The 127,698-nt window shown below is 36.8% G+C and overlaps 1 long non-coding RNA gene across 1 annotated transcript; it reads right to left on the reverse strand.

The window, feature by feature from the left end:
* Positions 1 to 57,467: 57,467 nt before the first annotated feature.
* LOC127516409 (uncharacterized) lies at positions 57,468 to 121,515 on the reverse strand. Its single transcript, XR_007930984.1, has 4 exons — positions 120,577 to 121,515; positions 120,174 to 120,377; positions 102,956 to 103,047; positions 57,468 to 58,081 (listed from the first exon to the last, which is right to left on the reverse strand). It is a non-coding gene; the product is annotated as an uncharacterized LOC127516409 (long non-coding RNA).
* Positions 121,516 to 127,698: the final 6,183 nt, after the last annotated feature.

Here is a 127,698-nt window from a genome sequence, read left to right on the forward strand (position 1 = left end):
TTTATTCCACAATATCTAGTGATGGGCGATTTCAAAACACTGCTTCATGAAGCTTCGAAGCTTTACGAATCATTTGTTTTGAATCAGTGGTTCGGAGCACCAAAATCACATGATTTCAGTAAACGAGGCTTCATTACGTCATAAGTGTTTTGAAACTTCAATAGTTCACATGACTTTGACAGTTTGACACGTAATCTGAACCACTGATTCGAAACAAATGATCCGTAAAGCTTCAAAGCTTCATGAAGCAGTGTTTTGAATTCACCCATCACTAGATATTGTTGAATAAAATCGCTGTTTTGTTATTTTTGGCGCACAAAAAGTATTCTCGTCACTTTATAATATTAAGGTTGTGCCACTGTAGACACATGAACTGTTTTAAATATGTCTTTAGTAGCTTTCTGGGCATTGAAAAAGGGAGTGTTATTGCTGGCGATGCAGGCCTTACTGAGTCATCGGATTTTATCAAAAATATCTTAATTTGTGTTCTGAAGACGAACGAAGGTCTTACGGGTGTGGAACGACATGAGGGTGAGTAATTAATGACATAATTTTCATTTTTGGAAATCAACAACATAAACCATGAGAAACCATTAAAAACCTTTTATTTTCATCTTTCAGCTCATGGGTTCTCCGAGGACATGTCCGAGTTTCCTCTGTTTCCTCAGTTCTGTGTTGTAGTGATTTGAGAAAAGTTATAACCATTAACCAACTCCTGACTCGACAGAGAACTGCTATCAGTGCTGCAGCTGACTCGAGAACTACTGCCATTGCTGTTGCCACCATATTATTACAGTTTCGACAACCACAGCTCCCGTTTTTAACCATAAAATGTCATCATTTTTTTTACAGTGCAGATTACCTTTTAAAAGCTCACATTTTTTGTGGCCCAGGTTGAAGAAAAGGTGCAAACATCTTTTGTCAAAGGAGAGAAAGAGAAAGAGCATAAGAAAGCTAAAGAGACTATAGACTGTCTAATTGGAAATGACTGGTTTGAGAGCATATCCACCCTCAGAGTGAAATCTTGTCCTCCCCCTGGTCCCCTGCACACATGAGGATTAGCCCAGAGCTAATGCGGATCTAGTGAGTCACAGCTACATGTTCGTGATGTTCATAGAACACCACCAATCCTCCTTCAGCTACAAACCCTGAAGCCTCTAGAATACCCTACATTAAGTCATATTGAGGTTTTGCTGGCATCATCCTCCATCCATTTCATGAAATCTCAGAATCTATTTTTAATCAATTCATTCGAAAAAAAAGTTACTGTTGAGCTTCACATTTTCCCATTCTTGAACTATTTCCCAAATCCCAAATGTAAAGTTACTAAGCTCTTTATTCAACTGCCTCATGTAATTTTATTATGTAATGTTTTATTTGTTATTATTGATTTAATTTTAAATATAACACTTTAATATCTATACATAGGCATAACATTATGACCACCTTCCTAATATTGTGTTGGTCCCCCTTTTGCTGCCAAAACAGACCTGACCCGTCGAGGCATGGACTCCACTAGACCCCTGAAGGTGTGCTGTGGTATCTGACACCAAGATGTTTGCAGCAGATCCTTTAAGTCCTGTAAGTTGCGAGGTGGAGCCTCCATGGATCGGACTTGTTTGTTCAGCACATCCCACAGATGATCGATTGGATTGAGATCTGGGGAATTTGGAGACCAAGTCAACACCTCAAACTCGTTGTTGTGCTCCTCAAACCATTCCTGAACCATTTTTGCTTTGTGGCAGGGTGCATTATCCTGCTGAAAGAGGCCACAGCCACCAGGGAATACCGTTTCCATGAAAGGGTGTACATGGTCTGCAACAATGCTTAGGTAGGTGTTACGTGTCAAAGTAACATCCACATGATGGCAGGACCCAAGGTTTCCCAGCAGAACATTGCCAAAAGCATCACACTGCCTCCGCCGACTTGCCTTTTTCCAATAGTGCATCCTGGTGCCATGTGTTCCCCAGGTAAGAGACGCACACGCACCCGGCCATCCACGTGATGTAAAAGAAAACGTGATTCATCAGACCAGGACACCTTCTTCCATTGCTCCGTGGTCCAGTTCTGATGATCACATGCCCACTGTTGGCGCTTTCGGTGGTGGACAGGGGTCAGCATGGGCACCCTGACTGGTCTGCAGCTATGCAGCTCCATACGCAACAAACTGATGCACTGTGTATTCTGACACCTTTCTATCAGAACCAGCATTAACTTCTTGAGCAATTTGAGCTACAGTAGCTCGTCTGTTGGATCGGACCACACGGGCCAGCCTTCGCTCTCCACGTGCATCAATGAGCCTTGACCGCCCATGACCCTGTTGCCGGTTCACCACTGTTCCTTCCTTGGATCACTTTTGATAGATACTGACCACTGCAGACCGGGAACACCCCACAAGAGCTGCAGTTTTGGAGATGCTCTGACCCAGTCGTCTAGCCATCACAATTTGGTCCTTGTCAAACTCGCTCAAATCCTTACACTTGCCCATTTTTCCTGCTTCTAACACATCAACTTTGAGGACAAAATGTTCACTTGCTGCCTAATAAATCCCACCCAATAACAGGTGCCGTGAGGAAGAGATAATCAGTGTTATTCACTTCACCTGTCAGTGGTCATAATGTTATGCCTGATCAAATATTTTAAAGTTATTTTTAAGAGGGGATATACCACAGTATTATAAATATTATATATAAATATTATGATATAAAATATTAAATAATTTACATTGTCATTGACATATTTCCAATAAAACCTAAATTTAGGTAATTAAAAAAATATTCTATGTAACCCAAATGAACAGTAATGGCAAACAATAGAGGTGTATAAAATGACTGATAATCTGATTAATATTTGTGTGCATGAAATACATAAAACAGAGTGGCAGTTCAGTAATTATAACAGTAGTAAGTCAAGGGGACACATATAGCACAGTTTCTAGAGCCAATTATATTAAGTAATCTGAAGCACATCCTCATTACTAGCACTTTCTAAAAAGCTCCTCAATGGAAATAGTACTTGCTCTGCAGAGACCTTACAACTTCTCATCCATGTCAAAAGAATCTCTTCGTGTAAAGAATTTTGTCACTTCACAGTTTAATTTTCATTACTGAGTGGCAGCGTTCCCGGTCCTGACAAATGTAAGGATATTTTCAGTTAAAATATAGCGGACTGCATTTAAGAGTAAAAACACGTTTCCCACAAGTATTTTGATTTATACCTTCCTGCCAGGACGATTAGTTGGACCACAGTACCAGAATCCTTGCTCAACTCAGAGGAATTTGTGCCATCACCTTGAGGTTCAAACTGCACAACGGCACATATTTTTGGCTTAGAAAAGTAGTATAACAACTCCTTCCTTCAGGCAAACGCTCAGTTTATTTGCCAGATCTGAGTTGCCTAAACGCTACCTAGTAGCAATTTCCTGCATGTCAACAAAATAATTTTTTTCATGGTCTAAACTTTCAGATAGTTTCCTTTTTAGAAAACACTGCATGAAAATAAAAGAGAAATTTGAATCCCTCAGTATTAATTAAAAAAAATATTCAGTGTATCAGAACAAATGTCACATACAGAGAAAGAGATGATTTGAGGTCAATGTTCAAATTGAGTCGTGGTGCACATGTGGGAGACTCTACTTTGCATCATTTCCTGTCATCTCTCAACTTTCTATGCCAATAAATGACAAAATGGCAAAAGAGATGATTTAAGCATTTGGGTCAATCTATCAAACTGGTGCCTTTTTCCAGTTTACAGTTTTAAACGTACTACATTGCATTATCTCATCTTAAGCTATATATTAAATTGTATTAAAAATAGGCATTAAAGACTTTTATAATGTTACAAGATAATTTCTATTTCACATAAATTATGTTTGAACTTTCTATTCCTCAAAGAAACCTGAACAAAAAACAAATGTATTATGGTTTCCACAAAATAACATCTCATTTATATTAATAAGAAATGTTTCTTTGGCAAATCCACATATTAGAATTACATCATGTGACACTGAAGACTGGAATAAAATACTTTGTAAAATATAATTCATATATAAATTAATACATTTTGTTTTTATTTAAAAAATGGGTATTTTTCCTAATACAGCAAGAAGAAATATATAGAGACAGTTTTGTGAAAAAATAAATAAAGAAAGAATAACACAAAGGTTGACCAACCACTCCTTGTTAAAGTCATTTTATTAAATGAATATGAAGGAAGAAAAAGACTATCGCAACTTCCGTTTCCTGCTGACTTTAAGCTAATCTTTTAAAACGTCGCGATACACTACATCTCCGGGCTCACGCTGTCACGGACACCTGTATTTTACACATATATTCATAAAAGATTAACCTTTTTAATTTTAGTAGCTCTCTGGTATTGTTAATTTGAGGGTCACACTTGTGTTGTTTGCGGTCAAAAGTCACTGAACACCTAAAATGTCATTTTTTTATTTACAGTAAAATAAATGTAATATATATTTTTGTTCAATAATATTTTTTCCTTTTTATTTTGTATTTTGAGATAATTTAATGGTACTAATTAATATTTATACAATAATTATGATAATTTTTTCCCCATTGAAAATCATACAAAAAAATAGTTTTTTTTTTAAAATTACTTTTCAATTAAAGCAGTATTTTATGTTAAAATAGAGACAATGCCTTTTAAATCCAATTTTTGAAGGTAGATTAGTGCCATCTGGTGGGGACAAAAAAGAAAAACATCTGTAATGCCATGGTTTAACCACTATATTTCTATATAGCTCTATATAAAAAGGCTTATAAATTCTCTAGTTGTTTTTAGACATAAATACTTATTTTTATTAAGTTGTAGATTTGGATATATATTTAGACATTCTCAAAGACTACTATTTGTCAAGGTTTAGATTTTTTTTTTAAATGTTGATTTGAAGTGTCAGTTTTTGCATTCATTTTACTAGTCAAACCTGAACACAGAGACAGACATTTTGTTACACATAACATCAAAATTCAACAAAAAGTGTAATCAAAATGAACAAGAATGAGCTATATCAACCTGATTTCAACCTCTTATTTGAGTCCTCTGGTTCAATTTTGCCATATTGTTACAGCCACACCAGTTCATGTGTGTGTATAATAGTGTGTTATGTGTTTGTGTAAGTGAGTGTGTGTTTTGTACACTCTATGTTTTAGTGTAACCTCTTCCTTGCTGTCCATTTGTTTACTGCATTGTGGCTGAATTATTGATTTTATTTCATGCATTTGCAAAAATTTGCTTTGTGTTACAGTCACACTTGTTCATATGTGTGTGTCTATCTATTTTGCACTCTTGATATTTTAAAGTGTCACCCCTTCATTGCTGTGCACTTATTTCTGCATCGTGGCTGATTTGTAGATTGTAAACACAAAAAAATGCTCTGTATTTTCCCCATTAATTTCCAATGGCGGTCATTTTTTTTTTTTTTTTTTTTATTAATTATACACACAAATAAGGGTGTAAACAGTGACAAAAAGCATAGAAAAATACAGTGTGTTCCAATATTAATAAAACAAAATACAAAACACAAACAAAACAAAGAAAAACAAAACATACACATCTTAAACAAACAAACGACAGTCAGAATATAATGTCAGTTGTTCAAGCTGTTTATGACATTTGTAATACAACCATCATAAACCAAGTCTTACTCCAAACCCGCCAGGCCCGACTGTCCTAATGATATTAATATACTGAAAGAATGGACTCCACAACTTCCAAAACTTATTTGAACATTTCTTGAGGGAAAATTTTATTTTTTCTAACTTAATAAAATAAAAAACATCTGATAGCCAATGAGAATGTGAAGGGGGAATTTTGGACTTCCAATTCATCAATATTAGTCTCCTAGCCAGCAGAGTGACAAACGCAATTGCTTCTTGTTTAAGAGTAGTCGAGGATAGTACTGCGGGGCAAACTCCAAACAAAGCAGTGACAGCATTCGGTTCAAATCTTTCCCCTGTAATAAATGATAATGTTTCAAAAATATTGGTCCAATAATTATAAAGTGAAGGGCAAAGCCAAAACATATGAATACATGCTGAAGAAACACCTTTATACATCTTTGCCAATCTAGCTTTTGTATAATACACACGATGCACAACTTTGCACTGAATGAGTGAATGTCTGGCACATATAGATGATCTATGTACTCCGTTGAGGATCCTTTCCCAAAGTTCCTCTGATATTTCCTCCCTCACATCTTCTTGCCAAAGAGCCCTAATATTGTCTATATACTCCGGACAAAGACTATGAACTTGAATGTAGATTTGTGAGATTAGACCTTTTATTGTACAAATCGGAGTGAAAAAACTATTCAAAGGAGTATCATTAGGTAGGAGAGGAAAACCTGGGAATGTAACCCGAGCAAAACTACGAACTTGTAAGTATCTGAAAAGATGCTGCTTTGGAAGTGAAAATTTGTCCCTAAGTTGTTGAAAAGAAGCAAACATGCCATCAATATATAAATCATTAAATGTATTAAGGCCACAACTAAAAAAGCACTGTCCAACAGGGAAGGAGAAAAGACATGATTATTGCCCATCGGAGCATGGATTGGGTATGACTGTAATTCAAAAAAGCGCTTAAATTGTACCCAAATCTTAAGAGTGGTCTTAACTATCAGATTCTTAGCAAAAGGTGAGGTAGAAGATAGAATGGGAGAATGTACTGAAGCATTCAGTGAGCTGGAATTTGCTTCCATCTTAATCCAAGAGGGAAGAGACTCTAAATTCTTATTTTGGAGCCAGCATTTTAAAACTCTAATATTTGTGGCCCAATAATAGAACCTCAGGTTCGGTAATGCCAAGCCCCCCAATGGCTTGGGTCTCTGTAAATATACTTAACGTAACCTGGGGACCTTTTTATTCCAGATAAAGTCCAGTATCTTGGAATCTAAGTCTCGGAAAAATTTCTGGGGGAGAAAGGTAGGAAGGCATTGAAACAAATATAAAAAACGAGGGACAACAAACATATTCACAGCATTAATTCAAGCAGCTAAAGAGAGATTCAGAAGGGACCATCGATCAAAAAGTCCAATTTGCTTTAAATAGATCTACATATTTATGTGTAACATGAATTCCAAGATATAAAAAACTGAATGAAACAATTTTGAAGGGAAGGCTACTTAGAGGAAAATTCTTTGCTAATGTATTAATGGGAAATATTACACTTTTAGATAAGTTCAATTTATAACCAGAAATTTGACCGAAGGATTGAAGAGTGGCCAGGGCAGCAGGGACGGAAACAGACAAATTAGAAACATAAAGAAGTAAATCATCCGCATGTAAAGAAACTTTTAACTCAACACAGTTCCTAACAATGCCAGTAATGGCAGAGTTGGATCGAAGGGTGATAGAAAGGGGTTCAATGGCTAGTGCAAATAAAAGAGGGCTTAAAGGACATCCTTGTCTTTAGAGCGATATAATAAAAAATAATCAGATAGAATGTTGTTTGTCCTTACTGCAGCCAGTGGGGAAGAATAAAGCAACTTAATCCATGAAATAAATTTCTTTCCAAAACTGAACTTATCCAAAGTATAAAATAAATAGCTCCACTCCACTCTGTCGAATGCTTTCTCAGCATCCAACGAAATCAAAGCTTCCTCTGTATTAGCCCGAGAAGTGTTATAAATTGTATTAAAAAGCTGCCTAAGATTAGAGAATAAGTGACAATTCTGAATAAAACCTGTTTGGTCTAAAGAAATAATAGTCGGAAGAACGTTTTCCAGTCTTAAACCCAGCAATTTTAATAACAGTTTGAAATCTACATTTAGCAAACTTATTGGACGGCAGGAGGTACAGTCTAATGGGTCCTTGTCTTTTTTCAAAAGAAGAGAAATAGAAGCCTGATTGAGGGTCTGAGGGAGATGGCCTTTTTCAAATGATTCATTAAACATATCCAATAACAGAGGGGAGAGTTTTTGCCAAAACACTTTATAGAATTCCACCGGGTACCCATCTGGTCCTGGACTTTTCCCAGACTCTAATTCCTCTGAAGATGATTGTTTAATGAAAAAAACATCAAAGCTACAGTTAGAAGACAGTTCAGATGAGTATAAGGACATTTAAAATTCTTTGAATACAGAGTTAATCTGTAAAGGATAGTGATACCTGAGTTAGTTCGAATTTGGGGAATTTGACTGGAAAAGGCTGCTTTGTGTAATTGGTGCGCAAGCAGCCTACTAGCTTTATCGCCATGTTCAAAGTAGGTAGACCTTGTTCTGAGCAGAAGTTCAGTTGTAGTCATAAGAATATCAAACTCAGATTGCAAAGACAGCCGCTCTTTGTATATATCTGGGGACAGGGATGGGGACTTGGCATATAAATTATCAAGCTGAGAAATTTGCTTTGCCAATGTAGATAAATTCAGTTTCCTCTCGTATCCAGTATATGAAATAATTTCTCCCCTAATGTAAGCTTTTAAACTTTCCCACAAAACAGCAGCAGAAATCTCTGGAGTTTTGTTTATACTAATAAAAAAAATCAATTTGCTGAGAGATGAAATGAATAAAGTCCTCATTTGAAAGTAACCTTTTATTGAATTGCCATGGGGTACGTGACTTAATGAAGCTTTCAAAATGAATATTCAAACAAACTGGAGCATGATCAGAAAGAACAATAGCTTCATATCTGCAGTCAGCCAGATTTGGAAGAAGCCTATTGTCCACAATGGTGGTCATTTTTGACCGCGAACAACACAACTGTGACTATTTTTTTATGACCATTTAGCTCTTTTTTTGTGGTCACATAGCGACTGCCGCAAAAGTCATCGAGTTTTGTACCATTCCGATAAAGTAGAGATTTTTTTTTTTTTTTTTTTGTCTAAAATGACCGAACAACACCAGAGGGATAGAGGCAAAGGTTAGGATTTTTCAGTACAGCACACCTTGAGTGCATATTAGCAACATTTGTTGTTTGCTTTCTGCTTTCTTCTGAAAGAGCGTTTGGACCCGGAAACGGTGAGGTGTGACGCCAGACTTAACAAGCCGACAGAGAGCAGCTCAAGAACCCAGAGCCATGAACTCTCTGAAATAACTGCAAATATGGGACATAAAGAGCAGAGTGTTGAGGCATTAATAAAATGTCCCAGCTGGAAGGCCTGACACCTACAACTGCACTTCCACACCATGGCGCTAAAAGAAAAGATGCTAGACTTGGGAATGTCTTAATGAGGACAGTCTGACATTTGAAGACACCACTACCCTACACCAGAGCAGACAACCTCAGCTCAAATGAGACTTACAGAGCAGAAGAGATAGCAGAAAGACCAGGGTCAGCAAGTTTTGATAAGATTAGTGGTAACTACGCATATCTATGACCCAATGTTCATTTGATCCAGGAATCTACTGTCTCTGTCTGGTCAGAATGTGTTTCTATGTCCGAAATAATTCACTAATTTCATAACTGAGTGCACTAAGCAACAGGGAGCAATATATATGGGAACTCTTTGAGATAAAAAACCTCCTACCATCCTAAATTGTTCACTGAAATGGCATTTCTCCATTATAACAAAAGCCAAACACAAACTTCCTCTCCTTTTGTCTTTCACTCCTAAGCGTCTGTCTTCCTCAGCTCTGCTTTCCTCTTACTCTAATGTGTCACACTTGTCCTCTCGCTAATCTTCGTCTGTCTTGGAAGCGCCTGCGGAGATGCGCTATAATCATTAAAAGTCTCCGAAGAGCTGCTTTACTCTCTCTGTGTGAATGTGAGGGCGTACACATATAGCGGTAAATCATGAGTGTCTGCGGACTTAATCAAATCGAACTCTTTTCTCCGTCCTTCTATCTCTATATTTGAGTGTTCGCTGACATGGTTATCATTCATGATGGTTTAGTCCTTCAGGCACTCTCGCACTAGACACACCAGCACAATACTCGTTGAAATATCTCTTGAAGGAATATACAGGGTTATTGTGAAATTGCAATCGAGTTGAATGGGAATGCTAACAGATAGCACTCTATATTGGAACTCCTTGATCAGGTCACAATCATGAACTGACATGGAACTATATGGACATAAACGTGGAGCTTACTGAAATCAACATTTACGTGTTCATTTATAAGGTGATGTACCGTGGAAGCCAGTGTATTTGTGTGCAGGCATTAAAGGTGATCTATTATGCCACTTTTCACAAGATGTAAAATATGTCTCTGGTGTCCCCAGAATGTGTCTGTGAAGTTTCAAAAACACTCAGTTTTTGTGTGTGTCCCTTTAAATGCAAATGAGCTGCTGCTCCCACCCCCTTTCAAGAAGAGGGCGGAGCTTTAACAGCTCACGTTTCGGTTGCTCATCAACAACAAAGCAGGAGAATCTCACGCAGCCAAAATGAGGATTGTCAGTAACGGTGTTCAGCCTTACATTGTTCAAACCGGAGTCGACACTGATGGAGAGACTCAGGAAGAAGTTACAACTTTTAGGATTAAACTGGACGTTTCTGAATGGTTAGTGGATAAATTTATGTAGTTGCTGTGGAGTTGATTCAACTCATTGACTAGCATGTGCCGTCATGTTAATCTTTTGTGCAAATCCAGCGTTGAATTGACCCTCGTTTGTGAAGCAGTCCGGCGTAAAATTACATCATATTAGTAGTCTAAGCTGTTTTGTGGGTGAATCATAAATTACACTGGTACATTTCTGTCAAACACAACTTCTGTTTGTGCTAGCATAAAGTAATAAACGTATGGAGGCTAAGGGAAAGCACATGGAAATTGGAGCTGCATGAACTGAAGAAACATATTGCATTTCTTAAAAATACATTTTACATAAATTTTTTTCATCTGCAGCTTTGCCTCGAAATGGCGGCGCTGTGGGTGGAAACGTGCAGATTAAGGGGCATTAATATTATAATAAGATCCCCTTTCTACATCACAAGGGGAGCAAAATCTGAGTGGCTCATTTTTTCACATGCTTGCAGAGAAAGGCTTACCTTTTTCACATTTTCTGGGTTGGCAGATGCACCAGGAACCCGTTTATATCACTTAAACACAAAAAAAGTTCGATTTTCATGATATGTCCCCATTAAGGAGGATGCAGATGAGGATGAGGAGAAAGAGAGCAAAGTTTTTATCATACATTTTTCTAAATTTTGCTTGTATAGAGTTGTCACCATAATACTGATGAGTATAACAGCTCACCGTCCCTCCACTGACTAACTTTGCTGCACTCTTCCATATTCACTGAGTGACCAAAGAACTACTGGTATGTATAATCTTTGGAGTAAATCGACCCTATAAGCACAAAATTGTGATGAATGTTGATCTAGAGTGATGTAAAATGAATTGCATGTTTTCCAATATGACTGTTCAGACTGAGGTTGCATCGCAAAACATCAGATCTGTATCTGATTTAGGATCACATTAAGAGTACGTTCACGCTGTCAGTCCAAATCCAATTATTTGTGTATCCGATTGGCCTCTGATCTAAAATGATTGACTGTTCACATTGTGTATCACAACTGTTCAGATCCGATTTGTGTATCCATGCCCCTTTTTCAGCTGGCTTTATTCCATACTGTCGTCTCTGCCGGTCTCAAAACATGTCTCCGTTATATTGTCATTTTCTGCTCGTCTGGCACTTTGCAACAACACAACCTTGTTTCTGCAGCGACTTTCAGCATGTTTCCTATAACAACATCTGACATTTCCATTTTACGTTGTGTGAAAAAGTCACATAAACCTTGCAAAATCCGATCAGAGCAGATTTCCAGAAATGCGATTTGAATATTCAAACCACATATGAATTTAGCTTGAAAAAGATTTGTAAAAATCGCATTTCATGTCATTTTTTGCCATTCACACTTACTAAATCTGATTGAATTAGATCAAACGGAACCGGGAACACTTCCCATAGCATCCAGTGTACTTGTTACATCATAAGAAAAATGGCATCTATGCTAATATCAGTCTCTCTGTTTATCCCGAGGTTACCGTAGTCAGCCGGATCCGGGCCGTATCCAGATCAGATGGAGGACCTGCGCCTAGACACGACCACTAGTGTCAGCAGAGATTGTGTCAACTAGACCATCCCCTGTGAAGGCCTCATCGACACGACAGCCAGTGGCACAACAAACCCGTCTTCATACCAGTGTGATGAATCCGATCTTCATCCAGATGGAACTGAATTAAATATTTTGACTGCTCCGAGATTGACTCCGATCCCAATCTGACTTCTGAATTGAGACGCCGCCTGAATCATAATCTTACAGTGTTCGTTTATGGTTTGTTTGATGGAGTTCGGGTTCCTTGCCACTGTCACCTTTGGCTTGCTAATTTGTGGACACCTACTGTTCAACAATATTATAGAATATAAATGAAATGCACCATTTTAACAACTGATGATTTTTACAATAGAGCTAAATCAACACTGAACTGACTCAAGCTGAACAATGACACTATTTTCTTCTAGAGTTGGTGTACAGCCAAAAAAAAACTTTGTGGCATAATTTTCTTGTTACCACTGTAAAGCTGCTTTGAAACAATCTGTATTGTAAAAAGCACTATGTAAATAAAGGTAACTTGACTTGATCGGATTTCAATCGGATATGCAGAAAAATCGGATTTGAACTGACAGAGTCCAAATTAGAATCGAAAAGATCAGATTCCTTGTGGTTTGTTCTGTTCACACTGCTATGAAAAAAACAGATCCAAGTTGCATGTGATTTGGGCCACTTTTGCCTGCAGTATGATGTTTTCCATAGTTATCAGGGTCCACATGAAATAAAATGTATTCAAAAAATGTGTTTAGAAAAAATACATGTACTTTATATTGGTATATTGTGATCGATGTAATATCCAAACATTTCTAGTCATTTTAATTCATAACATTTTCAGTAAAATCAGCAAATTTCAGTTAATTCAGCAATTCAAACCATTTTACACAACAGGAACATTTTTCACAACTGCAACACTGCAAGCTTTGTAAAATATCCATTCATCTCCCATTAATTATTTTGTTTAGTCATTTTACTTTAGACACTGGATGAAACCAGAATTTTTCTACTTTTTTTTGGTTTATCTGGTTAATCTGTAGACCAAAATCATACAGTACACTGTGCCATGCTTCCGTTTCTTATGTTTTACTGTAAATGTGTCACCGGTTTATTTTTCTCACTGAAGGACGAGTCGAAATTATTGTTTGAGGTAGACGACAGCATGGCACAGATGGTGCCCACAGACATTAAGTCGAAAATAACCCACAATATTCCTTTAAGTATGTTGTGATCCACAGGTTTGTCTCCATTAATTAGGTCTGGTGTATTCTCACACACTGACCAACCCTTCTCTTGGCATGACCCTTCGAACTCCGAAAGCCTGGGAAGAAGAAAGCCTTCGCTCAAGACTGATGCTCCTCTTAGTATTCAGCTTCTAATCAATTGTAGTGCATTTGTCGGCTGAACAAAGAGCAAGCCACGGTTTTGATATTCAACAGACTCTGTCACTGAGGAGTATCAATACTTGCTGGTTTTCTCCCACCCTTCCCCCTGTTCTCATGTGTGTCACTGTGAGCTCGGAGCATGCAGAAGACCCTGCGTTCCCACTGGCCGTGAGAGCAAGCACCAGGACCTGAGGTCAGAGGTCACAGAGTCCTATGGTGTGACATCATGAAAGAACTCAAAGGTCACAAGGTCATGTGAGGGGAGGAGGAGACACAACAATGACAAAGTGACATGGGATGGACACAGAATTCCATCACATGACAGCAACTAACCGAGTGAAACGATGCGAGGAGATGGACGTAGGCTGATGTGATTTATGTTTGTGATGCTTGGGTTTAATTGAGTGAATTTGATTGGGATGATTTGCATCTTATGTATGGTGTTTTACAACTAGAGGAGATTTAAAAATAGAAACATGAGACAACTGCTGAGCATATAGAGCTACTGAGTGAATGAGGGCAGCATAGATCATATCATTTGGTCTTGGAAGAATCTGAAATAAATTTTTCTATTCTATGCTCAGTATCTCTATCCTGAACGCACACAGAACAATATTACAAACTGAGATACAACAGTAATGACAAACACATGGAAAAGTCAAAAATCCATTGGTCTTAGAATAAGGATTGATGGATGGATGGATGGATGGAACGATAGACAGAACAATAGAATGATAGAACGATAGATAGATAGAATGATTGAACGATAGATAGATAGAATGATTGAACGATAGATAGATAGAATGATTGAACAATAGATAGATAGATAGACAGACAGATGATTACACAAGTAAATTGGTAAACTGGTTTACAAATGGCGATTCACACTGACTTTAATTCTAAAAATAGACTTGATTTTGGTCATTTTGCTGAAGTGAGAATAATATTAGGGCACGCACTTCAACAGATTCATTCCAGTATGGTTCAGGCTCTTTATTTTTTAAGTGTATATGAAGAGCAATACTGCAAATGAGCAATAGCATATGAATCATATAAACACAAAACCACTTTAACAGAGAACAGAATCTCATCGACTCACTCGTGTGGATTGAGGCGTTAATGGATGTCACTTGACTTTGGTGAATTTTTAAGTCTGATTAAAAAGAAAAACGGCCCTGGTTCTGAGCGCCGCAGATAACAGCCTGCGATTTATGACTAATTGCTGGTAATTTATAAACCTCAAATTTTCCCACTTCCAGTGATGGAGAGAAATGACTGTAGTGGAATCTGTAGTAAAGCAGAAATTATATTCCATTATTGAAATACTGAAATCTCTTTCTGCCTAATGAACTGCCATAATGGATTGTTTTTCTCAAAGGTCAAATTTAAAACATTTTTACCAAATCTGCAAGGATTCATTTGTAAATTATTTATGATTTCTGTGGGACTAATCACTAATCACTAGGAAAATTTTTCTATTCCATTTTTCTATGATAATATTAGTTAATATAAAGATGAATTAGAATACCTGCTAACTTTTCATCTTGTATTGCTGTATGAAGTAAATATACACAGATACAGAAGTTATTTAGTTAAGCGCAGTGAGTGATTCTCACCTTTCCTTTTGTTGTTTGATTAACATTATTAACATGGGAAACAGAAGGTATATGAGGCTGCTGTCACTTTAAGACTTAATGCATGACCTATGAACTGTTTTCATTCACTTAAGACATAACTGACTGTGTTTACGTGGATCCTTGTCAAGACGGGCATTTTGACAATTTTGTGAGTACTCACATGTTGTCTGAGAGGTGGCTTTCTGTGTTCGCACAGAAATGATCTATCACAGCATGCGAGTACCGAATGAAGTTACTTTCACTGTGTCTTGCGCTTGAATGGCTTAAAATAACATGAATGTTTAAACTGATAGGGCTTAAGTATGGAAGCTGCTTTCCGCCATGGAAAAAAAAAAAATTTAAAGGATAATTGCATTAAGATAATTACTTTTTATCTCACAAGTCTGACTTTTTTTTCCCTCAGAATTGCATGATTTAAACTTAAAAGTCAGAATTGTGAGATAAAAAGTCGCAATTACCTTCTTTATTTTTTATTCAGTGGCGGAAACAAGCTTCCATAGATAAGGGGCCGTTTACAAGACACCATTTTCAATTAAAAACGGAAAACTTTTTATGGCCGTAGGGTTTTTGGCCGTTCATTTACACAACAACAGCGTTTTGGGGACCTGAAAATGCAAATTTTTAAAAAAGGATTTGAAAGTGCAAGTTTTTGGAAACGATAGCGTTATCATCAAAAACGTGAATTTGTGAAAACGGTGACATCATGCGCATGCATATTACGTGTTCAGTCTACAGGTGCGTAGTGTTTCTTTATTAAGTGACATCGCCAACTACTGGCCTGGCATGAATAATGCATCGTTTTTAAAAGTTTTTCATGGATCTGTGTGAGCTGGGATCATTTTCACAACTTTGTCATATGTACATGAAAAGCGCAAAGGAACAACTTTTCAGTTTTTAGTACAATGTTGTCGTGAAAACGTACCCTTATAAACACGTGAAAATTATAAACTTTCTTGAAGCAATACTGGCCCGATCTTTCAGATAGGTGATTATAGTTACATATAAATCCCCCTAAAAACGGTCTAGAGACAGATTTAAATCTGATCACTCAAACCACTTCAGGAGGTGGGCTGAGACACATATCAGATGAAAGTGTAAATGCATCTGGTTGTTGAAACCCAATATGTACACTTTACCTCTCCCAAAATGTTAAAAAATAAACTTGTGAGAGCATGTTAAAGGCTATATGACATGTTATAGCTAGGGCTGGGACAATACATCGATTCTCAATTCATGATACAAAGAATCTGGAGCAATTCTGATATTTTCCGATGTATCGCGATTCTCTCTCGAATCGATTCTGAGCGTAGTTTTTAACAGCAGATGGCACTACATGCTTTAGAAACAGCCGTACTCTGCTTGCTTCCAGTTCCTTCACACACACCACTTAAACCTAAAATAATCATTCATAAAGTTTGAAAAGGTTGAAGTGAATTACAAGGGTGTTCACAGTGGGCTGTGTTTACATTAATCTCACGTCATAAAAGCATTCTGAGCCGAGGTGAAAATATATTTAACCACTTACATGATTCAGACGAATGCACAAGCGCTCTTCAACACTCTTCTTTGTGAGCATTGGAGTGTGCGGTTAAAAACTAGCCAAGAGCGCCATCTGCTGTTATTGCAGTGAGCAATAAGGTACTCAAGGCTGTGCTGTATCGTGAATAAGTCACAACTGAAGAGCGTTGTTAGGCATGACGCGAAGCGAAACTTTCACTAAAAGCCTTCCTTCCGCCGGAAAAAATAGTCCCTGACTGTGAACAGCAACAGAAGCTACATTATTACGCCATTAGATGGCGGCAAAGACTGTCTTTATGAGTGTGTCAGTCAATAGCGAAGACTTTTATATTGGAAAGACTGAATTGTTGTGAACACGGAACAAGACGCAACTGACAAATGCTTTGACTAGTGCTGTCAGTCATGGGAAAACCCCTTAACTGTTAAAAGGACAAGATAATACATCAGACATTTCAACAGATTTTTTATTATGAACATAGGACTGACCTGAAGGAAAATGCTAAATTTGAATGCAGGTAATAAACTCGCTCACTCGATCTCTTTCTCACAGTACTCTTCTACATAATACAGTAAGCTTCAATGAACATTATCAGCTGAGAACAAACAGTCTATGTTGCTAAGAGTGGTTGCTAAGGGTGTTGTGTAGTGATACACAGAACCGTTGGGTGAAGCGGTCATAGCCGTGTTTTATTGTGAATAAAACACAGCTATTGAACAATCAGAATCAAGGATAGGAACTAATCATTTTATTAATTTGTATATAGCGCAGGAATTGAAGATCGGATTTATATTTGTTTTGCGGAGACACATTTATGTGGCCAAGTGTAAATGGAACAGATAGCCATCCGATCAGTAAAAACACATTAAGTGACCAGGTTTAAACAGGCCCTTACCCTTCATTTTGTTTTGACATATTTTCTTTCTTCCACGAATTTACAAAAGAAGATCTTAGGAAGCATTTCCAAGATTCTGTTCTCCAAACAATAATAGTGGATGTAATTTTTACAGGCAAGCTCCAAAAAAAGTTCCATAAGAGTATTATAAAAGTAGTATAAACACACTACAGTCATTATTCACTGATAATCTTCACCTCTGCCAGAGCTTTGCTGTTATATTAAAAATAGAGATTTTAATGGTGAACCATTCCTCATGCAAAATTATTGCATAACTTCAGACTTTATTATATAGTGTATGAGTCGTATGGACTCTGTGGATCTTTTTGGAGCTTGGAAGTATAAATCACCATTCACCTCTGTTGTATGTAAAGCAGAAGCACTTTTTGGGTTTCAAAATAGCATAAATCCTAGAAATGTTCATTTTCAGCTAAACTATTCCTTGCAGTTTCACATCATAAATCATTTGAAGATGCTACACAAAACATCGAGTGAGACGTAATTTTCCCTAATCAAGAATGCTGTTGCCCAGTGTTGAGTCTAGGCTGACAGTCAGACTGCCTTTGCATCTTTAAATAAATGGTAAGAAATGAGAGGGAGCGAGACACTCATCTGCTCCATCTGTGTGGCGTCTAGCGCCTACATATGACACATGCCATCATTCTATCAGTGACTCATCAGCCTCACAGGAAAGCATTTTAACATCCACCATGCTTTCACTTCACCGACACTGTAAACTGTTTTTTTGTCTTTCTTATGGAGTGTTACATCCCCCCCCCCCTTTTTTTTTCCTCTTCTCAATTTCAACTAACAAAGAGAGGGAGTTACCATCATATATATGCATTAAGTGTAATGTATACTTCATTTCATATAAAACACCTGGATCATTCCTGTTCATGCTGAATCATGTAAATTAATGAATATGCCTATGCTTAAAAGGTAGTATATAAGAATAAAAGGGTATATCAGACTTTCAGAAATGTGCTGTGGTCAAGCTCAAGCACTTAAACTGTATTAATTACATCATGACATTTTACACACTGACAAGAAAATTAACTGGATGATAATAAAGAGCTAAATTTAGTCATTGTTTAATGAGCAACTGACAGAAATGTTACATTAACACGAGAACTTGAAGTTCTTTTGGAAGTTTCTTTGGAACTTTAATATTATCAGACTGATTGAAAAGGATTGAAAAGTCCACTTTAAAGTTAGACAACTAATACCACGAAACATCACTGAATTATTGAATCCATTGCTAATACTTCCCAATTTTGGTGCTGTTGTTTTCAAACTAAAGTGATGTCACTTCCTGGAGGATGATGCCATTAAGGAACTGGTTAAAGTGATAATACAAAAGATGGGAAGAATAGAGACAGGATAGAAAGTAATATTGAAGACACTCATATAAAATGATTAAAAAAAAAAAAAAAAAAAAAAAAAAAATGCCCCCAAAACACATTTTGTTTCAAATATATTGCAATTAGACAAAGGACAAAAATTAAGAAACACCTAGAATATTTTTAAATAAATTGGTAGATTTTCAAGTCAGACCCTGGAGACATGACAAAAATAAAAACACATGATCAAATAGAAGTAGTGAAATTATTTGAATGATTGTGTATTATTTAATATCAATAGCAGCTAATATGATATGTTGAAATACAGAAATACGGAGGCATTAAAAAATAATCAACTTTGGATAATTTTTGTTAAATTATTTTATAATTAAGGGAACTGCCTTAAATTGGTCCTCTTCTTACCTTAAGGGGAGATCTTTTTCTGTAGCCATTGAACTATACTTCTTCTTACTCCTCTACTTGCACATGTGGTGTACCGCAGGGCTCCATCTTAGGCCCTGTCTTCTTTTCCCTCTATCTTCTTCCTTTAGCCAAGATCTTTCGAAAGCATCACATTTTATATCATCTTTATGCAGACGATATACAGCTTTACCTTCCAATGAAACCAGATGACAACATATCTCGTCAATCACTGTTGAATTGCTTGAGTGATGTTAAAAGTTGGGTGGCGGATAATTTTCTCCGGTTAAATGACTCTAAGATGGAAATGTTGTTTTTTGGACGGCCTGAAGGTGCTAACATCCTCTCAGAATCCGTTAGTCCTTTAACTACACGGAATCTGACCCAGCTCTTAAATTTGAAAAACAAATTAATTCAGTTGTAAAATCAGCATTTTTTCAGCTTAGGCTGATTGCTAAAATAAAATATTGTATTCCTTATAGAGATCTGAAAACCGTTATTCAAGCATTTATTTCAACAAGACTAAAGTACTGCAACTCATTGTATTTAGGGATGACTCAATCTTGTTTATCTGGTCTTCAGCTGGTAAAAAATGCTGCGGCCAGACTTTTAACAGGGACTAGAAAGAGGGAAATCACTCCTGCTTTGATTAGTTTGCATTGGCTTCCTATTGAGTTTAGAATTCAGTTTAAGGTTCTATTGTTTGTGTACAAGTCCCTGGTAGTTTTGGCACCATCTTACCTGTCTGATCTTCTGTCCTACCATCAGGCCAATAGGCCTTTAGGGTCATCGAATACTTTGTTGTTGTCAGTACCAATGACGTGTTTGAAACTTAAGGGGGATCGTGCATTTTCGGTGGCAGCATCCGGATTGTGGAATAATTTGCCATTGTATATATACGATCAACCACATCTCTTCAGGTTTTTAAATCGTTGCTTAAGATGTGTCTTTTTAAAATGGCTTATGGGCTGGAGTAATTTGCTGTATAACACTTTACTACGTGTTTTTTATTGTTTTGTCTTTTGTTTTTATTATGTTATCTGTTTTATGTTTCTATTTTACTTTTGTGCAGCACTTTGGTCGACTCTGTCATTATTAAATGTGCTATATAAATCAATAATACTAAACTAAAACTAACTGAACTATTTCATACTTGTTCAATATAACTACATAACCTGCCTCAGGATTCACTTAGAGGTTTTGAACTCACAACCTTTAGTTACCTGCACAGATCTTTAACACCATCATTATCATGTGAAGATGTCATGTACCAGTATCTGAGTTAAAGAAAAAGCACCATAAATATAGTCCATATTAGACACAAATCATCACCATCCACTTTCAATGTATTTTCCAAGATTGAAGTTTGAATATTCCTAAATGCCAATGACATTTGAGAGTTATTGATGAGGGTTAGATTATCTGTATAATAACTTGCATTTGCTCCTTATACACTTTCATCTGAATTCAACAAAACATACCTTTTACCATCCCAAAGAGTGCTAAAAAACAGTGATTTTTCACACTTCCGAGATTCTAAAGATACATCAATATTGCAGCCTGCCAAAAAGCCTGCTGGCCTTTCATTCAGCACACACAGATCAGGACTGACCTTTTGCTTGGACGGCTCTGAACCGACGCACTGCTTTTACAGTGAAACCGATGTGTGCACACGAAGTTACCCTTCAAGGTGAAACTACAAAATGCATTTCTAGAAGAACAGGTTGGATGTGGATGGTGATGACTACAATACAAGGGTGCAATTTCACAGGCACAGTGCACAAATAAGTGCGTGTGTGTACTTATATATGCGTCTCAGTCACTGAAGCAGTGGGTGTGTGTGTGTGTGTGATATCTCTAAATATGCATCCAGACAGCACATATGCGTCATCTTCTGTGCCAAATGACCATCCCCATCTCTTGCAGGCTGTGGCGTCAATTTAATTCTTCTGGTTTTAATGAGCAATTCCAGTTTTAAGGATAAAATTACAGTGAATCAGTATGGACTATTTACTTTCTTACTTGCACATTTCTGGTTTTGTTTATCTTCAGAATTGCTCATCAAAATGTAACAATTTGCTATGCCTCTAAAATGACTCTCCTTTTCAGTTGACTTTTATTTTTAAAACCATTACCTCCACCTGTCATATAGAAACTACTTTCATGATCCAATCATTGGTCAGCAAACACTGAGTCCCTCTGCCTCCACTGATCTATATAAATGACTGGATTGCTCATTGCGTCCTAAACTGCCAGCAGGTGGTGAAGCCACCGGGCAATATTGACTAACAGCGAAAACACTGACCTAAAATTACCCAATTTGCAGCGTATCAGTCATACATGAATAGTTTTTAGGATATATGTACATTAATTGATACTTCGAATGTTATCTGTGATGTTTATGGTGTTCTTGGGCAGGATAAGTGATATATTGAAATCGTTAAGTTGGGTGTGTCTACTGCACACTTGTCAAATTTGCCCCTATTTGGGTGTGAGCAAAAACACGCTATTTTTGTGTGTGTCCCTTTAAATGCAAATGAGCTGCTGCTCCCGGCCCCCTTTCCAGAAGAGGGCGGAGCTTAAACAGCTCACGCTTCGGTTGCTCAACAACAACAAAGCTGGAGAATCTCACACAGCCAAATGAGGATTGTCAGTAACGGTGTTCAGCCTTACATTGTTCAAACCGGAGTCGACACTGATGGAGAGACTCAGGAAGAAGTTACAACTTTTAGAATGAAACTGGACGTTTCTGAATGGTTAGTGGATAAATTTATGTAGTTGCTGTAGAGTTGATTCAACTCATTGACTCTTCCAAGCTTTATAATGATAGTGAACGGGATTCAAGATTTTGAAGCCCAAAAAAACACATCCATTCATTATAAAAGTAATCCATACAGCTCCAGGGGTTTAATAAAGGCCTTCTGAAGCGGAGCGATGGGTTTTTATAAGAAAAATATCCATATTTATAACTTTATAAACTATAATCACTGGCTTCCAGCAAAGGCTGTACATGATACTAGTTCCATCGGAAGAGTGACCTCTGACCTGATGGTGCGGTGGCTTCACTTTTTATGACGTCATGAGCAATCCAGTCATTTATATAGCTCAGTGTCTGCCTTTCTGAAATTATATCTTCCTAATGTGACTAAACAGCTGAAAGCTCTACCTTTCAACAAAGCTCCTGGACCAGATGGCATCTGTAGCAGAACCCTTAATCGCTGTGCGGAGCCGTTCAGTGTGGCGTTTCACTCATTGTTTCAAGCTTCATTGAATCAGGGTATAGATTCCTCAGCTGTGGGATCCCTATTGCTAAGTGTGAGAAGTCTCAGTCTTTTAATGATTACCAGCCTATTGCATTAACTTCATTAGTAATGAAAGCCTTGGATAGAGATGAGAAGTTAAAGCTGATGACAGTCACATGTGAGAAGTTAGACCCATTACAATTCGCATATAAAGAGGTGTGGATGATGCAAAACTGTTCCTATTGAACACTCTACATCAACATTTGGGAAAATGCTCCTAAGTTGAAACCTGTGTATACATGTATGATAAGAGAGTCGATAGAGTAGACGAGTACAAATATCCAACATGATCTCATGAGTATTCATACAGTCAAACCAAAATTTATTCAGACACCTTGAACATTTCATTCATTAATACAGTTTATTCACTACAGTTTAAAAAAATGGTAATAAAATATGACAAGATCTCAGAGTTAAACTGTGTCAGAAAATATTAATCTTAATTATATCAGATAACACTTAAGCAAAACATGGTCAGGTCAAAGTGTCTGAATAATTTTTGGTTCCAAATTTGTATCAATTTTACTGGCAGTCCATTGTATGAAGAATTTTTGGGTATAATATGTCACAGTTTACTTTATTTTGCTATCCTCACTTACATAAATGAACTATAATCAAAAATATCAAAAATGTCTAAATTTTTGGTTTGACTATGTATTTTTACATAAAGTGTGGTTCTACTACACCTATATTTACTTGCGTTTCCATATACACTGAAATATACAACATTGATGTATTGACAGCATTAAAACGTAAATTATGTATGAACAACATTACAGATGTACAAATGCGTACAAATCCTTATTTTTGAATATTAAAATCGTGGCATTAGTATCTTGATTCTATTGTCATATCAATGACATTATGTTTTCAGTCGCAGTTTACTCATCTACTTAATATGAAATGATAATATTTCGCTCAGTTTTGTGACTTTTGCAACAAACTCATTTTGAAGGATTACAAATAAGACTACACTTTAAAACCTTAAAATGAATAGCATTCCTGTAATCATTTATTTTAATATTTATTTTGTTTGCCGTTGAACTATAAAGGTGTTTTCTCAGTATAGTCGTATGCTGACAATAGAACCATAAAATACACCTATTGTGAAACTAAACTGCTTCTGTGGATCTATTGAAAACCTTCTATAGCACTTTTATTTAGAGTAATGTATGTTTTCCATTTATATGTTGGCTGTTATTACTTTCTCTTAAGATTAAGACTCATTTGCAAATCATAGTCAGGACCTGTTCAAAAATGACCGGTGTGCCTCTGCTGAGTTTAACTTGATAATTACGAGCAGCAGGTTATAAGGAAAGCTTGGAGTGTTATGAGTGACGATATGCACACACACTTTGAGATAATGCCTTCAGGTAGGCGGTTTCAGAGTATTAAATGTATGACTAAACGATACAAGTTTACTTTTGTTCCAGATGTATTTATGTAATTTGAATTTCTCAAAGGATTCTTAATTTGTTATTAATTAGATATTTGTGAGCAACTGAATTTATTTATTATTATAATTATAAAATGTTGGAGGTTTCACGTCTATATATTCACATTCCATCATTAAGAGCCGAGTGTGAAGGTTGAATTAGCAGAGCAATGGCACAGCTGTACATAAAATATTGAAATTCACACAAAATAATGGGAGGCAGTTGCTGAACTCACTGCTGATTTAAATGTGCACCTCGACTCTCCTGTTTCATCTGGAGCTCCACAGAGTCAATATTGATGGTCAGGCTGCTACAGCCAAACCTTTGGTCACTAGTGCCAATGCCAAATGTCAGCATCAGTGCAAACATGTATTGTTCTCTGATGAGTCCACCTTCACTGTCTTTCCAACATCTGTGGGAGTTACAGTGTGGAGAAGAACCAAAGAGGCTCAACACTCGGACTGTGAAGCACAGCGATGGTTTGGGCTGCAATATGATTGCGTTCCCTACTGTGCTTGATGGACACGTCACTATCAAGGACTACTGAACCATTCTGGAGGACCATGAGCACCTGATGGTTCAAACATTGTACCCTGAAGGTGGGGCCGTGTGTCAGCATGATAATGCACCAATACACATAGCAAGATTTGTGACAGAATGGTTTGATGAACAGGAAAGTGAAGTTGAACATCTCCAGATCACCTGATCTGAATATTTTTGGGCCACCTAGGGGTATTTTGAGGAGGGAATCAGAAAACGTTTTCCTCCAGCAGCATCACGTAGTGACCTGAACACTGTTCTGGAAGAGGAACGGCTCAGAATCCCTCTGGCCACTTGTCAACATACAGTAAATGTTGCAAATCTGAGCAAAGCGAGACATTATTCTCACTGAAGCTCCAGAGGAGACACGTGTGAGATTACTGACATGTGAAGATAAATCAGGAGATAGAATTCTTATTCATTTAATCTTGTTGCTTTCAAGGAAAGACAATTGAGACATTATGATTACAGACACTACATTTCTGATTCTTCTTTCCTACTGGATTGTCAACCGAATGCGTTTCTTCGAGTGCCCCGTCATGCATTTAAATGATTCAGTTGCCCTTGTGCGTCAGTGTTGGTACGGATAAAGCTCTCATCCTCTCATACAGATGGGCTCCAGCTCGATGTTTTAACCTTTCTGTGTGTGTCTGTATCAGAGACAGAGTGCACGAGAAAAGGAAACGGAAAAAGCTTCCAGCCTCATTTTACAGCCCACACAAATAAACACGCTAACCTTTACTTTGAAATGCGACCCTCTGCACTTCAACCTGTCCGGTTCCTACACACACGTCCCGTGAATGGAGAAATCCTGCACACTACTTGTTGATCTAGAAAAAGGACAGGAGAGGAAATGATTGCATGTCAATGTCAGTGCCTGCAGGGACTTATATTGAGATGTAATATTCATTTTATAATTAGCATGCAGAGGACATGTAGATTCCAGCAGATGCTGGTTAGTGATGACCTATTTTATGTGGAATTGGGGCAGACACACACACACACACACACACACACACACACGACTGGCTATACTTGGCCACAGGTGTCATGCGGCCTGTTCTGAGCTCAGCACTGTAATGTGCTGAATACTGCTTACACACGTGATGGATGAAGCCAACATGAAATATAGGCACACATTGATTACATAACACATAACAGTAACCCGTATGTCACATATGTGGGTTAAATTGGGATTTTGGAGGATTTTGCACTAGGTAAGATACTGTAAGGAATAATTTGACGACGGACTGTAGAGTTTTTAGAAAACAATGCACACCCAAGGTGTTAATGCGGCCACAACACTATATGAATGTGCGTTTGAGTGAGAGCGAGAGCGGGAGAGTGTATGCGCTTTCAGGACATAATAAAGTGTATTTTGTACCATAATTTGTTGTTTTTTATGCTATTGTTTGCTATATTTATTTGCTTGGTCAGTGTCGTTGTGGGTTTTGATTTTTTTTTTTTTAGTATGATTTTGTATCTTCTACCAGTTATTATTTTACTATTCATCACTTTTGCCAAACAGCTCACAATAGACTGATTATCTTGATTATTTTTTTTCTGGGAATTTTGGATTATTTGATTATTCATTTCAGAAGAGTTTTCTGTATCATAGTGATTAACTTTGACTATTATGGGTAATGTCAGATTGTTTGATTATTTATTCATTTTAAACCATTTTTTCTCTATAGCAATGATTAACTAAGACTGTTATGAACAATGTCAGATTATTTTAATATTTATTAATTTCAGACCATTTGTTCTACATCACAATGATTAACTTTGAGTATTATTGTCAATTTAATTATTTATTTTAATCAATGAATTAATTTTAGACCCTTTTTATACTGCAATGAATGCCCTTAATGGTAACACTTTAGGTTACTGTTCCATCATTAATGGAATAACTATATGGTCCATGATTTACAGAATTAATTATACATTATGATACATTAACATATTATACATTAACTTTGACTATTACTGGCAATTTAAGATTATTTGATTATTTATTAGTTTTTAGACCATTTTTTATACAAAATACTATACACAGTCAAATCAACTCTGCTTAGAGTACATACAGTATCTCACAAAAGTGAGTACACCCCTCACATTTCAGCAACCATTTTAGTATATCTTCTCAAGGGACAATACTATAGAAATGAAACTTGGATATATTTTAGAGTAGTCAATGTGCTGCTTGTATAGCAGTATAGATTTACTGTCCTCTGAAAATAACTCAACATACAGCCATTATTGTCAAAATAGCTGGCAACAAAAGTGAGTTGTATGTTGTTTAACCATGCAAAGCCACATGTCCTATTCATCATGTTCATGTTTCTGTATGCTTGACAGGACCATACAAATGTGTGGATCTTGTATTAGAGCAGTTAAAATTTGGTACTTTGAGTACAATTCTCTCATACTGATCACTGGATGTTCAACATGGCACCTCATGGCAAAGAACCCTGAGGATTTGAGAATTAGAATTGTTGCTCTCCACAAAGATGGCCTTGGCTATAAGAAGATCGGTAACACCATGAAACTGAGTTACAGCACAGTGGCCAGGGTCATAGAGAGAGGTTTTCCAAGACGGATTCCACTCGGAACAGGCCAAAGAAGTTGAATCAAAGAAGTTGACACCTTGTTCTGTGCGTCAGGTGCAGAAGCTGGCTTCAAAAAACAGACGCATGAGTGCTGCCAGCATTGCTTTAGAGGTTGCAGAAGCGGAAGATCAGCCTGTCAGTGCTCAGACCATACGCCGCACACTGCAACAAGTCAGTTTGCATGGCCGTCGTCCCAGAAGGAAGTCTCTTCTGAAGCTGGCTCACAAGAAAGCCTGCAAACAGTTTGCTGAAGACAACCTGTCCAAGAGCATGAATTACTGGAACCATGTCCTGTGCTCTGATGAGACTGAGATAAACTTGTTTGGCTCAGATGGTGTCCAGCATGTGTGGTGACGCCCTGGTGAGGACTACAATAAAATTGAGTGTTTATTAATTTTTTACAATCTTTATTTATCGCACTGATCATTGATCAACTTGATCATTTCAGACTATAATTGGTAACACTTTACAATAAGGTTGCATTTGCTAACATCACTTAACTACATTAGATAACATGAACTACAAATGAACAATAAAATTAACATTATTTAGCATTAATCTTAGTTAAAGTTAGTTTTCAACATTTACTAATACATTTTAACTACGACTTTTCCCTCAATAAACTCCTAATTACTGCTTATTAATAGTTAGTAAGGTAGTTGAGTTTAAGGTATTAAGATTACCTTAACGTTAATTTTAGGTATTGGGTAGGATTAAGGGATGTAGAATATGGTCATGCAGAATAAGAATAAGAATAAGTACTAATAAACAGCCAATATCCTAGTAATATGCATGCTAATAAGCAACTAGTCAATAGTGAGAATTGGACCCTAAACTAGTAAGTGTTACCAAATTTTTAAAGCCAGCATTTGGGTTTGTCCATATTTGACCCAAACATTGGTTGAAACAACCCAGCATTTTATAGAGTGTATAATTCTAAGCTCTGTCTCCCATTTTCTGTAATAAAAGTGATATTTGAAATTACACTGCCTTTGTTCTGATCATCAAGTACTCAGTGTGCAGTGCCTGAAATGCTGCTGTAAGGCAAGTGGTGATTTCTATGGATATCGCACATGTTTAGCCATGAGCGCTGGGAATACAGTGCCACAGAGCAGGCAAGCTGGTGACTAGAGCACGGCAGATGGAGCAGACACACAGAATGGGAGAGGGACGAGGTGTGAGGCTATGCTAATTTCTGAACAGCAGACATGCCAGTGGCAGGCAGGGTGGAGCCAAAATTAACACCAGGCAAATTGGACGACGACACCATTTTGCCGCTGAACCAGGTAATGCAGCATGGGTGCTATATGAAACTGAGGGACAAATGCGCTGTAGAAGTGTGCAGCTGTCACCTTCAAGAGCTACTTGATCCTGACACCTGACCCCTAAAATGACCTTCATGGGTGAAACCTAATCTAAAAAAAATTGCACTGCGAATAAATGCATGCATTTATAAATAAATGAATGCACAGATGAATAAATGAAGGAGTTACCAGGAGATGATATGAATGAATTGGAGGCAGACAGTCTACAGGGGTCCATGAGGAGTTCATGCTTCATTCTCATCTCTTGTGTGTGTTCAGGGGGAAAATGGCTGAGGGAGGGTTTGATGTCTCAGACTGTGCGTGAGCAGCATGATTACCTGTCGCTGACTGCTGTGTGTGCACATGTGTGCGCAGAAACCTCATCCCCTGCAGATCTTTGAGCCTACTGGATTCTCAATACAACATTCAACATACATACAAAAACACAGACACACACTACTCTTCAAAAGTTTGGGACCTGTTTTTGTTTGAAAGAAGTCTCTTCTGCTCACCAAGCCGGCATTTATTTGCACAAAAATACAGTAAAAACAGTAATATTGTGAAATATAATTATAGGGGACCTATTATTCATGGTGTTTGAACATAAATGTGTGTACATAACCACCTTATAATCATAAAAATCCACCCACTCCTTTTTTTAATCCCCATAAATCATAAGCAGTGTCTCAGAACAAGTCGTTTGCAGATTCTAGCAATGTGACGTCACATTGCTGACAGACACTGACCTATTAGCATAGACCCCGTCCTCAGTGAGCTGTACACAGTCCGCCATGTTTATCTCATCCACAGATCATTTACCAGCAGCATTCAAATAAGAAATGTATTCTTATTAAAGCTACTAAAGTTATTCAGTCAAGAGCAGTGAGTGATTTTCTGTTTCTGTTTTGTTGTTTGATTCATATACAGCAGTAGGTACTGTATATTATGCTGCTGTCACTTTAATACACAGATCTGATATACACATGAGATTTCTTTACTTGCTGTTGACATTCACAGACATAACCGACTGTGTTTATGTGAACTTTGTGTGTTTTTGACAGTTTAAGAGCAATAAGATGTGAAAGAGAAGTTTAATACTCACAGGATGCGCCGTCTGACAGACAGCTTTCTGTGCGCGTGCCTCAGAAAACCATATAGCCTATCAGAAGTTTAGACTGAAATGGCTTTAAAACATATGCAGATAATAAACTTTCATGATGATGAAGAACTGCAATGTTACACGAGTGTGACCATGACAGAGATGATAATCAAAACCAAACAGATGTTTTAGTTTTTGGCAGAGTATCCGAGGCATGAGCAGTACAGGCTCCGCCCTCTTCTGGAAAGGGGGTGGGGAGCAGCAGCTCATTTGCATTTAAAGATACGCACACAAAAATCCTTCCACTCTTTCCTTCCACTCAAAAATGGGCATTTACAACATGGTATAATAAATGATCTGTGGGGTATTTTGAGCTGAAACTTCACAGACACATTCTGGAGACACCAGAGACTTTTATTACATCTTGAAAAAAAAAAAAAAAAAAAAGCATAATAGGTCCCCTTTAAATTTTTTAATATTTGATTATATTGTAAAATGTAATTTATTCCTGTGATCAAAGCTGAATTTTCAGCATCATTACTCCAGTCTTCAGTGTCACATGATCCTTCAGAAATCATTCTAATATGCTGATTTGCTGCTTAAGAAACATTCCTTAGTATGCTGCGTTTTATTTTTCTGGAAACCATGATACAAATTCTTCAGGATTCTTAAATGAATAGAAAGTTAAAAAGAACAGTATTTATTTGAAACATTATAAATGACGTTACTTTTATGAATAAAAATATTCATTTATTTTGAACGGTAGTATAAATACATACAGAAAAAATGACAGGAAGAGTTTGCTGAATACTTATTAATTTCTAGAACCAGACAGAATTGGCAGAACACAGAAAACATTTTTCTGTGCTGATTTTGAGGGAAAGTCTGTGGATTTCAGAGCTTAAAGCATCATACACATAAAATGACCTACTATTCTTGCCTACGGCAGCAAATGAGGCTGAAATGTCACTGCAGCCCCTTTAAAACTGCCCTGTGTGTGTGTGTATGTTAAGCCTGTGGAGGTGAACCCAGAAGGTGAGTGGATCTGCACTGCATCCAACCTGCTCCCGCTGTTTCCTCTTTTTCCCATTCACTCGTTTCCACACTCATTTGCAGCTCTTCCTGCCTCTCGCCCCCCCAGCGTTCCTCCCTCTGACCTCTGCCGGTCTACATGCAGGTGTCTGGTTGGCAGAAAGCGGCTCTGATGGGGCACTAGCGTGCAGGGGTTGCCTCTGTCATTGCTTTGATTAAATTCAGTCTACTTGCTCCACCTGTTCGCCCACCTGTCAGCTTCTCTTATAGCTGTGCCATCTCATGCATTACTGTCACTGCACCTCTAAAAGACCTCTAATGCAGAGTGACAACCCCAGCCTCACCTTGAGAGAGCAGCTCTGGGGTTCTCTTTAAATCACAGACAGGTAAAACTTCCTATAAACACTAAATGTGTAATACATCATAAAGATAATCGGTTTGGAATCAAGTCCTAAACGTATGAGTTGTTGGTTTATATGTAGTTAAATCTGTCATGACATTTTAAATAAAATTTATGAAGACAATTGTTTTTTTGTTTTGTTTTTAAACATGCATGGATGAATTATTCACGATATGATTAATAACATGCATTTAGAAAATATATAAGGTGATTTTTTATTTTATTTGACTTTTTCAAGTTTTGAAAAAGAGTATTGTTCTTACGCTGGGTTAAAAACAACCCAAGTTGGGTTGAAAATAGACAAACCTAGTTTTATTTAACTCAACTATTGTTTAAAATTACTCACTTAAAATGAACCCAAAATACAGTATGTTGGAAATTAACATTTATTAATATGTTTAATAAATGAACATTTCTTAATACGTTTAATGAATAATAATTAAACAATAAACATTTATTAAATTGCTTATTAATAAATGTTCACCTTTTGATTATTATTGTTGTCTCTAGTAATTATGTGCCTGATTTTTAATTTCCAAACTATTTTGGGTTCATTTTAAGCCAGCACTTTTTAGACTGTAATATTAAAGCTAAAAGCTAATCGTAACTGTAATTATATTATAATATATAATTTAAAGCAATTTTGAAAAGCTTTATGATGTATTAAACACTATTGTTCATATGTTTGAGGCCAGTAAGATGATTATTTTAAAAGTAAATACAGTCTAAAAATGCTGGGTTAAAAACAACCATTTCTGGGTTATTTGGCAACCCAGCGCTGGATAAATATTGGACTGAACACATGTTGGGTTATTTTTACCCAGCTTGATGGGTTTTATATATTAACCCATTTGCTGGGTTGTTTTTTGACAGCGCTGGGTACAGAACACAAAATGACCATTGACAAATGTATCCAGTTTTAACCGGTTTGGCACAGACTACCCAACATTGGGTTACATTGACCCAGCGCCGGGTAGGTATGTGAGGGTGTTCATCATTTGTATTGACAGTAAAAATGATCCAGCAGCTGAGTTACAGAAAAACTGCCAAGCACTGGGTAAACATAAAAAAAAATAACCCAATAAACCCATAAAAAAAAAAAAAAAAAAAAAAAAAAAAAAATTATAATAATAACCCAGAATTTTTAGTGTACTTTTATTCAGCAAAGATGCATTAAATTGATCAAAAATGATGATTATTTAATCAAATAAATGCTCTTCTTTTGAACTTTTCATTCATCAAAGAATCTTGAAAAAAAAATATCACTGTTTCCACAAAAATATTAAGCAGCACAACTGTTTTCAATATTGATAACAATCATAAATGTTTCTTGAGCAGCAAATCATCATATTAGAATGATTTCTGAAGGATCATGTGACACTGAAGACTGGAGTAATGATGCTGAAAATTCAGCTTTGATCACAGGAATAAATTACATTTTAACATATAATCAAATAGAAAACATTATTATTATTATTTAAATTGTAATAATAGTTCATAATATTACCATTTTTACTGTATTTCTGATCATAGAAATGCAGCTTTTGAACAATAGTGTACGTAGTCATCATAAACAGCAATAATTGTGCTTAAATTACACCACAAATCTAAAGTAGTTGATGTTTTATTATGTGTTACTGCTATGTACTCACACTTCTGAAGCTGTACAAACAGCGACTTTACAGCAGGTAATTAAACGTGGTGCAGTCAGTGAATGTGAGCCTTCTGTTTGAATGAACAAATGCATTGCACTGATCTTCTGAGGACCTTCTCTTATCTTTATTCACAGAAAACATGCCTTCACTACTAAGACAGTGGGGGAAAGGCAATTTGGCATGTAAAACATAGAAAGACTCTAGACGCTCCTTGCTGCCGAGTGCAATCCCTCAGGCTCAGGACATCCCACTGTTCTGAGCTCAAGAGAGGAAATACAGGCGGATAAACACACACACACACACGCAGACACAACTATACACAAACATGCATGCGCTTAAATTCAGTCATGCATACAACAGTGTTTTTGTGCCATCTACAGCATATTTTACCTCACACACCCTCATATTTAAAGCTTGTTTGGATGCTGATTCATGCACCGTCAGTCTCACATGTTGGGAATCATATAGAAAAAAGTAAATGCAGAGTAACTCATGCATTACTGTTCTCAAAACAGCCTTTCACTAGGATTCAAATGTCAAATTAACGTTTGATCGTGATCATCTCTCACGAGAGACAGCTGTTTTCTGTGGAATTCGCATATGGACCATCCGTCCCCATTTTGAAAAGAAATATTCCTTCATATTCATAATTGATATGTCTGAAAGTCGGGTGCGGCAGCCATAACATTCCTTAATGGATGTTTTCCATTATTCTTAGACAGACGGAATCCTCCTTAACACGTTTAACAGATTAAATAAGCAAAACCTACAAGCAGTGAATGCTTGTGGAGGGTTTCAGTTGAATAAAGCTTCATGAAATATCCACTACATGCTAGATGGAAACTGTCAGAGTGATGTGTTATGGTTAACCAGTGATAGATCAGTTCAGATGGAAAGAAAACGCTCTTATATTAGCTATATAACTGCTTCTTTTATTATAATTGCTGCCTGCACAATGATTTTAACAAAGTGCTGTGTGTAAAAGCAGCTTTGTAGTGAGACACATCATAATTATATATCGCAACTGTGTAATGCATCTGAATGCCTGCAATTTGATACATTTCAGACAAAGATTATAATGATCATACGAGTGAAGTTGTATGAGAATAAATGCCAACCAATCCACATAACGTTAGGTCAACACAGTTCACATCCCATTTACTTCTGCAATTTGACATATTCCAGAATGAAAAGGGATGTTCAATGAGAAAAATGGAGGACAAATGAAAAGTCATTTTGATAAAGATTTCAAAGACAAAACAGAGACTAAATAAGGGTCAGTTTTAATTGCATGCCGACTTTAAATTCCCTCTGTGACTATCTATACCATGTTATCACACACACAGAGAGGAGGTTGAGCATTGTTTTATTCATCATTATTGATTTGTGTTGCTGGTCGCATCACTTTGATTTCACTGAGTGCATCTGTGCTAAAAACACATTGACAACTGAAGTGCATTTATTAAAACACAAGTGGGTCAGGAAGATGTTCTGGTCAATGCCTAATAAATATTTGAAAGCCTGTCAAAGTAAAAGAGAATGTTAATGCTTTGAGCTGTTGTGCCTGTATTATGTTGTTCATACCGTCAGTTTCAGATCTTCAGGGCTTGACATTGATTTCAGCAGTAACGCAGTCACTCCAACTAGCCACTTTGGCAGGTTGAATTTGATATATAATATATACATTTTTCAATTTTATTCTTTTAAAAAGGCATCTGAAATAACAAACTAAGTGCAATGTAGTGTTGTCAAAAATATTGATTTTTCAGTACATATCAAATAATATCTGAAACGCTTCCAATACTCATTTTCCTCAGAACAGACACACAATACCAGCTGCTCTTTCTCTCTCTCTCATCTCTCCGACAGCGAGTCGACACACTAAACCTCCTCCCCTCACTCCATTGTTCCTGTTACAGGGTTTAAATTTTGCCGTGGGATTGCACATATTGCACATAATTTTACTCATTCCCACAGATTTTTTGCTCACGCACACATAAAGTCGCCTCTCAGTACTAAATTGAGTTCTTTTCCGCTGCTTATTGCGCTTAAACAGTCAAATACACACAAACTAATGTCAAAATGCTGGTCTTGGCGAGTATTCACATAAACAGTCAGCTGTTTTAAGTAAACATAAACAGTTGAGAAAGAAAACGCATGAGTAACAGTATAATGGATCCGTGCGTCAGGTCTTAAACATAGACTGTAAAAAAACCTGAAGGTTTCTGAAGATCATTTTTGAAGCCTAAAGTGTCGCTTAGCTCGACATGATCAAGTTAGCTCAGGCTAAGGAGCTATCTATCTATCTTATTTACTATCTAAAACATTAATAAAGATAACAAGTTATAATTTAAAAGTTCTAGGAGTTTTGCTGTCAATCTGCTGTGTCTGTTTTACGATATAGATGCTCCAGGACCAGTAATATTGTAATTTGTGTCAGGTGTGCAAATCAAAACCAGACTTCATCCCTTTGTAATGAAATAGCGATCGCAAGATGAATCCAGTCTGTCGCACTTGGGTAAAATGTCGATAAGAATCCACTGAAAAACATCCAACAGCACTTTTTGTCCACAAAAGTGTTAAATCCATACAATATTGATATATTGTCCATTGTTTGCATCATATTTCTTCTGAACAATCTACTCTCCATCATCGTTCTTCAAGAAATTATGCAATATGAGCAGCGTTTATATTGTAACTTTATATGATCGTATTAGACTCTCACAAACAAATGAGCCTGAGTCCAAAATATAATTTTTCAAAATAGTGCAGCAGTTTTAGTTATAATATCCAAGCAGTGCTGTCGGATTTTATAGTGTCTTGAGAAGCATATTCTCCAGCCATTGTCGTTGTAGTAAATCTGACGGACGATAAATTTAGCCAAGACGATCCAACAACGTGTGTTCTGTTTATCTTCTGCATGTGTGCACATGTACACGGACGCACATCTGTCTCGACCATTAACCGCACAGCAAGCCATATTATTTGATAATTGTATGAAATAATCCCGAAAAAAAAACACAGCAGAGATGCCAAGTTCAGCAGCTGGAATTAGCTGAGGTAACATGACTGCTAACAGACAGCAGCGGCAATCCACCTGTCACTCAAGTGGCCACGCCCTTCATTATGCAGAAATGTAAGGCTTATTATAATTTAAATGGATGAGTTATTAAAAAAAAAAAATCACCCCCTCACAATTTGATCCAGGCTGTAAACATGTTTTTTTTCTGCTGTAAAGTTGGGCATTTTAACATGGGGCTCAATGAGATTCTGCTCTCTTTTGAAGCCTGTCTCTAGCGGCCAGTCGATGAATTGCAGTTTAAGTCACTTCCGTATTGGCTTCAAGAGAAACTGGGGGAGGTTGCCGCTTGGTCTTAAAGTGACAGCAGCCTAATATACCTGCTAGAGGTCGACCGATATATCGGTCGGCCGATATATCGGGCCGATATTTGTCTTTTTTTAATATATCGGCATCGGCCGATATCCGTGTTTAGTAGCGCCGATTTAAAGACAGGCACGTCCGCGGGCAGCCCTGTGTTATTGGTGCGGTGGAATGTGCTGCTGCCGCATGTGAATTGAAACTTTTGGAAGATTCAACAACAGTCCTGGGAGATAAAAGCTAGCCTAAGGCTTAAATGCTGATATTTCAAAGTCCTATGGCCATATATTTACTGTATATTACTAGTAAACTATGAAGTGTTGCTTCACTTAGTGAAAGAAACAACGGATAGCATAGAACCGTCGGGAACTGGCATAATGCTACAGCTGGTTGAAGGTTCGCTTACTTGTAGTTAACTTTAAGGACTGTAGTCCAAAACTACCAGCAGCTTGCTTGCTAACATATTAGCCCCAATGTTATAAGTTCTGTTTTATTGTTCCTGTATCGGAGTCGGAGAATTTCACTCTGTGCTTGGGGTGGAGAAGGCGGCAGCTCTGACAAACACTGCAGCGTGATTGAGGGCTACGTTACTCCGACAAATATTGTCAATATTAAGAGGATTTGGCATTTCCAATTAATGTAAGCCTGTTACATTCTTCTAGTCTATTATTATTACTATTAGGTAAGCTACTTTTATTATTAAATTAATATTATAATAAATTTGCCCCGCAATAATTTCACAGCGCATCACCGCATAACTGACGTGCTGTAAGGATAATAAAAGATTAGGATATCAGCTCCTCTTTGAAAATGTTTTAAACATTTTTTAGGTCTATTATACAATTAGACCTATAATTAAAATTATTAACAGTCTATAATATTTCCTAACACTGCAGTCATAAATGAAAATTAAGAGCAGCTTTAGGTTACTTCAACTTTAAAAAAAAAAACAAAACAAAAAAACTGTTTAACACGAAACACTATTCTTCTCATTTGTTTCACTATATGTACGGGCCACAAAGGAAATTATGGAATAAATTAAGACAGTTATATACCGTTATCAGCATATTATGTTGAAATTCGTCTCTGAGAGAAAATGCTCCGTTAATGCAGCGTCAGGCAGCTCCGTCACTTTTACTTTCACTTTGAATACTGACCGAGGTTAAGCTTTTACCGGCATAACTTTTCCGCAAAGTTTGCACGTTGCTTCTTGTGTGATATCCATTGGCTCCCCTTCTTGGTTGAACCTTCCTTCGGGTGGCCTCGGACTTTCGGCTCGCGGGGGGGCCCGCGGATTTGCGCTACGCCACTGCGCAGAAGTGTATGACATTTGTTCGGAAGCATGGCTTGATGCAGATAATAGCCGGGTTTCCATCCAACTTTGCATTAATGAAAATTCAGCTCAAGAATATGCGCATCTGCGTGTGTTGCCATCAACTGTGTAATGCGAATAAAAATGGACATCAGCCTAATAAAGTGATGTGTTCCGACCAATGACTATATATATATGTCGCACAGTTATTATCCTCATTAAACCTGTCTAACGTTAACCGTCAAGAATGTCAGAAATCACTAAGAATTTAGCACTGTCCTTGCATACAAGGCTGTGCAACATGACAAAGTTTTTAATTGATTTTTATTTATAAAGTTGTATTTATTTTATTTAAATGTATATTTAAGTTTACATTTATGTTCCAACAAACTTGAAAAATTCAGCTTGATAAATGCTCTAAAACTTTTATGTAAATCAAGTCAGTGTTCAATAAATGATGTTAAGTTTAGAAATGTTGTGCATCCACTTATCATTAGTGTGACATTTTAGCATGCAAATGAAGGGGAAAACTTCAAGATATCGGCCCTAAAAAAATCGGCAGCACATATCGGCCATCGGCTGACCCTGACCTCTAAACATCGGCATCGGCATCGGTTATAGAAAAAACCATATCGGTCGATCTCTAATACCTGCTGCCAAATTATGAGATAATATTAAAAATATCTAGATGGCAGGTTTTCCAAATTGTATTGATGTCAAAACTGTGGCCAGTGAAAATGCTGAGTGGCTAGTAACTTTGGAAACACACTCGCCACAGTGGCTGGAGAGCAAAAAAAGTCAAATGTCAAGCCCTAATTATCTTGTACCTTATAAATTCTGGTTTACAACAACAGATTTATTCTGCACTATTTTTATATTTTTCTCAGGTGGGCTGTAAGAAAACTCTGTATAACACACTCTCTCTTGAACTACAACCATTATGCTCACAAACACTAAAACATTACTAGCACACCTTAAATATACCACTATTTTTCAAGTCAATAAATCAATTACAAATGAGTTTTTTTTATGTTGCTATATCTTATACTGTTAAGAAAAGGAAAATCAAGCCTGATATGAATCATGTAAAAAATGTTATACTTACTGAAGACACATTAAAATGTCCTGTAGTACGTAATTTAAATAAAACATAAAAAGAATCACAATATATGTGATAGAATCATATTCTTGTAATAATATTCAATCCCTGCCAATTCCTGCCCCTAAAAGACAGATAAATAAGCAAAGAAAAAGACTAGAAGATGAGTTCTGTAGACAATTGCTCCAGCTTTACTCCATATATCCTCACATTACCAACAATGAGAACAGAAGACAGATGTGTATGGAGTCGTGATTTATATGTATTATGCGTGTAGCTCTATTGGTGGTCATATCGTTTTCCACATGCATGTTTAGATATTGATCTCATTCTTTTGATGCACTGCCAGACAGTGCGCTTTCATCCGAATGTTTATCCTGGAATCGCCTTTGTATGCAGTTCAAATGAGGTGGAATTAGAAATGCATATCACATTGCCAGCAAAATATGTTTCTTTAGAATATTCCCTTACAATGAGTCATAACACAAGCATTCACATTTTCCCCTTAAAACAAGAGAGGAACAAGAAGGAGAGCGCAGGATATCCTTAGCCTCTTTTCTCTACCAGAGAAACTGGGAGACAAGCAACAGACAAATGACCAATCCTGAGTGGTGACATCACTTACACTTGCACGGTTAGCCATCCTTGCGGAGAATTCGGGGCCGGGAACACTTTATAATTGTGCCGTGCCGAACCAAACTCAAGTGGATACACAATTGGAACATTCCTTACAGTTAATGGAACTGTTCGACTGGACGGTGGAAAAGTTCTTGTTCCATGGATCATTCAGTCCAAACTGACAACAAACAAAAACACACAGCTGAAATCTTTCTCTTGTGGCTGACCTTGATAAATTATCTTTATCTTTACAGATGTAAAATGGGTCATATCATACTCTTTCTCCCATGAGGGCCACTTATTGTAGTTTTGCACCAAAAAAAAAAAAAAGTTCTCATGACCATTTTCCATCCTCAGACTCTTCCACACCACACACACAGTATTTGAACCCAGCGGTTCAAATACAAATATAATCTAATCTAATTTACACAAGGAGAAGGCTCTTGTTTACATTCAAATGTTAAAGGATTAGTTCACTTTTCAAAATTACCCCAAGCTTTACTCACCCTCGAGCCATCCTAGGTGTATATGACTTTCTTCTTTCTGATGAACACACATCAGAGTTATATTAATAAATATCCTGATACATCCAAGCTTTATAATGGCAGTATGCGTTACCAAACGAGTATGAGCTGAAGAAAGTGTCTCCATCCACATCCATCCATCATAAACATATTTCACACGGCTCCGGAGGGTTAATAAAGGCCTTTCCGAAGTGAAGCGATGTGTTTATGTAAAAAAAAATATCCATATTTAAAAACTTATGAAGTAAAATATGTAGCTTCCGCCAGACCGCCTTCCGTATTCTTCAAAAAGCTTACGCTGAACATGATATGCCTTCCCTATTCAACTTATGGAACTGATGCGACGCCAGCTCAGTTCTTTCCGTAATTTGAGTACGGAGGGCAGTCTGGCCTTTATTAACCCTCCAGAGCCGTGTGGAGAATGTTTATGATGGATGGAGACACTTTCTTTAGCTCATACTCGTTTGGTAATGCATACTGCCATTATAAAGCTCGAATGCTTCAGGATATTTATTAATGTAACTCTGATTGTGTTCATCAGAAAGAAGAAAGTCATATACACCCAGGATGGCTTGAGGGTGAGTAAAGCTTGGGCTGATTTTCATTTGAAAGTGAACTAATCCTTTAATGTACACAGAACTGGATCTATAAGTAGCTATAAGCTGTTGGATAGAGTGCTGTTTGTGTGCCTTTTGCACAAGGTTACAGTAATACATCATGCTCTTTTGATCTCTAAAGATCAATAAAAATTTGACTCCATATGATTTCACACTTTTTTAAAATTCCTTAGAAAGGAGCAAACTGAAACTGATTCTGTGGAGAGTTCCACCGCAGGCAGCCTGCACAGGGAAAGACGGTTTGCCCTTGAAGTCTGGGGCATCCGGCACTATCATTGGGGAAAGTAGGCTAAAGGCTGGATCAGGGAAGTGGGATCATGTCACGGTGTGATGGATGTTCTGTGTAAAAGTATCGGCCAGCATGGAACAGCAGCTGGGTTTGTACTAAAACACAGATTAAAGTCTTGATTGTCGCCTATTATCGCTCCAAAACTGGTTTGAGATGAGACACTTTTTTATTTTATTTATTTATTAAGTGGAATAAATAAATTCTGGAGGAGTTGCAGTGTGTTTTAAACACAAAATACTTTTTAGAGTTCAGTAGACACTAAAATGTAGAATAGCAATGGACAGTAAATTGGAAATACAAAAGTTTGGGGTTGTAAGATTTTTCATTGTTTATGAAAGAAGTCACTTATGCCCACCAAAGCTGCATTTTTTAAACAAAATAACATAAAAGCAGTACTATTGTGAAATATTATTAGGATTTAAAATAGCTGTTACATTTTAAAAAGTAATTTATTCCTGTGATCAAAGCTGAATTTACTCATTACTCCAGTCTTCAGTGTCACATGATCCTTCAGAAATCATTCTAATATGATGATTTGCTGCTCAAGAAACATTTCTGATTATTATCAATATTGAAAACAGTGCTGCTTATTTTTGTAGAAACCATGATACATTTTTTCTGGATTATTTGATAATTAGAAATCTTTTATTACATTATAAATGTCTTTACTGTCACTGTTGATTAATTTAATGTGTCCTTGCTGAATGAAAATATTAATTTACAAACTGTAATCTGTAACATTGTTTCATTTATATTTCATATTTGTTGAGATTTTATGATAATTCAGCCACACCAAGAGTGTAAATGGCTTATTTAATTAGTCGCATTGGGTTTCATTTCAAAATAAATTTAAATAAATTAAGGCTGTTCTTGGACAAAGTTTCTCCATCATGTATTAATAAACAAGAGCCTCACTATGAGATTGTGTCTGAGTACTGAACTTCAATTTCAATGTCCAGTTGCATAAAATGCTTAGACTAGTCTTACAAGTTAGTCATCTCATTGTTTTCTTTAAGACTGGTCATAACTTTTGAAAGTCAGTTACATAAAATGGTAGATTGCTTTAATTTGAATCCAAAAAGTATGACTGAATATTGATTAACTGCTAGCTGGTCAGACTAGTTCTTAAGACAGAGTCTCAACACAGTTCTTATTCTCATTTTGGCTTTAAGTTTTAGTTCCTGCAAATGTCAGTGTCTATCCAAATGTAAAAATGCATGGATACACTTATATACATGTATGTACATGAATATAAATGAAATCACCTGGGAATGTTGGTGGAGCAGAACTTGAGATCTCAAAAGAGGGACCCCAAAATGAAATTTATCCCATGATTTACTCAGCTTCAAGCCATCCTTGGTGTACATGACAAACACAATCAGAGTTTTATTAAAAAATATTCTGGCTCTTCTAAGCTTTATAATGGTAGTGAATGGGGGATGAGATTTTGAAGCCCAAAAAAGCGCATCCATCATAAAAGTAATCCAATACGACTCCAGGGAGTTAATTAAGGCCTTCTGAAGTGAAGCAATGGGTTTTATAAGAAAAAAATCTATGATTATAACTTTATAAACTGTAATCACTAGCTACATGACGTAGGATGTAGGAGTAGCGTAAGTTTAGATGTCTTTTAGTTCAAACAAATAGGGCTGGGCAACAAACTCAAGCTCCTCCAACATTACTCTTTAAAAATTCTCATTTTAGACTTCTAATTTGTATATATACAAGTGGTGTAAGGAAAGTAGTTCAATACACACACACACACACACACACACTTACTTGCTCAAACTTCCACAACAGAGATAAATGAACGCTGGTTTCTCAAGGTCACATTCTTGTGTGTGTGTGTTGAAATGCAGGGCGGTCTCCTCCAACCCAGCGATCCCCTGTGATGTGTCCTCATTGTCATATTGGCTTGAGCCAAGCAAGAAGAGAGAGAGACTCTGATCACAGGACACACTTTCCAAAAAGGGGTCAACAACCTGTCATTTTCATTTGCTTGGCCGTCTTAATAAGTCCCACAGGCACTTGTGCTGTTCTGGTAATCACGGCAAATCATGCAGTAGTACAGGAGCAGAGCAATTAACAACACACACCAGCACACTGAAACAGCACTTAATGTAGGATACTGAAATGCTGCATCTCTCCTGGACTTCCAAAGACATGGTGCTGTTACAAAAATTACATAATTTTAAAGACATACTTAAGAAAAAAAGATAACAGACAAGAAACTGATAGTGATTACTAATAGTGCTTACTATTTTTTTTAATCATTTTTTGTTGCAATTTTTAACATTTATTTTTATAATTTCAAAAATATAATAATAATACAATTAATATTATAATGTATGGATATAGGATAAATTATTATAAAATATAATTATAAATATAATATTCAGATTTTAATAATTTGGTATCCTATTTAACATCATTAAGAAAAGACTTCCTCTTTTTATTGTTAAACAAATGTCATGAATCCATTCAGTGATCTCGACTGTACAATGACATCATTGCTGCCGTACTAATTAGCCAATGAGCTGGCCAACAGCACACCAACAGGAAGTGGAGATAAGCCCAGAATTGTGCCATCAATCCTTCACATCCTCCCTCATCCATCTGTCCCCACTAACCAAAGCCATTCCGCGTCCTACAGCATGCCAAGTGCAGCGTTATGGACCGGCACAGGTTCTGCTTTGATTTGCTGCAGAGAGAATTATGTTAGATGCTTGCCTGTAAATCTCACATGTAACATGCGAACTACATTATGATGCCTTCAGGTCTGAGAATGATGTGACGGTAAAATGTTTTATGACTTGTCTCACATTGATACGGGAAGTTGGACTGCTTTGTTTAGCTCAATTGATCATACTGTAACAGTAGACGAGACAAGCGTGTGAAGGTGCAGGTTTTTGGAACAGCAAACAAATAATCTGAGCTTCACACATTCATTTTATATAAATTAATTAAAGTTGGCATGCAATGCAAATTGCGCTTTTCGTTATTGTGAGGGTAAAACGGCTTCTAAAATGAGAAAAAATAATGTAAGGCGTGACTTGAATTTGTCCAAAGTTAATGTTTTTTATTAAAGATGTATTAAAAATCAGTGGTGGGTTTGGTTTAGGGTTAGTTACTTGTAACTACTCATAACTTACTGTTATTACTATAGTAAGTAACGTGTAACTACATCACCTTAAAATAAAGTGTTACCATATAAAATATAAATTATAAAATATTATAAATATTTTTACTGTAGGTGAACTACAGGTCAACTACACTTTAAAAAATGCTGGGTTAAAAACAACCCAAGTTGTGTTGAAAATGGACAAACCCAGCAATTGGGTTGTTTTAACCCAGTGGTTGGGTTAAATGTTTGCCCAACCTGCTGGGTAGTTTTTATTTAACTCAACTATTGTTTAAAAATGACTGTATTGCTTGCTTAAAATGAACCCAAAATATGTTGGAAATTAACATTTATTAATAAGTTTAATGAATAATAATTACACAATAAACATCTATTAAATTGCTTATTAATAAATGTTCACCTTTTGATTATTATTGTTGCCTCTAGTAATTATGTGTCTGATTTTTAATTTCCAACCTATTTTGGGTTCATTTTAAGCCAGACATATTAGTCATTTTTAAACAATAGTTGAGTTAAATAAAACTGTCCAGCACGTTGGGCAAACATTTAACCCAGTTGCTGCATTTGTCCATTTTCAACCCAACTTGGGTTGTTTTTAACCCAGCATTTTTTAGTATGTATAGTCTTTGTAGTCCATTTTATTTTCCCCTAATAAAAATTATAGGGCAAAGTTTATACTTAAAACTCCTGATCTATTAAAGACAACCTCTATGCAATAACATTTGGTAACACTTTAGTTTGGGGAACACATATTCTCTATTAATTATGACTTGTCCCTCAATAAACTCCTAATTACTGTTTATTAATAGTTAGTAAGGTAGTTGTTAAGTTTAGGTATTGGGAAGGATTAAGAGATGTAGAATATGGTCATGCAGAATAAGGCATTAATATTAATATGCTAATAAGCAACTAGTTAAAAGACCCTAAAATAAAGTGTTACCTAACATTTTCATCTGCGCATCAACATCATGTCTGTATAAGCCATCAACCCTGGAGCAGGAATAGCCTCACTCGGCCTGACTGGACACACACACACTCACGCTCACACACGCACACGCAGTGTGTAGACAGTTCTCACACAAAGGACTGTCTGAGAGTCCTGAGCATGTAGAGAGAAACAAAGACACGTCTCATTCACACATGCACACACACATATAATCCAAAACACTCTCTGAGTTATTCATCAGTGGTGTTTGCTAGGGCAAGCATCACTATTACAGTACTTATGAGCTTGTCCATTTTCGGATCACTTTCGGATCACTTCCAGAGGTAGTTGAAAACACATTTGACCAGATTGCTTTCATAGTGTAAACGATCATGTGGTCGAATGTGTTCAAACAGCCACAAAAGACCGTCTACTCTTCATCTACTGACCTAACGTATAAACATTATAGGAAGAGCTCTAGCCAGACTGGATTTAAACTTTGTCAGCTGAAGACCCAAGTTTGGTTTGAAGATGAAAAATGTACCAAGCACAATGTTCTCTCATCATTCCTGATTTTTAACACGCACACTTACAGCGTTCGGCCGGTCTTGCGGCTCATCAGAGCAGAAACAAAAGCTGATGCTCTCTGTATGTTTTTCTGTTGTCGTCTTTCGTGTTCATATGTAAATTGCGTGAGCTTATTTTGTCCATTAAAGGGATAGCTCACCCAAAAATAGAAATTCTGTCATCATTTACTCACCCTCAGGTTGTTCCAAACCTGTATACATTTTTTTGTTATGTTGAACACAAAGGAAGATATTTTAAAGAATTTGGGAAACTGAACAGTTCTGGGGCACCGTTGACTTCTATAGTATTTTTTTCCTATGGAAGTCAATGGTGCCCCAAAGCGGCCTGGTTACAAACTTTCTTCAAAATATCTTCCTTCTGTTCAACAGAACAAAGACATTTTTACAGGTTTGGAACGACTTGAGGCTGAGTAAATGATGGGTGAACTATACCTTTAATACAAGGTGTAAACAGGGCCTAGAATTCATTCGAAAACACTCTAGCAACAATATAAAAACTAGGGATGCGACAATAAATTGATTAATCTTGATTCGTGGATCAATTCTGATATTTTCCGAATGCTTCACGATTCTCTTTCGAATTGATTCTGAGCTTAGTTTTTAACGCTCTAGGCTAGTTTTTAACCGCATGCTCAAATGCTCACGAAGAAGAGCACTCGTGCGTTCGGCTGAGTCTGAGAATGTATTTACACCTCAGAAAGCTTTTATGACGCAAGATTAATGTAAACAGCCCACTGCAAACACCCCTGTAATTTGCTTCAACCTTTTCCAACTTCATGAATGATTATTTTATAGAAGGTTCAAGTGGTATGTGTAAGGAACTGAAAGCAAGAAGAGTATGGCTGTTTCTAAAGCATCTGCTGATAAAAACTAAGCTCAGAATCGATTAGTGAGAGAATCGCGATGTATTCGGAAAATCTCAGAATCGATCCAGAATCATTTCTTGATCCGCGATGCATCGATTTATTGTCCCAGCCCTAAAAGAAACATGCTAAAACCCCTCAGAACACTGTTTCATGGGCGTACTAACATAGTGCTGGTGAGTTTTGCACAGGAAAACATTACTTACAAAATATATCAAAAGCCTAGTTAGTGATATTGTTTCAAGTTCATCTTAAGCAAATGTTATCCAATCTCTATTTTGCTAAGACGGAGCAAAGTCATGGCTCCTTTTAACTATCCAAGGCCATTTCAGCATCCTTTGAAAAGCCTCCACAACAAAACACATTAGAAACTGTGTGAATCTGAACACTTGCACACATAATTATGTCATTAGCGATGCAGCAGGTACCATTTATTCGCTTTGTTGCAGTGGGGAAGAGCAGACATGAGGCAGACCTTTACCTCTTGTTCTGTCGCTTTGTTCTGCTCTCTAATGGGGTCTTGCAAGAAGAGCTCTTGGCCTCCCACACACACTCACACAATATGCACACTCCAAAACAACGTGCACACATTATACAGACATTCATACACATGTTTGCATGCATCCAGACAGCCAAAAACTGGAACATTTTCTGCTTTGTCTCAGTACAGTATTCACTCAGACAGTAAGACATCTACTTACCCTCCCCCATCAGACAGCATGGCTTTGAGTGCTGCAGGCGATGCCAATATTCAACCATTTGATGCCTGTACACTGACTGCATAACATACACACATGAATAATGGAAGTGTAGAGCGTATATTAAAATATCTGCTTTGAGTGATTCTTTATAAAACTGTGTCGCTATGAACTGTAATGCAGTTTTGAGTGAGAATAGGCAGACTTGTCTCAACGAACACTGCTTTGTTTTTCTTTGTTCTCAAAGTCCTGGACTTCATTTTGGGATGTAACTGCTCTGTTCAGCTAATACTAGCGTTGCACAATATACACTGAATAGTGCTTACTATTACTTGTTTAAATAGTATGTAAAAGACTATTATGCAACAATACATTTCAACAACTGTAGTGTGCAATACTGTTGTCACCTGACCTCATTACGTTGCATGTTTAATCTAGCAAGTTGTGTTCAGTTTTTGTTGGACATAAAACAGTCATTTTGCATTTTGTGTACAAATATCTTTTGGCATCCCCACTGGGAAAAAAATTAAAGAACAAAAAGCGGTTAAACATCACTCCTGATATTACTTCTGGTTTATTTATTGCACTGTAAATGGAGGGTTAAGAGGAACACAGTGCATTGTGAGATACTGTAACGAAGTGCAGTGCGTTTTTTTGAATACTGAAAATTTTGGCAACGAACTAGGTTATTTATTTATCTCATGCACACAAAAAATGTGCATACTATGCACATTATAGCATATAAGATGAGTAGAATGCTAGTATGATATGCAGATATGCATGTTGTAATTGCAGTAATTACTAGATGACAACCCAGGAACTTTTAATCTGAGCTGTCCTCGGACTCTGAATTATGCATTTCTATGGCAACAATATTAACGGCAAAATGAATCTGTGTGATCTAAGTAAATTAATAGACAAAACCACAGTGCAGCAAGTAAAAGTCGTTATGCAAATGCCTTATTACTAAAGATTTAAAACTACATTTTTGGTGTATTTTTTTGGTACAAGTATAGTCTCTATGTGTACTACAACAATCATATTTAAAATATTAATAAAATATTTAAATATAACATTTGAAATATAGTAACTGTTCTATAACATTTTAAAATGTATTTAAATATATTTTAATAGTTAACAGTATATTAATACAACAAAATTAAACAATAATATAGCTGTGAGCAGCAATTATCGGGGTTCAAGTGCTTTGAAGCCATTAAGCACATGCGTAAAAAGATATGTTTTAATAAGCAACCATCTCGATCATAGATGGAAAAGGCCATTTACAGCCAATACAGCCAATTTACCAAAGGAAATATACGTTTTTTAAAGCTTTTTGACAGTTATCGAGATGAAAAACCTAGGACTAGTTCGCCAAAGTTGGTTTTGAAATAATCTCCAATATTTAATGAACAACATTATCTCCGTTCCTGGAGATAATGTTGCTCAGAATGAGCAATTCTACCATATAGTATGAATGTCGTGTGCGTGTGTAAAAAATAGTGTGATAAACAATCCTTTACGCACGTGAAAAGCGTGAAGGCACCCCTGGTGGCCGATTTCTTTCAAATTTCTCAGATGCCTCTAGGGCCGTGAGCCAAACAGGCCCAGCGAGTTTCATTCCTTGTCTGATAACTGCTCGAACTTCATTGGCTGCCTGCGGCCATGTTTTTTATAAGATACACAAATGTCCTCAAAGGCAGTCTTGGCACCTTGGCCTAAGACACCGCATGCCAATTTTCATGTCAATCAGACTAACATAGTTAGTAGTTATAGCCATTTTCACAGTTTATAGTTTTAGACTTCATTATAGTTTTTTTCCTGTTATAGCAACACCAAGCGGCCAATTGCCACAATTTTTTTCACATGACCAAAGATTGAGCCCATACACACGTGTTCTGAGTTTGGTGAAAATATCTCATTATGTTCACGAGTTATAGCTATTTTAGTAAAAGTGGCTCCACCCACTTCAAACATTTTGGCTCCCCTTAGAGACTGTGAATTGAAATTTCAACTTTTTTGGTAATTATTGACTATTGAATTATCAGACTCCAGAGAATCTTGCTGCACTGGTTTGGTTCCAATCAGGCCAAAAACCTAGAACTAGTTTGCAAAAGTAGGTTTTTGAAAAAATCCAAAATACCTGAATGAAGAGCCAATCCAAGGCATGCACCTTGTCCACTTTGAGCCAAGGATTCCAACGATGTAAGACATTTGAGCTTATGCCTACCTGTTGAGGAGTTATGAGCGTTTTTGTACTTTTCACCGCTGTAGCGCCCCCATCAGGCCAATTGGGGCGAGCCTTGGTGACGTTGTAGACAGTGTGAGTACTACCAGCCCTCAAAGTTTCAAGTCTCTGCGACTTACGGTTCAGTCTGCCCGATCACTTGTAGGGGAGAATGCTGATCCTTGGAAATTTTAACAATTACAATAAGGTTTCAGCCCCTAAATACACATCACCAAGTGAAAGACAGTTAATTAGGTGGTGCATTTTATTACCTAGTAATGCACATTACAGATCTCCATAAGCCTGTATTTGGAGAGCCATGTTGGCTCAGGCTTTACAATAATGGAAGCTTTTTTTATTATTTTTTATAAAAACCCAATTTGATTGAATCACATGGGTTCCATAATGGGTCTATGTGTTTTTGATTGCGGATTTGATGGTGCGTGTGCCTCAGGGAGACAATGGGAGTTATCTGGGAAAGTGTGACTTGCATCGCCTACCACTGGATACTACAGGAACTGCAGCTGAATTTCCATTGCCCCATCTCTATTTCTCTCTCCCATCCTTTTGTCTTTTTCCTTCCCATCTCCTTTATGCTATTTTCCCTCCTCTCCTTGCAGTAGCACAGTTGGACAGTCCCGCATGGCTGCGATGGGGCGGTTTAGACATGCTGCAGATCCGTTCTGTGTGTGTGTGTGTGCGTGTGTGTGTGTGTGTGTGCGCGTGTGTGTGCATGCCTGGCTTAATCTTTATGATGGTGCACTGTGCTGTTATGAAAGCCCAGTGAGAGATCTCAGATGTCAGAGCAGGCCAGCACATTCATAACCTAAGAGAAGACCATCCAGGAGCGCCAGGAAGACTTCATCACGATGTCTAGAAAGAAACGGAACCAACATTCCCCAACAGAGAGAATAGGAAAAGACAGAGCAGCAGAAAAAGAGTCAAAGAAGGACAGCGAGCAAGAGGGAGGCAGAAACAGATGTGTTTTCGGTTGAGTGTCGAACAAAGAGCTGGGAGGGGCAGCTATTACACCTCTCAAGGCTGCAGCTCACGCTCTCCACCGCAGCTCGAGACAAAGCGCCCAGCCCTCCCGGCTACTGCCGTCCCAGAGCCCTCGCTGCATCTTAATAGACTGCAACTGCCAATTAACGGCGTGTAGCAGCTCAGGATACTGTACGCTGACGTTCATTATTTTTCTTGTCTTGTTTCAAAGGATCAGCAGTTTTTTCTTTTTCATTATAAAAAAAAAATCCAGACTGCAGTGTTACACTTCTGGCCTTGAGAGAATTCAGTGCACACAATCTGGCATCCATCCAGCCAATGCGAGTGCAGAAAAAGGTGTATATTGCAATGACGTATTAAACATTTTTTCCCCCTTTCTGTCTGGTCAATGATTGCGTGACTTAATTTTGAAACAGCAGCTTGTTAAAGAAATTTTTGTGGGCTTATTTTAGGCTGCTACATTCATGAGTAGTATCTAGTATTGCCCTAGTAACCACTCATAACATCCTAGATTAGTTACCACTCAAAACAAAACAAAAAAACACCTAGCAACACCCTAGAAACCAGGGTAGTGTTGCACCAATCATTCGTAAGCTCTTACTTAAATTGGAACATAAAGTCCACACTAGAGGCTTAGTAAATACTAACTAGTTTGTAACTAACTCTGTATTATATTCGGTTGCACCATTTATTCCTAAGGCAGAACGTAGTTAGTGGGTCGCAAACTCTCCGTAAAGTAATGCATAGTCACATAATATGACGTTTACCCTCATTGATCTGATAGCAGCCTTCACATACATGAGCAGCTGTTCTACATGTTCTTTCTAACTTGTTTTGCCAATGCATGTCTGAAGAACTGAAGTCTGTCGGGTAAAACATGAGCTTATTGAGTTTCCGTAAATATTTAGTTTATACGTAAAGTTACACTTCAACTAAGTTTAATGGTGCAACGCAAAAATATTTAGTAGTGCATAAGTTACTAGTGCCCATGCATTTATGTCAAAACTAGGCTAAGTTGTAACTTACGCACAGCTGGCGCATCCGGTCCCAGGAGAACCTCATTGCAATTACCTAGCAACTCCCTAGTAACCACACAGAAAGACCCAGAAACCACCTTGCAATGCCCTAGTAACCACTCAGAACAACCGCATAGCAGTGTGTTAAACTAGGCACCTAACTTTGTAGCTATATAACTTGATAGTCATATAAACAGTCACAGTTAAATAGTTATAAAGTACTTTATTTTGAAATCGAACTTAAAGGGGACCTATTATGCCCTTTTTTTCACAAGATGTAATATACTGTAAGTCTCTGGTGTCCCCAGAATGTGTCTGTCAAGTTTCAGCTCAAAACCCCACAGATCATTTACTACAGCTTGTCAAATTTGCCCCTATTTGGGTGTGATCAAAAACACACCGTTTTTCTGCTCCCGGCCCCCTTTCCAGAAGAGGGCGGAGCTTTAACAGCTCGTTCTTCGGTTGCTCAACAACAACAAAGCTGGAGAATCTCACGCAGCCAAAATGAGGATTGTCAGTAACGGTGTTCAGCCTTACATTGTTCAAACCGGAGTCGACACTGATGGAGAGAAAAAACTTTTAGAAAGCAACTGGACGTTTCTGAATGGTTAGTGGATAAATTTATGTAGTTGCTGTGGAGTTGATTCAACTCATCGACTAGCATGTGCCGTCATGTTAATCTTTTGTGCAAATCCAGTGTTGAATTGACCCTCGTTTGTGAAGCAGTCCGGCGTAAAATGACGGCATAGTAACAACACTCTTCTACAACAACTTCCTCTTCTCTAAAGCAGCCCAACACGGCCTCACCCCCTTTGTTGCGTGTTCTCGGGGGCGGGGTTTATGTCAATTTTAGGGTTTGTGATGTCACCAACCCAGGAAAAGGCTCATTGTAGTCCCTACCAGCCGTTTGTTGTAGCCCTTAAAAAACAATTTCTGTAAAAGAAAATCTCTCTCTTTGCATTGAACTTTGAGCGTCATAACTCTGCAGATGTTGTTTATGCTCAAACAGCAACATTACACACTAACTAAAGTTAAACAGTGAACAGTGAAATCAGAATTTCTGTAAAGCTGCTTTGAAACAATGTGTGAAAAGTGTGACATAAAAGTAAAACTGATATTACTCAAAAATATTTATTTTAAAATCTAATACACTGGGCATTGAAGGACTAAGCAAAGCCATATCTAGGAACAAGAATATCACAATAAGAGACTTCCTATTGGTGTTTTTCTCACCTATAGGAACCACCCAAGAATCCAACTATAAAACCCTAGCATCAAGATACACAAATGCAAAAATTTAGTTCATTTTGTCACTTCACTTGCAATTATGTTGATAAACCAGCATTACATGCTTTAATTACAGTGGACTAATGCATTGAAGGAATTAAAAAGTACATTAAATTTCAAGTGGGATATACCCCTACAAGCCCTATGGCTTCCTTTGGATTGCATGGTTAACAACAGCATTAGCACACGCACTCTCAAACACAACATTTATCTGATGATCAAACCACATTACTGTGTCCTAGAAAGCGAGGAGGTATCCAGAGACCATTTAATTGACTCATAATGATCTTTAGAACGGCAGCGACTGCATTTTGTGAAGCTACTTTGAGGAGTTAAAAGCATTAGGGACATAAAACAAAATAACACCAGCCCACATGCTTGTTAGATGCACCAGTTTAGTGAAAGCCTCCAAGAATGAGAGTACACCATCAGAGATGGAAGAGATGGAGACCCAGAGGACCAATTCTAGCTAAATGATCCTCCACAGAAAATGCTACAAAAACATTAATAATTGAGCATTAATCATATCGGTGGCTCCGTTCTTATTAAGAGGGGAAATGGTATGAAATAATGACTGATTAGAAGATGAGTGATGGGTAAATCTGATGTCCTAAGGAATCGTCAAAAGTTGGTGATAAGTAAGGCTAGATTTCTCTCAGAGTTTGTGTAACATCTGTTTATGTAGTATCATACATTTACAAGACCATGACATCTATTAAAGGCCATCTTAATGGTATAGTTCACCCAAAAATTCCGTCATCATTTATTTAACTTCATGCATATTGTTCCTAGTCATGCTTGTTGATTTACACTATTCATTTTGATTGTTTTCCAGTTGGGCTGCTGAGTTTCTCATGCTTTATCAAATCTGTCAACAGCTGAATTACAGTAATGCAGCAGTCAATAGTGGCCTGAGGAGGAATGCTTGACCTTTCTTTGTTCATTGGTTTCTCACTATGTCCAAATTTCCAGTTTTGTCCCAATTGGTAACTGTGTGTCACGGTCCATTACCCTAAGTTTCCAGACGGCCCAATGGCAGCGACTCCTTTTGAAACAGTCTCTAGCGAGAGCTCCTTCGGGCAAACCAGAGGACCCATATCTAATTAAAAACTGGATAATGTCTCTGTTTCTGTTATCCAATGCCATAAAACATTCTGTGAAAATGCAATACCCCTCTCTCTCTCCTTCTCTCTTTCTTTCCCACTGCATTTAATTTTATTCCATGTTTGCTCAGTGAAAGGCAGCCTTATTATTTGTGAGATTTAGAGATTTCAAAAATCCATATCCTCAAAATTAATATTTGTGTTTGAGAGGTACGGGCCATTTCATGATAACCAGTTTTGTACTCAAGGGACAATGTCATGGATGATGTTTTTCAGTTTATTTGATTTTTTTTTTTTTTTTTTTAGCACTGAAGTTCTGTCACTGCTCAAAAAGACTGTTTTATTGTAATTACTTTCTGACCAAAGCATTGACGATGTGTTTCCCTTTTGTAGGTTTTGTGTTTGTAGTAATTAAACCAAATAGTAAAAATCAGGATGAACATGTATATTTTCTTTGACTTTCCAGCAAGTTGGAAGCTGATATTTGGATTAAATATATACCTCTGAAACTGTCAAACACAGTTTATAATCTTGGGATACTCCTACACCTCAAATACTGAAAATGCTTGTTTACAGTAAGCTAGAAGATTGAAACTTCAGTATGATCTCAGAGCAGCCCTCCTCCACACCCAATAGTTTTATCAGGTTACGCCAAAAATCATTTGGAATAGTTTATGTAAAAAATAACTGACTGTTGTAATATAAATATATAATGCACAACCTGAGGTAATGTGGCCAATATGCACGACAGATTTCAATAATTTTGGAGTATGGAGTCAATTATTCCACTTATACCACAGTTACCACATGTACATTTGTTATTTTCTATGTTTACAGCCCAAAAAGCCTACCACAATTGTTAACTACTTCATAGCTGACAAGTTTTAAAAATTAATCAACACCTTGGAACGTCTGCAAATCGATCAGAATCAAGCAATCAACAGTGATGTACTGGACTATGGTTTACTGAATGGGCTCGGTTGTTTCAATACTACAACAAATTGTTGCAAATGTCTATTGGGAATGGTGCAATTTTTGACACTAAGGGCCCTATTTTAATGATCTAAGCACATGGTCTGAAGCGCATGGCGCAAGGTGCACCGAATCCGAATCCACCGTATCCGAATCCACTTTTGCTAGTTTAACAACGGAAAAAATGGTCGGCGTGCCAGACGAAGGGTCCAAAATGGTTGTACTTATTCTCTTAATGAGTCATGGGTGTGTTTTGGGCATAACGTGCAATAAACCAATCAGAGTCTCATCTCCCACTCCCTTTAAAAGCCAGTTGCGCTTGCGCCATGGCGGATTCCCTATTTACATGGCGGAATTTGCAAGCAGAAAGACTGAACGCTTCTCCAGAGAGGAATCCTTTTATTTTCAATATTTAAAAATGTTTGTGTGCTGCTGCACGTCCCTGTGTGTGTAATAAGCCGAGTGTATGTGCGTTGTGCACCCGCCTATAGGAGCATATTACTAACGTGCTCTTTAAATAACACAAAAAATACTGCTCCATTGACTTTGTTTAGAGCAGGTTTCAGTTGGTCAATGGTGCAGTTGTTTTCAGTTGCCTCAAAATAGCAACACACCAAAAATGTGCCTAAACACACCTCGTTTTCAGACCAACATGCCCATGGGTGAACAGATGGACACGAGTGCATTTGCTATTTAAACAACATGGCGCTGGATGTGAAAATGATAACTGCTGAAACTAGCAAAAAACACTTGAATCGTGCCTGGCGTCACATTGTGCCAGGTGTATGATAGGGCCCAATATATGTTTTTAAGAACATCACAGGTCAAATACTTACTTGGAAGATTGTTAAATTTGATTCACACAGACAGCAATGGTGCCAGGAGGCCAGTGACCATATTGTGTAAACATTATTCATTTTATATAATGGAGTGTCCAAGTGCAAAGTGCATATATCACTTTTTGCACTTAGTGTAAATGGCATATATCACTATTTGCTATCTGTACAACCAGTTGCTGTCTTTATATAACCATGTATGTCATTAGCTACTACTTTATGCCTATACTCAAGTTAACTTTCAGACAAATTTACGACCGTGAATTGAATTTATGTCAACTCAGATATTCCTACTCCATGAATAACCTCAAACTCCCAAGAGTGTGAGATGTCTATCCTGAGGAAAGGCTGCTCATTCTCGAACACTGAGACTATCGTGGCACAAGTCGTACCTTCACATAGACTCTAGAAATATTGCCTACATAAGGTCTGTTCAGCTGGACCTTCTCTCCCACTGTTTGTTTTAGAAGATCAGGGAACAATGAATCATGAATGTGCAGTCCTCGGTGTGATTACTCATAATAAACAGGCTGCCTTGAAGAGGAAAGCAAAAGCTAAAATGGAAATAATTGGCCATAAATAATGCTCATGGCTGCAGTAAGGTTCATTAAACAACAACAACAGTAATAAAAAAACATTTGCATGCAAGAGCGATGTGGTGTGTATTCTTTCTTATTTACACAGAACAACGGAAACAGTTGGGTTCCACCTCTTCAATGGGTGCAAAGCATTTAAAGGCATTAAAGGTGTGTTCTGGCTGGTTAGCATGATCCAGTTAGCTGCAGCTGGTAGATGCAATAATAACTAAACCATTCTGGGAGCAAAATCACCCACTTATGACATTCCATTTCAGGATGTTGGCTTAGAAGGCAGCTGCCCATGTAGACAGCAAGGCAGCTCACCAGGTTTGGAACAGACCCATTGACAGTATAATTACTGCTACAGGGAACATTAAAGCAAGTACGTCGATCTTCTAGCAGATGAAGTTGTACCAATTATGATGCTACATGATGAATACATACAGTCCTATTTTAGGCCTAAAACCAAGTTTAGATGGGTTTGAGTATAATTAAGTCTAACTTTTTTGAGCTGTATAACCCTCATCATCAAAGTGAAAATAACATTTTAAGACATTCCGGAGGATTATTAAAAATTAATTAGTGAAATACCGGGTTTGGTAAAGTGATCAGCCCCTTAGAGTATTCCATTATAAACTTGCTCAGGTGCTACCTATCAACTTCCAGATCAAACACCAGGCTAACTGTTTAACCTGACATCAATTGTAATGGTTTTGATTACTTCACAATAAAACTAGCTGTTTCTTGAAGATTACACTGTTAATAGTGCATGGTACTGCAAAAAATTCACCATGGTTGGGAAAGTGCTTTCAAAAGGCCTCCGGGATAAGGTTGTAGAAAAGCACAAGTTAGGAAAAAGGCTACGAAAAGTTTTTGAAGACTTTAGCTATGCCTTTGAGTACTGTTCAGAGCATCATTAAGAAGTGGAAAGTGTATAGCACCACCAACACATTGCCTAGATCAGGCTGTCCGTCCAAACTGGATGACTGAGCCAGTAGAACACTGATCACAGAAGCTACCAAGAGGCCAAAGGCAACTTTGAAGGACTTACAAGGCTTTATGGCTGGGACTTGTCGGTCTGTGCATGTGACAACCATCTCACAAGCTTTACGCAAAGCTGGCCTGTATGGCAGGGTGGCAAGAAAGAAGCCTTTCCTGAAAAAGTGCCACACTCAGTCATGTTTGCGCAATGCAAAAATACACCCGGAAGACTCTGATGCCATCTGGCAAAAGGTGCTACGGTCTGATGAGACCAAAATTGACCTTTTGGACTGAACTCCAAACGCCATGTTTGGCGAAAAGCAAACACAGCACACTACCCAAAACACACCATACCTCCTGTGAAGCATGGTAGTGGCAGCATTATGTTGTGAGGGCGTTTCTCTTCAGCGGGGAGTGGGCGACTGGTCAGGATTGAAGGGAAAATGGATGCTACCAAGTACATCCAAATTCTTGAGGAAAACCTGCATCCCTCTGCTAGACAGCTGAAGATGGGCAGGTCATTCATCTTCCAACACGACAATGATCCACCAAAAGAACAACGTAATGGCTTAAGGATAGGAAGGTGAATATTCTTGAGTGGCCGAGTCAGAGTCCTGACTTAAATCCCATAGAAAGTGTGTGGATGGATGTGACGAGAGCAGCCCATTGACACTCACTACAAAATTTGACTGAACTTGAGCAATTCTGTGAGGAAGAATAGGCAAATATTCCCCAATCTAGGTGTGCAAAGCTAGTACACACATATCCAAAAATATTAATGGCTGTAATTAAAGCAAAAGGTGGCTCTATGAAGTATTAAATCAGGGGACTGATGACTTTTACAATATATAAAATACAATTCTTGAATTTAAATGAGGTAGCAAACAGAAACTTGAAATTCAAATTTAGATAAAAAAAATTTAATAAAATTGAACTGAAATTCAATTAAATTCATATAACAAGTGTCATTTCCAGAAGAAAAGGGAAATTCGTCAAAACAAACTCCAAATGTTGTCTTGACAGTCTTGTTTGAAAGTTAAATAAGTTTAAGGTCTTACAAGCTTACAGATTTATGGACCAGGGTGGAAAAAAAAAAATTCCAGAATGCCATTACCTGTTGAATTCAAGTAAATCCAAGTAAAATCACTTACTACAACACACATTCTTTCATTAGAGTCCCGGAGCAGCTGCTTTGTGGACAGAGGCCAGTCATTATCAGTCCATGAAATTAATTTCCCCTTCAAAACTGCAGCCGGTTTTCGTTTGCATGTGAGGTTAACATGGTCCATTTCTTGTTTTTCCACTGTCGTACTCTATTAGACAGCATATCGACACCGCACCCACATATTCTGTATGTATTTAATTATGCCACTGGACAGCCTCTGGTACCACAAGAACCATGACGTCCAACTCAACTGGCTGACTTCTCTAACTTTGTGATGATTAACAGTTGTTCCTGGGAGGGAAGAGAAGAATTATGTGTCTGTTCACTTTTTCCCCTGCATCCGTTATCAACTGAGAGATGCTGCTAACCTCATTTAAGGACATCCTACCTCGGGCCAGAAAATGTAAGGGAGTAGGGCTCATTTGTTAAGATCTATCATTAAAAATCTTGGCATGTTGTACCTCTACTAATTCAGCGTCTGTAGGTTGTAGATAAGTTACATTACAACGACCTCAGCTACAGCTCGTCTTGTCTATGTCAAGAAAGTATTCACCTTCTCAGTTACTGAATACTTGACTGGTAAAAAGCCACTGTGCTGCTAGAAGATGGTTAAAAATAAAAGAAAGTGAGAAGTCACACAAAAGATGAAACATACATCAATTATATACAGTTTTGTGCAAAATTCTTAGACCCATAAGTGTTTTCACAGACAGTTATTTATATCGTTGCTGTAGTGTGTCAGTAGGAAATATTGTTTTTCATTTCCAAACATTCCTTTTGCCATTAATTGTAATAATCCTGTGGGATTTTTGAGTGAACAAGGAGTCGGTATGATCTGATCTCACCATCATCGAGTCTGTCTGTGATTACAATACATGAAGAAACAGAAAAAACTGAGACAAACTAAATCCAGAAGAACTGTGGCAACGTCTCCAAGACACTTGAAGAAACCTTTATGCAAAGCTACTGTGAAAACTTTTAGGCACTTGTGTAAAAATGCTGTAAAGTGAGGATGCTTTCAAAAATAATGTCATAAATAGATTTTATCAATTAACTTCTATTAACTAAATCAAACCAATATTTGGTGTGACCAGCCTTCGCATTTAAAACAGCTTTTGTCCAGGAACACTTGCAGATAGTTTTTCAGGTCAGTTTCTTCAAGCGCCTTGGAGACGTTGCCACAGTTTTTTCTGTTTCTTCATGTACTGTATCATCACAGACAGACTCAATGATAGTGAGATCAGATCATACCGGCTCTTGTCAGACTCCATGTTCATACAAAAATCTCACTGGATTATTACAATTAATGGCAAAATGAATGTTTGGAAATGTAAACTGATATTTCCTACTGACACACTACAGCAAAAGATATAAATAACTGGCTTTAAACCATTTTTTGGTGAAAATACTAATGTGCCAAAGACTTTTGCACAGTGCTGAATATATATATATATATATATTATATATATATATATTAGTGCTGTCAATCGATTAAATATTTGATGCATATATTGAATAACGTTATCGAACACTTCACAGCCTTCACTGCATAAATTATAAATTAAATATAGATTAATCTGTATTAGAGCTATAAAATTTATTCAGTCAAGAGCAGTGAGTGATTTTCTCTTTCTCTTTTGTTGTTTGATTAACATTAATGGCAGACTGCAGCAGGTTTATTAGGCTGCTGTCACTTTAAGACCGGCCGCACATGACAGATCTGACATGCATTTTCCTCGCAACTCTTTACGTTCATTTTAGACTTTATTTAACTCATTTAAGATTGTGCCTATGAGGATACTTGACAAAACGGGCATTTTGGCATCATTTTGTGTGTTTTTGTCCATTCAAGCACGAAAGACAACTCAATGAGGCCGGTGTTTAACAGTAAGTAGCACAATTCGACAGCGAAAAATGCTACCTATCAGACTGTGCTCCCAGCATCATATTCATGTGGTTTGAGGCTTTATTAAAGTCCATACCTACCCCTATATAAACATGAACAGAAGTGCCAACAAAACAAATGGAATCAAAATCTTTGTGTAAGAGACATTTACGACTGAAATCAAATAGCCTTGTGAATATAAAATAATAAAACAAGTTTATCTACCAAAGTTGAAATGTAATAAATATTTATATTATTTAAAAATAATAATGCAAAATTCAGTTTCAATGCTGATGTGAAATATTTATGACTGATAAATTTCTTCTTTACAGGTCTGAAAAAAAGAACTTTGTTTGCAACATTGTCAAAGAAAAAAAATCTATTCTTTTCAGACCAAAGATAGCATGAGGTTTCTATGTTAGTAACTGATCAATTTTGATTAACATCCCCAATAGTACTCTCAGTAACGCCACACAGCTCGCTGGAGCACTGATGTTTATCTGGCCAATTAAACAAATCAATGGAAAAGGTGAATTAAAGACCACTATAAAAACACAGCATGTGCACTGCCTGTTTAGTGCATAACCTACAGCAACTAGCAGTCACATTGAATATTGTTTTTATTTAGTACTTCCCTGATGAATGTTTCTGACATAACAGATATTTACAACGTTCTGCCTTCTGATGCATTTCAAAATGAATCAGGATTTTCAATAAGAAAAAATTTAGGGCAAGACTTGATTTTATCAGCTGATTGAATCGTAAAAGTACATACCAGAAAGGAGTCGGTTAAAAAATAAATTAAAAAAATTAGTGCGTCAGCTAAAGATGAAAGATGTTTCAGAGGCAGAGAAAGATATTACATTTTTTACTGTGTAATTTTATGTAAACTCCTTTGGATTCTTCAGTCAAACCTTGTTCTTTGTCTCATCAGAAGTCACTGTGTGGGCCTTTACTAGACAAAACCTCATGAAAGCCCTTCTAAAAAAACCCTCTAACAATCTTAAACATTTGATTTATGTTTTTAACTCTGAAAAACAAGAGGGCTTGAGTCAACATAAGACTGTATTTTTACACACTGCATGAAAGGGTAACTAATGAGTATGACCAGCTATTGCTAGTCAACATTGCATTTGATTTCCATTAAATTTCCCTTAATTTATGTTGGTTATTCACATAGCTGGTTTGTCTAGATTACTGTCAGACTGAGCAGAGCTGGCTGGAGTCCAGTTGGTTGAAGGGATTCAGAGATACTACAGTCAAATATCAACATGTGGAGAACAAAGCCTGCTTTCATTTAAAAACTCCCAGCGCTCTTACTAATGCATTAGAGTATTTCATCCAGTAAGAGCTTGACAACCAACACTTGAATTTATTTCAGTGGCTGTTCTGATGCAAAGCACTTTTCCTAAAAGAAAAAAGTAAGATATTTGTCCAGGTTATATTTGTACAGCTTTCCATAAATCTCTAACCATCATATCATCACTTTAGCAGATGTATTGGACATAACCCGAGACATTTGTGCACAATGACAATAGCAAAACTGATTAGACATTAAAGGGTTAGTTAAAAAAAAAAAATTCTGTCATTAATTACTCACCCTCATGTCGTTCCACACCCATAAGACCTTCGTTCATCTTCAGAACACAAATTAAGATATTTTTGATGAAATCTGAGAGCTCTTTGACTCGTCCATAGACAGCAATATAATCAACACTCTCAAGGTGTTATAATCAACACTCTCAACGTCTCCAACACTCTCACTCTGTTCACTCCTCCACGTGCGTCATTGCTTCATTGCATCAGGTCAAAGGTTGCTCTTCTGCCCAAATTGACGTGCGCAGTATGCGTACGGTCGTCCGCCGGAAGCTCGTTATTTGAATTTATAAAGTTTTGAATATGGATATTTTTCTTACAAAAACGCATCCCTTCACTTCAAAAGGCCTTTATTAACCCTCCTGAGTAGTATGGATTCATTTTTTTATGGATGGATGCATTTTTTCTGTCTTCAGAATTTGGCCTACCATTCACAACCATCATAAACACAACCATTATAAACCATTATAAACCTTGGAGGACTAAGGATATTTTTAAATATATCTCGGATTGTGTTTCTCTGAAAGAAGATAGTCATATACACCTAGGGTGGCTTGAGGGTGAGTAAATCATGGGATAATTTTCATTTTTGGGTGAACTATCCCTTTAAGTGTGTAGGCCTACTGTATATATGCACAATAAAACACTTGATGACTATCAAAAATCAGCTCATTATAAAACCCTGACAATGCAAGAAAAGCATATTTATGTAAGATTTTGCAATTTCCTTTCAGTGTAATCGGCAGAAATCTGTGGGTCAACTGGGCTTTGCTTAAACTGCTTATAACTAAAGACTATTCTCATGACCGTCAAGTGCATGTAAGATTGTTCTGTAAACACGCTCACTAGCTATTTGCTTAGGTGTCTAGAAAAGAGTATAGCTTTATTTGATTATAAACAATGAGTTTGTTCATATCTACAATCCTACTAAGGCAGGGCCACACACTTGAAGATTTTAAGTTCGATTTTAAGCCCGATTTGCACCCCCAAACAGTTTCTAATGAGCTGATTTTTGACAGTTTGTTGTCAGGTTCATGGTTTTGTTTAGAGTGATTTGATTCAGTTTTGTTCGGTTTCCTGTCATTATTTGATCTGATTTCCTAGTTTGTGACTTAGGTTACTCATTAATAAATCATTCTGTTCAGCTGGTCTTGATTAGTTCCCTTTGTTTGCTCCTTGTACTTAAACCCCGTTTCATTCTGTTCCTTGTCTGGTGTTGTTTAAGTTATAGCAGGGGTGTCAAACTCATTTTAGGTTGAGGGCCGGATAGGAAAAAAATGTAACCATGTGTGGGCTGAATTACTTTTTTTAAGCTCTTTACAGAGAAAAGACTTTATTACATTTTTATTTAATAATACTTTTAAATTTGATTATATGATTTCAAGATTGTGCCCGGTACAATATTTTCCTCTGCTGCCGCGTCTGTTCTCCTCTTTGCGTCTGTATTCAGCGTTTGCCTGTTTTAACGTCCTGTTTACAGACTTCATAATATTTCCACACACATGACAGTCTGGGAAACGATTGCAAAGCACTTTGCTTGCAAGTCCAGAAAAGAGATTGGCCAAAATAAAACTAAAAACCGTTGGGATTTATAGCTGGTGCTATACATCTCTATTTTTTTGTTATTGTTCAATTCATTCCCCGGGCCGGATTGGACACCTTTGTGGGCCGTATTCGGCCTGTGGGCCGTATGTTTGACACACCTTAGTTAAAGTGTAGTTGTCCTGTTCATTTTTTTTCTCATGGATTATTAAAAAAAAAAGACTTTCTGCATTCATTCTGAGTCTTGAATGTTATACTACATGTGACATTTGTTTTTTGTGAGAAGTTTTTCCATGTTGTTTGCACCCAATTTGAGGAATTGCACATACAAAATATCTTTTGAAAGCTGAAGGTAGTAAGCTATTCACTGTTAACATTTCATGGCTTAAGAGGCATGAGGCATTGATCACTGTAATGTAACCTTTCATCAACTGTCTTAGAAATGATTGCAATGGCCAAGAACATGTGCAACAGTGAAAAGCAAAGGAAAAAAAACATGATAAACAAAGCTGAAGGTCCTTCACAGACTCAATCACTGACCCTTTCATTAAAAGTTAATCCATATAAAAGCAGTGCTTTCAGCTGAGGCTGCCCATTCTCAAATACAGCAGAGCCATTCTACATGATGCTGGATGTCCTTATTACACACAAAGGCCCAAAAATATTTACCACACTTAAAATGTCAATGTCATTGCATTAAATACCAAACAAAAAATATGCACAGTTGAAAATACTTTCATAATTTGTTACTCAATGGAGTCACATTCATTTACTCAAATTACAACTAGACTTGGGTTTCCAAAAGGTGTCCAAAACTTGAGACCACAGTATGTCTTAATATAGTGGATACAATATTAAACTTGTTTAATATAAAACTCATATTAAACAACTTTTAAAGGATTAGTTCACTTCAGAATTCAAATTTCCTGATAATTTCCTCACCCCCATGTCATCCAAGATGTGTCGAAAACACATTTCTTTCTTCAGTCGAAAAGAAATGAAGGTTTTTGAGGAAAACATTCCAGGATTTTTCTCCATATAGTGGACTTCACTGGAGTTCAACGGGTTGAAGGTCCAAATGTCAGTTTCAGTGCAGCTTCAAAGGGCTCTACACGATCCCAGATAAGAAATAAGGGTCTTATATTGAAATGATCGGTCATTTTCTAAAAAAAAAAAAAAAAAAAAAAAAAATTATATACTTTTTAACCACAAATGCTCGTCCTGCACTGCTCTGCGATGCGCCACACATTACGTAATTACGTTGGAAAGGTCACGTGTAACTCCATCTCATTTTCTACTTCAACTTTAAAATTGTCCGACATCGTTGGTTTACCTTTTTTTGTAAAGGGCATTTGACTTAGTCTTTACACGTTCACTTTGTAGACGCTGGATCGATACTTCTGCCTACGTCACGCGACCTTTCCAACATGATTACGTAATGCGTGGCGCATCGCAGAGCAGTGCAAGACAAGCATTTGTTGGTTAAAAAGTATATAATTTTTATTTTATTAAGAAAATCGTTTCACTAGATAAGACACTTAATCCTCGTCTGGGATCATGTGAAGCTGCACTGAAACTGACATTTGGACCTTCAACCCGTTGAACCCCAGTGAAGTCCACTATATGGAGAAAAATCCTGGAATGTTTTCCTCAAAAACCTTATTTATTTATTTTTTTCGACTGAAGAAAGAAAACAAACATCTTGGATGACATGGGGGTGAGTAAATTATCAGTAAATCTTCATTCAGAAGTAACTAGAACTAATCCTTTGGAAATCATATTAGTTCTTTCATTGCAATAGTAAGTGAACAAATGGATGAATTCAAAATGATATTAATACTTTTGGTTGGAGAGGATATTTCTGCCACATGCCTTTATGAAATAATAAAAAAAATATATATATATATATCTCCCAGATTTACTTTTATGAACACCTGCTTGACTCACAAGTTCTCAAAAAAACACTGCAAGATAAATATCTCTAAGATGATTTTTAATAATAAAGGATTGTTAAAAATGTCAAAATTAACACCCTTATAAACTGTATAAGCAACAGTCAATCCTTCTAGCTCTTCATTTCCATCCTGTTAGGCATCTTATTAATTTTCTTGCCATTGTTTATAATCAACAAAGTTAGAGAGTTCAAAAGAACAGGAATGACCCAGCAGATGTGTGACTGAATTTTCAAAATGAGGATTTTAACTTCTAGTTTTGATAACTTTTGTTTGTTTTATGTGGCATAAGATAGCATCGTGTATACAGAATTGCTTCTAAAAGGATTTTACTCACACGCATTACATTTCTACATGAATAAAAACTCCTGACAGACAGACCTCAAAATGATCCCCAAAGTGTTTTCCCAACACTCAGTGAATTTGTTCATTGATCCAATTCAATTCGTTGCTCTGTTCCCTTATACCCTTGTTTCTTTGGCACCTCGTCTTTTCCCAGCATTCAGCTGTGTGCCTAACCATGCATGATGGCGTTCTATAAATTGACCATCTTCTCCCGGCTCGACTATCTGTTTCTCATTTCTGATCTTTCACAGTATGACTTCTTTTCTCTCTTGTGTTTTCCCCCGTAAAGAGATTTGAGAAGAAAACACTGACCCATTTTGAAGGGATCACCCTGCACTTATCTGAGCCATTCAGTCTGACTGCACAAAGTCATGCCAATTCAGACCCTGCAGGTCAAAGTCCATGACCTCTGACTTCCTTGTGCTCAGGCCTTGCCTCAGTGGCTTTCCACTGAATGGCCCTTATTGTCTGCCAGTTACGGAGAGAGGCTCATAAATCTTGCGTATGTGTGGTGTACAGGAGGCATTGTGGCGTGGCGAGGCGAAGGAGACGTCAGCAAAGAATAAATCTGCCTTTTTTCCCCTTATCCCTCCTTCACTATCTTTACAAGCTGGGAAACAGAGCTTAGGTGATCATTGTCCAGATCAGATCGACCCTCATCTCTGTGAAAAACTATTCTTTAAAAACCATGCAGGGATGTATTAGCAGACCAAAAGGGCTGAAAACGACAGAAAATGAGCCATCTCTATGCATTCATCCAGGCGCGAATTTAGTATTCCCAAAAGGGTTTGTCGGATTTAAGCAGATTTGTGGGACTGTAGCCACTTTCTTCAGTCTAATTCCTGATCAGCTGCAGGTCATTTTGCATTAAAATACATACATGCAAACACTGAATTTGCACATGATTTATCCAAACCTACGTCATCCAATTTTGTAGTCTACATGGATGAATTTCACTATAATACACTCTATAATATTCACTATTATACATACACTATATTGCCAAAAGTTTTGGGACACCTGCCTTTACGTTATGTTACGGGTTTAAAATGGAGTTGGCCCACCCTTTGCAGCTATAACAGCCCCAACTCTTCTGGAAAGGCTTTCCACAAGGTTTAGGAGTGTGTTTATGGGAATTTTTGACCATTCTTCTAGAAGCGCATTTGTGAGGTCAGGCAGTGATGTTGGCGAGAAGGCCTGGCTCACAGTCTCCGCTCTAATTCATCCCAAAGGTGTTCTGTTGGGTTGAGGTCAGGACTCTGTGCAGGCCAGTTAAGTTCCTCCACACCAAACTCGCTCATCCATGTCTTTATGGACCTTGCTTTGTGCACTGGTGCGCAGTCATGTTGGAGCAGGAAGGGGCCATCACCAAACTGTTCCCACAAAATTGGGAGCATGAAATTGTCCAAAATGTCTTAGAATGCTGAAGCATTCAGAGTTCCTTTCACTGGAACTAAGGGTCAAGCCCAACCCCTGAAAAACAACCCCACACCATAATCCCCCCTCCACCAAACTTTACACTTGGCACAATGCAGTCAAGCAAGTACCGTTCTCCTGGCAACCGCCAAACCCAGACTCGTCCATCGGATTGCCAGACAGAGAAGCGTGATTCGTCACTCCAGAGAACACGTCTCCACTGCTCTAGAGTCCAGTGGCGGCGTGCTTTACACCACTGCATCCGACGCTTTGCTTTGCACTTGGTGATGTAAGGCTTGGATGCAGCTGCTCGGCCATGGAAACCCATTCCATGAAGCTCTCTACGCACTGTTCTTGAGCTAATCTGAAGGCCACATGAAGTTTGGAGGTCTGTAGCTATTGACTCTGCAGAAAGTTGGTGACTTCTGTGCACTGTGCGCCTCAGCATGCGCTAACCCCGCTCTGTGATTTTACGTGGCCTACCACTTTGTGGCTGAGTTGCTGTTGTTCCCAATTGCTTCCACTTTGTTATGATACCACTAACAGTTGACTGTGGAATATTTAGTGGTGAGGAAATTTCACAAATGGACTTATTGTACAGGTGGCAACCTATCACGGTACCACGCTTGAATTCATTGAGCTCCTGAGAGTGACCCATTCTTTCACAAATGTTTGTAGAAGCAGTCTGCATGCCTAGGTGCTTGATTCTATACACCTGTGGCCATGGAAGTGATTGGAACGCCTGAATCTAATGATTTGGAGGGGTGTCCCAATACTTTTGGCAATATAGTGTACATACACTCTAAGAAACAGAGGTACAAAAGTTGTCACTGGGATGGTGCCCTTTCAAAAGGAACCTAAAGAGTGCATATCAGTACCATAAAGGAACATATTGGTAGCAAAAGTGTACATATTAGAACCTTTTTAAAGCGTACCATCTAAGTGACAGCTTTTGTACCTTTTTTTCTGATGTCAACATGAAATCAAAATGGCAATAATGAACAATTTTGATCTTATTCTTCACCATGCTATTTAAAGGTAATAAAAAATGTCTTTCAACCCCTCCGACTACATGTAATGCCAATGTTTCACAATCCAAGAAATTCCCATCATGCATAAACCATGTTTACCATGGAAATGCATCAGATCACAGATGTAAAAATGGCTTGCATGCAATGCTTCATGTAAAAAAGTAACACAAGGATGATTTTGATTGCCCAACATCAATATTCAAATTTATATTCATAAATTAAAATATTTTAGTCATAATTTGACTTAACTAACCAATCACAGGAATCAATGCATCCATGACCTTTCCTCTGATGACTTTTTCAACTTCTCAACAAGAATTATTTTTCTTATTTAATATCCTCATTGAAGACAGCTTTGGCACACAGGCTTTATAAACAAATGAGTCATTTGATTATGCAAATTAGATACTGATGATGTCATCCAGCTAAGGAAGTCTTTATTTGTTGCTAAAAAATGGTACACTCTAAGAAAAGTTCTTAAAAATATGGCACAATGTACTAGGGTTGCCCTCGACTAAAGATATTTCTGGTCGACTAGTAGTTGTTCATTTTAAGCAATTAGTCGACTAATCACACGTTTATTAATAAACCATATAAATTATAATAAAGAGCCTTTAATGCCTACATATCCTAATCAGTGTTCAAGCACATGCATAAATCTTACCACTGCGCACAGGCAGAAGTAATGATTATGAATGTGTTGAGGAAAACAGCAAGGAGATTGCTTTAACATTTTAATAATTAATTGATAAACTAGTGTTTTCTGTATTTTCGGCTGCAGTGATGAAGTTGATGCTGACTCGTCATCTTCGCAGTAGTGGACGAGCCTATATGCACGTTTCATACGGATTACATAACCTGAGAAAATTTGTTATTTTCCATTTGAATTGGTTCATTTAAAAGTAGACATTTTGCGTTCTATAGATATATTTTATGTCTGTGAGGCAAGTTTACATTGAGTTTCGTTTTTTTTTTTTTTTTTGAACGCTCACAGAGAGAGACGGCAGAAAGCACACCCTGTTTGCTTTCATTATTTTACAAACGTACAACGTTTTGTTGTTATTGTGAGTGCATACAAATAAAAGTAGACTCTTCACAGATTCAAAAGATGTATTACTCTTATCTGTATGACCAAAAATGATGTGTTTTAGGGTTGAAGGAAATAAACTTTACAGAAAAGGTATTGGTAATTATCTGCCAGGACATTATCCATTTGTCTAAGGATTGTTTTCTTGCAGTGTAGTTTTCATGAAAAATACTTGAATACTTGAGCTGATTTGACTAACATTTCAGTGACAGCCTGTGACTTTTCTGTCAAGTTTTTTTTCCATCATAATTAGACCAGATTTCAAACACCTGAGTTCTACAAATCCTTCAGCCGAGTTCCATTATTAATATTTTGGCTAATTTAATAATCGTTTCAGCTAAGAACAACACAAACATATACTCTATTGCCCTATTTGACAATTTAAATCCATTCTGGAAAATTCCACAAATTTCCCTCTGGAAATTAGCGACAAAAATGTAAAGTTGAAGAATATGTTTGGACCTGATCATGACTTAAATTTGACTCAAGACTTCAGACTGTATTCTGAGTGGCAAAACATTGACTTGTGATGGACATCTGCTACTGTTGGAGTAGATGTTTCCAATATTCCCAGAGGTGGACAGCTACATCTCTTTGAGACCAACACTCAGATTTTATCCTCCTTGGCACATTAGCAGATCTAGTTTCCTCGAGGACAGACACGTCTAATCTACACACACACACAAGATTTACCTACTATAGATCTCGCAGTCTTGAAAAGAGAAAAATCTTCATTATACCATAACTTTCTATGCTTTACTCACAGGTCTGGTTTGTAGATACAATAGCTGCAACATGCACAAAGTCATAGATATTTCTGGGTAACATCAGAGTGGTTTATAAATGGAGTAAGTTGTAGCTTGTGAAGCCCAATACCCACACATAAAGCTGAACTACAACCAAATCTCTCTTTCCACTGGCCCAAAACTGCTTTGAAATAAACCAAGACATAATTAAATCATTAGCAGACCAGACTGTGGATCAGTATGCCAAAGCAAACTAGAATTAAAGCAAGAATTGGAGACTCTGACATCTAGTCTCACACTGACTACATACTGCAACTTTTTCTGACCAAGAGCTGGCCACTTAGACAGGAAGAAACGAAGAAACAATTTTCTCAACATTTAAAGAGACCAAACACAGTATGTTTTGGTTTTACATACCATTTACAGTTGGGTTCATACAGATCATACCACAAGTGTTAATCTTGTCAACGGATCAACTAAAATGTTATTTTCATCAAATAAAATTAGATGCCATTTTAGTAATTTTCAGTAAAACCGATTAAGCTCAAATTAATGAACATGACATGACAGAACGTTGACTTAAAGGGGTGGTTGATTATGATTTCACTTTTTTAACTTTAGTTAGTGTGTAATGTTGCTGTTTGAGCATAAACAACATCTGCAAAGTTACAACACTCAAAGTTCAATGCAAAGGGAGATATTTTCTTTTACAGAAATCACTTTTTAAAGACTACAACAAATGGCTGGTAGGGACTACAACAAGCTTCTTCTGGGTTGGTGACATCACAAACCCCAAAATTTACATAAGCCCCGCCCCCGAGAACACGCAACAAAGGGGGCGAGGCCAAGTTGGGCTGCTTTAGAGAAGAGGAAGAGTTGTTGTAGTAGAGTGTTGTTACCATGCTGTCATTTTACGCCGGACTGCTTCACAAACGAGGGTCGATTCAACAATGGATTCGACGAGGGTCAATTCAACGATGGATTTGCACAAAAGATTAACATGATGGCAAATGCTAGTTGATGAGTTGAATCAACTCCACAGCAACTACATAAATTTATCCACTAACCATTCAGAAACGTCCAGTTTCATTCTAAAAGTTGTAACTTCTTCCTGAGTCTCTCCATCAGTGTCGACTCCGGTTTGAACAATGTAAGGCTGAACACCGTTACTGACAATCCTCATTTTGGCTGCGTGAGATTCTCCAGCTTTGTTGTTGTTGAGCAACCGAAGCGTGAGCTGTTAAAGCTCCGCCCTCTTCTGGAAAGGGGGCCGGGAGCAGCAGCTCATTTGTATTTAAAGGGACACACACAAAAACTGTGTTTTTGCTCACACCCAAATAGGGGCAAATTTGACAAGCTATAATAAATAATCTGTGGGGTATTTTGAGCTGAAACTTCACAGACACGTTCTGGGGACACCAGAGACTTATATTACATCTTGTGAAAGGGGCATTATAGGTCCTCTTTAATGTAAAGGATTTTTTCATTCAAAAAAAAAAAAAAGACAAAAAAAAAAAAAAATGTACACTAACCATCTATTCAACAATAACACTAACAATCATGAAAATAAAAGTACATCTCCATAAATTCTTGTAGAGAAAACTTTTGTCAAGATTGTGTGATCAGAACTTTTGTCCATAGGTAAAAAAGTACCTATTAGATATAAGAAAACAAAGTGAAATATACATATAGTTTACATGCTACTAAATGCCACAAGTATATTTCAAAGATAACCTAGCAAACTTTGAAAAATCCAACGATTCGTTCACACTTCTGCCACTTGCGACTAACACTATAAATGCCACTGGTCAAAATTTAATATTTCTTCTTCATTACCTAGATGATTCATACTGTATATTGACTTACCATATACAGTATACCATATTCTCTGTCTGAGCTGGTTTTTAACGTTTTCTTTAAATTCTCCTTGCAAAGGTCATGCAGGCAGTATGGAGAATTAATTATTTGATCAGTAATAAAGCACATGTTTTTTTATGAATAATTTTTTTCTACCACCCTAAAAGCTTTGTAAGTGAACTGAATGACCTGTCTCTATACTGCGCGCAGAACCAAAGAGAAACATCAACAAATCATGTCCATTCCCAGAGCAGATACAGGATAAACCCTTTCGACTGGAACCATTAACACTGCTCCATCTTTCAGAGGAATCCCCTCTGGGATTTTAATGAATGGAAAGTCAGACACTGAGAGATGGAGATGGCGAGGAGATGAAAGGAAGAGGCTTAGAAGTGCAGGGAGGACGTGCTTACTCAGCAGCTGACTCCAATGATCTCACTTCCTCTCCCACCATTGGTCAACAAGACTGGTTGTGGAAAAAAACCGAATCATTAATATATACATCATTGAGGTTCACAGGCTCTCAGTGAATATTGTTTTACTGATTAGAAAAAAAGTCTCAAACTTTTCTGTAAGGATAGAGAGGATTGTAGGAGCAACTGTTTATCAATTTATCAGTGTTGATTAATGCTGCAGTTATGTCGTGTTGTAATAGATGCTTAATCATATCTAAAAAAAAAAAACAAAACAAAAAAAAACTAAAAAAAGTCTTATTATTATTTTATTACAAATACACAGCCATAATGGCCGGCTGTACATTAACCCTTACATGCTATTTTTAACTATACATTATCCCTTATTATTTTTCCTTGTCTATCTGCGTTTGGTTAGATCAGCAGAAATGAACATAAGGTAGATAAAGTCATTGCATTTGCAGTTTTATTTGTGATAATGCAATAAAACATGCCAAATTGTGCGGACATACATTTTGTCCAGGCTGTCATACAAAGAAATTATGAACACATGCAATGAAATATTAATAAGTGATTATGTTGTAGTCAACGTATGTTTTTTCCTTTGAGCTTTTTTATTCTTATTTTGCATAGTAATATAAAACCTGTAACTGCAGTTTGCCTCTTTTTTTTTTTTTTTTGTCAAATAATTTTGTTTTTTCTATTTTTGTCAGAAAAATACCATAACCAAGTTTTTTATAGATACTACTGTTATTTTGTAATGGAATGTAGTTTTAAGAGTTTTGTAGGCGAGAATATAGTTGTTTCGATCTCAGATATGCGATTTATATGTAAACATAGCGCCTATTTGAAAATTTGTTTAGATGTGAGCTCCAGGCCATCAGCGAGCGTTCAGCGCTCATGTACCAGCAGAGAACAGCTTCATCTCAGCCAGTCCTTCGGGAATTTGCCGCTGGCTCTTATGTAGATAATGTTTAAACATGAGGTATAATTCATTTTGGGAATATCAAACGGGCAATCTTTGGTCTTATTAATCTATTACTTGCTCCAGAGCTAATAGATTTGGCTTAAGTGCTATATTAAGATTCATAACTTTATATTTACATTGAAATTAAATCCTGTACTACCTAGAGTGCTGCTTTTGTACATTTGACTAAACTGTTTGCTTGTGTTTATTTCCTGTTTTACTTCTTATACTGTTATAATGGCTATTGTTGTTCATTTAAATATTATTGTTCAATAAATAATATTTTATATAAATAATATGCCGTATTTTTTGGTATTGAGAAAGAGCCCGTTACTGGTTTCAACTTCAGTTAAAGTTACATTAATACGCCATTAGATGGCAGCAAAGACTTTCTTTATGAGTGAGTGAGTCAGTCGCAAAGACTTTTATATTGAAATGGACTGAAACAAGGAAACAAGGACGTTGTTTTAATGAAAATTCTGTCATTTATTACTCACGTTCATGCCGTTCCAGACCCGTAAGACCTTTGTTAATCTTCGGAACGCAAATTGAGATATTTTTGTTTAAATCCGATGGCTCCGTGAGGCCTACATAGGGAGAAATGACATTTCCTCTCTCAAGATCCATAAAGGTACTAAAAACATATTTAAATCAGTTCATGTGAGTACAGCTGTTCAATATTAATATTATAAAGCAACGAGAATATTTTTGGTGCGCCAAAAAAAAACCAAAACGAATTATTTAGTGATGGCCGATTTCAAAACACTGCTTCAGGAAGCTTTGGAGCATAATGAATCAGCGTGTCGAATCCGCAGTTCGGAGCGCCAAAGTCACGTGATTTCAGCAGTTTGGCGGTTTGACACGCGATCCGAATCATGATTCGACACGCTGATTCATTACGCTCCGAATCTTCCTGAAGCAGTGTTTTGAAATCGGCCATCACTAAACAAGTCGTTATTTATTTTATTTTTTTTGGCGCACCAAAAATAGTCTCGTCGTATTGAACCACTGATATCGTTTTCCTCAAACTGATTTTGTGATTATGAATATAGGATTGACCTGAAGAATATCAGACAGATGCAGGTAATACACTCGCTCAGGTGATCTCTCTCTCATAATACTCTCATATTACAATGAACTTCAATTAAGCGACTCAACGTTCCTTCGTTACTAGTTATAAAGTTACGTTTTAAAATTAGTAATGGAGGCTTGGGCTCAACTGTTAAACTGTCAACTAGAGATTTGAATCCGTGGCAGAAGGAAGTAGTTCCTCACAAAAGACGGTTTTTAAAGTCAATCTGTTGTTGTTTCTTATTTATTTACACACTCGTGCCGTCGAACTGTTGTATAAACGCAATATCACACTCGTAGCCATGAGATATGGCTGTATATCAGCATGCTGTGATTACCTACGGCACTCGGCCTGCAGCCGTGCTGATATACAGCCATATCGCAATAAAACATCTCCTCCAGACATCACTTTTGGCCTCCTGACATCACTTTTGGCCACTACTGTTAAGAAAGCAAACAGTGTTAACTGTTTTGATGTTGCCATAAAAACATAACAAAAAAAAAAAAAAAAAAAGAAGTAATTTCTTGGGGAATAATATTTCTTGTGTTTGCAGTGTGCATCATTTATGTGTGTTTTCTCGCATCAAGTTTCCAGTAGTTTACACAGCTGATTTCTGGCAAAGGTCTGGATTAAGTTGCAGTCTGGCATGGTGCGATACGATGCTGACAGAGTTCTTCCTCCTTTCACCAACTTCTCATTCAAATCCCCAGCAAGGGCACAGAGTTCACTTGAGTTAAACTACACTGTACTGCACTCGTGAATCATGCCTGACTTTAGGTATTAGGCCAAGGCTAAATAGCGCTGCTTTGAAATCAGTCAAGCAAAGCATCCAAAGATTCACCACATGGATGTAATTATCTCATTTGATCTTCATTTATCTCTTCCTCGTTTCCTTCTCATCTTATTCCCTGGCTAGTAATAAAGTCGTACTTTGCATAGCGATGTCTTTTTTGTCTGCTGGAAATTGTTATCTCAAGTTAGACAGGATTTCGTTTAAGTATCTATTTATTTTTAACATCAAGACAGCTAGAATGAAACCACACGGCCAATTTGTAACTGATTACTAAAGATTTTTCTACTTTAGCATGATGAATTAGAGGCAAATCACACCTGTATGAGTATTACTAGTATTATAAATCCTTCACCCACATTAAAAGTGTAATTGTGCATAACATTCTTTTCAGTTTTGAGCCTTTTTGGTTTTACAAATAATCACACACAGTATAGAGTGTGTGATAAAAAAAAAAAAAATACAGTACATTAATATGGATTTACTCACTTAAAATGTTGTTTTGAGCTGTGTGACTCAAATATGGCTCATTATAAATGTGTGGTATTTATTTTCCAAGCCTACAAAAGCATGTAAAAATACATGTATTTTGCATGTCACTGCAGCTTCATTACGCAATTTATTATGTATTCCTTTAATTGCGACTATCTCTAAATTAAAGGTAGGGTAGGCAGTTTTCGGAAAGGCTAGCAATAGCGAGCTAGCTTTGAAAGCATGAGATCCCACCCTTCGTTTAGAGCGTCTACAAAGCCACGCCTCCTGCAAAACATATGAAGCAGGTGAATCACAAGAGATGGCATTAAACTACCTCATGTCTCAAAGCAAATGACCAGGGCCTAAAACTAACTTTTTGCCACACCTGCCAATGTCCAGTTACTTAAGAAAATGTACCAGCCATAATTTTTTTTTTTTACCCGCCATTAAATTGTACAAACCCGATTCCAAAAAAGTTGGGACACTGTACAAATTGTGAATAAAAAAGGAATGCAATGATGTGGAAGTTTCAAATTTCAATATTTTATTCAGAATACAACATAGATGACATATCAAATGTTTAAACTGAGAAAATGTATCATTTTAAGGGAAAAATAAGTTGATTTTAAATTTCATGGCATCAACACATCTCAAAAAAGTTGGGACAAGACCATGTTTACCACTGTGTGGCATCCCCTCTTCTTTTTATAACAGTCTGCAAACGTCTGGGGACTGAGGAGACAAGTTGCTCAAGTTTAGGAACAGGAATGTTGTCCCATTCTTGTCTAATAAAGGCTTCTAGTTGCTCAACTGTCTTAGGTCTTCTTTGTCGCATCTTCCTCTTTATGATGCGCCAAATGTTTTCTATGGGTGAAAGATCTGGACTGCAGGCTGGCCATTTCAGTACCCGGATCCTTCTACGCAGCCATGATGTTGTAATTGATGCAGTATGTGGTCTGGCATTGTCATGTTGGAAAATGCAAGGTCTTCCCTGAAAGAGACGACGTCTGGATGGGAGCATATGTTGTTCTAGAACTTGGATATACCTTTCAGCATTGATGGTGCCTTTCCAGATGCGTAAGCTGCCCATGCCACACGCACTCATGCAACCCCATACCATCAGAGATGCAGGCTTCTGAACTGAGCGCTGATAACAACTTGGGTTGTCCTTGTCGTCTTTAGTCCGAACTTCAAATTTTGATTCGTCTGACCACAGAACAGTTTTCCACTTTGCCACAGTCCATTTTAAATGAGCCTTGGCCCAGAGAAAACGCCTGCGCTTCTGGATCATGTTTAGATATGGCTTCTTTTTTGACCTTTAGAGTTTTAGCCAGCAACGGCGAATGGCACGGTGGATTGTGTTCACCGACAATGTTTTCTGGAAGTATTCCTGAGCTTGTTGTGATTTCCATTACAGTAGCATTCCTGTATGTGATGCAGTGCCGTCTAAGGGCCCGAAAATCACGGGCATCCAGTATGGTTTTCCGGCCTTGACCCTTACGCACAGATATTGTTCCAGATTCTCTGAATCTTTGGATGATATTATGCACTGTAGATGATAACTTCAAACTCTTTGCAATTTTTCTCTGAGAAACTCCTTTCTGATATTGCTCCACTATTTTTCGCCGCAACATTAGGGGAATTGGTGATCCTCTGCCCATCTTGACTTCTGAGAGACACTGCCACTCTGAGAGGCTCTTTTTATACCCAATCATGTTGCCAATTGACCTAATAAGTTGCAAATTGGTTCTCCAGCTGTTCCTTATATGTACATTTAACTTTTCTGGCCTCTTATTGCTACCTGTCCCAACTTTTTTGGAATGTGTAGCTCTCATGAAATCCAAAATGAGCCAATATTTGGCATGACATTTCAAAATGTCTCACTTTTAACATTTGATATGTTATCTATATTCTATTGTGAATAAAATATAAGTTTATGAGATTTGTAAATTATTGCATTCCTTTTTTATTCACAACTTGTACAGTGTCCCAACTTTTTTGGAATTGGGTTTGTAAAAAAACAGGCATTAATGACACCAAAATTTTAGATACCAGTGAAAATTCACAATTCTCTACTCCAATTTCAATACCACAGCTAAAACTACTAGACTAACTAATTAAAATTTAAAACATTATTAAAGACAAGTAAACAATCAGTAACAATAAATAAATAATAATAATAAGATAATAAAATAAGAACAAATAATCAAATTACAAGCAAAAGCACAAATAAATACAATTTAACAAAGATACAATTGAAATAAACAGTACTTTTCATGTTTTTCAGGTAGGTCTGACAGTAGTTTTCAGGTACAGAAAGTTAAAAAAGTAGCAAATGTAAAATAACAGTGCATATTCTTCACTGTATAAATTAAACATTCTTATTAATGAATCATTATTAAAGTTACAAAAGTAAGTCAGTCAAGAGCAGTCAGTGATTTTTTTGTTGTTTGTTTAACACAGACAGCAGCAGGAATATTAGGCTGCTGTCACTTTAAGAGTGAATGCATGGATCTAATGTACTGATACTGTAAACATGCGTTTATTTTCTCAACCATTTACGTTCACTTAAGACCTAACCGACTATGCAAGAGGACGTGTGTGTAATATATATATATATATATATATATTAGGGCTGTCAACGTTAACGCGTTAACGCATGCGATTAATTCAAAATCCTTCATGCGTTAAAATAATTTAATGCATATGTAACGCAAAAAAAATTACGGAAGCATGTGAAATTGCGTAATAACGTAATTTACGTCATGCAGTTAGATGATCTTAAAAGTCCATGCTGATTATATCAGAGATGGCAGAGAGAATTATTCATTTCAGTGTCTGTTTCGCTTTAAAATACGAACTCTGTCATATTCTGTGATTGTATCTGAAGAGCGCGAGCCCTCCCGCATCGCGCTGTTCCTGTCTGAACGGAACGTCGAAACATCCCACCACTGTATGGCCAGATGATATGAAAACTGTTTCTCGGCTGGATAAAGCAAATCATCTTCTTGCTCTGAAAGTTTTGATAGATGAGGATTGCAATCAAAGTAAAGACGATTGCGGTGACGTACAGGAGTCGTACATTAGGCATGCGTGAGTCCGTTATATTGATGGGCAAACAAATCATGTATGAGCGCTCTCGACGCACTGATCGCACATTGTCTTTATGCACAGACACATTTTGGTACATTCACGTTGTTTTGTTTTTTTTTCATTCAGGATAATGTTTGGATTTGTCCTGTGTATGTTGCTGTGTACTTCAGTATATATATGCAGGTCAAGGCGGTTGGTTTAGTTTTTTTTTGGCATCTCCATGTGGTCCTGTTCAGTATTGCAACTTGACTTGTCTAAAATGTAAACAAGCTCTTTGCTGTTGCACATACTACACACTGTGAATTCTGAAACGTTTTTTGCTTAGATTTTTTATGGGTGCTTTTGGCACATAAATGTATGAATTATATAAAAAAAATTTGGTTATTTGGGGCCTTTTTTGGAAAGACATCTAAATTTACCTTGAAAAAAGCTGAAAAATACAGTTTTGTGAAAATCACACTTTAATCTGATGGTTTACTTTGCTGGATATAGGCAATGACGGCAAAATGGACGTGTTAAACAAGATAAATGGTGTATGCTTAATTTCCCGTTAAGTGTGCGATTAATCGCGATTAAGGGTGCGTGAAAAAAAAGTAATCTATTGACAGCCCTAATATATATATATATATGAACTTTTATGTGAACTTTTATTTGCAAAAACAGATAACTCCGTTTTTATTAATTCTCACAAATCATGTTTTTTTTTTTTGTTTTGTTTTTTATTGTGCATTCCAAGTAATATCAATCAAATTGCAGTTGGGTTGTTTTGATTAAGTAATAACAACCCCAAAAAATAACTTACAAAATTAAAGTTCATTGAAAGTATGTTTTTTATACATATTAAAAGTTTGTTTCTTAGCAAAAGCAGATAACTCCACATTTCAGTTAAACAAAACCAAGTAATTGCTTTGTAATTGCATTTAAAACACACTCAAACACACGTGTGCACACAAATGCACACACTCACTAACAGATCGGCACACACACACACACACACACACACGCACGCAAAAGGACAAACAAGGGTTCAGCATGTAAGATGTGTATGGTGTACATGGACTTGCAGGAGTCGAAATTATAAATCCTCGATCACTTTTAGTCAGCTTTGACGAAAATTCCCTCAGGTAGCGCGTCTTTTTAAAGTGACTAGAAGTACTGTCACCTGACCTGAATACTGCGTGCTGATTCGCTAAAACGGACTTATAGGTTTCTGTACACAAACAACAAGGGCGCGTGTCGCCTTCTGCTGTAAAGCGTGAACTTGACAGTGGACAATACCGGCTTTTCCGACAAAACGGATTTATGGTTCAGAACATGCTATATGTGGAGAATAATGCACAGCAGTTAGTTCTTTTTTCTTTTTTTAAAAGTGGCGTTTCTCGGTTTTTGAAAATGAACTCTTCATATATATATATATATATATATATATATATACACATATATATATATATATATATATATACACACACACACACACACATACACACACACACACACACACACACACATTTAGACTAATTTAGTGATCACTATCAGGATGTGAAGAGACTTTCAACCAGCATAACAAAAAATGTTTCTGGAACAAAATCACCTACCCTGCCTTTAATGCTCTTTTAATGGACACTGACAACCACATTCACTTCACTGATGCATATTTCATAACATAAAATCTCAAAATAATGATATTGAAGCAGACCCATCAGAATAAGCATTGCACATTGGACCTTATTTGGCAATTCTGCCAAGTTTGCATTAAAATGAATGAGATCCTGTGGCTATTCATCACACATTTGCACACTGGGGTAAGTTCAACGATGCAATATGATATTGGTATGAATGTGTCCTGTCAGCTGCCACTGTGACAAGGTCACATGGTGGCTACTAGACATCCCATTAACCAGGTATTAAACTCTGCTTTAGATAAGGCTGTAGTTGAACTTCTAAAAAATGCAGCGCTAAAGCTATCGGCTTGCACTCAGCCAGACTGCTTGGATATTACTTTGACATCTCAAAGAAACGAGGGAGGTCACAAGAGGTCACAAGCCTCGTCTGGCTTATTTCCTGATGGGGTTTCGGCACAGAAAAAACATGTTCGACATCCCAAATAAACATTCAAGGTGGCCCAAGAGACTTCTTTTTGAACATTTCCATCTCTGTGCCTCTTTGTTCCTTCAATAGATGCTTTCTCTTTCTCTGTCTCCCCCTTAAACAGTCTGTCTCAGAATTAGGTCAGCAAACCATTATAAACAATAAAAAATGATAAAGCAGTTGAAAACGCTGGCCATGAAGCAAAGGGACTGCAATGTTTCTGGAAATAAATTTGCGACATTAAATCTTGCATCTGAAGCAAAGCATTGGCGTGATATAGTGGTTAAAGCTCAAAGCTGGTAACTAGAAGGTCACTGGTTCGATTCACACATTTGAAGACCTTTCCCCTGCCTCTTGTACAATTTTTTTTTTTTGTCCATACAATGAAAGTCAATAGTGCCCAATGTTGTCCAAATGACAACATTATCATTCCACAGAGGAAAGAAAGTCATGCAGGTTTGGAACAACATGAGGGTGAGTAAATTATGACAGAATTGTCCTTTTTCTGTTTGAACTATCCCTTTAAATCCTTCACATGAAATCGGTGACTGAACATCGCAGGTCTGCTTACCTCTTCAATAAACTGTTCTGACATGGCACTAAAACTGAACACGATGTTCAAAATTCCCCAGTGAATCACCAGCTCTTTCAAATGTGACACAACTCATTGTTTCAGATAGCAGCCTTTCAATGATTGAGGACACTGTGTGAAATAGAAGCAGTAGTTCACAAATGGTACAGTACAAAAGATACTACAAGATCAGTTCTGTGTACACAAACATCTTCATTTCACTAGCCTTGCATAAGACAACTTACAAGGCTATAGTGGTATCATTCCCAGTAAGTTGCCTTCAATATTTTGTGAGTTATAAATGCAAACCAGTGGTCGGGTGGGACTGGGATACTGTGCCCTTAAGTCATCCACTTTAATGTATTTGCTTCGGGAGAGCGTCCAGCTGCAATAACATTTCACACATCATGTCATTTGGTAAAAAGGTTATGTAAATATGATATTTTCTTAATTTTTTCATGATTTCATACAGAAAGATGCATCATGTCAAAGCACCGGAAAACAAAATATAATGAAAGAAATAAAGCATTAGCATCTAAGGTAATTATTTTTTCTGTATCTCTTTATTTGTGTTGTGCCAACCTTCCTTTAAGTTAATTCATACGCAATTAATGCTGGTGCAAACTTTTCCTTGCCCTTGATAATCCACAAAAAGGCAGCATGGCTAATGCTAATTCTAAATTAAGTGGACATGTTTTGGCATTTCATGCCTTCCTCTGCATGGAGAAAACACGCCCAGATGATCGCTGTGCAAATTGGGATGATTTTAGAAAGGGAGAAAGGCCTTCACATGCTTCTGCACGCAGATTTATATGTGGTAATCGCAAGCAGCCAAAGCACAAAACACAAGACATTATTACACCTACATATTATTTTGTCTATACATGTTAAATGTGTGCAGTCATATCTTAAAGTGCTTATGGTTCACTAGTGACAGACCGATATAGTGACCAGTAAGATTAGCAGACGATTTTCCCTTGTCAATGGACAGAGAACATCTGTTTTCAAATAATTTGAACGATCATGCTGTGTGTGAAGTAAAAAAAAAAATAATTTTAGCAATTTTATGACTCATTATATGGCTCATTTGCAATCATTAACTGGCATTTTAGGCTGTCACTACAATACATTCTATTAACTAAATGTGTTTATCAAGTCAATGTATTTGTGTGTAATGTATCTAATTTGACATTATAACTGATTCATTTGTTCTGTGCGATTTCTAAAAACTAGGGTTGCAACGGAATTTCAGCTACTGAAAATTTTCAGCCCAAAACAGCCATTTTCGGTTTCAGGTAGGGCTGCGACAAACGTTTATTTTGATGATCGATTAATCTAACGATTATTGGAACGATTAAACGAGTAATCGCTGATTATTTAACTATTAATCAGTGAGCTTTGATCCATTATTCCACATTTGCAATTAGTTCAAATATTGAGTTATACATATTTTAAGTAATAAAAAAAAAAAAAAAAAAAAAAAAAAAAAATCACTTCAGCTTTTGAAAATGTCTTTTTTTAATGAATTTCGAGCCAACTGAATAGACCAATCTCCTTCAGGTTATCTTTCCTCCTCAGAGGTCATCAATACTCCAACTATTACAATGAGTTGCATTGTGTTTTTAAGTCTGAGAATTGTAATAATAACTTTTTAATGAGAGTAATGAGAGTTTTTTTTTTTAAAAACAATTTTCGAGTTTATGGTCATCGAATGGCTTTCTTGAGGTAAATGCAACGTTTTGTGATATTGTTGGCAAGCTGTTTTATTTATGTATTTCTGCGGTTGAAACTCTGATTAAGTGATTACATTAGAGATGGATTAATTTCAGTAAGTTGTACTGTATGTTTCAACATACTTTTTCATGTTCATTCATGTTTATTTCGTGCTTTAAAAGTAGAAAAGAGGAAGAGATAATAGGTTCACGTGCCACTTGACCCGAGGTGTTACAGCGACCCGTCACGCCACATTAAAGAGCATTAAACCACATGTATTGTTTGAATCCCGTAGTAAAATTGACAGAAACTCGTTTTATATCAAAAGTAACCTGCTCTCTCTTATCTGTCAATGTGTGGTCTGTGTCCTCTTTGCTCTGCAATGTATGTTTCACTGCGTGAGAAAATGGACGTGTGGCATGAGAACAGTGTCAATTGCGCAAGCTTGAATGAGTGAGAGTTGGTGGCCCTTCATGACAGCATTATTTTTATATTTTGTAGTTATGTTAAACTTTTCCACATTTTACGGTCTTCTATTGGATTTGATCCGGGAGGACTCCATTACAGTATTGTGCTACAGCGCCCCACTGGTCAAACCACGTTATTGCAGGCATTTCAAATAGATCATATGAAATCAAAAGACTATTGAACAACAAAAATATTTGTCGGCAATTTTTTATTGCCGACGTTGTCGATAATGTCGACTAATCATTTCAGCCCTAGCTTCAGGCCATAATGGTTTTGAAGGGCCAAATCATTGACTGAAACAGTGATGTTTTATTAGAGCTTCTCTGATGCCGTATCTATCAGCTGTGTGGTCTCTAGGAGTAGGCAATATTGATTTCTCGATACTGATATGGATTCTCAAGTCTTTTAGTCTATACTGTTTTCTGTTGATGTGTAAATAAAACTTCACTAAACATTTGTAGTTCCCCTGCCATACAATTAATGCATTAAGCTTTTGTGCTTTGTTACTTTTAATATAAAATACATTTTGTGGATTTTATCAGGGAAATCATATAATCAATGCCATTTTGGCGCTCTTTAATACGGCGTGACAGATCACTATTAAGCATCAAACGCACATGAACCGATCATCTCTTCCTCTTTCTTTACAACTAGTTATAACACTAAATAAACATGAACATCAGAAGGTATGTTGAAAGATGTATAGAACAATCAGTGTTTCAACCACGAAATAACATCAGTAAAACAGCTTGTACACAATACGTCCCATAATGTTACATTTACCTGAGAAAACAAACTGGATATCATAAACTAAATGACTGAAGATCACACGCTAGCAGTCATCCCAAACGCAACAAACTCACTCAGTAACATGAGCTTTGTTGTTCTGAGACACGACAAATAAAAATAATGTGTTATAAAATCGGCACAAAATATGAGTCATGATTGATATCCTCCTACATGATTCATGTGGAGCTTAAAAAAAAACTGCCCAAAATCTGCAGACTGGCTACGACTCTGACTAAGATTTATCACTACTGCTTAGCTAATTACGCTTATAAAATCTAGAAAAATTCAAATCCTATACAGTTTAGAGGCTGTCCAAAGGGAATCCACAGAATTTCCTCCCCCAAATCAAGGCTATAGTCAAAGAAGACTCTCACATATGATGTCTTTACTGTTTCCTGCTCTCTCTGCTCTTGTTCCTGTATAGGCTTATTTCAGTCTGTTCTTCAAATGATAGGCACAAAGTATCCTGAGCATGCACCCGGTGACAACACACTCCGATATAAGACGCTCAGCAGCAATGTGATTGGTGCCGGGCTTGTTAGAAGCACAGCCAAAGCCCCGAGGGGCTGAACGCTGGAGAATAGAGATGGAGGCCATAACACTGGTGCGTCGGCTCCAGGAACCAAAAAAAGCACATATTTCCTCTTACATGTCCTCCTCCTCTCCACATTTTTTCCAGCTCTATCACATTTTATTCAGATCCACTTTACTATGGCGTTGTCTTCATATCTTCCCTGCTGTCTTCTGAGAAAGCAGGCAATAAATCAGATTACATAACCATATGGACGTAGTATTTTTTATGTGAACGACCCCAGGACCCATAAGAGTTTTCATGGCTCATATCAAAAATTCTTCTTTCACAGACCACAGAAGATTTTTTAATAGGCTTCATTTTTCATTCACCAATGTGCGTTTTGATGATTATAAGCTTTTAATCCAAAATAACTTTCGGTCTGGTTGGTGTGTTGATGTCCCGCAACTTCGTCTTAATTTACTGAAGCTGTAAATACAATTTTGTAATTCATTTGAGATTATCTGGAAAGTTAAGGACACTTTTACAAGTGTACAAATTTAACCGGCAGTGAAATCATATATTATAACATTATTTTCTCACTTGAATGAAAATATATATTGTCAGCAACCTTCTGACTAATTAACAGGCTAATTCTTAAAATGCATAATTTCTTCATAAAATCAGGGTTTGATGCAACTAAAACCTAATCAACTATATTTGTTGCATAATATTGATTACCACAAAAATCTGGGTTACAGTAATGCACTTACAGTACAATGGAAGTAAAGGGGGTTAATCTCTAAACATTAAAATACTCACGGTTCCAACTCAAAATGAGTGTAATTTTAACTGTAAAATATTGAAAAAAATGCTACAGGAAAAACAAAACAAACAAAAAAAACAAACAAAAAAAATGTTAATAGGTTAACAGTAAGTTCACGTATTATATATAGGGAAAAACTGTAAAAGATCTAACCAGACATTTTTACAGTAAAATACTGTTAAATGTACAGTTTTTAGAAGTAAAAAAAGGCACATCAAATTATAATTTACAGTGAAAAACTGTAAACTGGCATTCCCAGAATTCATGTGACACTTTTGAAAGTATTTCGTTTAAATCTTAATAGTTTTCATTATCAGTAATGCACATTTGGGTTTTATGCTACATCTTCTATTGTTCTGTTTCTTCTGTTTAGTAGCAGTGTGCATTGTTGGATTTACAGGTTTAAATTGCAGTATTCTTGTTTGTAAATTACAGTTTTATACTGTAAAATGTACAGGTTGTTTTGTAAATGTTTACATTTTTACTGTATTTTTTTTTACAGAATTAATCTGGCAACCACAGCTGTTAGAATTTTTTTTGTAAAAACAGGCTTTTTTTTTCTTTGCAGTGCACAAGATGTAGACGATATGTGTGTTATCATGAATTTGATGTGAAAATTTACTTTTCGGTGCCAAGTTATATCCAGTTTTACAACTTTTCACCATGACAATGCAATGACAATAGCAAAATAGTTGTAAAAATTTATTTTTCCCAAAATTGCCCACATTAACTTCCAGTTTAAGTGCCTTTTCTCTCTTTTTTTCTTTTTTATAAAATGAAGTCAAAGCATCACACCATCCCATCTTCCCCTATACTCACGAATGGCACTCAGATGCTAAAGGTAACTCTGTCTATGACTTAGCCCATCTGGTGCGGTGCTATGGATGTGATGGATATACACTGAACAAAGGAAGCCCACATTTACCCGCTTGCAAGTTGCACAGGGTTCACGTCAGTCCACATGGGACGGGGAGTGAAACAGATTCCAAATGTTTAAAGTGAGAGGTAAACGAGGGCAACTGTTCTTCACATCTGCAGAACATGCACCACTGAGTTACAGACACCTTTAGATGGCAGCATATGGAGAAAATGCATCAAACTGGAAAAGAAAACCTTAAATCCTTAGCAAGTGATATAGATATAAGCAGGGCTCTACAATAAGGATGAATCACTGGTCGGGGGCTGGTGTGAGAGAATTGTACAATATGCCTTGCAAGCTTAAGACGTTTGGTTTTCTGTGATGTGTTCAACATTGATGTTTTAAATTCTGCTGATTTGTCTGAAGATAATGTTATCCAGCTGGCTAACATTGTAGAAATTGCAAAAAATGTATTGTGGTAGTCTGGAAAGCATCAGTGTGCTGAAAACTAAAAAAAACAATCAGTAATGTTTTGCATCCTATTCCGTCTTTTTGCAATACATCCAATTCTAAATATTAAACAAAATGTGTTAGATAGTGAAGAAAAAGAAATCATTTCATTAACAACAACATTTTTTTTATAATGTACATTTAAACACAATATAGATCGATCCAAAGAGCTGTACAGTGTACAAAGCAGGTCTACACAATAAAAAACAACAACAGCAACAACAAAGTGGTTTCCAAAAGCTATAGAATAAAAATACGATTTAAGAGTAGATTTCACGTGATAATCAATATTGCAATAATCTTATTGTGATGTTACAAGTGCATAAATCACAACTTCCAAATCTTCTTTACTTGAAAGAAGATTCAACTTTGCAATAGATCTTAAATGGAAACAGCACTAATTTGTTTATCAAAAAATAGTAAAGAGTCAAAAAATATTTGATTTGTTTGCATACACTGGTTGAGAGAGGACCTAACTGGGCTTCCAGAGCAGGGGAGGAATTTGCTGGACAGCCTAGAATTAAAACCTCTGTTTTATCCTCATTATTTGTCATCCACCGCTTGATATCATGTACACATTTCAATAACACATCAAATGAAACTGCGGTGTCAAGCCTTACTGGAAGGTAAAACTGAGAATCATCAATCTTTTATTTCTGAAAAATGTGGGCCAAGGGAAGCATATAAAGGGAAAACAATAAAGGTCCCAAAACGGATCCCTGGGGCACTCCATACAAGACAGCTGCAGATGATGAGGAAAAATTTCTTATATTTATAGAAAAAGTCGTATTCTCGAGGTAAGAAACTAATGCCACGCTCAAAGAAAACATTTAATAAAAGGAATGTTTTTTCATTACAGATGTGAGTACAGAGTAACTTTGATTATACAGAGATATAATCATGTTAAATGCTTTTAAATCAGTTAATTTTTGTCTTCACTTGTTTCTTGTACTGCAGTGTGACAAATGATTTGTTTTTAAAGTAGAAATATTCCATTATTGAGGTCATGAAAACTGAATGAATAATTACAAGAGTTGGCAAAATGCTGTTTAAAGTAGTTTTAGTTTAGCAGATCATACTGCAGAACATGTCAACTTCTCTAAAAGTATTTCAGGTCAGATATCCACATGTGTATCAGGGCCGTTGTACAGCATAGGTGCTTACAATGGACTATGTGCAAAAATAGACAATGCAACAACAATAGACAATGCTCTGGGTGCAGTAAAGCTGTCAGATCGAATGGATGTAACAATCTCTTGGACGCTCCAGACAAATCCAAACGAAATCAGTATTTGAGCACAAAGCTTTGTTTCTAGAAAATAAACTGAGCTTTGCACTTAGAAAGCAGATCTTTAGAGAAAAGACATTGCTCATAATTATGTCTTGGGAGGTTTTCAATCAAAATTTGTTGTACTTTACCCAGTGAAGAACAACACGAGCCACTGGATCATTAGTAGTTAATTGAACGAAGAACTTGCAAATGAACTGTGACCTATAGTGGATTCAATCACAAATCACACCTCTTACAACACCACTTAAACTATATTGCTGTCAATTCATTGTAATGACTACTATTTAAAAACACTTTTATTTCACAGAAACAGCCATTATTGTCTGTTTCTATGACACAACATTGTCATTTTACTAGTGATATTGTTTTGCTGGCTTGCATAGGACATTAAATTCATCTAGTTGATATCGCTTTTCAATTGATATGTGGCCTTGAGGTAATCCAAAAATATTCCTGCTTCAAATTAAAGCTTATTTCATATTACAGCATTTAGATAAGGCTTCTGATTACATTCTCAATAAGCAATTAGTAATATGTCCAGACTGTGGCACAATGATTATGGCTATAATTGTTGTTGTTATTAGTTGTGTCACGACAGTGTTTGTGTTTGTGTGTGTTCAGTGTGCGTATGTGATGGACTGTCATTTTGCCACTGCGTTGCATGCAAACTCTCACCTCGCAATCAATGCTAATCACTTCAGCCTGGAGAAAAGTCTGTTTTTAATCAAAAGTGCATACAAAGAAAGACAAGCGAGAGAGAGAAAGAGAAAGAAAACTTTGACAAGGCTAGACTTGACTAAAACTCCCTTCTGCTCTGTCAGTACCTTCTTGCACGTCTGAGTAGATTTGATCTGGTTCTTTGCATTTGATAAAGCATTATCCACATATCAGACTTTAAACACAATATTGTAAATAATTTATTATTTTTAATTGCAGTATACAGTGTGACTATCAAGAATAAATGTAGATTTGAAAGAATAACTAATATTATTTAACAAGCAGCAACTGTAAAGCACAAAAAAAGTGTACAGTGCAGTGTTCACATGGACTGATATGGTATTTAAAAGCAAATTTTCAGACAAGCACTGACATTTGATCATTGCATCTTTTCAAGAATGCAAAGGTTCATTCAAAACACTTTATGATGTCAATGTCCCCCATTCACCTTTTATTAAAAAAAAAAGTCAACAGGGCAATTTATCGTTGTATATATTTCTTAGCTATGACAATGCCTCATGAATGTCTCCTTGATTAAAAGCACAATGTCATCGTGTCAACAGCTCTCCACTGAAGCCATATATTCTGCCAAACAATACATGAATTTAAATTGTTTGTCTGTATGTCTAACTGACTCATTGCTAAGCTCTGCACCCCTTGGCTACTGTTTCTCGCTCTGACAAGACAAACCATCCTACAGGAATTGCAGGAATATTAAACAGTATGATTTTTAGTAAGATAAAAACACATAAAACAAAAACTTGTATGTATATTATTCTGGGAGCTGGAAAGTGTTACATTGCAGAAAAAAAAATGCTGTATTTTTATGCAAATTTCATTTTAAACCTTAAAAACACACAGGACTTCCTGTGAAAAGAGCAAAAGCTTGTCTGATGATATAAAAGATGGCAATGGTTACTAAGCGAGGGCTTGATAAAACAAATGAATCAAGTTACGTCATAAACATTACATACTGTAATTTGTGGAAATAGTGAGGTAGTGCAAAAGAACAAAACAATAAATACAATAGATAAATTGTTAACATTGATTTACTGGATATCATGAATTAACAAGGAATAATTTGAATACATTCTCATGGGAATTTGTAACTTTGTTTACGTTTTGGATAATTCTTATGAATTATTACAATCTCATTTGTACATTTTCATACAATCTGCTTATACTTAAGGTTTAGGTTTAGGGTTAAACCTTCAATGCTTGCTTAATGTTCAAGTTTTCATACAAACTTGTACAAATTCATATGAAGTCACCAGCTGGCAATGGTTACGTTTTGAAAATGGGTTGACAATTTATTACAGCACTTATTATTCGACGTTAATGTTGCTTTAGAAATAAACTTTGTTCAAAATAGATTACTGTTCATTTATATAACTTAAAAATGTTAAAATTATTAGTATATTATTACATGGTGCAAACTGGTTCATCCACCTAGAACAGTAGCCTTGCATCAAAAATGACGATTCAGAAAGTTATTAGTATGCCGAAATTCACATTAACCTAGACCAATTTTTGTTTGTGATACCTAATGAAACACTAGCACAATTTCTTCAACCACACAATATCTCTCCAAAACCCCTGCCTCGTCAGCAAACGCGAACACACCAAATGATTGACAGACAGAAGGTTTTTCTGAATGCAATGCATTTTATTTTTGGTCCTTTACCATTTTATGTGATAGTACAGAGAGGACAGAAAATGGCAGGTGGTGGGAGAGTTGCAAATGACGCGAGTCAGACTCAATCTTGGCACCCATGTGGCAAACACATCACTCAAGGTGTCAGAGCACATGCACGGACTGTTTGGCCACAGCTCTGACCAGACTGAGCAGTCCTGAAAATTTTTATGTTAGATGAAGTATGATTAGAACTGTGAGGAGGATACGGCCCTGAAGCCCTTCAGCAGTGATAGTCAGGGCATAGGACATTTCATTATTCTCCATGACAGACTGTTCCTCAGGATATCCACATCCTTATGACACAAAATAAATAAAACAAAACTTCTGTTGAGAAAGAGGATACTAGATACTTTTTACTAGATTTTTTAAATTGTTGGTCTATGTACACGTCAGGCTGATATATTTTTTATTTATTTATTTTTACATGTGCATTTTGAAATTAAGTAATTCATTTTGTTAAAGTGTTCCTGAAACATGACGCAGAGGTGGAAAACAGGTGCAGTTCACTTCAAAATTGAATGGAAGTGAATTAAAATGAATTAAAACTCAAAGAAAATGCAAAATTTGAAGATGACTTGAAGTCTTGTTTGAAAGTTTTGAACAAAAAAAAAAAAATGTAAAAAGTTTAAAAAGTCATGAAATGTTGGATGGCATGGATGGATTGATAGATATAGTGAGAGAGTGATAGAGCGATAGATAGAACAAACGATAGAGCGAGCGATAGAATGATAGATATAGTGAGCGATAGAGTGAATGATAGAATGATATAACAAGCGATAGAACGATAGATAGAGCGAATGATAGTGATAGGTATCGCAAGTGATAAAATGATAGACCGACAGATAGAGCGATAGATAGAGCAAGCAATAGAATGATAGTGAGCAACAGAACGATAGTGCAAGTGATAGAACAAGCGATAGAATGACAGATAGAGTGATAGCACAAGTGATAGAACAATAGACCGATAGAAAGAATGATAGAACAATAGATAGAGCGAGTGATAGAACAATTAAGTGATAGAACGATAGTGCAAGCGATAGAGCGAGCAATAGAACGATAGAGTGATAGATAGCGCGAGTGTTAGAATGGTAGATATAGTGAACGATAGAGCGAATGATAGATATAGCGAGCGATAGAATAATAGATAGAACAAGCAAGAGCGAGTGATAGAACGATAGAGCGATATATAGCACAAGCAATAGAACAATAGATTGATAGATAGAACGAGCGATAGAACGATAGTGAGCGATAGAACAGTGCAAGCGATAGAACAAGCGACAGAATGATAAAGTGATAGAGTGAGCGATAGAACGATAGAGTGATAGCACAAGCAAAGAAGTACAGAGCAATAGAGCAAATGATAGAATGATAAAACGACAGATAGAGCGAATGATAGAATGAGTGCGAGCGATAGAACGATAGTGCAAGCGATAGAACAAGCGATAGATCGAGCGAATGATAAAACGTTAGATAGAGCAAGCAATAGAACGATAGAGTGAGCGATAAAACGAGGGATAGAATGATATATTGAGCGATAGATAGACGGTCTACATTGAAAAGGAAGCCAAGACTACTGAGGCAGATGATCATAGATGATCATAGAACATTTAGGATTTATTGGTGACTTCATGATGCATTACTACTTTATGATCACTCACTTCAGTGCTGACTTGAAGAGGAGAGGAGTTGGCTGAGCGGGGACCATGTTAACATCCTGGTGTCTTCAAATAAATGCATAGAACTGATTAAAATTGCAAGTAATATTATAGTCATCTGCCCTTGTTTTTTATGGCGACAGCAAGAGGAAAATTTCTATTCACAAACTGCAGACTGACAACAAAAGCAGCATCAATGGAGATATGAGAGAGACATGCGTGGGAGCCGCTCTCCAGCTGTCCGTCTGACCGCTGATGCTGGAGAGTCATTTACATAAGGTAAACACTGACTCATCGGCTAGTAAAATATGAAGTTGTGCTGTAATTCCAGCAGATTACACTGGAAAAAAGGTTAGATATTAAGGGAATTATCTTTAGGGGGAAAAATCTATTCAAATTCTAGGGTCAAGTCATCATTACCAGGTGTAAACATGTGGCCACATCTCCTCCACTTCTTCCTCTTCTATCACTATCAGCATCAGGAGTGAGGTGATGTCATGTACGAGAGCTCTTTTTTCCAGACACCTGCTCCCATCTAAATTGTGCTTTCTAATTGGGCGAGGGCCTGCTGTAGCTGCCAGGTTCAAGCTGATTGGATTGGAGATTTCTCCTCAGAGCAGCTGTAATTAGGATCCTCCTTCATTAACTGCCTCTTTCTCCCTGCAGAGGCCTTGAAAACAGAGACTTGAGCTGCCTGAGTAACGAATGCTGCATCACTCACTGTTCATTTGTCCATATCAGATTCTCCCATACGTGTACTTTTAAATTTTACACTGGTGCAGAATGCATGAACAATTTTGTAGAAAAGTCATGACAAAGTGAATGCAAAAGAAGTAAATCAAAATTTAGAAAAGCTCACCTTTCCTCAATAAGTGGCATGATTTGAGGTGTCATTCATGTAGCACAAGAAGAGTTAAGGGGAGGTCACGCTACACTTTTGGTTTGTTTCATTGACTTGCATTCAAATGCATGCAAATGCAGGAGACCGGAAACGCTAGCTCATGCGAAGAAGATTCCGATTTTGCTGTGTTCTAAAGTTCAAGTTTGGTAAACTCTGACTTGCGAATTCATATCATGTGAAGAAGCGTGACCAATAGAAGATTGATACATCACAGCATGACCTCTTGGCTGAATTAAAAGAATGCAAATCACAACCATTGCAGCATCCATAGAAATACAGCAAAGTCTAGTGTGACCGTGGCTTTACACAGTAAAGTTTAATACTTAGGATTAAGGGTTTGTTCAATAGTAAGTGATGCTTGGCAAGAAACAATACAAATCTTGCCAACCTCTACAGTACATATACAGTGGATGAATTCTTTTGCTAAGCCCTATTACTTCTGCAGATCCCTCAACATCACCTAGTTCTGCCAAATGACACCTCAACTAGCTGTTTCTGAAAATAAACACAGCATTTCAGTAGTAACATGATGTGATAATATATTATGTGGGACTGCAGTGCACGCAAGAAAGACGATAAATTGCCCTGAATCGCATATGGGTCATGTCCTCTGCAAGACATAGCTTATGGATTATATAAAAGGTGACAGTTTTAGGCTTACTGAATAACTCATAGAACGATAGCAGCGTTAGGAATAATTTGGATCTGTTGGTTTGATGTTCCTCACTGATGCAAATTTTGCCTTAAAGGAATGTTTTATACAAGTTAAAGACAAGTTAAGCTCTGTCGACAGAATTTGTGGCATAATGTTGATTACCACAGACAATAATTCAACTCATTCTTAATTCAACAAAAAACTAACGTAGAGGTAAATGGGCAAAGCAAAAAACATGAAATACAGTTTCCAAAGTATATCCACAAGACATAATATGACGTATTGGCATGAGACTAATGTGATAAGCGCTTATGGATACATCTAATCTTCAATCACGACCATACAAAGTAGGTAAACCCGATAACTTTTATATTATATGCACACAAAGATATATATTAAAAAAAAAAAAAATGCATGAGGTGAAACTATTTGTAAGGGAGCTACCCTAAGTGGTCAGTGTTATTTTGTCTGTCTTTTGTTGTCATCATTACTTGAAATTGTTTTCTCGAGTTTACTTGATCTAAAGGTATCTAAGCAGTATATATTTAAGGAATAATTGGGGACGGGCCATTGAATTCTTAGAAAATAATGCACACCCGAGGTGGTAATGGCCGTTAAACCTCGGGTGTGCATTATTTCCTAAGAATTCAATGGCCCATTGTCAATTATTCTGCTTATACTGCGGTTACCACACCTCAAGTCACTGTTCCGATGTTGTATTTCAAGACATTTGTCAGGTTTTTGTCCTTAAAACACTCTTGTGTGTGGGACTAATTTCTTACGTATCTCATCCCAAGCCTCCGTTGCTAATTCCAAAACGTAATTTCAGAACTAGTAACAGAGGCTTGAGCCTTGATAGCAGAATAATACTGTTATTAACGCAGTGAGAGAGAGAGAGAGAGAGAGAGAGAGAGAGAGAGAGAGAGAGAGAGAGAGAGAGAGAGAGAAAATAAGCATATGTGAATTAGCCTACCTGATTAGCAACCTACAAAGCAACTTTAAAAAGGAGAATGTCATTTGAGTAACGGACGCTCTGGACTCACTCAGATGAGCAAAATATCTTCCTATTTTTTTGCAGCAGACAGAATGTGCAAATGTACCGAGCAGATATTTAAACTGCTCCGTGATGACTCAGTTGAAAGGGGCAGCACCCAATTAACAGTGATGAGAGAACATTTCTCCATTGAATTTTAATGAAGCTTCATTCCAATAAACATTTTTCCCCAAAGCAGCCTTTTGGCAATAGTGATCCCCAACAGAGAGAACGGCTTCAGTTTCACAGTATCTATTTTTTCTTTCTCATTCACCACAAGTAGCAATTAATGACATTTAAATGTGCTTCCTATGTCTCGCTCTGTGCATTTGTGAGGAAAAGTTGAAAAGCTCTTTGTTAGGCTGAAGGTAGCTTTGTTCATGACGTAAAAAGATAGTAGGCTGAAAAAAAAAAAAAAAAAAAAAAAAACTGCTTTTGTTTGCCTCAGGTTCGTCAAAGTAGATTCAACATATAATTTAAACAAAAACGAGGATGAGGGACAAAATTACAGACAGTGTGGTATGGTCCTATAGGTTATATCTAAAGTCATGTTCACAATGCCATAGGTCGGCTGCACAACTAAGTAAATTTAATCACATATGAAATTAGGGGTGGGCGATCTGACGATTTTATATCGTGTTCAATCTTGAAAACGTCCATGATCTACTTTTCAACCGAATCGTAGAGATTGTGATCTTTTATGTCCTTGTAATAATGTTAAAATACAGCAATGACTACCTACTAGATGACTGGCTAAATTTATATCATATGTCTCTATCATGTGTCTTTCATGCGTGGTGACGCGTTTGAAAAACAATTCAACAGTAGAGCTGTGCGATGAATTATTTTAATAAGAGTTATTAAAAGCGCATTAAACTGCAAAAGAGACTGATTCCCAAGTGTTTTATCAATAAAATAAATTGCTGTGTGTGCGCTGCGGGGGACATGCAGGAGCAAAGTATACTTGGTGTTTGCATGCTATGTAACCCCTCCTGTTCAAACTACCAAGGAAACTGGAAAATCAAGGAAATTTGCTGCCGTACCATGGGTGCAGCAGGCGCAATGATATTACGCAGCGCCTGTGACCCCGTTTGCACAGGGAGCGTGCCTTGCAACCATGGAGACATTTGTGAGAGGTGCTGCGTAATATCATTGCGCCTGCTGCAGCCATGGTACGACAGCAAATTTCCTTGATTATTACGCCGGAATGAGAGTATAGTTCCTAGTCATATTGGCCTAGAAAATCACAACTTTTCATTTTCCGTCGGTCTTAGTACACGATGTAACTACAGAAGAGTCAAGTTTTAAATAGGAAAAATATCGAAACTCTTTGGTCATTTTTGAGCGAGATTCTACTGGTCTAATCAGATTCAATGAACTATGCTAAGCTATGCTAAAAGTGGTACCGCCAGACCTGGAGATTGGCTGAATGGATTGGAAAATGGTAAAACTCAACTGTTTAACTCTAGGGGAGTTGGAAAATGAGCCTATTTTCAAAAAAAGTGGAGTGTTCCTTTAAGACCGCAATCTCTAGCATCAGTCGCTAGAGCACCTCTTGAGATCAGGGGAGTGAGGTTTACACACACAGCTCTTACCGGACTACATCTTTTACACCTAACTAAACGGTCAAATATTCACAGAAATATATCAAAATGTCTGTATTGCTGAGTATTTACATAAAGAGAGTCAGTTATGTTCAGTTACTATGCAGTGTTTTAAAGTTTAACTCGGAGTGAATGAATTGCATTGACAGTAAAAAAAATTAGACAACGTTGTATTTTGACAAGAAACAAGTTTACTTACTGCTAAAAACAATAACATTTAAAAGGATTAGTTCACTTTGAATTGAAAATTAGCCCAAGCTTTACTCACCCTCAAGCCATCCTAGGTGTATATGACTTTATTCTTTCTGATAAACTGCAGAAATATTAGTAAATATATTCTGACGCATCCAAGCTTTATAATGGCAGTGATAGGGATCAATGAGCATGAGCTGAAGAAAGGGCTTCCATCTACATCCATCTATCATAAATATGTGCTCCACACGGCTCTGGGGGGTTAAAGCTCAATATTTTACTTTAAAACTTGTTAAATATGGATTTTTTTTTTTTTTTTTACACAAACGCATCGCTTTGCTTCAGAAGGCCTTTATTAACCCCCCGGAGCTGTGTGGAGTACGTTTATGGTGGATGGATGTGGATGGAAGCACTTTCTTCAGCTCATACTCGTTGATCCCATCACTGCCATTATAAAGCTTGGATGCATCAGGATATTTTTTAATATTTCTGCGATTATGTTCATCAGAAAGAAGAAAGCCATATACACCTAGGATGGCTTGAGGGTGAGTAAAGCTTGGGCTAATTTTCATTTCAAAGTGAACTAATCCTTTAACATAATCCTTCATAATTAAATTGAACTATCAATTCATGAATTCAACTTTCAATGCAATCTTTTTTTTATTATTATAAAGCTGTTCAGGAGAAGAGACAAATCATATAGAGCTCATTTGCATAAAGTTATACTGTTCTTAAATTTGTTAAGTCGCTGGATGCCCATATCAGTAAACCCATGTCAACAAAAATTGCCAATTCTTGTCTAATATTAATTACTTAGTTGCACCGTCATGCAAGTCGCCATCAATCACAAAAGAAGATATTCTGAAGAATGTTGGTAATCAAACTGGTTCAGCTGACAAAAAAAAAAAAAAAAATACAATGTAAGTCAATGGGAACCAAAACTGTTTGGTTACCAACAATCTTTAAAATATCTTCTTTTGTGTTCTGCAGCAGAAGCAAATTCATACAGGTATGGAAAGACATGAGGGTGAGTAAATGATGACACGATTTTCATTTTTGGGTGGACTTTTCCTTTAAGTTTCACAGCCCTTGAGATTTTGTCAACTGGAAATTTGTGAAGACATCCATTTGACGATTGAATACTCAGGAACACAAAAGCCTTGTTTTAGTATGAGTTAAAGTAAATATGGCATCTACTCTTATGTTATCCTACACAGCATGAATGTGCTGTAGGTTTTAATACACTTGTGAACTATTCAAGGCCCTGCTGGAGTCGGAGGCCGTTGTGCTGCTGTGCGACAAGGTCATCCTACCATCGCAGTGCTTGATGTAAACGCCTGACTACATCTTTGTTCACTGGCAGCTGATTCATTTTCCAACATTCCAAATCCAGCCGGCTGCTTTATTTTTCCTGGCAGCCTTTACTCCTGTAATGTCCCTCAGTCTGAGGGAAAGCACAATACTCTAAGGGAGAAATAGAGGGAGAAGACTACAGATAAAATGAAGAAAAAGGAGAGAAACGAGTGAGTTAGTGCCTTTAATTTGTTTCCGTGGAATCTAATACTGGTGAAGCTCTGCTAGACTCATCACTGCGTACTGCAGCAGATCACATGCAGGACCAAATCAAAACCAGGTGCCCTCATCGCAGCATTCAACATCACCTCTTCGGCCTTAAACAGGGCGGCAGAGGGTGTTTACAAAAGCGCTGCTCTTTTCTCTGGCCCTTTCCTCCCATCTTTCAACTTTCCCCTCTTTTTTCCTCTGTAAACCCAACATTCTGGATATTTGCTCACGGAAGTAAAGCGAATAGAAATAGTATTTCTTGGCAAAACGTAGACTTTAACATGGCATGTCTACCAATGCATTTAAATCAAAACCAGATGACACACACATATATAAAATGAAGGAGAGCTGATTAAGTACAGGTTGGAGCGATGTAGGTGGATATTTCCTGTCTGAATTAAAACTAGTGTACTAGTTTAGTAACAATTTATTTATATAAAAAACGTTTTTAAAACAAGATCCTTGCACTGAACATGCACTGTGTTTATAACCACAACTAGTGTGGCATTGCTTGAGAAGACCGTTTTAACATTTTAACATTCTCTTGTACACTAGTTAAAGCAAATTCTTTAAAGGTTTTTAAAGACTAATTGTCCTAATCTCTTCCCTTTTTTTTTTTTTTTTTTTTTTTAGAAAAGTGCTTCAGATTTGGGTAAACTGACAAGTTGGACGTCTCTGAGCTGTCAGAGCACAGCTTATGAAATATTGTCTCCTCAAATTAATTTACAAGTTTCAGGTCCAAACTCAAAAAAAAAAAAAAAAAAAAAAAAAAAAAAGCGAACAAACTCAAAATGGACTCTAATTTAGTTTCTTAATACTCATTCCTGGTCTTAATGTGCATGATTCACCAGTACATGTTAGTCCAACAAAAACAGACTTTATTGATAAAATCAAATCCTACACTTTCTTCAATCCCACATTTTTCTTGTTATTGAGTTTTTTTTTTGTTTTGTTTTTTTTTTACTCAGAAATACGTCAGATTATAGAAGTAAAATAGGTTACTGTGTTTCATGTTAAAGGGTTAGTTCACCCAAAAATGTCATTCTTCTGTCATTAATTACCGTAAGACCTTCATTCATCTTCGGAACACAAATTAAAATATTTCTGATGAAATCTGAGAGCTCTCTGACTCGTCCATAGACAGCAATTTAACCACCACATTCAAGGTCCAGAAAGGTACTAAAGACATGTTTAAAATAGTCGACGTGACTGCAGTGGTTCAACCTTAAAGCATTAGTTCACCCAAAAATGAAAATTATGTCACTTATTACTCACCCTCATGTCATTCCACACCCGTAAGACCTTCGTTCGTCTTCAGAACACAAATTAAGATATTTTTGATAAAATCCGATGACTCAGTGAGGCCTGCATCGCCAGCAATAACACTCCCTTTTTCAATGCCCAGAAAGCTACTAAAGACATATTTAAAACAGTTCATGTGTCTACAGTGGTTCAACTTTAATATTATAAAGTGACGAGAATACTTTTTGTGCGCCAAAAATAACAAAATAGCAACTTTATTAAGCTTACGAATCATTTGTTTTGAATCAGTGGTTCAGAGCGTGTATCAAACTGCCAAAGTCACGTGAACTATTGAAGTTTCAAAACACAACGTAACGAAGCCTCGTTTACTAAAATCATGTGATTTTGGCACTCTGAACCACTGATTCAAAACAAAAAGATTCATAAAGCTTAATGAAGCATCGTTTTGAAAATCGCCCATCACTAGATATTGTTGAATAAAGTTGCTATTTTGTTATTTTTGCCGCACAAAAAATATTCTCGTCGCTTTATACTATTAAAGTTGAACCACTGTAGCGCTTTGCTGGATGTAAACAGCATACGAGAATGACACAGAAGAGAAGACAATTTAAATACTTAAAGCACTCTTAGATACATTGCTTTTTGTTTGTAATATGTTTCTCTGTTCCTCTTTACTATTTGCTTGTATGTTTTGAAGCTATATATCGTTTAAAAATTTTTTTTTAAAAATGCACAAATAAATTTAAGACTTAAAGTCGGTAAACGAATTAAATAATAATAAAAAACAAATGTAGATCAAGAATTGCTTTGGAATCGAATCATGAGGTGCCAAAAATTCCCACCCCTGGTCACACAAAAAAAGAAATTCTGTATAGAAAAAAAAAAAAAAAAAATGCATCGATAATCATTTTATCATTGCAGGTCCATTTAAAAGTATATGAGGTGAATGAAGATTTTGCTGCTAGAGCACCATCAACTAATGCTGTTAAACCAGCGGCTCCCCTCAAACACACATAACACCCTAATCCCATAAAACCACAGTCTGTTTCTTTCCAGTCCAATATTTCATTTTTTATGTTGAGAGACATGCCATTAAAAGCTCATCAAAAGTTTTGCCCGAGTTACTCAACAGAATCAACTTGAACAGATTACATGCGGTTCTCTTTATGCTGCTTTATTTCTCATCAGACTCCAGAGAGATGCCACTGCCATGTCATGCTTTCAAATTCATCTCCATGAGGCTTTTTTTGCACCTGCACACTTAAAGGAAACAGTCAAGGATCTACCTGGACATTATCAAGCAGTTTGTCTATTGTATCCCGCCCCCAACTCTATATCTGCACATTTTATGATCCTTGTGATTTGATCTGACTGCGAAACGTCTCTCGTGCTCGAATGCATATGCTCAAACACAGCAGAACGGTGCAGGATAGCTTGCTGGATAAGATGCATTTACATCGTCAAGAGTCTGACAGTAATAATTTGGTCTGTCTGAAAAGTGATGTTCACTCGCAGGTGTTAGACTCAATCCCAGCAGTGAGGTTGTCCAAGAAACAGGCTTTCCTAACTGAGCCCAGATATGGAGAGGAATTCACCAGAGAGAGGAATTTTAAGAAAGCAAAGGCAATGCAAATTAATTTCCAGGGAGACAAAGGGAAACAGTGGGGCGCCGGATGTGTGCGCCTCCCCCGTAATTTCCCACTCTCCGGGTCTGATTCATCTCCTGTCAACGCCGTCCACCACCTAAACGCAGTCAAAACACTGTTATTGCAGAGCGCACAAACACATTGATTTCAGGCTTAATGCTTGCACTCTTTTTGTCTAAACCATCCATATTCTCACTATGTGATCGATACATATAACAAGAGAAATGACAATTCACACAGGTGAGAGAACCAATGGCAGAGGCAGAAACGGTTATGAATAATTGGACCTAAATAAATCAATAATAGGCTACTAGAGTGAACACTAAAAGATCACTTATAATGTGAATCAACAGCTGTACTGAGATGTACATGGTTTTGCCTCTAAATCAAAAAGACTCATTTTCACAACTACATTTTTCCACAAAATCGTGCAGAACTGTCCACATTTCTGAAAGCTTGCAATCCTCATGTTGTATTAAAACTGTATAAATTTCTTTCTTTGGCACAACACAAAAAGAAAACATCAGTATCTATCAAAAGTGGTCCAAGGAAGGAACAGTGGTAAATCGGCGACAAGGTCATGGGCGGCCAAGGTTCATTGATGCACGCGGGGAGCGAAGGCTGGCCCGTGTGGTCCGATCCAACAGACGAGCTACTGTAGCTCAAATTGCTCAAGAAGTTAATGCTGGTTCTGATAGAAAGGTGTCAGAATACACAGTGCATCGCAGTTTGTTGCGTATGGGGCTACATAGCTGTAGACCAGTCAGGGTGCCCATGCTGACCCCTGTCCACCACCGTAAGAGACAACAGTGGGCACGTGAGCATCAGAACTGGACCACGGAGCAATGGAAGAAGGTGTCCTGGTCTGATGAATCACGTTTTCTTTTACATCACGTGGATGGCCGAGTGTGTGTGTGTCGCTTGCCTGGGGAACACATGGCACCAGGATGCACTATGGGGAAAAAGGCAAGCCGGCGGAGGCAGTGTGATGCTTTGGGCAATGTTCTGCTGGGAAACCTTGGGTCCTGCAATCCATGTGGATGTTACTTTGACACGTACCACCTACCTAAGCATTGTTGTAGACCATGTACACCCTTTCATGGAAACGGTATTCCCTGGTGGCTGTGGCCTCTTTCAGCAGGATAATGCGTCCTGCCACAAAGCAAAAATGGTTCAGGAATGGTTTGAGGAGCACAACAACGAGTTTGAGGTGTTGACTTGGCCTCCAAATTCCCCAGACCTCAATCCAATGGAGCATCTGTGGGATGTGCTGAACAAACAAGTCCGATCCATGGAGGCTCCACCTCGCAACTCACTGGACTTAAAGGATCTGCTGCTAACATCTTGGTGTCAGATACCACAGCACACCTTCAGGGGTCTAGTGGAGTCCATGCCTTGACGGGTCAGGGCTGTTTTGGCAGCAAAAGGGGGACCAACACAATATTAGGAATATTAGGCCTGGTCGGTGTAGTTTCAGCAGTGACACTGAGATGTGCGCATCTGCGATAGTCACGTCAAGTAAGTAAGGATCGTAGTTGATCCGTACAGACCAGGCTCCACGGTTTGGAACGCATGTGATTCATGGATTAATTTCAAACTTTGATTAATTTCAAAGTTTAACCATTATAGAGTGAAAGTTTATCATTTGCATTTGTTTTAAGTCCTGCCAATTGAAACAAGTTTAAAGCATTCAAGCGCAAGAAGCAGCCAAAGAGAACTCGAATGGGAACTTGTGCACTGGACACGCGAACACCGAATTCAGTTCTTTTTCCGGCCTTTTTGAGCTTGAACAGCCACATAAGAGCAAAATTATGTCAAAATGCCTGTCTCGGCGAGTATCCTTGAAAACACAGACGGTTATGTCTTAAGTTTGAGTAAGAAAATGGATGCGTATCATTATATTGGATCTGTGCATCAGCTCTTAAAGTGACAGCAGCCTAATATTCCTGCTGCTGTCTGTCATTAATATTAATCAAACAACAAAAGACAAAAAGAAAATCAATTTGTAGCTTTAAAAAAGATTAATTATATTTAATTTATACACTGAAGACTACACAGTGTTATTTTTTTTTTTTATTATTATTATTCAATTACTTTACCTGAATACTGTTAGACTTGCCTGAAAAACATAAAGCACTTTTTATTTAATTTTTATGTTTGTCCTATTATATTTATTTATGCTTGCAATTTGGTTATTATTGCTATGCAGATTTCCCTACAAAATAACCCCAATCATTTTAGAATGATTCATTCTTTCCAAATAGAGCTATTCAAGTCATCTGGTGAAATTGTTTTCGTATCGCAATACATATCATAGAAAAACAAAATATCACAATGTCAGTTTTTACCAATATCCAGCAGCCCATTCCGAACTGTGTTTCTCCATACATAAGTCAGAGGGGTTCAGGGTTATCCGACGTTCTTCAAAACATCTTTTGTGCTGCACAGAAGAAAGTAAGTCTCAATTGAATCAAATGAAATCAATTGACATAATCACAGTATTCTTTGCAATCATTGAGTTCCCTACGGGTATCGTAAATATCGAACTGAAGTATTTTTTTCCTTGTTTGATTCGTGACTGTCCAATCAAAATAAAAAAAACAAGCAAATGAACCTCGTTTCAACTTATTCGGCACTTGTTCACTTTTTATTTGTTATCGCTCGCTAAAAATCTACAGTAACTCTTGCCAAAGCAGTGTTAAGAATTCACATTTATCCTCAGGCTAGAGCTGAGCAGCGTCTAGACTGAATTAAGGAGTCTGTGAGGGTGAGAGACAATTAAACTGTTCTTGGCGTCAGTTCACCGAAACGATGACCCCTTTTGTGTGATGCTGAGGTGTTTGTCATCTAGACTGGTTTGTATGTGTTGATCCATATTCCTAACTTTGAGAGGGTGGCGGGGTGAACCGCAACATGCTTGCTGAGCTTCCACAGCTCTTCTTTGTTTCTGCTTATCTTTTGTTCATGCTTTCAACAATAGAGAGAGAAACAGGGGAGGGAGGGAGAGAAAAAGAAGAGAGACACTGCAGGGAATTGTTGGCTGACAGGAATAGACACAGCCAGACACCCGTCATGAAATCTAGCTGTGCAAAATCACAAACATACAATGTTAAAGTCAACATGAAATCAAAATCTTACTTTAACATTACTCGTCTTATCATGCATGATTTATTGGTGCACATAATTACAAATAAAACTGTTTATCTTCACAAGATTTTATCGAAATGTAATTACTTGATACACCTACCCTTTTTGCCTGTGAATCTTTCACCTACAAACCGTCTGGTGTGTTACACCCATCTTACACGGTCCAATCAATTCTCAATAGATAAAATCATTAAATGAACTGTTGCATACTCAGCTGATTTATTTGTCGAGTATGCAAAAATGACCAAATTGCACATCACTAATGGATATTCCAGATACTGAGGATGACTCTGTGGACCGTTCTTACCCATCCTGGTCTGTTCCCAAGACTACTGAACCAGATTTCTGGCTGTTTGTATAGTGAGTGTCACCTTCTGACTCCTGACCTACATGTAAAATAGTATGCAACACATTTAGAGTCACAAACAGGTGCATGCTTTCTCAGACACAATGATATATTGATGTAGTTTATAGAGCCCCAAAGGAAAATTCAGTGCAAAACAGCTGTAAAGAGCGCAAAATACACAATTATGCATGCAGGTATTGCTGTATCTATTATCTAAAAGAAACATGTATATAATAATATCAGTGAGTTTCTCAACTCACCTTTCAATGTTAAACATTTTATTTCATTTTCACATTGCTATACATTTTTGAAGTCCCAGGTGGGACCTAAGAGGATAATGTGAGGGAGTACATTTTTTCCACGTGTTGTATCATGAAGCAGACAAACTGAATTTATGTTACCTTTTACTAAAATTGGCAGAAATGTAAGGCTGTGGTTGAGAAACCACACTGTTTTGTGTATGTATCTCATCAAGTTGTTCATAATGAAAGTTATTCTGAAGTGTTGTACAGCAAGAAAAGACTCAAGGACAGGCGATGTCTCAAAAACCATCAGTAGCATCAAAATAATACGACTTCAGTCATATTCTAGAAATTCTTCATTTATAATCTACTTGGCCTATATGGGTAAGCACACATGTTGAGCTGTCTTAGGCCCTGTTTACACCTGACAGTAAGATGTGTTTTGGTTGATCGGATCACAAGTAGACGAGGGAAACACATTCCCGTTTACACCTGGTGTTTTAATCCGTCTCTTTTGTCCACTTTCAACCACTTCTTGGTTGTGTTTAAGTCCAATTTTTAATGCCCTTCCCTCGCTAACTTCCCTCCATCTCGTTCACTCAGATGTACGTTATTGTTTACGTTGAAGTGTACATAGTGGGTGCTTCTCATTTCTTATTTGTACATCCTCGTTTCCTTTCCTCGCATCTTAGCTCCACCCCCTTAGGATGCAAGGGAAGGAAGGTTTTGTGACAAGACCAGCCGAACGCTGTGAGTGTGTGTTAGAGATCAGGAATGGTGAAGAACATTGTGCTTGGTACGTTTTTCTTCTTCAAACCAAACTTGGGTCTTCAGCCGACAAAGTTTAAATCCTGTCTGGCTAGAGCTCTTCCCATAATGTTTACACATTAGCACAGTAGGCGGAGAGTAGATGGTCTTTTGGGGCTGTTCAAACACGAGCGTTTACACTACAAAAGCATCAAATGCTTTTTCAACTACCTCTGGAACTGGTCAAAAGTGGACAAGCTCAAAACATTTTACACCCTGTTTACACCTGTATTTAGTGTCACTTGTGATCTGATCAACCCAAACGCATCTTAATACCAGGTGCAAACAGGGCCTGAATCCCCTCAATCATTTTATGTCTATCACCACTCAATTGTCATATAAACAATTCAAGCAATGTACTAAGCATGTTTTTTTCTTATTAGGACGATCACGATAAACAAACTAAATCAAACCTAAATAGAACTTCTCTTTACAGAATATCACTTTTAACATACTGGATGCTGGTCAATGCAACCCATCCTACAGGATCTTCATGAATCTGCAGTCGGCCTCATTACAGCTCAGACTTGGCGAAGGGAGAGGAACCTTCATCAATAATGCTCTTTGATCTCTGGCTGGGCAGCGCCGGCCATGCCGCTCCCTCACGGACAGCTAGACTAACTGTAGAGCAGGCCTGCTGAACTCCATCACCAGTCTTAAATGGGCCAGAAAATACTTCAAGTCCCAAACCGGCTCGCCTGCTAACGCTGCCTTAATGTAACATTATTACAGAACAATCACAGAGCGCTTCCTCAGCATCTACTGCAGTATTTCAGCATTCAGGTATATTAGTATTTTTTCTTTTTTCCTGAATTACAGAAAAGCTTGCTATTTTAGAAGCCTGATTTAGTTCCCCTACAGCATAATGAACAACAATCATTCATAACATGCTGGTTTGACAGTTACGCAACCTTTCTTCATGAATCAGACCTGCACCATGTAGGCTGCAGATTTGAGACAAATAACTACCCAAAATTATGTGTGGGCACACACAGCAATGAGAAAAAAATATAATATTTTTTTTCAGTGGGCAAGAATACAGAAGTGATATTATATTTTTACATTTCACAGCAGCCATTCAGCCCTCACATGAGTTGAATCTCTCTTTGAATGGACATGTAAGAAGGTGGGTGTTGTAAGAAGTGTGGAGATGACAGGACTGAGGAAATGTTTTAAGAACAAGCAAGCCAACAAAAGACTAGGGAACATTTCTGATACCTTGAGAGTTGAGACTGCCCCCTAGTGGCAAAAATATAAAAAGCACGTGTTATTGTTATTCATTACATCATTGTTAAGACAACTCTTCAGAAAATGTAGATGCAAGCAGTCAAACGGGCTTGCTAAGAATACAAGCATGATTTTTTTTTTGTAAAGGCCAAGAAATCAGGGTTCAACAACAAGGGGTTTAAGGCCAGTTAATTGTTTTATAATTATACTCTGTTTGTAATTTCTTGCAAACTTTTGCAAAATTCGGTTTCCTGCTAACATAGTACTGAAGACTACAACCCAATCAGTAGTTTTACATTGTTTGCCATTCATTTCCAAAAAAAAAAAAAAAACTGTTTATAGAGTTAGAAGTTATAGAATTCTCAGCTTGTTTCATATTTTCTTTTTATAAGAAAGAATTATTAAAACAATTACATTTATTAATTATTCATCATTTATTTATTATTAGGGGTGCAAAGGGTCGGAAAGTTTCTGGTAAATTTCCGGAAACTTTCCAAGGGAACTTAACCTGGGGAATTTTGGAAATATTCCAATTTGGAAGCTTAACAGGAATTTATGGGAATTAATTGGAAATTTTGGGAAATTTATATAAATTTCTATATATAAAATGTATCATATACAAATAAATATAAACATTTTGTTGATCATAATAACATGAAATAACATACTGTAGTTATTTCTTTTTTGCATCCAATTAATTTTAATTTGGTAAATATGTTCAATAAATTTTTTTCATTTATTCATTTATTACAGTGTCACATGATCCTTCAGAAATCATTCTAATATGCTGATTTGATACTGTTATTCAATGATGAGGCTGTCAAAAAATGCAAAAATTACTATGAATAGTCATGAAGTCATGATTATAAAGATTAAAATAATGTATGTAATTAAAACTTACATTAAATACACACACACACACACACCATTTGTGAGGGGGGTGTTGAAAATGTTAACAGAGCAAGTACAAACCACAACTACTGACCCAATTGGACCAGTACTATTAAATCCTGGAGATGATGAAACTGTCCTGTTGTTTACTTTGATGCCATTTAAAATGTATTACATGAATATTGTTTAAAACATATTTCACTAACGGCACTCAAACCTCTTTGCTATTTTGTTATTGGTTTGGTTTAGATGAAGATCTCACATTCCACCGGTGTCCACATTCCTCCGGTTCACAAAGAATCTCTGTCACTCATAGATTAGACAGCTGCGTTTAGTTTCCCAAGCATACTAAGACAACATGTACACGCGCGATAGCATGGTGACATTACAAAAAAAGCAAAAACTCCCGAAGTAAAAGCCTAAAGCAAACAATACATACTCAGTGTTGAAATTCAGTGTGGCGGCTAGACTAAAGGGAAAATAAATGCCTTTTAAGGAGGTAGCTGATGTTTAGAGGTCTAATCTGAGGTCCTGGTCATTATGGGGAAGAATAACAGATCGCCATGTGTGTCATTATACAGATGTGGAGCACATAGGCTCATATTGTGCATCTGGGCTTAAGTGCTCACAGGAAGAAAACTTGGGACTCTGACACAGAGGCCGCTTGTTTTGGCTGGGTCTTTAAGTCTGACAGTCTTAGTAGATGGATTCTGAGGATCATGGGCGGGGCAGTTTTAAAGGGGCAGAGGAAAGGGGGTCAAAAGGAAGTCTATGGTTTAGGCCCCCAGAGACTTGCAAATCACAGAGACACAATCCAGAGGCTGCTGCAAACCAGCAATGAAGCTGTTATTATGCGCCGGGGGAGATGAGGTGAGGTAGGCTGGGAAAAAGACCTTGCAGATGTTGAGGCGAGGCCACTTGAACACCTCCGTTACATGAAAACAAACAAGCAGATCGTAATGGTACTGTAAACTCATATACATTAAGTTAAATTCACTGATATTTTAGTGTTGGTTTGGTCAATCAAGTAAACTCAACTTAAAGATTTTTTTAAACATCTTTTTTTGTCTTTATCCGACTCTCTACAATAGAATTGTGCATATATGATATTTGCAGGTGGTCCTATCCAAGCTTAAAGAATATTCTGGTTTTGTACAAGTTAAACTGAACTGGCAGCATTTGTGGAATATTAATTACTACAAAAAAAATGTTTTGTTTTGACTTGTCGCTCATTTGCTTTGAAAACTGGAGATCACAGTGAGGCACTTACAATAGAAAGAAAATGGAAAGGATTTTTGGAGGATTTTAAAACAGAAATGAGATTATATTACATACATTTTTCTGTTAAAACGTGTGTTATTTGAGCTGTAAAGTCATCATTTTTATAGTCATTTAGGGTTTTAGGCATTGCATTGTCATGGCAAGTTGTAAAATTGTACATTTATAACTTTAAATAGAAAAAGTACTGTTGTTTACATCTTGTGGTGATACTATACAAACACTGAGTATTTTAAAGTTTACGATTTAAAAAAAAAAAAAAAAAAAAAAAAAAAAACTTTCTTTAAAGGGGAACTATTATGCCCCTTTTTACAAGATGTAATGTAATGACGCTTTTCCACTGCGTGTTACTACTCGGCTCGGCTCGCTTTACTTTTAGTTTGCTTTTCCACTGTGGTTTAGTACCGCTTCAAAGTGGGTGGCGCTGCCTCTACTGCCGTGGATCCGCTCCTCATCTACCAACAAGTCTGCACCTCATCTACTGACCACGATACAGCCGTTTCTTAGTCAAGTTGTGTGCGACAGTCGTTTAAAGCAAGTCGTTTCGTGAACAAATGATACTGCGGTGGCTGTTACTGACTATTTAAATCTAGCAGGTTTGGTGTCTCGTGTTTCAAATCCAATGACACTTGTAGTGACGATTCTTTCTGACCAATCAGTGATCTGCAGTGTTTACACGTCACATTTAGTATCGGTACGGTACACTTGAACCTCCTAGGTGGTACTATTTAAGCAAACTGTACCGTTCCATACCGAGCCACCCCACGCAGTGGAAAAGCACCAAAAAGTGAGCCGTGTCAAGCCGTACCGAACCGTATCATGCAGTGGAAAAGCGCCATAAGTCTCAGGTGTCCCCAGAATGTGTCTGTGAAGTTTCAGCTCAAAATACCCCACAGATCATTTATTATACCATGTTGTAAATGCCCATCTTTGAGGGGAAGGAAAAACATGCTGTTTCCGTGTGTGTATTTTTAAATGCAAATGAGCTGCTGCTCCCCACCCCGCTTTCCAGAAGAGGGCGGAGCCTGTACAGATCGTGCCTCAGATACTCTGCCAAAAACTAAAACATCTGTTTGGTTTTGATTATCATCTCTATCGTGGTCACGCTCATGTGACATTGCAGTCCTTCATCATCATGAAAGATAATTATCTGCATGCGTTTTAAAGCCGTACCAGTCTAAACTTCTGATATATGGTTTTCTGAGCGCACACATCCGAAGCACGTGCACAGAAAGCTGTCTGTCCGCGCAGCGCATTGCACGCATTAAACTAACTTCTCTTTCATGTCTTATTGCTGTTAAACTGTCAAATACACACAAGGTTACGTCAAAAACAAAGTTCACTAACACAGTCGGTTATGTCTGAATGTAAACAGCAAGTAAAGAAATCGCATGTGTATATTTTACTCTATGTATTAAAGTGACAGCAGTGTAATATACAGTATCTACTGCTGTATATGCTGTTAATATGAACCAAACAACAAAAGAGAAACAGAAAATCACTCACTGCTCTTGACTGAATAACTTTAGTAGCTTTAATAAGAATACATTTCTTGCTTGAATGCTGCTGTTAAATGATCTGGTGAGGAGATAAACATGGCCGAGTGTGTACAGCTCACTGAGGGCGGGGTCTATGCTAATAGGGCAGAGTCCGTCAGTCGTGGGCGGGGCCTGTGCAATGTGATGTCACATCGCATAGAAACTGCAAACAGCTTATTCTGAGACACTGCTTATGATTTATGGGGAGTGGGTGGATTTTTACCATTATAGTTTGGTTGTGTACACACATTTATGTTCAAACACCATGTAAAAGTGAATTTTGCATAATAGTTCCCCTTTAAAGAAAAGCAGGGATAAATCAAAATGAATTTGAACTGAGAATATTCATTTAATATCCATAAAAAATCTGTGTAAAAACATACTTCAGTGTAAATCAATAGGATCGTTTAAACTGTATTATCATCCGCCAGGCATAAATCCTAAATCTGATCGTTTAAAGTAGTAGCTCATCTTTCCTCAAGCATTATTTATGTCTATAGCAAGTTGCATGCAAAAGTTTAACAATTAGGCTTAGGTATTTTGAAAAACCCTTAGCGAGCACCACTAATAAAATATGAGGTATCTAATGAATGCAAAAAGAAGCACAAAATGAATCTATGCATCAAAACAAAGACTCATCGACGGCCTGCAGGGTGCGTTCCAAAACACTGCTTTGTTCAAGTTATCTTCATCGTGCCTTTCTGTACACCTACAGTTTTAGGTTAGGCATCACAGTGCCCAGGTTTTTCATTTATACCGGGTTGATTATATAATTCCAGATTAGTGCTAAATCTCCTTACTTTTACTTAGATTTGTGAAGCATGCAAAAGAGCCTTTGCAGCTAGGAAAATAAGACCCTATTTCAGAGTCATAAAAAGCACTGAAGGCACAGTCGACTGCTTTAGCAGAATCAAGAATCACATTAGGTGAACATCTGTAGGAAATTGATAAAATTCATTTAGCTGGTTAGGTGACCAATGCGATTAGCAAACATAAATCAGCTGTTTGCTGCTGTATGAAGGTCTTTTGAAAAGAACAAACCCTCTGTTGATGTAGATACAGAACTGACTTCAGGCTTGTTATTTTAACAAAGAGAGCTTGGGTTCATCAAGCTTAATGTGCATATGCGCTCACACTTGTGCTTTGACGTACAGGGAAAAAAAAATTGCATTTGTGCACAGATGCTTATCGATTACGAGAGAATAAACGCATTGAGTGCAATGCAAATACATGCAGAAAAATCTGATACAAAGAGAGAAGCAAACATTGACTTTTAGACAAAAACTACTTTGAAAGAAGGCAAATTCTTTCAGTACAATAACAAATTAAACTCTACAATCTAAAGCTCTGGATCACAGAGAATGAATATTATGACTATTGCTGTGCCATTCATTTCATTTCATTTCAGAGTTGTAATTTCTTCCAAAAGTCATTCTTTCCTGCTTTGTCTCGATTCTTAAATGAACCTATAAGATCTATCTGGATTTTTTCCTTAATTTTATGGTCTGTCTAACCCAATGATCCTCAAACTTTTCAAGCCAAGTAACCTTTGATCAAGTCATCAAAGTTTAATTTCACTACTGGGCTAATATAATATCTATAAACACAATATTAATAAAAATGACGCACACACACACACACACACACACAAAAATGCACAATATGAAAACTATATTCTGATTTACAAATAAATGACAACTTATGAGCCAGTTCTTTTTAGGGAATCAAAAACACAAAGCATGATCAGTGTAGCACAACTCCTGCATGAGACATTACTCTTAAAGGATTAGTTCACTTTACAATGAAATTACCCTCAGATTTACTCACCCTCAAGCCATCCTATAGATGTATATGACCTTCTTCTTTCTGGTGAACACAATTGTATATTAATAAAAATCCTGACGCATCCTTCTGATGCGAAGCGATGCGTTTGTGTAAGAAAAATATCCATATTTAACAAGTTATAAAGTATCTAGCTTCCGCCAAATATGGATATATTTCTTACACAAACGCATCGCTTCGCATCAGAAGGCCATTACTAACCCCCTGGAGCCGTGTGGAGTATGTTTATGATGGATGGATGCACTTTTATAAGCTTCAGACTCGTTGCTTCACTGCCATTATAAAGCTCGGATGCGTCAGGATATTTATTAATATAACTCCGATTGTGTTCATCAGAAAGAATAAAGTCATATACACCTAGGATGGCTTGAGGGTGAGTAAAGCTTGGGATAATTTTCATTCTAATGTGAACTAATTCTTTAAGAGGGTTTTAATGAATCCTTCAATATATTTTACAGCATTTTTAGAGAGAAAAGTCTATGAAAAGCTTGTGAATGAGTTTCAAATAGGGAAATCTGATACCCAGTCCTAGATTGCACCACCAGAGGGCGCTGTACCACAGGACCAACTGATGGTCCAACTGACAGGACCAACTTACCTGTTCTTATGCTGCCTGATGGGAAATTCGAACCCAGTAGCCCCTCATTGCAGAACATGAGATCCAGGGGGCAGAGACGGGTAGGTTTAGGGATACGTAAAGTGGGAGGAGTTGGATCTGGATCCAACCTCGCCCCCTGGATCTCGTGTTCTGCAGTGAGGACCATCTCTTTGGACATCCGATTTAGGCATCAGTTATTGTGATGTGTCATACATTCAAGACACACACGGTAAAATAACACAGAAGTAGCCTAAACAACAACAACTAAAAAAAAAAAAAAAAAACTAAATGAAAAGAATTTGTTGATACGTGTTACATAAAGCAAACCATGAGGGATTATAAAGTTGAGTGATTAGACACTTCTACCAGCTGTTCCATACATCACCTTTAAAATAATCGAAATATAGCATGTCAAATTGAAATTACTTGCAAAGTAATTAATTATAATTCAATACAGACTTTTTTCCCCACTGATCTCTATATTATACAGTATAGATTACAGATATATGAAATTACATATCAGCATTTTTGCAATATTTCCAAAATTATTATTATATTTCCAGGGAACATTATACTCTACAGTCTCTCTTTCTGTAAATGTTTCTTGTTTTAGTACTTTTTTAAATGTCTGAGTTTTCACTCTCTGAAAATATCAGCCTTCCTATCAGCTTCACGTTTGTGAAACTTGTTGTCTTATTTTTAGATAGCTCCTGTCATTTTTGTCTAGCATGCCATATTGTCTCTACAATGTAAGGGGTTAAAAGTTCAGGAACTGAAAGCAAGTGTTGAGTACATAGAAAAAAGAATGCATTTTGTACGCAGTTTCAAAAATGTTTATATATTGTTGTTGTTAATAGAAATTAAGATGAAATAAAAAATATATATATATTAGATGAATAACTTTCATTTAAAAAATTTGAAATATTGCAACTAACTGAAAAAAAAAAAAAAAAAAAGCAAAATAGAAATGTTTAAAAATCTAATAAAAATGACAAATACACATAAAGTGATTAAAACTAAAACTGGAATTAAAATGAAACCCGAAAATGTTAAAAAAAAAATAATAATAATAAAAAAAAATTAATAAATAATATGATGTATATAAATTAATAATACTAAAATAGTACTGAAGAGGCATGCTAAACACTCACATTTGACTTATTAACATGGTATCTGAAATTTAGCATTCTTACCAATATTCAGACAATTACATCATCAAAATTTACAGAAAAGTGACTGTTAGGCAGTACATAATCCTAAATAACTAAGCATATAATTGGCTCCAAATAAATAAATAAATATACAATAATAATATGATAGTAAGAAATGTGCATACTTTCTGTAAAACTAATTTCTTTCATGTTTTTTGTCCTTAAAATTCAAAACAACAAAACGGTGAGCTTGTGTAGTACATGGACTTAATAAGGTCACTCCGCCTACTTATCAAAAAAAAAAAAAAAAAGTGGCAGAAAAATAAAACTTGTCTTAGCAGCAGCAATGGTTGTAGAGCTGCTCTCTCAGTTGACTCCAGTATACTCAAAAAAATTAGACAAGTTCACAGGAAGTTCACGTCTGCTTTCCTTTCATATGACAACCCTTTCATGTCTGTCTCCCAGCCGCCTACAGCCTCACAGCAGCAAAAGGGATCTGCACTTCATACTGAATGTGTACATCAAACCAGCTCAATATTTAATGCAGCCGCTTTTAGCCTTGAGACTCTCATATTCTCTTTGATTTATGCAAAAATTCACAACATAATTAACTTTTTTTTTGTACTGTATTGATCAACAGTCAAAATGCAATGGAAAGTGGAAACAATAAGATTATAGATGTCTCATTTATTTAGCAGTTTCTAATACTGCATCCCCATACTTCAACACAGTGTTCTTTGCAGACATATGGAGACAGCCTATGAAGGCCTTTTATTATTATTTTATTGCTCTCAGACTGTACTATTGTGAATTAAAGTGCTCCTTTAAAAAGTAAATGCATGTCGTTTCTTAATGCACTGCTATGGCTTACTTTATATAATGAACAAATCTGTGATGCATATGCACATTATAGAACAAGTATTTACTGTGAAATGAACTGGCATAGAGCCATCAACAATGCAATCTTAATTTATGTCCACTAGGTGTCAGCAGCGCTCTATTCATTCAACAGGTTCGTCACGTCACTTCTTATCAGGACTGGCAAAAGAACCTTATTTTCTGTGCACAAGTTCTAAATTTAAGTCATAAATCTTATTTAATCTCTATATTCCTCCTACTAAACATCTGACCACTCAGAAGAGATGTATGCCAATAGTACTATTAAAATATTTACAGTTAAAGTCCCCAGAGGTAGGACACAATAAAGGGAAAAGTCTTCCACTAAACCTCCAGAACAAGATGAGAACACAGAAGATAGATCCAATAATGATTTATTAGAAACAGGTTGTATCGTTGTTCATCTGACCTGATGTCCAATCGAATCAAGTAAACCTATTAAAATGATCTGGATTCAAGTCCAAAAAAGACAGGCAAAGTTCGGAAAGGATATTAGCATACTATCTTATATATCTTTTAGGAACAAATCGGCCTGCCTCTAGCAACTTCTCCTGAGAATTAGTTGGCGACAGTGCCAGTCAATGGTTTCACAGAAAACTGCACCCACATGTTTTTGATGCCAGGCTTCAGAAATATTTAGATTTAAAAAATAAATAAATAAATAAAAAAAATAAAAATATGCATCTTATATAGAAGTTGTGTGCTTAAAAAGTATTTTAATCAAAAACAATTGATGTGTGTCAATAATAAATACAGCTTCTACAGTTTAGATTTTGGTCATGCTGAAATAGCACTTACAACACACTTAACTCTCTGCTGGAATAAAACATTCATCAATCGATTACACAGCAGATTATGACAACCCCAGACTGCTACACAGAAGTTAATTGAAAATATTGTTTTCATTTTTGTACCCTTTGAAGCGTTGACAAGAGATACTAGCAGCATGTCATCTTATCTATCAGCACTCTGTTTCTCTTTAGAACTCAGAGGATCGAAAACACCTAAACAATTACTGCTTAAAGTCATTAAGAGAAGGTTTCTCAACAATGTTGTGAGTTGTGATGACGACTATCCTTGATCCCATGTAAGATTAAGAATAATTTTGGATAAATACCATAGGTAGATAATATAAATTCAAAGGCTGTGTATAATTCTGTGCCACTAGCAACAAATAGATTAACAATTAAACATGCTTTTTTTTAAATTAAATATTTAAAATATTTAATATTATTTTATTTATATACAAACCCGATTCCAAAAAAGTTGGGACACTGTATAAATTGTGAATAAAAAAAGGAATGCAATGATATGGAAGTTTCAAATTTCAATATTTTATTCAGAATACAACATAGATGACATATCAAATGTTTAAACTGAGAAAATGTATCATTTTAAGGGAAAAATATTTTTTTTTTTAAATTTTAAATTTCATGGCATCTTAGGTCTTCTTTGTCGCATCTTCCTCTTTATGATGCGCCAAATGTTTTCTATGGGTGAAAGATCTGGACTGCAGGCTGGCCATTTCAGTACCCGGATCCTTCTTCTACGCAGCCATGATGTTGTAATTGATGCAGTATGTGGTCTGGCATTGTCGTGTTGGAAAATGCAAGGTCTTCCCTGAAAGAAACGATGTCTGGATGGGAGCATATGTTGTTCTAGAACTTGGATATACCTTTCAGCATTGATGGTGCCTTTCCAGATGTGTAAGCTGCCCATGCCACACGCACTCATGCAACCCCATACCATCAGATATGCAGGCTTCTGAACTGAGCGCTGATAACATCTTGGGTTGTCCTTGTCCTCTTTAGTCCGGATGACATGGCGTCCCAGTTTTCCAAAAAGAACTTCAAATTTTGATTCGTCTGACCACAGAATAGTTTTCCACTTTGCCACAGTCCATTTTAAATGAGCCTTGGCCCAGAGAAAACGCCTGCGCTTCTGGATCATGTTTAGATATGGCTTCTTTTTTGACCTATAGAGTTTTAGCCGGCAACGGCGAATGGCACGGTGGATTGTGTTCACCGACAATGTCTTCTGGAAGTATTCCTGAGCCCATGCTGTGATTTCCATTACAGTAGCATTCCTGTATGTGATGCAGTGCCGTCTAAGGGCCCGAAGATCACGGGTATCCAGTATGGTTTTCCGGCCTTGACCCTTACGCACAGAGATTGTTCCAGATTCTCTGAATCTTTGGATGATATTATGCACTGTAGATGATGATAACTTCAAACTCTTTGCAATTTTTCTCTGAGAAACTCCTTTCTGATATTGCTCCACTATTTTTCGCCGCAGCATTGGGAGAATTGGTGATCCTCTGCCCATCTTGACTTCTGAGAGACACTGCCACTCTGAGAGGCTCTTTTTATACCCAATCATGTTGCCAATTGACCTAATAAGTTGCAAATTGGTCCTCCAGCTATTCCTTATATGTACATTTAACTTTTCCGGCCTCTTATTGCTACCTGTCCTAACTTTTTTGGAATGTGTAGCTCTCATGAAATCCAAAATGAGCCAATATTTGGCATGACATTTCAAAATGTCTCACTTTCAACATTTGATATGTTATCTATATTCTATTGTGAATAAAATATAAGTTTATGAGATTTGTAAATTATTGCATTCCTTTTTTTATTCACAATTTGTACAGTGGAATCGGGTTTGTATTTATTTATATTATTTAAAAATGAAAAATGAAAATAATGTCATTTATTACTCACCCGTTAATCTTCGGAACGCAAATTAAGATATTTTTGTTGAAATCCGATGGCTCAGTGAGGCCTGCGTAGCCAGCAATGACATTTCCTCTCTCAAGATCTATTAATGTACTAAAAACATATTTAAATCAGTTGTTGTGAGTACAGTGGTTCAATATTAATATTATAAAGCAACGAGAATATTTTTGGTGCACAAATAAAACAAAATACCGACTTACATAGTGATGGCCGATTTCAAAACACTGCTTCATGAAGCTTTGGAGCGTTATGAATCTTTTGTGTCGAATCAGCGGTTCGGAGCGCCAAAGTCACGTGATTTCAGCAGTTTGGCCAAAGCCATTGGAAGGCAAGCCTGCAACCTTTAGCCAAAAAAGCGTAACGGCTAATGCTAACGCTCCGCCTCTGGCGGTACGCAGGGAAGGAGACCAGAGGCTGTTTTTTGAATAGATGTCAATGGATGAGAGGCTTCACTATGCTGATTAAACAGCTTTTGTGGGGAAATAGCTAATCATTTAATTAATCGACAGCATGTTTGCTAATCTTCAACATATTTACAGTAAATAATTTCATTGGGAGAGATACAGACCCTCTCATCTCCCTATAATATACAATCCCTGGTTTGGCGGTTTGACACGCGATCCGAATCATGATTCGACACAAAAGATTCATAACGCTCCGAAGCTTAATGAAGCAGTGTTTTGAAATCGACCATCACTATATACAGGTGCTGGTCATATAATTAGAATATCATCAAAAAGTTGATTTATTTCACTAATTCCATTCAAAAAGTGAAACTTGTATATTATATTCATTCATTACAAACAGACTGATATATTTCAAATGTTTATTTCTTTTAATTTTGATGATTATAACTGACAACTAAGGAAAATCCCAAATTCAGTATCTCAGAAAATTAGAATATTGTGAAAAGGTTCAATATTGAAGACACCTGGTGCCACAATCTAATTAGCTAATTAACTCAAAACACCTGCAAAGGCCTTTAAATGGTCTCTCAGTCTAGTTCTATAGGCTACACAATCATGGGGAAGACTACTGACTTGACAGTTGTCCAAAAGACGACCATTGACACCTTGCACAAGGAGGGCAAGACACAAAAGGTCATTGCAAAAGAGGCTGGCTGTTCAAGCTGTCCAAGCACATTAATAGAGAGGCGAAGGGAAGGAAAAGATCTGGTAGAAAAAAGTGTATAAGCAATAGGGATAACCGCACTCTGGAGAGGATCGTGAAACAAAACCCATTCAAAAATGTGGGGGAGATTCACAAAGAGTGGACTGCAGCTGGAGTCAGTGCTTCAAGAACCACTACGCACAGACGTATGCAAGACATGGGTTTCAGCTGTCGCATTCCTTGTGTCAAGCCACTCTTGAACAACAGACAGCGTCAGAAGCGTCTCGCCTTGGCTAAAGACAAAAAGGACTGGACTGCTGCTGAGTGGTCCAAAGTTATGTTCTCTGATGAAAGTAAATTTTGCATTTCCTTTGGAAATCAGGGTCCCAGAGTCTGGAGGAAGAGAGGAGAGGCACACAATCCACGTTGCTTGAGGTCCAGTGTAAAGTTTCCACAGTCAGTGGTGGTTTGGGGTGCCATGTCATCTGCTGGTGTTGGTCCACTGTGTTTTCTGAGGTCCAAGGTCAATGCATACCAGGAAGTTTTAGAGCACTTCATGCTTCTTGCTGCTGACCAACTTTATGGAGATGCAGATTTCATTTTCCAACAGGACTTGGCATCTGCACACAGTGCCAAAGCTACCAGTACCTGGTTTAAGGACCATGGTATCCCTGTTTTTAATTGGCCAGCAAACTCGCCTGACCTTAACCCCATAGAAAATCTATGGGGTATTGTAAAGAGGAAGATGCAATATGCCAGACCCAACAATGCAGAAGAGCTGAAGGCCACTATCAGAGCAACCTGGGCTCTTATAACACCTGAGCAGTGCCACAGACTGATCGACTCCATGCAACGCCGCATTGCTGCAGTAATTCAGGCAAAAGGAGCCCCAACTAAGTATTGAGTGCTGTACATGCTCATACTTTTCATGTTCATACTTTTCAGTTGGCCAAGATTTCTAAAAATCCTTTCTTTGTATTGGTCTTAAGTAATATTCTAATTTTCTGAGATACTGAATTTGGGATTTTCCTTAGTTGTTAGTTGTTATAATCATCAAAATTAAAAGAAATAAACATTTGAAATATATCAGTCTGTGTGTAATGAATGAATATAATATACAAGTTTCACTTTTTGAATGGAATTAGTGAAATAAATCAACTTTTTGATGATATTATAATTATATGACCAGCACCTGTAAGTCGTTATTTTTTATAATTTTTTTTTGCCGCACCAAACATATTCTAGTCGCTTAATAATATTAATATTGAACCACTGTACTCACATGAACTGATTTAAATATGTTTTTAGTACATTAATGGATCTTGAGAGAGGAAATGTCATTGCTGGCTATGCAGGCCTCACTGAGCCATCGGATTTCAACAAAAATATCCTAATTTGTGTTCCGAAGATGAACAAAGGTCTTACGGGTGTGGAACGGCATGAGGGTGAGTAATTAATGACATTATTTTCATTTTTGGGTGAACTAACCCTTTAAATCAGTGCGGATCAAAGTGTACTTTGGTAGTCGCCTCATCGTGTCGCTGTTCATTTGCACAAAACTATGTAAGTTAATATTGTGCCCAATCAACCATCAGACTCAGCTTGTGACCATAAATCTCACAAATCTGTTAGCATGAATCTTTTTTTTTAGATATGTCCCTATGTCCGTTAATTATTAAAAAACATCTTAACTTGCTTTGTCAGTTCAATTCAGATCAAACCTTTAAGAAACGCCAAGAAAAGGAAATACTTCTTACCAGTTCAGACACTAAACGTCTTCTGAGGGGAATCATCCTGATGACTCCTGCAGTAACGTAATCCGTTCCGGTGTTTCGTCTGTCCTCCACGTGCAAGAAGCCTCGCCATCTTGAGTGATCGCGATCATGGTCGTGAACGGAGATTCCAGGCAAGTGAACGAGTCGAAATCTCTAACGGGAAATCCCGATCTGTGTATGACAGTCCTAAACAGAGGATATATCGTTTTGGATTATTATATTTTGTTTTGACTTCAAAAAAACTATATAGAGTCAGTTCCACCAAAATTGCAGGTCAAGCTTACAAGTAGTTACTTGGTCTCACTGGCCCAAAAACGGCAACGGCACTATTCAAACATTCCACAAAATGATACATATTTTGAATACAAAATAGAATAAAACTCACCAAATACTCTATAAATAAGCCAAAGGAACAGTTTGTGTGCTCTTCGTTAATGCGTTATTTATCGGTGATCTCTGTGTTGTCAACATCGCTCAAATGGGGAAAAAACGGAACGTTTCGTGAACAAATAATATAATTTCATTTGTTGTCTGTTTTATGTTGAAATTATTTCTTGAAAACTTTGAGGGAATCTGGGAAATTTTTTTTTTTTTACTATTTGCTCCATAAAGCGGTTTTATTATGTCTTTCATTTGATTGGTCGTTTGACACCTGCAGTGACATTCTTTCTCTTTGATTGGTTGTTTTGGAACTGCATTGTTGACGCAGGCTCAATTTATTTAAATAAATTAGCATATATCTAATTTTACTATACTTTTTCTCCGTTTTATCTCACTTGAATGTAAACCTGGGATCTTCTCTTTTAGTCTGGCTTCTACAGAGAAAAAAAAAAAATAATATATATATGCATATAAATAGTGTTTATGCATTCTTTAAACGTTGTTTCCAGTGGTAAAATAGTGACTGTATAACCCTAAGTTAGTCAGGGTAGTTTTGACAGGAATGAAAATGAGAGCAGTGCGTTCAGTGGATTGTACCCACTGATCTATATATTATCTATATATTTATATAGATCAGTGATTGTTTAACAACATATTAATTGTTCAACTAACAAAATGTCTTTTCAAATGAAAAAAAAAAACAAAAAAAACCTGTTGACAAACTCCATAAAACAGTTTTGAAAGATGTGTGCTGTGAAAAGTATATAATCTAGGACCTTTATACAGTGTCATTGTAAAGACTGTAAAGGCCCATTTATACCAAGGATGATAATAATAACAGTAGCCATAAGATTTAGTTTTAAAAGTTGTTATAAATTAAAAATAAAGTCCACAACGATAACAACACAGAGGACTGACGTTGTTGGAACCACTTTTTGAACGATTTTTGATAGCCGATAAACTATAAAAACATTGACAGCCAATCAGCATCCATCCAGCTTTAAGACCGTTGAGCATTTAAAACCGCAGACGACAAAACGTTAAATTCAATATGCCGTCTAACCTGACTCGGGTCTGTTCACTTCTGTAGTTTTATGACCATGTAGCATGGCATTGTGTTCTTATCAATAGACTTTAGTAAACGTCTCTTTTTACCAACTTTTCTCATTGTACTCTACCCAAAAGATAGATCCCAGTGTCCTTCCATCTGCACTGCAAGGTCTTTGATAATGTGAACTGCATTACTGCAAACCAGATAAAACTTTGTAGGATTTACAAAGGGGCATGCAATTACTTTTTGAATTGACATTGGTTATATCACAACCCAAACGATTCACTTTGGCCAGGCTTGATTGTCTTTTAGAGTTATAGCAATGGTTAAACTACACACTCTACCTGCAATCCAAATTTCCTCTTTGGGATAATAAATTTGACTTGTCTTGACTTTTCTCTTTTTAGGACTGTCCTCTCATAAAGACCAATCTCTATGGGACTATGGTAAAGTAAAATGACGAATGGATTTGTATGATTGTGAGTGACCTTCAATTTGACCTGTGGTTGGTCCTACCCACCAACATATATTTATATTTTTTGACAGATGTGGGAATGTCTTATCAAATAATTAGAAACTACAACAAAAAGAACAACCAATATAAAGAAAGTAATAGTAATCATTGTTTCCTAACTGAATTTATAGTAGATGATGGTTCTAAATATGTTTGTCATTCAGCTTGATTTTACTCTTCTTGGCATGATAACTGATATCATAATAAGATTGGAATGATAACTGACGCTATGTTTGGGAAGGGGTCAGTTTACGTTACTGTTTCAGCACAGCTCAAATGCGATCAATACGCCTCATTGATTTGTTTTATTGGGTTAAATGTCAAATTGAAACCTGACCTCTGGGACTGTAATTTGTCGTTTGTTTCAGGGCTCAAGATAGACGGTCGGCTGTGGAAAAAAAAAAATACAACAAAATGGCTCAATACATATGATTCTAATAAATGATGACATCAGTGCTTTCAAAGGTATTTTTGGACGACTTGTACCTTTTTGCATTATGCTATGTATGTATAAATCCTGATATTAACTGATGTAAAGACCCGTTCACACCAAGAGCGATAACTATAATGATAATGATAAAGATAAAGTTCTAAAAATAAAATAAGAGCGGAGTCTTCATCACGACTATAATGATAACAACACGGAGGAACGATATTGTTGGAATCATGTTCAGAGCCATTTTATTTTCCAGCTGATGAATGATGAACAATGACAGCCAATCAGAATCCATCCTGCTTTAAAGAGCTTGAGACAAAACTCAACGTGCACTTATAATAAACAGACATTATCATCCGAGAAAGGAAGTGCAGAGGTGTTGTGTGCGCTGTGTGAACATGATGGTTATTGTAGTTTTAGACTAAATGTGAACATGCATTTACTTATCTCACTTGCACAAAAACATTCAGTATTCCTCAAAATAAATAAAAAAATTGGAACTCAATCTCAGAATTTTACACAAACTTGTAATAATTAACTATAATAAATTACACAAATATACTTTATGTATTTAATCTCACTTTAATAACCAGTGTCTTTGCTGCTGACTTTCAATGATCCAATTCAACCGTACTAATAAGTAAAATTACTTTAGATTTAGAAATAAGAGTGTTAAACTTCCTTTTCCTGTATCCTATTCTTTTTTTTAATCCATAATGGCAGCACAGCTGAAAGGTTTGTTTGAGCTGTGCCCTCTTCCTTCAGCCTGAGGCTTATTCCTTTCACTTTTGGTCTGAAAGGGCCTTAACATTTGCCAAAAATATAACATTTTTGTTGTTATTACGCATTACTTTTCATAAAAAGTAACTAAGTGTTACTTTAATTAGTTAATTAGTTACTTTTTTAGGGAGTAACGCAATGTTTTAATGCATTACTTTTAAAAGTAACTTTCCCCAACATTGGTTATCATTATAGTTATCTTTACAGTTATCTTCCTTGGTGTGAACGGGCCTTAAAAGTCCACATGCATTCTAAGGAATAAGAGAATGAACATAATGAGAGAACATTAACAAAGGCCTATTAAAACTGTACTCTGGATTTAATTTAATTAATTTCCGCTTGTAACAATAGGACTGCACAATGCTCATGCACCAAATTTTTATCACATAATTTAGTGTGCTGTAGGCTGTAGCTAATAAAAACACATCCACCTAGAGATCTAAAGGAGTGCAGAGCAGAAAGATTGCTAAAAAAAATGGTCTTTTCCTCACATGCACCCTCTTAATGCAATTATAATTAGATTTATTCAATATTGCAATATATTGATGGTCGAAAACATTAAAATGAAGACATTTTTAGGCACATCACCAAAAAAAATCCAGTATGTCCATTGAAATGTGTTTTGCATTTGACATAAGTAGATTAAAACAGTGGCCAGTAACACGTCCTACTATATGGGGTACGTAAATAATGGTGGGAAAAAATACAATTCTTAGCGAATAATCAGAATAATGAAAATTGCATATAAACATGACTGAAGAGGTTTGTTTGTACCATGTAAATCAGGGGTGTTTCCTCTGAGGAGGCAAGGGAGGCAGCACCTCCTCAAGAGAGACAGGATGAGAAAAAAATAAATATTACAAAAATAAAACTACACAAATATTACAAAATCTGACTTTAAAAAGTGTATAAATCACTCGCTTTTCTGAAGTAACACTGTCCAACAGCGACACCCGCAGGTAAAGTTACAGTGGGAGTCCACGTCTGTCTTGCCTCCCCTGAGCCCGTTGACTTTTAACAGATCTCCTAAAGCGTGCACTGGGTTTAGTGGGGGGTAATTGAGAATGAATGGGGGAAAGTTACGTGAGAGGAGGCAGTGCCTCCATCGCGCTATAGTTGGAGGTGATTGGTTCATACGATAAATCCCGCCTTGTTTTCGTGCGTGTTCTGCGTTTACGAATCGGTCTGAATAAACAAAATGATGGTGTTAATGGAAAGACTAATTAATTTAATAAATAGAATACAAAATAGAATTGTATTTGGTTTCTTTTTTTATACACATGCATACACATATATTATACAAACACAAATTTTTATGTTAGATGCAATTAAGTGCGATTAATTGATTTGACAGCACTAATATAGACATTTGCTGATATACGGTAATACGATATATCACAGTAATGAACATGTACGGTATTGTTATCGTGGGCACTTCAAAATACAGTGAATAATTATTTATTACGAATTATTCCGATTTTTAGAATGCATTTTTCCATCAACCGTTTTAAATGTACAATACTGCGCAACACTTTATTTTCAAACTTAAACTTTTTTAAATTATAATCTGGACTATAACATGCCCCCAGATATTGATTGAAAATGTTCTGATTCTTCTTTATTGTTCAGTAACTCTTTACAAAAAGGCACCATTAGTTAATTTATCAGTTAACATAAGCTGACAATGAAAAATACTTCTAAAGCATTTATTATTCTTAGTTCATGTTAATTTCAACATTTAATAATAATATATATTATTGTTGTTGTTATTATTATTATTTTACTAATGTTGACAAAGAATAATAACTTCTGCACAACTATCGCTCATTGTAATTTAATGCATTACAATGACATTAACTAATGGGACCTTATTGTAAAGTGTTACCTATTGTTCTTTATAATTATTTTGCACTTTTACTTTTATAAATTTTGTCTTATTTTATTGTATTCAAATGTTCAGAGTTCTTTTTGTTATAAGGATGTTTTTTATTAAACCTGTTACAGTACGCCAACACACTTTTTGCAACTTATTGATAATACCGTATACCGTGATAAAAGCTTCAGCAATTATCATAACATGAAAATTTGATACCGTCACATGCTTGTATTATTCACATATCTTTATTATTACTTTACTATCTGTGTACTGTTGTTGTCTCTTTGCGCTGGAAGCTGCTTCTGTCACTAAAACAAATTCCTTGTGTGTGCAAATGTACTTAACAATAAATCTCTTTCTGATTCTGATATTAAAAATAGCACTTTAGAACTGTAGCACTGTAGGACACTTTGGTGTTCTGCATGGGCCGAGTGCTTTTTCCTGGAATAGGCCTTTTTGCTGATGTGCTCTATAAAAAAGTCTAAATTAGACTTCTGCTTATGGAAATGTGAAAGTGGTGAGCTAGAGTTACATATGGCACATTATAATATTGAGCTACTATGGCCTTTTTTCTTTCACAAGAGGGGTCATTTATTTTCCTTGTACGTGACAATGTTGTTTAATTTCAGTGTACTCTAAGGCCACTTTATAAGGAAAACTGGAAATTCGCCCATGTGTGCCTACTTAAAATTCAGTGTGCATTTTTCAGGTATATTATCTGCCGGTTTATTGCCGCTCAGACAAAACTCCAGAGTAAATTAAAGTGAATGATCACAGCACAGAACACTAACTATTGTCAAGAGAAAAATTGAAAATCTAGTATGTGTGTGGGTTTCCCGGGGGACCTTGAAAATTTCATTTAAACTAGGCTGTTTAAAGGAATGGGAGTGTTTGTGTTGGTGTGCAGTTAAAAAAATGACATATTAAGAGGTTTGGCATCATCTCATATCTTTTGATTGTGACGTTGCAACTTGGATAAACATGATAAATTAGATTTAAGAGCTACAGCAGAGGGAAAGGTTATGAGTGAATAGCTAACGAAAATATGTTCTAAGAACATTTTGATAACGTTACCATTAAGTTGCAAAAAAGTTATTTCTGAATGTTCAAAACATCCAGTTTTTTTTTTTTTTTTTACATTTTTCCCTGGTTCTCGAATGTAACATTTAATTTATCATTTTGCAAACATTATGGAAATGTACTTTTGAATGTTCTCTGAACATTCGGAAACAACATTAGCCGAACATCCAACTAAAGCGTTTCAGTTAAAAAAGTTCCATGAGCGATGTATAAATGTTTTTGTGCTAACGTTTTGAGAACAATAATAAAGACCAAATAACTCTCACCGAATGTTCTATTAACATTACTGTAAGAACATTTGTTCATAACCAGAACGTTAGCTTAAATCCTGAGAACGTTCCCTGTTAGCTGGGTAATGACTTAAACATATGAATGTCTTAAAGGGGTCATGAACTGCATTACTTTATTATTTTATATTGTTTCCTGGGGTGCACTTATAATGTTACTGTGACTTTTACATCAATAATTGTCATAATTTAGAAATAAAAGGCATTTTTCCTACCTTGATTTTAGCCCTCTGATTTGAACCACTGTTTTAAGGGGCATGTCTGCTGTGAGACTTCAGTGTAAACACCCACTGCTGTGATTAGCTGACACCTTTGCATATGAAATAGCTAAGTATTACTCTCTCGAAAACTTTTAGCACGTTTTTACTATTACAGCTCTCAAGGTTTACTAATCGTGAAAAGTGTTGATTATAGCATTATATTTAGATGGTGGCATGAAAGGTTGCAGTGATGAACATTGTAGCCGATCACAGACATGTTGTAGAGCTCATGAAAGCAGTGATCTTGTCATTGTAACTCGATTTCTGCATACTAACGAATGCTTTCATCATAACGAACAGTGCAAACACAATGTAAATAAGAGATTTGTTGAATATAACGGGAGTTTTGGCGAGAGTCACTGATAACCTCATTTGATTGACAGCTCCAGCGATTGTAAAGGGAGCGTTCTTTGATCGCTTTCTATATATAATTTAATCACAGTTCAAATAACAGATTATTTTCATCCTACTAAGAGAAACAATGTGAAGTTGATCGTTTAGTCACTGGTTTGATTTACTGACAATAAACGATTGACAAACATCTGACTGTAGGCCTACATGAATCATTACATATCAGAAGTCACTGGTGAGTTTGGTTAGACATGTATATACATAATCCGTACATATCAAGCGATCTGTAGCAAAGCAATATAGTGACACTCAGATAAGTGTGTTGCGTGTCTGATCCAATATAGAAGGCACAGCATCGTTTTTTTAATTTCATGCTCTCTGCAAATCCAATGCAGCTATTGTGTTTTTCCACAACATGACACTGCACAACATTTTGCACTCTTCAAAGGCATGTTCATCGCTTAGTTGCTCAATCCACTGTTAGCGTCACA

The sequence above is a fragment of the Ctenopharyngodon idella genome, chromosome 7, assembly GCF_019924925.1.
Source record: "Ctenopharyngodon idella isolate HZGC_01 chromosome 7, HZGC01, whole genome shotgun sequence".
NCBI lineage: Eukaryota > Metazoa > Chordata > Actinopteri > Cypriniformes > Xenocyprididae > Ctenopharyngodon > Ctenopharyngodon idella.